The sequence below is a fragment of the Nicotiana tabacum genome, chromosome 20, assembly GCF_000715075.1.
Source record: "Nicotiana tabacum cultivar K326 chromosome 20, ASM71507v2, whole genome shotgun sequence".
Taxonomy (NCBI): domain Eukaryota; kingdom Viridiplantae; phylum Streptophyta; class Magnoliopsida; order Solanales; family Solanaceae; genus Nicotiana; species Nicotiana tabacum.
The window spans coordinates 72449005-72593183 of record NC_134099.1 but is presented as its reverse complement, the minus strand read 5'-3'; the positions used below and the strand labels follow the sequence as shown (position 1 = coordinate 72593183).

The following is a 144179-nucleotide window of genomic DNA, read 5'->3' as shown; positions in this document are numbered from 1 at the left end:
AGTTCCACATCAATATTATCAAGACCATTAGCAACTTCAATATCATTAACTTCAGTCAGCAAGTTCCCAAGAGGATTCACATACTCCCTGTCACCGTCCTTGATCACGATTATCCCTTCTTGAATCATTCTTTCTATTTCCCTTTTCAAAGCACGACAATATTCAATGCTATGACCTTGGACATTAGAGTGGTACATACACTGTATAGTAGGATCAAAACCTTTTGCATATGGGTCCGAAGTATAGCCGTGGAGCGGCTCAATCAGGCCAGAATGTTTTAACCTTTCAAACAGGCTTGTGTAGGATTCTCCGATTGGCATGAAACTATTTCTTTTCATTTGTTCCCCTCCATGCCCCAGTTTCCTAGGGTTGTTGGATGCTCGAAAATGTTGTGAAGGCAAAAGTGCATTATGCGGTGCTGGCGCTCGCCATGAGGAATGGCCCAGTAGTTGGACAGATGACCGGACGTTGTTCGGAGGATAACACTGAGGTGAATTATGTGGAGCTCGGGGATATTCATGGGATCGATATTGAGCCTGAAAGTATTTAGCAGGAATTCCTACTGGATCTTGTCATTGGCGGGGCTCAACAACATCTGTTCTATCAATCGGGGGACTGACCCGAACAACTTATTCGTTCCATCTGAGCCAAAACTCCCTAAAACTTCCCTCGGGTTTCTTTTCCATTTGAGATAGAGAGGAGTAGTCTGGGATAATGTCTACATTGTACTAATAGTGCCGGACAAAATCTTGAGCCATGTCACCCCATGCATGCTACTTACTGATATCTTGACGAGTATACCACTCCAAGGCTTCCCCACTCAAACTCTAACTGAAATACGCCATTAATAATTTGTCCTTCCCCCGACGCCTCTCATCTTACTGTAGTAGCCTCTCAAATGGGCCACGGGATCTCCATGTCCGTCATACAAATCAAACTTTGGCATCTTAAACCCAGCAGGCAGTTGGATGTCAGGAAACAAGCACAAGTCTTTGTAAGACATGTTTATCCTCCCTATCCCTTGCATGTGTCTTAAAGATAGCTTTGAGATTTTTACCTTCCTGGATATCTCATCTTGCTCCACTGTCTTTGCAGGCTTTTCAGTTTCACCAGGAGGCTCAAAATGAGGAGCGTGAGAGTATGGAACCGAGAACTTGAAAGTTGATTCTGGAGCACAATATTGGGCATCAGGGATTTTAAACACAGTCTCGCTAGAGGATCGAAGAAAGGTAGCTGGTGGATGAGCTACAAAATCTTGAGTGGTCAAAGGAGCGGGATATGAGGTGGTTCTGGGGGGTGGAGTGTGAAAAGGTTGTGGGGAGATATTGTCGCACCTCCTTTTTCCGCCTCCGCGAGGGGTGTAGGGAGTTTTTTCCAATTAAAGGACGATCGAAACGGGATTTATTTACTAAAATTTCAGAGTCGCCACTTGGGAGATTTAGGGTGTCCCAAGTCATCAATTTTAATCCCGAATCGAGGAAAAGAATGACTCTATATTACAGTTTGTGTACCAGAAATCCGGATAAGGAATTCTATTAACCCGGGAGAAGGTGTTAGGCATTCCCGAGTTCCGTGGTTCTAGAACGGTCGCTCAACTGTCATATTCGGCTTGATTATCTGATTTTATACATATAGAACCTATGTGCGAATTTTAACTTTTAACCGCTTTTGTCATTATTATTATTTTTATCAAGAATTGCAACATCGTGAAAACATATCTTGAACCACGTTACATCAATGCACCCGTGGTTGTTGACATATCTCGACTCGGTTGAGATTTGGATTTGGGTCACATAAATGTGCACCCGAGTTTAAGGAAAATAAATTATTAAAGGTGCGTCTAAAGCAACTAGCGTATTGTTATTCTGGGTAGGGCCGTGGAGTTTTGCTAAACGGTCCATCCCGAAGTCTAAGCAATTTTTTAAAGCAAATATGTACTGAGGGCCCCGCAATTTTGTATTTTTCTTCGGCAAGGCTCATCCCGCTCTTATTTTTTAAAGAATTGCAACGTCGTGGACATGCATCTCGGACCACGTCACAATCAATGTGCCCGTAGTTTTTAACATATTTTAACGTCGTTGAGATTTGATTTGGATCACATAAATGCGCACCCGAATTTAGGAAAGTAATTTTATTAAATATGCGTCTAAAGCAACTGCGCGTTTGCACTTTGCGAGGGCCATGAAATTTGCTAAATGGCACGCCTCGGTTTATTTCAAAAGATCACATTTAACTTAAAGCACGAATGTTCATAATCAAAACAAACTTAACCATATTCATATCCATAGGCTAACTATAAGGAAAACAAGAAAAAACTAAAAAATATAAACTATGAAGACAACATTAACGTAAAGGAATCCACAAAGATATCATAACTTTATTCACTTTTAAAAAAAGACAACAAGCAAAATAATCACATGGGCCACAGGGTTATCATGGCTTTATTATAAAAAGAGAACAACAAGTAAAATAATCACATGGGCATATAACTGACGCAACAACCTTGACCGAACAGTAAAACTTTTCTTATTTTCGTTTCTTCTGTGATTAAATAGAATAGAGATCCATTTGAAATAAACTTAATAAAAGGATATGAAAATCAGTCGAAATCAATTTCAACATATAACCAAACACAGTTACTACATTATGATACCTATTTCCATATTTGTTGGATTGTTTTTCTCTTTCGCTGGATTCACACTTTTAATGGATTAGTGTCTAAATCAAAACAAATAATCAAGGAAAACATTAATCTTCACACAAGTTACTGAAGAAGCAAAATACATAGACAGAAACGTGTAAGCAGAACAAATCCAAAATAAAGAAAGTGGGTCTTACATTGAATCTTCACACACAAAAACGACAGTAATCACTGGACCGAAATGGAAACCTCGACGGAAATAGGAAGCTCAGACCAAGACTGTCAACGACCCGAGATGTTGGCTGCTGCTGGTTTTTTTTTTCGACGCAGCAGATTGATTCGAGAAGATGAAGCAGAAGGGGTCGTTTGGATGTGAGAGAGTGGGAGTTTTTTCTTTTCAGTTTTTACGAAGAAGAAGATGAAGTCCAAAACCTTTTTCTTTCCTTTTTTTTTCGTTTTCCTTATGAAGAAGAAGATGACCCCCTTCTTCTAATTTTTTCTTTTTTTTTAATCTCTTTTCCCTTCTTTTCTTTTTCCAGACCCCCTTTTTCCTTTCCAACCTTTTCCTTTTTAAATCCACCCGTCCCTTTCCAATTTTCCTTTTCGTTTTTCAATCCAACCTTTTCCTTTTTTCAAACTCCCATCCTCCGTTCCTTTTCCCCACTTTTCTCTTTTTTTTTTTTAAAAAAAATCCCCCTTTTCAAAATCTTTTTGCTTTTAAAATTTCCCCTCCCCTTTGCCCTTGTCCCCCGTGCATTTCGTCCCTTGTTTAAAGAAAATCGACCCACGTGTGTAGGGGTCCAAGACATATGTCCCCCATGCGTGGTGGGGTTTCGTCCGTGTTCCCCACGTTTGGTGGGCTCGGATTATTATGGGCTAAGTCCGAAAATTAGGCCTAAAAACGGGTAGTTTGAACCCAAATATTATTCTTTTGCCCGGACCCGAGAATAAAAACACGATGTTATTCATTTAGTCCTATGTAAGCAAAATAACTACCAAATAAGACTATTTAAAACAAGACTATTTCTCCCTTTTTTTTTAGTATTTTTTCAAGATTAAAATAGCTACAAAGCATAAATAAAACTATTTTTGTCATTTTCATTTTTATATAAAGATAAAATATAAAGTACTATTTTTGTATTTTTCAAGATTAAAATAGCTACAAAACATTATATATTTTTTTTTGTAATTTTCGAAATTATACAACGATAAAAACATAAAGTACTATTTTTATATATTTTTTTTAAAGTTTAAAATGGCTACATAACATTAATAAAACTATATATATATACTTTTTTTTTATAATTTTCGAAATTATACAAAGTACAAAAATAAGGTACTATTTTTTCAAGTTTATGAGAAATACATAAGCTAAAATTTATATATATATTTTTTGTAATTTTTCTTTTGCGATGAAAATAAAGTAAAATAGTCAAAATAGCTAAAATAGCTATATTAGACCTAAATTAAATATTTACGCTAAAAATGTGAAAATTCTCGGGGAGGGTCAAAAATCACGTGCTTACAGCTGCCCTTCTTTGCCCGAAGGCACGAAGGGTTTTCGTGCAAAGATAAAGCGAGCGATTTTTGCCCATCCGAGTACTCCGTGTGAAGCATTTTTTTTATTTTTTTTGAAAAAATATTTGACCGAACCTTTGCTTCAAAGGTTTCCTACATATCCTGGGCTAAACAAGAATCAGGTCAATGTAGTTTGGGAAGTTTTGGTAGCTGGGACTACCGTTGGACTTCAATGTTACTGTTGTTGCATGGTATTACCACTGCTTACCGATCTCCTTGTTACACCGTGCTTAAAAGAAAACAAGAAGCTAGGCTAGACTGCAATTTGTTTTTGTTTCCTTGCTTTCTTGTCTGCTTGCATTTTTTCCGGTGCTTTTCTTCTTTTTGACACATGCACTTGAGTTTGTGCTGGGACCTCTTGTTGCAACCTTCTGCTTCCCGGTGCTGGGGATTTTTATTGTTTCCTGTTGGGGATTCCTATTGTAACCCTCTGTTTTATTGTCCTCTGACTTGATCTTAAAATGTATGCCTCTGTTGTATGGGCGGGCTCCCAACTTTAATACTTGAAAATTAATGCTGAATCTATTCCTCTGCTATATGGGCGGGCTCCCAACTTCAACACTTGAAATGAAAAAACTGAATGTATGCCTCTGTTCTATGGGCGGGCTCCCAACTTCAACGCTTGAAATGAAAAGACTGAAATGTATGCCTCTGTTCTATGGGCGAGCTCCCAACTTCAACACTTGAAATGAAAAGACTGAAATGTATGCCTCTGTTCTCCAGCGGACTCTGATTGCTAACTTTGAAATGGAATGTCTCTATTCTCCAGCCGAACTCCTGACTTTTAAAATTTAAACTGAATGCCTCTGTTCTTCAGGCGGACTCCTGACATCAAACTTGAAAAGTATGTCTCTGTTCTCCAGGCGGACTCCTGATTGCTAAATTTAAAATTGAATGTCTCTATTCTCTAGGCGGACTCCTGACTTTTGAAATTTAAATTGTATGTATCCGTTCTTCAGGCGGACTCCTGACGTCAAACTTGAAAAGTATGTCTCTGTTCTCCAGGCGGACTCCTGACAACTTTAAAATAAAAATGCCATTCCTTTCTTTAGGTTGGCGAAATTTTAACAACTTTTTTTTTAAAAAAATAAAAATAAAAATAAAACGCCTTTCCTATGGGTAAAAATAAACTTAGAAGGAAATACATCTCTTATGGGTAAAAACAAACTTAAGAGGAAATGCATCTCCTATGGGTAAAACAAACTTAGGAGGAAATGCATCTCCTATGGGTAAAAATAAACTTAGGAGGAAATACATCTCTTATGGGTAAAAACAAACCTTAGGAGGAAAGGCATCTCCTATGGGTAAAAATAGACTTTAGGAGGAAATGCATCTCCTATGGATAAAACTAAACTTGGGAGGAAATGTCTTTCCTATGGGTAAAACTAAACTTTAGGAGGAAATGTCTCTCCTATGGGTGAAACTAAACTTAGAAGGAAATGCCTCTCCTATGGGTAAAAATAAACTTTAGGAGGAAATGCATCTCCTATGGGAGAAAATAAACTTAGGAGGAAATACATCTCTTATGGGTAAAAACAAACTTAGGAGGAAAGGCATCTCCTATGGGTAAAAATAGACTTTAGGAGGAAATGCATCTCCTATGGGTAAAACTAAACTTTAGGAGGAAATGCCTCTCCTATGGGTGAAACTAAACTTAGGAGTAAATGCCTCTCCTATGGGTAAAAATAAACTTTAGGAGGAAATGCATCTCCTATGGAAGAAAATAAACTTAGGAGGAAATGCCTCTCCTATGGGTAAAAAACAAACTTAGGAGGAAATGCATCTCCTATGGGTAAAACAAACTTAGGAGGAAATGCATCTCCTATGGGTAAAAATAAACTTATGAGGAAATACATCTCTTATGGGTAAAAACAAACCTTAGGAGGAAAGGCATCTCCTATGGGTAAAAATAGACTTTAGGAGGAAATGCATCTCCTATGGGTAAAACTAAACTTAGGAGGAAATGCCTTTCCTATGGGTAAAACTAAACTTTAGGAGGAAATGCCTCTCCTATGGGTGAAACTAAACTTAGGAGGAAATGCCTCTCCTATGGGTAAAAATAAACTTTAGGAGGAAATGCATCTCCTATGGGAGAAAATAAACTTAGGAGGAAATGCGTCTCCTATGGTTAAAAAAAACAAACTTAGGAGGAAATGCGTCTCCTATCGGTAAAAACAAACTTAGGAGGAAATGCCTCTCCTATAGGTAAAAAACAAACTTAGGAGGAAATGCCTCTCCTATGGGTAAAAAAAACAAACTTAGGAGGAAATGCCTCTCCTATGGGTGAAACAACAACTTAGGAGGAAATGCCTCTCCTATGGGTAAAAACAAACTTAGGAGGAAATGAATCTCCTATGGGTGAAACTAAACTTAGGAGGAAATGCCTCTCCTATTGGTTCAACAACAACTTAGGAGGAAATGCCTTTCCTATGGGTAAAAACAAACTTAGGAGGAAATGCATCTCCTATGGGTGAAACTAAAACAAACTTAGGAGGAAATGCATCTCCTATGGGTAAAACTAAACTTAGGATGAAATGCGTCTCCTATGGGTAAAAGTAAACTTAGGAGGAAATGCATCTCCTATGGGAGAAACTAAACAAACTTAGGAGGAAATGCATCTCCTATGGGTAAAACTTTAATGATTTCAAACTAGGAAGTGCGTCTCCTATTAATGAAATCTTCACTTAGGAAGTGCATCTCCTATGCGTGAACCATTTCCTTCTTTCTGAATTAATTACTTACCTGTGTTGTCTTCTCTCGAAACTGCTGGGGATTATTTTGATGGGGATGACTTTTCCCCTTTCTTCTTGACCCACTCTGGGTTGCTCGAAACTCTGTCGAGGATGCTTCTACATCTCGATGATCCGTTGGGGATAACACTGCTGAGGATAACTCTGCTGAGTAAATATGTTATCTTACTCCTTCCAAAATTACTTCCTTTTAAGTAGGATGTTTCATTCCTCTGCAAACTGCTTCCTTTTTTTTTCTTTTTCTTTTTTATTCTTTTTTTTTTTTGCATAGCTTCTTCCATCGAAGACTACCTCCCTTAAGACTCGTTTTGCCTTTCCCCGAAAGGAACGATACCGATTTTCACCAAACTTGTGTTGGAATCCTCGAAACTGCTAGGGATAACACTGTTGGGAAATTGTTTACTTACCTGTTGGGGGATAAAATGTTATCAGCTGTGGATAACACTGTCGAGGATAACACTGCTGGGGGATTCTGATTCTTTCAGAACTAGTGCTTCACTCTTCGAAAGGCTGTTGGGAATGATACTGGCCTTTTGCTTTTCTGAGCACAAGTGTCATCCCTTTGTTCTGTCTGCTGGGGAACAACTTCCTCCATTGAAACTTATTATATTGGGGCAACACCGGTTCAAAGACCACTTCCCTTGAGACTGGTGTTATCTTTATTCTTCTTCGAATGGGTACCTGATTTCCAGAAAATTTTCCAAATGAAAGGAAACTTTTTTGCCCCAGTTTGACAGTCTCCCTTATGGCATGCATTTCTGTCATCAATGCCATTTCCTTTACCTGTTTCAAATTAAACAAAATTTGTTAGTTTAAAACACGGTGGTTGGTTGTGATACTCCTACTGGGGATGACTTTCCCTTTCTCCTTCCTTGCTCTGCATTCCACAACTTGTTGGGGATGATATTATTTGCTGGGAATGATCCCTTTCTGCTGGGGATATCCCTCTTCTTTTGTGGCACAGCTCGGAAACTGGCATTTCCCTGACCTTTTAGTCTCGCATGAATTTCCCAAATCATGCTCATTGCTCTCCCTGATTTGTCCACGGGCCTTGGCCTTGAGGTTTAATAACCTTTGATTTCGGCAAGGATATCCCTCTTGACACTCGTCGATCCTTTTGTCAATTCCCTTTTGCTGGGGATATCTTTCTTGACACTGGCCTCGCGCTTGTTCCTTGCTGACTATACCACTTGGATGTACTAGTCAGATCTCGTCTTGCATAATTGGAAAGCTGATGGCCTATTTTGAAGTCATTCCCCACTTGTTCTGACCAGACAGACTCTACTGGGGAATTTTTCTATGAAAGGAAAAGATAAAAGGGAACAGAATAAAAGACAAAGGAAAAAGATGACTCTTTAACAAAATATACTATAAATAAAACCTATCAAATGCAGACACCGACTCTAATGGTCATGACATGCACATGTGGCCTATCCTCCGCCGTCAATCGTCTTTCAAGACCTTCAATTGGCAATTCCCCATCTGATTCTCAATCTTATTCGACTTGTAGTGCCCAAAAGGTTTTCACCATCAAGTCTCTCTCATTTTGGTTTTTCTCTCAGCTTTCATCGCCTTATGGTGTCCGTGAAGATTTTCACCGATAAGACTCTCTCATTTGTATCACTTTCCAGCTGGGGATTTGGAGTGTTGCCGGTATGACTCTCCCTGCTGGAGATTAGAGTTCTTTCTGCTGTGGAACAGAATGTTATGTTCGCCGGTAAGACTCTCATTTGTCTGACTTGACATCTTTTGCAGACTTTGGACCGTAATGTGGGTTTTTGGACAGGCTAGAAAGAAAGGGTATTAAAGGCCCAAAAACAAAATAAATTTGGGGTTTAAAATTACAACCTTCGGAACCAATTTTGTTTACAACAAGCGTAACCCTTGCCCCAGTTTTTTTTGCTTGGGGATTATTTATTTATTTTTTTTAATTTTTATTACACCATGCACACTGTGACCATTGTGGCCATTATGCACCCTATGACCGAGCCGTGAAGCGCCTACGTATCCTCTTTGAGGAATCAGGTTAAACGTAGTTCCCAACTCCTCTTTTTTCTTCTGACTTTCTTTTGTTTTGTTTTGTTTTTTTTGTTTTCTTTTGTTTTTGTTTTCTTTTTTTTTCTTTTCTCTTTTTTCGTTTTGTTGTTTTCTTTTCTTCCTTTTTTTTGTTTACCTGCCATGCTTGAGTTTTCTAGTCGTTTCTACTGATTCCGAACGAGGGGTACGAAAGAGAAATAAATAAGGCTCAAAAGGGGTAACGAAGGATAAAGTGTTTAGGTAGCAGAACAAAATGCCTTCGTCATTTCAGTCTTCAAATATGCCAAGTGCAAACAACACAATTGAACATAGATTTATAGTCTCTTCCGATGGTGCTGGACTTTGACAATTATGTTAAACATTTTATTTTTCCTTTGTCATTTCTAAAGCACCGTTGGGCGACACTCTCATTATCATGAACGACCCTCATGCCAATTTGGCGAATCTTGCTTTTAACGGTTTTCTTTGTGTTTAACTTGCCCCAGTTCCACATGACTCGGGCTCCGAACAATCTCAAACCGTACTTATTTCCTTTAACCGTTCTGATCATCTTTCCGGGGTTTTATGATTAACTTTTAAGATTACGCCCGAACTGTGTGCGCATGTCATGTCACGAGAATCGGCGATGAACAAAAAATGATAAAAGGACTAAACAAAAGAAAACTGGAAATAAAAAGGACTGGATTTTGCATTAGATTACCGGTGAAATGGTTTGAATGACAAGACAAACAAAACAAACCAGAATAAAATTTTAAACAAACTGGACAAAACTTAAACAGACCGCTATGACGAAATGAAAAGATAAGAAGGTTTGACACAAGACAATATCCGGATTACAACCCTAAGAATAATCCAGACAACAGAAATGACAACAAAATACGCCACCACAAGCTTCTCTCTTGCTAACCAAGGAACGGAGCGTCCTCCTACTTTATCAAAATTGGCATCTTAGCCACTGAGCTTCGCATCAGTATTGTCCAGACCATTGCCAGCTTCAATATCATCAACTTTAGTCAACAAGTCCCAATAGGATTCGAGTGCTTCTGTTATCAGGCCTGATCCCCGCAAAGTGTGTATCATTATGTGCATGTAAAGGATTCCGCGCGATATTCTGGGTGTCATTGTCCGGCTTACCACAAACCAACCACCTTAACTTTCTTTGCGATTCAAAACAAAACAGGTTAGAATGGACTCAGTCGGTCATTATTATTAACAACATCTTTTTTTTCCTTTTTTTTCTTTTTTTTTCTTTCGCTTTTTTTTTTTAATTTTTTTTTAGTTTTTCTTTTTTTTTTGTTGTGGTCGAATCTTATGGAGATTGCCTACGTATTATGACTCCGCATGAATCAGAACTTGCGTAGTTCGGGCCAATAAAAGATAAACAATAAACATTTTTTATCAATTTTCATATTAAAACAAACTGGGTTTCAATGGTTTGAAGATGACCTACAAACTCGAAAATCAAACAACCCACATATTTTAATCAAAAGATTTACAAACTCCAAAACAAAAAGGCCAGCTTCCTTTCCCCGTTTGACAAATGCAACCAAACGGCTATTTTTGCAAATGTGGCCCCTTCCAAATCTCACATGAATTTTGAGGCCGGGGAGGATTATTTTGACACTTTACAAACTTGACCGTTCTTTTACGAAAATAGCCTTTCGACAACTGAAAGATACTCTAAGTCTATTTCGGCAAGAACGGTTTAAGATGCGGCCGAAGCTGGCTCGACTTATTTTGACCAAAAATTCAAATGGTATTCACCTAACCGCTGACTCTTTGTTTTTTTTTTCAAATTACAATGAAAACGTGGTGTTGCAAACACGGCCCTTCAGCGCCTCGGGGACGAAGATTTTTAAGGCTGTGTGGGTCAATTGGACCAAAATCCTAAACATGACCCAAAAGATGGCTGTTTATGCAAAGTCAGCCTTCCGGCGTCCTTTTCGGGAACATTCGGCTATGTCTTGACAAAACAGCGTCACCCGACTTCTTTATGACAAAATTAAATTATTTTTTTTGGCTATTTTTTTAGCAAAAGGGGAGGCTGGACACCGCCCGACTTATTTATGACAAAATTAAAATTTTGACACGTTTTTTATTTATTTATTGGTTTTTGGCTATTTTAGCAAAAAGGGGGGTTGGACCCGATGAGGGTTGCCTACGTATCTCACATCCGGTGAGAATCAAACCCGCGTAGTTCGGGCCAAATAACCGAACTATTTTAAAACAGAATTTTTTTATTTTTTTTTCAGCAACAAATAAAAAAAACACTTTCCAAGCACGACTCTTTCATTTTCATTTTGGCATTTTCAGAAACACATAAAAAAAATATTTTAAAAATAAGACCCTTTTTTCATTGTCATTTTTCAGGGGAAGACAAACTATTTTCCTTTTTTATTTTTTTTATTTTTTGAAAAATAAGACAGAACAACGATTTTTTTTTCTTTCTATTTTTCTTTGCTTTTAATAAAACAAACTAATAAAACATTTTTTTTCATTTTCTCAAAATTTCGGCAGAGTTTTGACAATTATTTGGGCATTGTTTTTTTCAAAAATAAACAATCAATTCCCTAACCGCTATTTTTTTTTTCAATTTTAAAATATTATTCCTGATATTCAAAAGTCAGTAAGCACACAAGTCCGAATCAAATAAATGCGCAAGTAGGAGCAAGTAAGATGCATCAGGATGGTCATTTTCATTTTTGGTTGCTAGTCCTAGACGGACCCAACCCCTGTGTTGAGTCCCCTAAGTCAAATGCAACGTGATGCAAATAAGCGTTCCTACTAGGGATCTGGCATGAAGTCATGTTATTCTATGTTCCAAACATGGGTCGGTGTTCTAGACTGTGTACCCAAGCGGACAACTCGAGTCGAGGAGGGGGCAACTTACCGGGAACCAAAAGGCCATCCGGCTTCGTAACTTATCCGGCCTCTTTCTTATTTCAGGGTATGACACTAACAGAATAGGGAGTCTCAACCAGTAAGCACATCCCCGGAGGTGAAGAGAGAAGGGTTCGACACAGTTTATATATACAGTCAAATAATATCAAAGCGGTAAAAGCAGCATTTAGCACATTAGGCTCAAACATGTAAAAATCAGATAAAGCCAAATATAACAATTTATCTAAGCTCGAATTTCTAACCCTGAACCAGTGGTTCTGGGTTGTAAATTTATCCCCAGCAGAGTCGCCAGAGCTTTCGCACCTCCTTTTTCCGCCCCCGCGAGGGGCGTATGGAGTTTTTTCCAATTAAAGGACGATCGAAACGGGATTTATTTACTAAAATTTCAGAGTCGCCACTTGGGAGATTTAGGGTGTCACAAGTCACCAATTTTAATCCTGAATCGAGGAAAAGAATGATTCTATATTACAATCTGCGTACCAGAAATCCGGATAAGGAATTCTGTTAACCCGGGAGAAGGTGTTAGGCATTCCCGAGTTCTGTGATTCTAGCACGGTCGCTCAACTGTCATATTCGGCTTGATTATCTGATTTTATACATATAGAACCTATGTGCGAATTTTAACTTTTAACCGCTTTTGTCATTATTATTATTTTTATCAAGAATTGCAACATCGTGAAAACATATCTTGAACCACGTTACATCAATGCACCCGTGGTTGTTGACATATCTCGACTCGGTTGAGATTTGGATTTGGGTCACATAAATGTGCACCCGAGTTTAAGGAAAATAAATTATTAAAGGTGCGTCTAAAGCAACTAGCGTATTGTTATTCTGGGTAGGGCCGTGGAGTTTTGCTAAACGGTCCATCCCGAAGTCTAAGCAATTTTTTAAAGCAAATATGTACTGAGGGCCCCACAATTTTGTATTTTTCTTCGGCGAGGCACATCCCGCTCTTATTTTTTAAAGAATTGCAACATCGTGGACATGCATCTCGGACCACGTCACAATCAATGTGCCCGTAGTTTTTAACATATTTTAACGTCGTTGAGATTTGATTTGGATCACATAAATGCGCACCCGAATTTAGGAAAGTAATTTTATTAAATATGCGTCTAAAGCAACTGCGCGTTTGCACTTTGCGAGGGCCATGAAATTTGCTAAATGGCACGCCTCGGTTTATTTCAAAAGATCACATTTAACTTAAAGCACGAATGTTCATAATCAAAACAAACTTAACCATATTCATATCCATAGGCTAACTATAAGGAAAACAAGAAAAAACTAAAAAATATAAACTATGAAGACAACATTAACGTAAAGGAATCCACAAATATATCACAACTTTATTCACTTTTAAAAAAAGACAACAAGCAAAATAATCACATGGGCCACAGGGTTATCATGGCTTTATTATAAAAAGAGAACAACAAGTAAAATAATCACATGGGCATATAACTGGCGCAACAACCATGATCGAACAGTAAAACTTTTCTTATTTTCGTTTCTTCTGATTAAATAGAATAGAGATCCATTTGAAATAAACTTAATAAAAGGATATGAAAATCAGTCGAAATCAATTTCAACATATAACCAAACACAGTTACTACATTATGATACCTATTTCCATATTTGTTGGATTGTTTTTCTCTTTCGCTGGATTCACACTTTTAATGGATTAGTGTCTAAATCAAAACAAATAATCAAGGAAAACATTAATCTTCACACAAGTTACTGAAGAAGCAAAATACATAGACAGAAACATGTAAGCAGAACAAATCCAAAATAAAGAAAGTGGGTCTTACATTGAATCTTCACACACAAAAGCGACAGTAATCACTGGACCGAAATGGAAACCTCGACGGAAATAGGAAGCTCGGACCAAGACTGTCAACGACCCGAGATGTTGGCTGCTGCTGTTTTTTTTCTCGACGCAGCAGATTGATTCGAGAAGATGAAGCAGAAGGGGTTGTTTGGATGTAAGAGAGTGGGAGTTTTTTCTTTTCAGTTTTTTTAGGAAGAAGAAGATGAAGTCCAAAACCTTTTTCTTTCCCTTTTTTTTCGTTTTCCTTATGAAGAAGAAGATGACCCCCTTCTTCTAATTTTTCTTTTTTTTTTTCAATCTCTTTTCCCTTCTTTTCTTTTTCCAGACCCCCTTTTTACTTTCCAACTTTTTCCTTTTTAAATCCACCCGTCCCTTTCCAATTTTCCTTTTCGTTTTTCAATCCAACCTTTTCCTTTTTTCAAACTCCCCTCCTCCGTTCCTTTTCCTCACTTTTATCTTTTTTTTTTAAAAATCCCCCTTTTCAAAATCTTTTTGCTTTTAAAATTTCCCCTCCCCTTTGCCCTTGTCCCCCGTGCATTTTGTTCCTTGTTTAAAGAAAATGGACCCACGTGTGTAGGGGTCCAAGACATATGTCCCCCATGCGTGGTGGGGTTTCGTCCGTGTTCCCCACGTCTGGTGGGCTCGGATTATTATGGGCCAAGTTCGAAAATTAGGCCTAAAAACGGGTAGTTTGAACCCAAATATTATTCATTTGCCCGGACCCGAGAATAAAAACACGATGTTATTCATTTAGTCCTATGTAAGCAAAATAACTACCAAATAAGACTATTTAAAACAAGACTATTTCTCCCCTTTTTTTAGTATTTTTTCAAGATTAAAATAGCTACAAAGCATAAATAAAACTATTTTTGTCATTTTCATTTTTATATAAAGATAAAATATAAAGTACTATTTTTTTGTATTTTTTCAAGTTTATGAGAAATACATAAGCTAAAATTTATATATATATTTTTTGTAATTTTTCTTTTGCGACGAAATAAAGTAAAATAGTTAAAATAGCTATATTAGACCCAATTTAAATATTCACACTAAAAAAACTATATATATATATATATATATATATATATATATATATATATATATATATATATATATATATATATATATATATATATATACTTTTTTTTTATAATTTTCGAAATTATACAAAGTACAAAAATAAGGTACTATTTTTTCAAATTTATGAGAAATACATAAGATAAAATTTATATATATATTTTTTGTAATTTTTCTTTTGCGATGAAAATAAAGTAAAATAGTCAAAATAGCTAAAATAGCTATATTAGACCTAAATTAAATATTTACGCTAAAAATGTGAAAATTCTCGGGGAGGGTCAAAAATCACGTGCTTACAGATATCTTGTACTTGTGACAGTGGCAGAATGATGACAAGGCTTTCAGTGTAGTTAGTGGGAACTGATGGTGGAGGACGCCCACTAATCCAGGCTTGGTATATTTCGGTTATCCGTCCTTTCAACCTTAAGACATCTTCTTTCAACTCAGATTCTGATTCAATCATTCCCTTAGACGGATCAATAACCCCTGTGTCCAAGTCTTTGCTAGCCATGACTACCTTACTCTTTGACCTTGTATTGTATGGATGAGTTACTTAAGAACCACAAACCAACCACCCTTCTGCTCAATGAAGATAACAAAAAGGAACAAAATGGGGTCATCCTGTTAGTGTTAGGGCATTTAACAGAAGATAATCTCACATTATGTGCAATGCACCTAGTCACAATTATCAGTTCTAGAATGACTTCGAGGGTCACAAGATCACTTGGCACCATCCCAATTTGTTCATTTCAATCTTCTCCTTTCTTTTCTTTTCTGACACTTCTTAGCTTGCTCATTTTCCTTCCTCTTTTTTTTCTTCTAATTATCACTCTTTTCTTTCCTCTCATTTCTCACATCCCATAATTTCACCTCTCTTTATTTCTTTTTTTTTCTTTTAATTTTGATTTTTAAAATAATTCGATCGAACCCTATGTAGATTGCCTACGTATCATGTTCCACATGAATCAGACCAAGCGTAGTTCTAGAAAAGTAATGGATAAATTAATCTAAAAGAAATAAAAATCTTTTTGGATTATTCACTACAACAACTTTTTTTCATTTTCAAATACAAAACAGGAAATATGATAACGAGAGACTCAACTCATCTATACTACGACAAACTCTGATACAAACTAAAAGAATCATTAATACTGGACATGACTATAAAGTACAAGACAACATAAAGAAACAGACTCAAAACATAAAAAATCTCCTTAAGTAACTCCTGGATGCAACGGTCCTGACCAGATGGTCTTGGGGTATCTGTCATACTTAAACTCCGGTAAGTAGATCCACACCTGTATAAGAAAACTAAAACCAAATACAGTTAAGGATTTAGAACACTATGTGAGACAATAACACTCCCTATTGGACACATGCAAGACATGATTGTGCGAAATAGCCTACGTGGCCCAAAGGCGGCTAGAAGTGCAAACTCAGCAAAGGTGACCTCTAAGACATGGAAAAATTACTTTGCAGAAAAGGCCGATTTTGTAGAGATGGCCTATGTGGCCAGAAATTGGCTAAGCATTGTAAATTCAATAGAATGGACCATAAATAGAGAGGACACCTTGTTATGGACTTAGGACTCTAAGACACGGGTTAATTAAACCACTTTTACAAAAATAGCCCTATTTTGCAAGACGGCCTATGTGGCCAAAAGTGGCTAGACATGCAAATTCAAGAAAGACGGACCTTAAAATAAGGAGAAAACTAATTGTGGATTGAAGACTCTCCAAACATAATTAAATAAATCACTTTGCGAAAATAGCCCTATTTTGCAAAACAACCGATGTGGCCAAAAGTGTCTAAAGATGCAAGATTTGGCTACAACCCTCGAAGCCAAGAACCTAAGGCTTACTAAAAAGACCGGACCCTATGTGGGCTGCCTACGTATTCTGCCTTGAAAGATGAGAATCAGGTATGCATAATTCGGGAAGATTGGATACGGGCGAGAAATAAAAAAAAACTGATTTAGAGAAAACATATTTTTTCTTTTTTGTTTAAAAAATGACGGGAAAATGCAAAATCTTTTTGGATTTTCATTTTCATTTTTTTTATTTTTTTTTCTTCGGAAAATGATGGAAAAGTGCAAAATCTTTTTTTTTTTGACTTTTTTGTCTTTTTCTTAAAAAATATGTGAAAGAAAAACATAACTGGGCCCTACTTGCTTTATTTTCACATTTCACCCTCTTTCTCTCTCATTTACACTTAAATATCATTGGTCTGCCAAATGACCCTTTTTACTATTGAAAAATGGAACATGTAGCACATAAGATGCATCACGATGGCCTTTTATTTTTTTGGATATACCTGTCCTAGACGGACCCAACCCTTGTGTTGAAAGTCTACCCGGCCTTGTTGCTGGCCTAGCCTCATTCTATTTGGTATAACTTCTAATAGAAAAATGGTCCACGCGAACGTATGCACCATTTTTTAGAAGACTCAGAAGGGAGGCGTAAGGAAACAGTTTAATACAGTTCAAGTAATATCAAAGCGGTAAATAAACGGCAATTGACACATTAGTTCCACAAAACTACAGTAATATCAACAATAAATAAAGCCAAGTAAAAATCATATTAACAAGCTCGAATTCTTGTACCCTGAACTAGAGATTCTGGGTTCGTTCCCCAGCAGAGTCGCCAGAGCTGTCACACCTCCTTTTTTTCTACCCCGAAAGGGGTATAAGGGAGTTTTTCCAATTTAAGTGATAATCGAAACGGGATTATTTATATTAAATTCAGAGTCGCCACTTGGGATAATTTATGGTGTCCCAAGTCACCGGTTTAGAATCCCGAATCGAAGAGATTTGACTCAGTTATACAGTCTGCGAAACACAGAAATTCGGGTAAGGAATTCTGTTAGCCCGGGAGAAGGTGTTAGGCATTCCCAAATTCCATGATTTTAGCATGGTTGCTTTGATCATACTTTTCTTAATCAAATTGTCTAATTACTTATTTTTGAACCTATGTGTATTTACCTCTTTTAATTAAAAAATTATCTTAAAATAGGTCACGTGCACGTGTACCCATTTGTTTGACGCGTCAAAATCATGTTACGCGAACGTGTCCACAATTAATAACGTTTTGTTATTAAGAAAGTTTGGCCGAAGTTGCGCGAACACAAACCTCAATTTATTTTTAAAATCATAATTATGTCACACGAACATGTACACAATCACGATGATAGATTAAGTCGCGCCTAACGCAAGCTACAAGTATTCATTTTAGAAATCGTAATCATGTCATGTGGATGTGTACATAATCACGATAATAAATTCAAAACGCACCTAAAGGTTCGCCTACCCGGGTATTACTGGCCTAAAATACTCCTAGTGGTTACTAATAAAGCAAAATGAAAAATCATCCAAAAGCTCAAATCGTTACAAATTCATGCTTCACTCAGTTCTTAATTTTCAACTTTTTGAACTTGTTAATTTCTAGGTGAACACAATCAAATTCCGCAAATACTAATGTGTTATTTCTTTAACATATCTTCACAATTATCACTAACACGTAATATTACATATACAATTTTAGCAATTTAAATAAACTTATCCTTTAGAATATCAACAAAATGCAGCAAGACCTTTCAAACATTACACCCATGGGTCTAATTTTGATAAACTAATCAATTTCTAAATACAAGGTCGCAAAATGGCTATTTGTGTAAATCAGTCAACTTCCTTCGGGCACAAACCAAAACCAAACGGCCCTACTATTTATATTCAACTTTAATTACATGAACTTAGTAACAACTCAACATTGATTACACAAATTAAACAAGGAAAACTCAAGGAAAGGATCAGTAGCACACAAACCAAGTTGAACAAAGAAGATATGCCAAAACCAATGGAAAATAAAGAATTCACAACAAAAAATTGCATCACAGATGGGTACCACATAAACTAACTCTTTAAACATTTCCAATCTAACAAAATCTCAACTATCATTATATTTTGATCAACACTACAAATAGGGTAAGAGAGAAATAGAAATGGACCTAAAGACTGAGTTATTCAATTAATTAAAATGTCCAGCAGTTATACGGATGGAAGCAAACCACAACTTCCATCGGAACTCAAATCGGACATGATTCTCGAACAAACGGACCCTGATAGAACCTCGAATCAGCACAAGCAATTTTGAATCCACACACAAACTCAAATGACCTCCATTTTGGAACAAAAATCAAAGGACAACACCTCTGATTTTTGAGACGAAAGTCGGAAAAATGAAAGAAGAAAATAGAATATTTTTTAGGGTTTGTATAAGGGACGGAATCGCGGCTGTGGTTGGGTTTCTAGCCAGATTCGTCGCTGCCACTCGCCGGTGATCAATTCCGGTGAGGCTACAGCTCGAGTGAGGAAGCTGAAGAGAGGCACGACTAAGAGCTGTTGATGGTTTTGTGTGAAGAGGAAATCGATGATGGGGTGGGGCGGATGGTCTTCTCTAGTAAGAGAGTGAGAGATCGAGAGGTGGGGAGCTTGGGGAAGATGGCTGTTGGTCACTGGTGTTATGAGGAGGGGCGGCGGCGATGTTTTGTGAAGTGTGCCACTGGAGAGGATTCTGATGAGTGGTCATTTTTTGCTCAAGAAGAGGAATGGCGGGGGGTCCTTTGGTTAGGTTAGTGCGACTGATTTTTGTGTTAGAGAAGAAGACTGGGGGGGGGGGGTTGTCTGTGTGTTCAACGGCTGATCCAGAGTCCCTAGGTTAGGTGTCTTAGGGTTGCTTTTAAGTCTAAGTCTAGGGTTTTAGGGATATTGAGCTTGGGTTATTATGGGCTAGATCCGAATTGGGCCAAATTCTGGCCAAATTTACCTTTAAAAATGAACCTTTAACTCTACTAACTAAAAAATAGTAATTCCTAAAATAATAACTATAAAATTGTGAAATCATTAAAATAAATTACTAGAATAAAACTAAATACTAAAGTGAAACTAATTTTTGTATTTTCAAATGTTATAATACTATGAATATAAATATACTAATTAACTTTAAACTAAATGAAAAAAATATTTTTTTGTAATTTTTGTTTTTGTGATAGAATAAAGTAAATGAGTCAAAACTATTTAAAATAGCGCTATTATACCTAAACTAAATATTTAAATGCTAAAATATGGAAAATCTTGGGGAGAGTTAAAAACATGTCTATAGGGTCGGTACGACCTCTTAATATAGGCTAGCGACAGTGGCTCTAACGCATTGGGTCAGTACCACCTCTTAATATAGGCTTTATTTTTCCCTCGCTAAAGACTTTTTTGAAATTTTTGTGTTTGCCCGACTCTTCGACGGTTCGATAAGAACCTTGATTGTGAGCCGTTATGTGATAAATGAGCACCTCGAGAGGTTTCGCTAGATGGATAAATCATTTCGAAACCTATTTTTTGGAGCTAAAATGATCGAAGCTCTTTTGCTTATGCCGACGGTAGCCTAATTAACCGGTTCTTTTCGAAGTAACTGAAGGCCTGCGATTTTATAGCGACGATCGGGCATCCCCGAGTTGCGTGAATTTGACCAGAGCCTTGTGACCGTAGTCATTGCGTTTGGCCATAGCCTTTTAGTCCCCGGCTGAAGTAGTTTCGGTGTTTACATCGAGGGTATGCTTTTTTAGAGGTCTTACAAGTTCGAATGTATAGCCTTAACTTTAAGATTGGGATTTATGCCTTTTGTAAGGTCTTTAACATGCCTTACTTGAGGTCTTACAAATTTGGTTACTTGGTACAAGTGTAACTCATGCCTTGTTTGAGGTCTTACAATTTTGGTGTTGCCTTATAGAGGTCTTACACTGTTGATAATGCCTTGTGGAGGTCTTACATTTTCTATTATTTCCATACGAAGGGCTTTCGGGCTCGAGGTTTCCCGCTTAGGGTCCTACGACCTTGAGTTTCCGATTGCTCGATGGGATGATAGTCGACGACAGTCCCCGAGACGTAAAAAGTTTTTTTGTCTCTGGAGCCGTTCTTTGTAAATTTGGTGTTGCCTCATTGAGGGCTTACGAGTTCAAAGTTTCTAACCCGGAGGTCATGTGGCTTCGAGTTTTTGATGCCAGTCCCCAAGTGTTCGAGAGATTTTTTGGCTCTGAAGCCATTTCTCATAAAAGTAGCATACTTATTTGAAGCATGAAGAATTTTTGGTGGTAAAAGATACTCTTTTGATTACTTGGTACAAGTATACATGTTTTCGTCATCAAGGTCTCAATTATTCTATGCGAACACGGTTCATTCTACCGTTTGGCCCAATACATCATTTTCCCATCGAGACCCTTTTTGGCTCATCTTGACTTCTTTGAGAAGGTGCTCTTCCGGGGGGATGCCCTCCAGTGTTCGAGGTTGATTGAAGAGAAGCCTTGAATACATGTTAAGTTCTCCTTAAGTCGTATATAGATGTTGCCTCGTTAAAAACTTTGCCGGTAAAACCCTTCTTAGGAAAAACCCGATCGAAGGAAAAGAGTGCAACGTATGCTTTGAAACCTAAGATCTTCGAGCTGGGCAGCGCTTTGACTATTTTGATTGGACACCTGCACATACGTTAGTGTAATATGTAAATAAAAAGGGAGATGGTTATACCTTAGTGGTGATGGAGCTTTGAGCCTCGATATGCTTCAAACGTTTGCTCCGGGGATGCGGCATGGTCCTTTGCTTGTTTTATTTGGGTTTAGCCGAGAATGTGTCTCGCGATTGCTACTTCACTGTTTGCTTATCCTTTGGCTCCTTCAATGTTGAAGGCATCGATGCCGGTGCCGCGTCGTGCACCGCGAACATCTCTCTGGCTGCGTGCTATTCTCTATACACAGTTTTTATTCCGTCCTCTGTCAAAAACTTCATAATTTGGTGAAGGGTTGATGGTACTGCTCTCATGCAGTGTATCCATGGCCTTCCAAGTAAGGTGTTGTACCTCATGTCTCCTTCGATGACATGGAATTTGACATTTTGAGTTGTGCTGGCCACGTTGACCGGGATGGTGATATCCCCTTTCGTTGTTTCGCTCACCATGTTGAATCCATTGAGGACTCGAGAGGCGGGCATGACCTGGTCGAGCAGTCCGAGCTGCTCCACCACCCTCGACCTGATAATGTTGGCCGAGCTACCTGGATCCACAGACATACGCTTAATTTGAAATGTATTCATAAGAAAAGAAATTACCAAGGCATCGTTATGAGGTTGAGACAGGGTCTCGATGTCCTCGTCGTTGAATGTGAGAGCTTCTTCGGGTATGTAACCCCAAGTTTGCTTCTCCCTGGGGATGGATATTTTTGTTCTTTTGGCAATGGGTTCCTGTGGGATGTCGATCCCTCCAACGATCATGTGGATGACATGTTTCGGCTCATCTGATTCATTTTTCCTATTCGCCTCTCTTTCTTGGAACTGATATTTGTGTCGGTCGCTAAGGAACTCTCGGAGGTGCCCTTTTTTGAGTAGCCGGGCTACTTCTTCTCAGAGTTGTCTGCAATCTTCGGTCCTATGATCGTGTGTGCCGTGAAATTCACACACTAAGTTATGGTTCTTCTGTGACGGGTCTAATAGTACAGGTCTTGGACACCTGGTCTCTCTGATTTTACCGATGGCAGATACGATGTCCGAAACATCAACGTTGAAGTTGTATTCAGACAAACCGGGTGCCTCCGTTGGTCTTGTGTGTCTGTCGAATATAGCTCTGATTGAGAGTCCCCGAGGATTCTGACCTCGATCTGTCCTTCGATCATTTCGGGGTATGTTACGCCTTGGGGCGTTTCTCCTATCTTCGGTGTATTGTTGGTACCTTTCTTTGTTTGGCCTTGGTTCGTTTGCCGGAACCCTGCTAGGATATATTGAGCCAGAGGGGGCTCCTAGTTGGTCGTCCTCGACCTTGATCTTTGATTGGTATCGGTTGTGGACATCTGACCAAGTCACGACAGGATATTCAACCAAATTCTGCTTCAGCTGCTTCAAAGCCACCGAACTTGGTTCGTTCAAACCTTGGGTGAAGGCCTGGACTGCCCAATCATCGGAGACTGGTGGTAATTCCATTCACTCCATTTGAAAGTGAGATACAAACTCCCGAAGCATCTCATTTTCTCTTTGTTTGATTTTGAATACGTCGGATTTCCTTGTAGCCACCTTGATGGCACTGACATGTGCCTTTATGAAAGAATCTGCCAGCATGGCAAATGACTCTATCAAATTCGGAGCTAGGTTGTGATACCACATCATGGCCCCTTTTGAAAGTGTTTCTCTGAACTTTTTTAGCAGGACGAATTCGATCTCGTCATCCCTCAGGTTGTTTCCCTTCACCGTACAAGTGTAAGTAGTAACGTGCGCGTTAGGGTTCGAGGTTCTATTGTACTTCGGAAGTTCGGGCATTCTGAATTTCTTCAGGATGGGTTTTGGAGTGGCATTTTGTGGGAATGGCTTTTGCACGAATTTATTTGAATCTACACCCTTCAGGATCGGGGGTGCGCCCCGAATTTGATCGACCCTTGAATTGTAGGTCTCCAGCTTTTTGTTATTAGCCTCTGTTATCTTTTTTCCCAACTCGATCCTCTTTGTGAGGTCCTCGAGCATCTTCATAATAGCGGGGTTAGCTGCTGACCCGTTGTTGCTCGATCTTTCCGGTACCTGTTCGGCTCGAGGAGCCGTTTTTGGTGCTGCAGTGCTTGGAGTTTTTGTGTGCAATTGCTAGCTGTTGTGCCTACAACATTTCAAAAATGACGTGAAGTCTAACCTCTCGTTCCTCCCAAAATGGGGTTTTCTGAGCCTCTTGTTGGTCTTCTTGGCGTATACTCATGTTTGTGTGGGAGCTTATGTCAACGTGTTGGGCATTGCGCAAGACCACGTCCATGGGAATTAGTTCTGGTGCATCCTCAGGGTTTCGTGGTGGTACACCAATACCTGGAACAACTATACCATTCTCTCCATAGTCCTCAAGACCGTTTTTTTCATGTGCGTTTACTGAGTTAGACCTTGAGTTATGTAGTAAACCAGCAAGAAAACAATCACTATTATTTTTAGCCCCACGGTGGGTGCCAAACTATTTACCTCGAAAATGGTAATTACAATTGGATTTGATTTTGTGGTTCTAAAAATACGTGATTGTTGCTCCCAAACGCACACGCAAGTATACATGGTCGACAAGTAATATAATGATAAGTTGAGTGTCGAACCCACAGAGACTTGTGTAAACTACTCACTAAATCACTAAAATTGTTATTCAATCCAGCTAAAATCAAAGTCCAATAATACGATTATATTATACTACAATTCTAAATAATAACTAAGTTATCAAGCAACGAGTTGATTGTTGTGTATTCAGTAGAGACAAATATTCCAGGGTTGTGATCGATTCACCATTCGTATTGTGTTCTAATTAACTCTCCCTTTTGTATAATTCACTCATGGTTGCTAATTAACCGATAAATGCTCTCATAGCCTTCTCCCGAAGTACTACTCACCTATTCTCAATAGATTAACGCCTATATTCCTATGAAATCAATCTATTAAGAATGCATTAAGATCACGATATTTAATTAAGCACGATGACTAGGTATATTCCTATCCTAACCACAAATCCGCTCCCCCTAAGGGTTAAGATCATGCTCTCTTCAATTCTTCTCTAATCTAAACACGACTTTCCCAAGCATAGCATATATAGTAAATAGAACCTAACTGCTGGCCAGACAATTAAGCAATTAAACACAGAATTGAAGAAACAACCATATATGAGTGAATTATAATCAAGGTCAAGCTAATATAAAACAACAATATTCATGGCTAAATCACAACCCCAGAACAATGAGTGTTTAGCCACTCATGATGTAATCAAACAATTGCATAAGTGTTGAATCAATTGGAAATACTAGAAAAAGATGAAGAAAACTGAGATGTTCTTACTCCTCAATGTTTCTTGCGTGTATTTTTGCTCCAAAGTGCGTCTCTCCCCTCAAAAATAGGTTTAGTCTTGCTTTTATATCAGTTGGGTAGGTCTAGTGCTGAAATAAACTTGTTTCGGGCAAAATAGGACACATTTCACGTCACCAGCACCCAACCCGGTGCCAGGCGCCCTCCACGGCGCTCCATTATTTGTGCATACTGTTTTTGGCGCCACAGGTGGTGCCAGGCACTGCCTGTGGCGCCCAACTGGCCCTTTTTCCCGGTTTCATTCGTTTTAGCTTCAAATCTTTCACGTTTTGCCCCAAATTGCTCCCGAATCATTCCTACAAGTAAAAACACTTCAAATCAATATAATTCATAGCATTTAACATCCCAAATTCACGAAACAAGAGTAAGATATGAGGCGATATACATAAAAATATATATACTTTAAGCTAAATATCAACACCCCACACTTAGTATCTTGCTCGTCCTCGAGCAATAGGACTATCTAATAAACCCCCAACTACGTACAAGTATCAATTATAGAGGAGTACTTTAACCTTTAACTACACACTATACCCTTGACTATGATCAATACCGGCACACAAGCATGACCACACAAAATTTCACATTCTTCCCGTTTAAGCATGCCCAAGTATAACATTTCAATTCAATCAATTCCAACAACCTATTTGTCACCACCCAACCCCAAAAGCCGACTTGCAACCACTAAGCACCCTCAACTCATGCACTTACCCAACAAGAAAGTTTACAACATTACTAATCATTCATGAGATCATGTGCCCTCACCAACAAACCGAAAGTGAATATAAATTGGTCCACACATTCAAATATGCTTTTGAACATAATTTAAGGACATCACACAATTGAACAAAATTCGCTCACTCTCACAAAGAATTCATATGCATCCCGTGGTCGTTCCATAAGCTTGCCCGTAGTGTATATTTCCACTAATTTAAGCTAGCCAAATCTAGGATCAATTAGGACCTTTAGGTTGTAATGTAGGCTAGGGGACGGGTAGGATATATTTAGAAATAGTGATTCACCCTCCTAAGCACTTTAATACACTACATTTACACTTCAAGCACATATTCTTCTCAACCAAATTACTTGCCATATACAACATAGCCCTCTTTTCACTTAAGCACTTCTCTATTTTTTCACTAGCACAACTCAATAAGAATTGGAGGTGTTTTATTTTCTACATACATTCACACTATCATTTTTCTTCTCTTTTCTTTCTATTTGTTTTCACACACTCCATACATTACAGTTCATCGGCTAGTGACTTTTTGATTTCAACTTTAGTGAACCAACGGGCCCTTCCATGGTTCAACTCAAAAGCTACTCCCCAATCTCTAACCTTACTTCTTTTAGCGATTAAGTGCCTTAGGAGGTAAAGTTTCAATCAATATCAAATTAAGAGCAAAATAGGGGTATGTCTTGTATGTGGGTCCCAAAAGAAAGGTCTATAGGCTCAAAGGGGCTAGCAACGGAAAATTTTATTTTTATGTGACAAGCACATCTATGATCAAGCAAGAAAAATGCCTACGTCATCTCCTAGATTAGAACAACTTACAATTTCGCTTCAATTAACACACGGGGCAAGTTCTAGACTACACAGGATAGCACAGAAAATCACAAATCCTCACACACACGTTGCACATGACTCAACCAAGAAAGTTATGTTCAACTCTCAAGTCAAGCAAGCACAATTAAATGAGTAATTTAAGCAACATTGCACTATGCGACATACAAGTCAGACAACTGAGAAAAGGCGTCACAAAATAGGCTATTTACTTTACTTAGGCTTCACAATTCAAATCACATACACGGGAAAACAGAATGTATGTCATAGCCTAATGTGCCAACATCAACCATGCCAGTGAGTATCTCAGAACAACTCAGTTCTTTCCTAAACTACTCCTAAAAAGAAATTAAAAGTGCCCGATTTGAGCTACATCCTTGGAAAAGAACTGGTGCCCAAAGAAAAACCAAGGAATACTACCTAGCTATTCTAAGAAAATAAAATGACATATAAAAAAAATCTTTTTGGTGTTTTTAAATTGTACTTTAATCCCTTAAAAAAATTGTCCAAAAGATCCATCCTTGGGAATAGTCTGAGCTTTTTCAACTTTTTTTTATTTTTTTATTTTTTTTTGAACCTAGACTATGTCTACTACGAGTTATAAAAGAAAGACAATTATACTCCAGAAAGTAGTTTCCCCACCCCACACTTATATTATGCATAGTCCTCGATGCATGATCATAGAGAAATATTAAAACAAGGGTGAGAAATACTCCCTGAGACCCTCTCAGACCTAGCTCGGACATGATCCTCAATATTAAGGGCTGGGATGACCCTACACTTAAGATCAAACATGCTCCTCAATTTCAACTTTGGGTACTCAGACTTCCCCTACTCTGCAAAAATAAAAAAAACAACAACACAAAACACATTAAAAAGAAATAATCAATTGATAAAAGATACACAGGTTGGGTTGCCTCCCAACAAACGCCTTATTTATAGTCGTGGCACGACTCTGCTACTCTGCTCAGGTTGGGCGCTTTCTCTTCTTCTTTCTCCCATGAATTCTAGCCTTTTTGCGCTCTCTCAGAAGGTCTCCCCTTTCATCTCTGGCTCTTTTCTCAATCATCTTTACACGCTCAGCTAGAAACACGACCTCCTTTAACTCAGTTGTCCCATCTTGATCACTATAATTCACATAAGGACTCTGCTTTATCCCCTTTGATTCTACCACAGTAATCATGCACAAGTCCTCATAGTGCTTAGGAAGCTTAAGTGCCTTGTACACATTAAAAGTGACCTCCTCATCGTCAACTTTAATTTTTAACTTCCCTGCTCTCACATCAATAATTGCTCCACCAGTAGCTAAGAATGGTCGCCCCGAAATAATGGGCACTTCCTCATCTACCTCGTAATCAATAACAATAAAATCAGCAGGAAGAATAAACTTTCCCACTCGAACTAACACATCCTCAATAATTCCTTCGAGCATGACTAGTGACCTATCTGCTAGTTGTAAAGTGATTGTTGTAGGTCTAAGCGCCCCCAATATGAGTTGCTTGAACAAAAGGGATGACATCAAATTTATACTGGCCCCTAAATCACACAAGGCTCTACCAACTTCTTGTTTTCCAAGAGACAAAGAAATTGTGAAACTCCCAGGATCCTTCAACTTAGGAGGAAGTTTACTCTAAACTCTGGCACTACACTATTCAGTAAGTGCAATTGTTTCAAACTCTGCATGTCTTCATTTGTTTTCCACAATATCTCTGAGATACCTTGCATACTTAGGCACTTCATGCAAAATTTCCACCAAAGGCAGATTCACGCTTACTTGGCTCAAAATATCTAGGAATTTCTTGTACTTGGCATCATCTTTTTGCTTCTGCAGTCTTTGTGGAAACGGAGGTGGTGGCCTAGTCTCAATTACTGGCTTGGGTCCTTTATCATCTTTCTCATTCCCCTCAACTGGCTTGGGAGCTAATTCTCCTTCCGGATGATCTGTATTATTCTTTTTCTTTGGAACTTCTTCTAGTGCTCTTCCATTTCTCAAGGTAACCACATTGACTTGAGCTTTTGGATTGGGCTCAGTATCACTTGGAAGAGCTCCAGCTGGTCTAGTGGCAAGCTGTCCCATTTGACGCTCCAAATTTCTCACTGTTGTGGCGAGGGCTTGCTGTTCAACCATCACTTTTTTCAACATGTCTTCAAGGTGACTTGAAGGACTCGCTTGTTGTTCAACCTGAGGTGGTCTATATTGTTGTTGAGGTGCTTGAGGCCTGTATTGATTCTGAGTGCCCTGGTTTCCACCCCAAGAGAAGTTTGGGTGGTTCCTCCAGTTGGGATTGTAAGTGTCCCCATATTGATTTGTTTGGCCTCGATTTGTATTACCCACAAAATATACAAACTATGGATTTGCTGGGCATAGATTTCTCATGTGACCCTCTCCACATACTTCACAAAATATTTGAACTTGTTGCACTGGTTGGGCTTGTTGCTTGTTGATACTCAAGTTCATCTGGTTGACTTGATTGGTCAGTGTAGAAATCTGCGTTGATAATGCTGAGACGACATCTAACTCAAGAACCCCTACAGACTTTTGCACTGTGTGTCTGCCTATCTCTCCTTGCCAATCCGGATTGCTCTTGGAGAATTTGTTCAATAATGCATATATCTCGTCAAAGCTTTTCTCCAACACTTGACCCCCTGCTGCAGCATCTACCACGATCTTTGTTTCAGCATGTAGCCCTTCTATGAAAGTGTGAGCTAACACTTCATTCATCTGGTTGTGATGAGGATAGTCTCTGAGTAGCCCCTTGAACCTTTCCCAAGCTGAGTATAAAGATTCTCCCGCTTTCTGTTTGAAGGCCACTATCTCACTTCTGATCTTTGCAGTTTTGCCTGAAGGAAAGAACCTTGCCAGAAATTTCTTGCCAAATCATTCCATGATGTGATGGAGTTAGCTGGTTCTGCCTTTAGCCATCGCTTAGCCTCGCCCAACAGAGAGAATGGAAAAAGTGTGAGCCTCACGTAATCTGGAGTGACCCCGTTAGTGATATAAGTATCACTAATCTCCAAGAAGTTCAGAATATGCTATTGTGGATCCTCGTGTGGAAGACCCATAAATTGCCCGTTTGCATGAAGTAACTGGATCATGCTCTATTTCAGCTCAAAGTGCCCAGTGATCCTGGGCTTCACTATACTGGAGGTGACATTAGCAATGCCGGGCATCGCCACCTCCTGAATAGCCATGGGTTGCTCCTCTGCCATGTCCACAGGAAATTGAACAAGTGCCTGAATATTATTCGTATCCCTTGCTTCCCTCAACCTCCTGTGAAATGTTCTCTTAGGTTCAGGATCAAAGCCTTGAAGTCGGTCCTGGCTTCTGACCCTACGCATTCAATCAAAGTTCCTGAGATCTGAGCAACAATTAAGTAACGTTAGACTAGACTAAATAAATAATTAAAGCAAAAACTAGCAAGTACTTAATATTCAAGTCCCCGGCAACGACGCCAAAAACTTGTTGCTCCCAAACACACATGCAAGTATACGTGGTCGACAAGTAATATAATGATAAGTTGAGTGTCGAACCCCCAGAGACTTGTGTAAACTACTCACTAAATCACTAAAATTGTTATTCAATCTAGCTAAAATCAAAGTCCAATAATACGATTATATTATACTGCAATTCTAAATAATAACTGAGTTATCAAGCAACGAGTTGATTGTTGTGTATTCAGTAAAGACAAATATTCCAGGGTTGTGATCGATTCACCATTCGTATTGTGTTCTAATTAACTCTCCCTTTTGTATAATTCACTCATGGTTGCTAATTAATCGATAAATGCTCTCATAGCCTTCTCCCGAAGTACTACTCACCTATTCTCAATTGATTAACGCCTATATTCCTATGAAATCAATCTATTAAGAACGCATTAAGATCATGATATTTAATTAAGCACGGTGACTAGGTATATTCCTATCCTAACCACAAATCCGCTCCCCCTAAGGATTAAGATCATGCTCTCTTCAATTCTTCTCTAATCTAAACACGGCTTTCCCAAGCATAGCATAGATAGTAAATAGAACCTAACTGCTAGCCAAACAATTAAGCAATTAAACACAGAATTAAAGAAACAACCATATATGAGTGAATTATAATCAAGGTCAAGCTAATATAAAACAACAATATTCATGGCTAAATCACAACCCCAGAACAATGGGTGTTTAGCCACTCATGATGTAATCAAACAATTGCATAAATGTTGAATCAATTGGAAATACTAGAAAAAGATGAAGAAAACTGAGAATTCTTTGCTCCTCAATGTTTCTTGCGTGTATTTTTGCTCCAAAGTGCGTCTCTCCCCTCAAAAATAGGTTTAGTCTTGCTTTTATATCAGTTGCGTAGGTCTGAGCCGAAATAAACTTGTCCCGGGCAAAATAGGACACATTTCACGTCACCAACACCCAGCCCGGCGCCCTCCACGATGCTCCATTATTTGTGCATACTGTTTTTGGCGCCACAGGTGGCGCCAGGCACTGCCTGTGGCGCCCAACTGGCCCTTTTTCCCGGTTTCGTTCATTTTAGCTTCAAATCTTTCACGTTTTGCCTCAAATTGCTCCTGAATCATTCCTACAAGTAAAAACACTTGAAGTCAATATAATTCATAGCATTTAACATCCCAAATTCACGAAACAAGAGTAAGATATGAGGCGATATACATAAAAATATATATACTTTAAGCTAAACATCAGTGATTTTTTTATGCTAGTTGTTAGGCAGCAAATGCTAAGTGTGGGACTAGAAATTAAGATAAAACCTAGAAGGCAGTAGGTTAAGCAAACCGAGTGGCTGAGAATCGGGGCTTCGAACTGGCCTATACGGGGCCTTGAGGTCGAGCTAAGCGTTAGACAGTTGTAAGCACATGATTTTTGCCCTATATGAATTATTCCAACAAATTCAAAACAAAATAATTTCTTTCAGTGTTCGCAATTTTGTGGACTTTTGTGGCATTTGCTGTTAATTGTTCGCGTTTTGTTTGTGCGTTTTAACTAGTGAAAAATTCAAAAATATGTTGCATTTACATTTAGGGTTAATTGTACATTTTAGGATTAATTAGAAAATTAATTGTTGCATAAAATGAAAAAAATCATAAAAATTAGTTTAATTTGCACTTTTAATTTTAGCTTCGATTTTGAGTAGCTTTCTTTTGTTAATTTGTTTTTAATTAATTGTGTTAATTATCATTTTAAGTTTAATTAGTATTTTTTTAGTTTTAGGAATTAATTTTGATTTTAATGAAATTTCGAAAAAAAGGGAAAAAGGAAAAAGAGTCTTGAATTAATTTTGTTTTGAATAGAAATGAAAAGGGTTGGGCCAGTTTTCAAACTAAAACTCCCAGGCCCAAATCTCCCAATGAGAAACCCGTCCAAACTACCTGAAATCTGGCCCAAACCCAGACAGTATCCGGCCCAAGCTGGTAGTCTCCAAGACCTGTAAAACGACGTAGTATGAAAGCGATACTACGTCGTTTTGAGTTCAGCTCCATTAAATTGATCTCAGCCGATCATTTCTCAGCATCCAATGGTTGTGAAACCCCTTCTCTTTTAATTAAGGTTGTCCGAAACCCTTTCTTCATCTCTCAGACCTCTCGTCTCCCACCACCGCCCACCACCCACCGGAATTCGCCACCGGTGGCGGTGTATCGCCAAACCCCACCAAATCTTGACCATATCACCCCCTTAGTCCCCTCATCCCAAATCTCTAGCCCGTTACCTTCGAATCATAGCCTAGCTTGTCAAATCTCAGATCAAAGACCAAAGTTCCATGAGCCTTAATCTTGCTCCCCTTGTCAGAGTTCAAACATTTCTGGGCCGATAGTGGCTCGAAGTTTATGCTAGCCAACTTTTCTCCTCGAGAACGAGTGACTAACATGGACTTCAATTCGTTTCGAAGCTCATCGGCCTCATGCAAGACCAAAAACCAGCAAGTCTATTAAACAATGCCTGTCTTCGATAGCTTCAGTATGTGTTTCTCCTTCTTTATATCATTTTTTTCTAATTTCAGTTGAATTCTCGTTAACATAGTTCATTGAGAATATAATTGGGGTTAAATACTCTTTAGTCGCCTGTTCACTGTTTATTTTGTATGATTCATTTGTTTGGTTTTAACCGATTTTTGTTTATAAGGTTCAAATTATTGCTAAATTGATTAAATATTTTTTTTCTTTGTGGTTTAAATCATTTGAGTTCCTTGAGACTCGTTTATTTTCCCTCCCTGCATTTTTCTTTCGTTTGACCTGAACATCCCGGGTCATTTGAGCTTCAATGCTCTTTGATTGATGGTCTGAAGTTGTAAGTTTGGGCTGTAGTATACAGACCCATGGGTTTGGGCTGGGTCTTGGGATAACTTGACCCAATTTTGGTTGCCTGAGGGTAAATACAGGGGTCAAGGGTCAATTTAGGGATTTGAGGTTTGAGGGAATCATTTTCTGTTAGCATAGAAGGTTCTAGAGGATAAGCTGAGAGCTGAGGGTTTCAGATATTTTTTTAAAAGGTTAAAAAGGGTAAAAAAAACTAAGAAAGAAGGGGTAGAGAGAGAATTGGTTAGCTGTACTAGGGCTGCCTTAGGAATGCCTATATATGATCTCTTTCCCTTCATTTCCAAGCAGCTTTTGAACACTCCAAAAATACTGAAAAGCAAAAACGGCTGAGAGAAGTTATTCTGAAAATACATTGAAATTTATGCATCTTTTGGGGTGGGAATTAGATCTGAATCTGCTCCCTAATCTTGAGTTTCAATTGGAATTTAAAAAGCTTCAAAGAACTCTGGTTTTATCTGGGTAAAAATGGTTTAAAGAGCTAAAATTGCTGGATTTTGGGAAACTGTTTGATTTGGTTTTACTGTTGACCTCTGCTGCTATACCTGCTACCTTGGTGTTTCTTTAAGCTGATTCTCAAAGATCTTTGTTTATCTTTGTTGTAACCAGGTACTCATTCGACCTCAATGACATGTTGAAATGGAAATGAGAATGTTGATGATACCATGTTTTACGGCAGTCTATTTTTGATTATTTGGTTCTGTATTCATGTAGTCTTGTTAAGTGGTTATGTGTTCATTGAGTTGTCATTACTAAAGCATTTGTAACGTGGATGAGTAATTTGGTCTAGTATGGTTTGAGTTATGGGCTAATAAGAGTGTTTCTAGATATATTTAACCATGCTTTTGGTGCTGTTGGTTTTAATGTGAGATTGTGTTCAGAAGTTAGACATGTGAGCCTTGTTAATTAACTTGTGGTTATTTACCTCTTCCAGATTTTGGTTTAGGCGTTTGAACAAATTCATTGCATGTTATTGTATTTTGATTGCTAATTCGAATGGCTGTAATACTCTACTGAAGCCACTATTTAGTTTCAATGTTGATTACTAGTAGTTCTGACTTTAAGATGCATAAGATTGGCTATTCTTTGAGCATGAAGTGTGCTATGTTGCAATACAGGAAAATCTCTTATTTGATTTAGGTGAAATCAACCTGTGTTTGCTTTCTTTTCAAGGTTTAGAGTTAGGCAGTTCCAAGTCCATTGTTAATAAATGAAGTCTTTTTGAAACCTTAAATTGTTTTCTTCTTGCTGGAAATTCGAATTGGTGACTTTCAATGATGAAACGACCTGCATATGAGCTGTTGATAATCAGGAACTGTAACTTCATTTCAGCATGTATGTTAGCATCAAGAATGTGCTTTGCATTGGCTCATGGTCGTTGGTGTTTGTTCAAACTCTAAATCTCCATAACAATGTAGTTTACTTCAAGTATTAGTTTTAAATCTTGAAATTGGGCTGCCATCGTTGGCCCAGTTGATCAATTTCCCCTTCTGTGATTAGATTATCAATCTATGCTTCATGATTGAGCCCAGTTGTCTCTCGTGCTGGCAGGCAGTAATGGGCTGCCAGTCGTTGGGCTTACGGCCAGCCTAGGCCTTTCAACAATCAAACATTGGTTTTGTCTATTACTAGCTCATTAGTTATTAAAGTCTAGCTTAAACATTGGCTTAAAATAAGTAGAAATTCCCTTATGTCTTTTAATCAATTAATTACGCTCATTAATTGGTTGAGGTGCGCCATATTAGCCAAACATACATTTTATGGCCCTCGAAAGAGTAGTTAAAACATCCTTTGAAATTAGAATCGAGGCGCACTATTTAGCGAATTTTCCATGGCCCTCATAAAGTTAAGAATGCATAGTTGCTTTAGACGCGTTATTTTAATAAATAACTTCCTCAACTCGGGTGTGCATTTTATGTGACCCAAATCCAAATCTTAATAACGTTGAATAAAATGTGTTTCAGACTGCGGGTGCATTTCATGTGGCGCGGTCCAAAGACATTTTTAGACGATGTTAAATCTTCTTTAAAACAAATAGCGGTTTTTTTTTTAAAAAATTATTAAAATGCACATAGGTTCAAAACGTTTTAAAATCAGATAATTATGCCAATTATAGCAGTTGAGCGACCGTGCTAGAACCACGGAATTTGGGAATGCCTAACATCTTCTCCCGGGTTAACAGAATTCCTTACCCGGATTTCTGTGTTCGTAGACCGATAATAGAGTCAAACTTCCTCGATTCGGGATTTTAAACCGGTGACTTGGGACACCATAAATTATCCCAAGTGGCGACTCTGATTTCTAATAAATAAACGATCCCGTTTCGATTGTCCTTTAATTGGAAAAACTCCCTTGTATTTATACCCTTTGCGGGGTGTAGCAAAAAGGAGGTGTGACATCTCTTGAGACTCTGCTGGGTATTGAACCCAGAATCTCTAGTTCAGGGTTCAAGAATTCGAGCTTAGAATAATTGTTATAGTTGGCTGTATCCATTATTTGATTTTGTTACATGATTTGGGCCTAATGTGCTAATTGATTGCTTTTAGCACTTTGATATTCCGTGAACTGTATATAAACTGTTGTGAAATCCGTCTTCTCTCTGAGTTTTCTAAATCATGAAGAAGTGTGCACTTCGTGTGACTTCTTTTCTATTGGAGTCATGTTCTAAATTTAGAACGAGGTTCGGACAAGTTGCAAAGCCGGTGAAGCTTCTGTATTCCCGGTACGCTGCCCCTCTCGGCTCGAGCTGTCCGCTTGGGTAAGCCAGGTCTAGAACAGTAAACCCAGGTTTTGAACTTAGTATAACAAGACCTCATGCCGGATCCCTAGTAGGAACGTTTGTTTGCATCATGTGCATTTTGGCTTTGGAGACTCAACACAGGGGTTGGGTCTGTCTAGGACAGGTGCACCCAAAACAAAAAGACCATCCTGATGCATCCTACTTGCTACTTGTGCATTTATGTGCTTCGGACTTGCATGCTGACCGGTTTATGAATATTGGGAAAAGTTGAGGAAAATAGCAGTATGAGGGTTAAAGAGAGTTAATCGCCTCTTCTAAAAAGAGAGGAGAAACAAAGGTTGGCATTTTAAAAAATAGTTTTATTTGCCAATGAAATGAAAAAAATAGTCGTTTTCAAATAAAAAGTAGTTTGTTTTATTTGCCCGAACTATGCCAGTTTGATTCTCACAGGGTGTGAGATTCGTAGGCAACCCCCATTGGGTCCAACTTCCTTTTTGCGAAAGTAGCCAAAAGAACAAAAATTTTACTTTAATTTGAAAATAATTAGGGTGATGCCATTCTTGTCAGAAATAGTCGAATGTCCCTAAAAGGGCGCCGGAAGGCTGTTTTTGCAAGAACAACCACTTTTGTCACTTTTAAAGGTTTTGGTTGGTTACCTGACACAGCCTTAAAATCTTCGTTTTTGAAGTACTGAAAGGCCGTGTTGGCAAGGCCGAATGTTTTGTGGAAATTTTGAAAAATGGTCATTTCTCTTAAGTCAAAACGAGTCATGGTTGTCTTTTAATTAAAATCACCTTAATAAATGTGCATGATGAGCACAAATCAAAATGAACCTTTCTCAGTCCGTGAAGAGATCCTTTTGGAGCTACATATGTGGTGGCATGATTTGGAGGCGACAGCAGGAAAGTTGTGACAAAAGCACTGGGCGGTCTTATTGGGCTATTGAAGGTCAAGCCCAGAAAAGACGTGATTGAGGCCTTGATACAGTTTAGGGACCCAGCATATAATGTGTTCCACTTTGCGGATTTTGAGTTAACTCCTACGTTAGAAGAGATAACAGGCTATGTCGGTTTCGAAGGGAATCTCAGAAGTCAATACCCGGTAGTACCAAAAATAGTGACCCCCCACAAATTTTTGGACTTGTTAAGCATCAGTCGGGACACCCAAGACGGAAATCTGGCCAAAGGATTTTGTACCTTCTTCTTTCTGTATTGACGTTACGGGAATCCCCGTGGCTTCGAAATGCCAGATACCGGTCTTACTCACGCTGGAAATCAAGACAAGTGGGAAAGAAGAGGATTAGCTTTCATAGTGGCGTTTTTGGGTATCTTGGTTTTCCCGAGAAAAGACGGGAACATTGAGATGGGGCTAGTAGGGATAGACGACTTTATGATGAAAAAGGCAAATGGGACTATAGTGTTGTTGATATTAGCAGAAATTTACCGAGCTCTCACTCTCTATCGAGAAGGAGCGAAATTCTTTGAAGGGTGCAATATGCTATTACAAATATGGATGGAGGAACACCTTTGCCACCGTCCCGGATACTTGAATTGCGGTATGACTGGCCTCGAGTGCATTGAAAAACATGAAAAGCGAGTAGAGGGTTATAAGTTTCAGGATGGTACGGAAGCATGGCATGCTCATTTAAGATCTTTGACCGCAAATAAGATCGAATGGACATTCAGGTGGCTCGCGGTCAACGAAGTAATCTATATGTCGGCTGAGGTGTATTTTTTGCTATTAATGGGTCTTCAGAGTATCCAGCCTTATGCTCTGCACAAACTCTTACATCAGTTGGGCCAATACCAGACCATCCCACACAATGAAGATTTGAGTCAGCAAGTCATTGAGTTAGATCCAAAAGCTGCCTTCCCAGAAGAGAAAGTGCGCCGGATTTGGCATCAGTGCAGATTCTTAGGGCCTAATACTCAAGTACGAGACCTATACAGAGGCAAGGTGGAGCCTAGTTATACTGCTTGGTATGGTAAAAGATCCCGAGTTCAATACAAACCTGACAGGCCCGCAAAGAGGCCCCATGTCCAACAATTCACTGATGGAGCACAAGTGCAATGGGATTGGCTGACCAAAGAAAACGAGTACAGGGCTACCATAAGCAAATTGGAAAAGCAAGTCAGAGAACTTCAATTCGAGAATAGCTTACAAGTCGCGGCAGATGAAGGAGAAAAGAAAAAGCTAGCCAAAGAAAATGAGGCCCTTCAAGCTTAAATTCAGAAAATGAAAGTAGCGGCAGAAAATCCAGCTCGAAGCGACAAAGATGAAAAACTCATAGCTAACCTGAGGCAGAAAGTAAATGACTATAGTTTTGATTTGAACAAAGCAGAAAGAAAGGTACGTCTGGTTAAGCAATTGAGAGAAAGGTACGACAATGAGGTCGCAAGGTTAAAGAAAAGGGTCATCGTCATGGAAAACAAAATGATCAAACAGGCAAAAGACTTCAAAGTTGAAAGGGAACATTGTTATACAGCATTGGCGCAATTAGAAATAGATTTGCAATAACTTCAGGAGCAAAATCAGGCGGCTGAGCAAACTTTGGAAGCCAGGGCCCAGCAGATTGGGCGTTTGTTACAAGAAAAAGGCGCCATAAGAGAGAGAATTAGAAGCATTGCTGACTACATCGTTATGAAGTGCCAGATTTTTGAGGATATGACCTGCACTACCTTCTTTGCAGTAGTAATGACATTTGTTAAACAGATAATGAATGACTTGGATAGACTTCAAAGGGAGCTTGCATATAGGCCTGCGACGATACCGAACGATGTCCCGCGGGCACCAGGAGCATTGATGTATTCATGATTTTTTCGATTGAGTCTGCATTTCCCTTTTTGTTAAGCGTCTGTCAGTCATGTTGAGTTTTATATTTTCTTTCTGCTAGAGTTTGTCAAATTGTAGTAGAGTCTTTATTTTCTTCTGTTGGAATATGATGTCTATTTTCGGAGTCTGTATTTCATCTTTGCATCGAAATCTGTTAGTCTTTTGGAGTTTGTTAGTTTTGAGTTTTGTAATGGAAGTATTTGTTTTTATGAAAACTGAAAATCCCAAAAATGTTTTATTTCACACTTATCTCCAAGAACTACGCTTGGTCTGATTCATGCAGGGTCATGATACATAGGCAATCTCCATAGGATTCGACCGTAACCAAATAAATAAATAAAAAAAAGAAAGAAGAGAAAGAGGATAAGAGGAAAAACAAGAGAGTAAAGAAAAGAAAAGAGCAGAAAAACAAGAAAGAAAAGAGAGAAAATAAGAAATCAAGAGAGAGTAAAAACAAAGAGAGAATGGAAAGAAAAGGAAAAGAAAGAAAAGGGGGAGGTTTGTTGTTAAAAGAAAGAAAAGGCCGGGATGACGCATGCAACCGATCAAATATATAATAGAGACAGTTAACTATTTAGGTGCATTCACACCCAATGTGCGGTTACCAATCTGTTAAAGCCTAATCGCTAACAAGGTTGTTGTTTGATGTATTAAGTCGAGGCAGGCGGTTAGTTGACTGGCATTCTGGCAACTCACTCATACAACACCCGATCGAAAGACAGGCTGGATATGGCCAACCAGGAACCGGAAACAAGTATTGTCGACCCATCGAAAGAAGTGGAAGAATTGGACGTTAATGCAATGAGGGAAGAAATGTATAAGCTAAAGCAACAGATGGCTGAAATGTACCAAGCCTAGGCGAAAGGGCATCCACCACCGGTTTATCCCGCCAACCCTGCTTATATACCACCATCAGCCCAACCTCCGGAGCCTCCCATTGTGAACCCATCTCCAGCCTTTCCCATCTACCAACAATGCCATGGCGCCACTTCCCATACTTCTCAAGCTCCACCACCCAAACAAGTCCCATACCCTCCTCCACCAATTACACCTGTTTTTGTGGCACCTCCTCCTGCCCCATTACACCGATCTTCCAGTGAACCCCTGTTCCAAACTCATGATAACCAGTACTATCCCCCTGAACCCACCTTCAAAGTTCTAGAGCCATGTCCTTACTCCCCTCATCTTGATCTCCCGGCAGAGACCGAGATGCCACCCAAAAATCCCGAGCATGAAGAGATGATCAGAAAGGTCAAAAGCTTAGAACAGTCATTCCGAGATATGAGAGGGTTGGGAGATCAAGTAAGTGTGGCCTATAAGGATTTATGCCTGTTCCCAGATGTTCAGTTGCCAGCGGGGTTCAAAATGCCCAAGTTTGATATGTACAATGGGCATGGTGACTCGGTAGCACACTTAAGAGGATTATGTAGCAAGATGAGAGGAGCAGGTGGAAGAGATGAATTGATGGTGGAATATTTCAGCCAAAGTTTGAGTGGATCGACTTTAGAATGGTATACCAGACAAGATCACAATAGGTGGTACACATGGGACGATTTGGCCCAAGCCTTCGCCTGCCATTTTCAGTACAACCTCGAAATTATCCCAGATCGTCTGTCATTGACAAAGCTTGAGAAGAAGCCTGGTGAGAGCTTCAGAGAATATGGATTCCATTGGAGAGAGCAAGCAGCGAGGGTTTACCCTCCGATGAAAGAAAGCGAGATGGTTGATTATTTCCTGCAGGCTTTGGAACCCACGTATTTCAGTCACTTGGTGTCAGCAGTAGGTAAGTCCTTTAATGAAGTCGTGAAAATGGGAGGCATGGTTGAAGAGGGACTCAAGTCCAACAAGATCATGAGTTATTCAACAATCAAGGTGACCACTCAGGGCATTCAAAACGGTACTGGGGGTGTGCTCGGGAAGAAGAAGAAGGAGGACGTTGCGATAATTGAGTCGGGAGCTTGGGTTGGATCTAGGAACCTTCCCCGTTACTACAACCACCCGCGACCCTATCCCTAAACTTACCCCCACACTCCATATAACCCACTACAACACTATTACCCACCGCCAGATCCCTATTTTTCTATCCATCACGCACAAAACTATACACAGCAGCCTGCTCACTCACAATGGCGTGCGCCAGCTCCACAAAACCCATACCAAGCTCCACAAAATAACTATCCACCCCCAAAGGCCTACAAAAATCCTACTGGAATGAGTTTTCAACCCAACCAAGCCTTTACGAATGAGAGGTTGCAGAAGCAAAAGACTTTCACTCTATTGGGAGAATCATATGCTAGTCTATTCCACAGTCTAAGACAGTTGGGTATGTTGAATCCGATCGAGGCTAAATTGCCGAATCCCCCTCCCAGAAACCTTGACCACTCGGTGAGTTGTGAGTATTGTTCAGGGGCCTCGGGACATGACACAGAGAAATGCTAGAAACTAAAACAGCCATTCAAGAACTCATTGCCACCAATGAGATTGAGTTCCAAGCTCCGGAGGCGCCCAATATCAATCAGAATCCCTTGCCAGCTCATCATGAAACAAATATGATTGAGATAGTGCATAGGGGAGGGGAGCCTAAGAAGCCTTCGCAAACCGTCATGATGATTCGGGCTAGTGAAGCCAGGCCATTTGAAAAGTCAACCAGTGAGAAGACTGTGATCAAGTTGAACAGGGCAAATAATGAACCCTTTGTGGAGGTCAAGAAGGGGTCCTCAAGTGACGTTGCAGGAAGACATGAAAAAGCAAAAGTGGTTTTGCCCGAAGTGACGAATAAACCTGTGGTAATTGTGAAGGGAGCCCCCACAGATCCTGTCATTATCAATTTGGTAACTTAATCACCAATAGTTAACAGCAAGGCAGTACCAAGGAATTATGAACGAGTGACAGTGACTTACAAGGGGAAAGAGGTTAGAGAAGGAGTGTGTGAGACTCATGGTTTGACTCGATTGGGGAGATGCTTCTCCCTCGAAGAGTTGAGAAAAGCTAAAACCTCAAAAGATAATCCAATGTTGGTGAAGAAAGTGGTGACTGAGGAAGAAGCAGAGGAATTTCTGAGAAAGATGAAAGTGCAAGACTATTCCATTGTGGAGCAGTTAAGGAAGACACCAGCTCAGATCTCGCTCTTGTCATTATTGATCCATTCAGACGAACACCGTCGGGCTTTGATGAAGATCTTGAACGAAGCCCATGTCCCTGACAAAATCTCAGTAAACCACTTGGAAAAGATAGCTAATAAGATATTTGAGGTAAATAGAGTCACTTTTTCTGATGATGAGTTACCCGTGGAGGGTACCGAGCATAATAGAGCCCTCTATCTGACGGTGAAATGCGAAGATTCCATGGTTACTCGGGTACTGGTTGACAATGGGTCTAGCGCGAACATTTGTCCTCTCTCCACATTGAACAATCTGCAGGTGGAGGATGAAAGAATTCACAAGAACAGTATTTGCATTCGGGGATTTGACGGTGGGGGGAAAGATTCAGTCGGGGACATAGTGCTTGAGCTCACAATAGGGCCAGTTGAATTTACCATGGAATTCCAGGTGCTTGATGTGGTTGTTTCGTACAATCTGCTGTTGGGACGACCCTGGATCCAAGCTGCCAAAGCAGTCCCGTCTACTCTGCATCAAATGGTCAAGTTTGAATGGGATCAACAGGAAATTGTTGTACACGGCGAAGATAATTTGTGTGTGCCCAATGACACTATTGTTTCGTTCATAGAGGTTGACGATGGCAAGGGACCATGGGTTTATCAGGTTTTCGACACAGTATCGATAGAGAAAATTCCAGAAGGAAAGTGCGCTCCAACTCCAAAGATGGCTGCTGCATCAATCATGGTAGCTGTTGAAATGTTGAAAAATGGTTTCATACCGGGCAAGGGTTTGGGTGCATCTCTACAAGGTATTGTGCAACCAGTTTCTCTTCCAAAGAATCTGGATACTTTTGGTCTGGGGTTCAAGCCTACCGTTGCAGACATGAGAAGAGCTAGAAAAATGAAACAAAAAGCATGGGCATTGCCAAAGCCAATCCCGCGTCTGTCCAGATCATTCGTCAGGCCAGGTATCAGAAAACAACTGTTGTTAAAAGTTCCTGGATCACTGATTGGTGCTGATAGAGACTTGGAGAAGGGGTTTGAAAGGTTATTCTCCAAGGTTAACATGGTTCAGGCTGGGGAAGGGTCCAGCAGGGCAGATGTGCAATTCATGGGACCACATGCAAAAGTCAACAACTAGGAAGTTACTCCTCTTCCTACTCGGAGGGAGTCTTGATAGTGGGTTTTGATTTTCTTTTTGTTGTCTGGATTATTCCAGGGTCTGTAATTCAGATATTATGTTCCGTCCAGTTGGATGTGTTAAAACCCTGTTATCTTTAAATTCAATGAAATGCAATTGTTCCTTTTCCTTCATTTCTTCTAATTTTATTTTGTTTTCTTCTTTTGTACAGTTACTTTTATGCTGATATCAATGACATGACATGACATGCATGAGGAATCTTCGGCCCAGTTTTAAAAGCCAATCTAACTCTGAAATAATAATACAAGAAATTGAGTGTGATGACGAGTTGGAAATTGATGATGATGAGGCCTATGAAGAAATTAGTAAGGAACTAAGTCATTTTGAGGAAAAGCCCAAACCTAATTTGAGCGATACAGAAGCAGTTAATCTAGGGGACCAAGATAATGTTCTTGAAACTAAAATAAGTGTACATCTGGAACCTCAACTCAGGGAAGAGATAATTAAAGCACTATTCGAATACAAAGATGTTTTTGCATGGTCCTATGATGACATGCCAGGTCTGAGCACTGGTTAGTGGTTCACAAGTTGCCCATTGACCCGGCATTCCCTTATGTCAAACAGAAGCTGAGAAAGTTCAAAACAGATATGAGTGTAAAGATCAAGGAAGAGGTCACCAAGCAGTTCGATGCCAAAGTCATTCGGGTCACCCGGTATCCCACCTGGTTAGCCAATGTTGTGCCTGTACCAAAGAAGGATGGCAAGACCAGGGTGTGTGTTGACTATCGGGATCTCAACAAGGCGAGTCCAAAAGACAATTTTCCATTGCCGAACATCCATATCTTGATCGATAATTGTGCCAAACATGAGATTGGTTCTTTTGTGGATTGTTATGCGGGTTATCATCAGATCTTAATGGACGAGGAAGATGCAGAAAAGACGGCATTCATCACGCCGTGGGGAACGTATTGCTATCGGGTCACGCCATTTGGCTTGAAGAATGCTGGAGCAACCTACATGAGGGCAATGACAACAATATTCCATGATATGATACACCAGGAAATCGAGGTGTACGTGGATGATGTGATCGTGAAGTCTAGAAAGTAGTCTAACCATGTCAGGGATCTGAAGAAGTTCTTCCGAAGGCTTCGCAGGTACAATCTCAAGCTTAATCTTGCAAAGTGTGCTTTTGGGGTGCCATCTGGAAAGTTGTTGGGGTTCGTAGTCAGCTGTCGGGGCATTGAAGTGGATCCATCGAAAGTCAAGGCCATCCAGGAATTGCCACCTCCGAGGAACAAGACCGAGGTGATGAGTTTGTTGGGGAGATTGAATTATATCAGCAGGTTCATCACTCAGGTCACGACAACTTGAGAGCCTATCTTCAAACTGTTAAAGAAAGATGCTGCGGTCAAATGGACAGATGAATGTCAGGAGGCATTTGACAAGATAAAGGGGTATTTGTCAAATCCACCCGTGTTGGTCCCGCCAGAACCAGTGCGACCTTTGATTCTATTTTGATGGTTCTAGACAATTCATTCGGCTGTGTATTGGGTCAACATGACATCACTGGCAGCAAGGAGCAGGCCATATATTATCTTAGCAAGAGGTTCACATCTTACGAGGTTAAGTACACTCAGCTTGTGAGGACGTGTTGCGCCTTAACTTTGGTAGCCCAGAAGTTGAAACATTATTTGTCCTTTTATACTACTTACCTCATATCTCACTTGGATCTATTGAAGAATATCTTTCAGAAGCCTATGCCCATAGGGAGGCTTGCCAAGTGGCAGATCCTGCTCACAGAGTTTGACATTGTCTACGTGACTCGAACTGCAATGAAGGCACAGGCCTTGGCGGACCATTTGGCCGAGAACCCGGTTGATGAAGATTATGAACCTTTGAAAACTTATTTCCCTGATAAAGAGGTGATGTACATTGATGAGTTGGAGCAAGTTGAGAAGCCGGGATGGAAACTTTTCTTTGACGGGGCCGCAAACATGAAGGGCGTAGGGATAGGAGCAGTACTTATTTCTAAAACAGGGCAACACTACTCTGTTACGGCTCAGCTTCGTTTTTACTGCACCAACAACATGGCTGAGTACGAGGCATGGATTCTGGGTTTGAGGTTAGATGTGGATATGGGTGTCCAGGAAGTCTTGGTCTTGGGTGACTCGGACCTCCTGGTGCACCAAATTCAGGGAGAATGGGAAACACGGGATTTGAAACTCATACCATACAAACAATGTTTGCATGATCTTTGTCAACTGTTTCAGTCAATAGAATTCAGGCATATCCCAAGGATCCATAATGAAGTCGCCGATGCTTTGGCTACTCTAGCATCAATGTTACATCATCCATATAAGGCTTATGTGGACCCTTTGTAGATTCAGGTCCGTGATCAGTATGCTTACTGTAATATGGTAGAAGAAGAACTTGATGGGGAGCCATGGTTCCACGATATCAAAGAATACCTCCGGATGAGGGTGTATCCGGTACAGGCCACAGGTGATCAGAAAAGAACAATTCGACGATTGGCAAGCGGATTTTTCTTCAGTGGAGGGGTGTTATACAAAAGAACTCCAGATCTTTGATTGCTAAGATGCATAGATGCTAGACAGGCCACAGTTATCATGACTGAGGTACACTTCGGGTTTTGTGGACCGCATATGAGTGGGTATGTTCTGACAAAGAAGTTTCTCCAAGCAGGTTATTACTGGCTCATTATGGAGCGAGATTGCATCAGTTTTGTGCTCAAGTGTCATCAGTGCCAGGTGCACGGAGATTTGATTCATTCCCCTCCATCTGAATTGCATACCATGTCGGCACCATGGCCCTTTGTTGCTTGGGGCATGGATGTCATTGGGCTAATCGAGCTAGTAGCATCAAACGAACATAGGTTTATCCTGGTAGCCATTGATTATTTTACCAAGTGGGTTGAAGCGAAAACTTTCAAATCTGTGACCAAGAAAGCAGTGGTCGATTTTGTGCATTCAAATATCATCTGTCGGTTTGGGATTCCGAAGGTAATCATCACAGACAATGGCGCTAATCTCAACAGTCATCTGATGACAGAGACATGTCAGCAGTTTAAGATTATACATCGCAATTCCACCCCATACCGCCCTAAGGCGAATGGAGCAGTCGAGGCAGCCAACAAGAATATAAAGAAGATACTTCGAAAAATGGTGGAAGGTTCTAGACAGTGGCATGAGAAGTTACCTTTCGCATTGTTGGGTTATCGCACTACTGTTCGCACTTCAGTAGGGGCCACTCCTTATTTGTTGGTGTATGGCACGAAGGCAGTAATACTCGTAGAAATTGAAATCCTATCCCTTCGGGTTGTCGCTGAGGCAGAAATTGATGACATTGAATGGGTCAAAACCCGCTTGGAGCAATTAAGTCTGATTGATGAAAATAGATTGGCAGCAGTATGTCACATCCAATTGTACCAACAGAGAATGGTGAGAGCATATAACAAGAAGGTACGTCCATGGAAGTTCGAAGTGGATCAGTTAGTGTTGAGACGTATCTTGCCTTATCAGGCTGAAGCAAAAGGAAAGTTCGCCCCAAATTGGCAGGGGCCATTTGTCGTAACTAGAGTGTTGTCCAATGACGCGTTATATTTGACAGATGTAGAAGGGAAATGTGTGGAAATGACTATCAATTCCGATGCAGTCAAGAGATACTATGTATGATTTCTTTGTTTGATTGTACTTGTTTGTATTTGGCATATTTTGAAGATTGAAATGACGAAGGCGTTTTGTTCTGCTACCTAAACACTTTATCCATCGTCACCCCTTTTGAGCCTTATTTATTTTCTCTCTTACCCTTTTTCGGAATCAGTAGTGAATATCAGAAACACAAGCGTGAAAGATAAGAAAAGGAAGAAAAGAGAAAGAGAAATAAAGGAGAGAGAAAGAAAAGAAAAAAAAAGAAGGAAAAGAAAGAGGAAAAGAGAAAAGAAGAAGAAAAACAATAAAAAGAAAAAGAAGAGAAAATCAAAAGAGAAAAAAAAGAAGAGAAGAAGAAAGAGAAAAGAAAAATCACAACAACAAAGTAATTTCTATGATATGAATTACGTTCGACCTGATTCCTTTTAAGGATACGTAGGCAGCCTCACAATTCGGTCTCATCAAACAAAAATCCAAAAGCCCCCAAGCAAGAAACTGGGGTAGAAGTCGTGGTTGTTGTGAGAAACCTGATTCCGAAAGTTGTAACTTTAACCCATTTGAATTGTTTTGAGCCTTTTATACCCTTTCTTTCTAACCCTGTCCAAAAGCCCACACTACGACCCAAAGAAAGACCTTCTGATCAGTCTTTGAGAAATGCCAAGTCGAGCATGTAAAGGTAATTCATGTCAGGGGCAACACTCTGGTTCAAGCATGAAAAATAAAATGAGAGAGTCTTATTGGTGAAAACTTCACAGGCACCGTAAGGCGACGGGAGTTGAGAGAAATTAAAATGAGAAAGTCTTATTGGTGAAAAACCTCACAGGCACCTTGAGGCGAAAGCGAGTGTAAAAGTCAACAAGTGAGAAAGGTCTGTTAGGTGGAAAACTATTTCAAGGCACCGCAGGATGAATAAGGTCAAGGTTTGGGTAAAGTAATCAGGTCATGGAAATTCTGAGACGACAAAGTACGACAACTGAAGGTTGATTGGTTGGACAGATTTTGTCGATTAATCCGAAATGCATGTCATGATCATTGGTACCAGCTGTTCCACTCAGATAAGTTTTTTTTTCTTTTTCCCTTTGTAGCAGTCATCTGGTTTTGGATTTTTCTTATCTTTAACCCGCAAAGTCATTGCATTTCATTTTCTTTTGGGCTTATTTGCATAAGATATTTAATTTCGTTCTTGTCCCAAGTAAGTGGAAAAGAATTTTAAAGCTCACTACCAATTTCCAAAATTGCAAATCACAAAGTGGGCAGAGCATACTAAAGACAGCATGATGAAAGGTGGGATACAGGGGATCACCCGAAGTTTCACCGGTGGAATGACTTGGTAATGTCATGGGAGATGCAAAGGTTCAGATAAAGGGGTCAGAGGTGTGAAACAATAACATGGGTATAGAACACTCGGTTCGTCAAAGGTCGTGGGATTTGAAAGTCAGTCAGAAAGTCAAAGCGGTTCAGGGCCAGTTCGAGAAAGTCATTTAGAACAATACAATGCAGTCGAAAGATTTTCAGCAAGAATGCCATTAGCTAACCACCACTTTAAACTGACAAAATTTTCTTTGATTGAAACAGGGGCAGAAAACTCGTTTGCTTCGGAGAAACTCTCCGTAGGGTAAAGAGCAAACATCAAAACAGGTTTGACCGTAAACTTTCAGGACCCTCCTGGAAAATGGGACCTAGTTTAAAGTTCAGAAATAGCATAATCTAGAATAAATGTATCCCAAGGGAATATAAGTTGGCTTAGAAGTTTGCATATTCGAGATAGGATTCAATTAGGAGTTTCCAGGACCCTCTTAAATAATGGGACTTAGCTGTAAAATTTTGATTAGATGGCAACATTTAGCGTAAAATTTTACTGTAGGGTAGTATAATTCAGCCATAAAAGCTGTCACTCTTAAGATAAAACTCGACTTTTAATTTTCAGGACCCTCCTGGATAATGGGGAGCAGTTTGAAGACCCTCTTAGATCACAAGATTTAGCAGAAGTCACACTTTAGAACTAATCTTGTCACACCCCAACCTAGGGAGGTGTGGCCAGCACTCGGTGCCTCACATTCCCAAGTGTACCACTCTGGGAAAAAAGTCACATGAACGTATAGAAATTTCAGTCGACAAGGCCTCAATCAACCATAATCTGTATGGAGATACAATCAACATACCTGTAGGCCGACTAGACCATAATTTGTAAACATAGAATGTCATCTAGGCATCTCAATCTGGTGGAATTATACAACCCAAAACATATATACATATATACAAAGCCGACAATGCCATAACACAAGTTTACAGATCAAAAACAAGGCCGACAAGGCCATACACAACATCTAGACAATCCAACTAAGTATACAAGCCTCTAAGATCAACACGAATGTCATATGGTCTAGATAGGCGTCGGCCTACCCTTCATCTGTATATACCTAAGACACAACTCGAAACATCAGACTCGGTAGCTCCAAAAGAAGCATAGCTTACCATTCAATAGTTGAATTCAACAAGATCCCATTGGAGAGGTCTATATGGGCCTCTACCTGAACCTGCAGCATGAAACACAGTGCCCTCGACAAAAGAGGCTTCAGTACGAATGAAATGTATTGATATGTAAGGCATGAAAAGCAATATGAAATAATAAGTTGTAAACAGGGCATAAGAAGTAACCTAATAACCTGAATGCCACACATGGCGAACGATGTAACTCTATAACTCTAGTAAAATATCAATATATATACACACACACACACATCCATTGCCTACTGATAATATCTCTGTAGTGTTTACATGTATCCATCGCCCAACCGATAATCGTTCGGTGGTGTTTATATATATCTACATCCATCGCCCCAACCAATATTCATTTGGTGGTGTATATAACTTATATACTTTAGTATTAATAAAATTCTTTGTCCATTTAACTTGTAAGGCTCTTTTTTTGATTCTTAATACGACATTTGATTGACTCGTTGAATAACACTTTGAAAACTCTCTGTTTGGGGAACAAGATACACAACAAACTCAGAGTAGCATCTAATATGTCAGTTGGTGATGAGAGATAACTTATGAAACAAATATACTCCCAACAGGGGACAACCAAGTACAAGAATAGAATACTCATTTAGATACTTCTTTTAGGAAGACAATATTTGTTCGGAATTATGTTATGAAAGAAGGAACTACCATTACATACCTTTGTCGCTTCACCCAATGACAACGACGAACTCATTCCACTTAGCGCCTTAATCTACATAATAAAAATAATGCTAAGATCAAACTAACGAAGCAAGTATAACAATACATTGAGCGACTAGCTCGCTTTACAACTAACTAAATGAAGTTTCTCATACGCCCTTCCTCATTCTAAAGCTTACAATAACAATAACAACAACAATAACATCATCAACAACAATAACAACAACACACCTACATGTTTTTCACCATATTTCCGACACTTCAACACAACAAGAACATCCTCAAATACACTATAACAACCCAAATAGTCCGACAATTTATAACAACAATAATAACTTAGACTCACGACTTTCTATCATTGTCCGCGAGTCCTTTATCAAAAAAATAATACTACAATTGCTCATCCGAACTCGTAGACGAAGCTTAAGATGAACATCTTACCTCAAAAATAGAGAATTAGATCCTTAGCTTGCTCACACCACAAGAAACTTCACTTCTACATCAAGAAGAACTCAAGGTGAAATCTTCCAAGTTGAAGACAAAATAAACTAGAAGCGTTTGTTTAATTCCTACCTTAGGTCTTTGAAGAAGGGGAAGAAGATGAGCTAGAGTGAATTGTTCCTAGGCTTGTGCAAGTAAAACATCCCCAAAAATGAGGTTTTACAAGTTGACTAACTTATACAATGGAACTGGCCGTATGGTTTGTTAGAGAGGGGCTCTTGAATGTCAAAGTCACGTCTTATCTCTATTTGTATAAGTTGGTGGACAACACTTAGCTAGAAATGAGTTCCTTAACTTTTGATAATTGATACCATTGATAAGTATCAATTTGTAGGGATAAAATAGCTTGACGGTGGATGAGGCAAGTCTCGTCTTTATTTGATAGTAGAAACTTTTACAAAACTATATATATATATACATGAACACCTTGAATCTATCTCTAATAATTATTGAATTTATTTAATGTTAACAATATGAGTTGTGTATAAATACATGTATCTATATGTTATATAATACATCATAACAAATTAATCAACTCCTACAATTTACTTTCACTTGGTATATCCTTGTATATACTAACAAGGGTCCAAACTCACTGGGTAAATCATACTATAACTTTTCGAATGTCTGTAATTATCAGAGTTCATATGGATCAACTACGACACATTCTAACGTAAAAGATATAGAATGTTCCAAAAAACAATTCCTTGGGCTCGGATTTACCTACATACATTGAGTGGTTCAAGACATAACCTAAAATTATGGGGTGTAGCAAATCTGGGTGTCTACGCTCACAAGGCCCAAAGTAACATGGGCAATCACCTGACTCTGGAGGGGTGGATCCAAGTCCAATCATCAATCATATCACATTCATTGATTAATAATCAATATCCGCTCTTAGTGTCCTTAGTGCTAAAATCCTCAACTTCCCTCAATATCCAACTCTACAACTCACGCTTATGCGCATGAAATGATATAATTAAGATGCACCACAACAATAATAAAAATATGGATGAATATTTACATGGATAAGAAATGGTTATTGATAATCATGTAGTTCAACTTCTTATAGCAGTTCAATATGCTTATTTAAAATTTCATAAATCAAATCATGACATCAAACATGAGTAAGGCAAGCTATTTAGCAACTAATTATAAATCATGTAAGGCAAGAGTATGACTACGACCAATTAAGAAGCTCAAAACATTGAAAGAAGCCCTTCATTTCCAAATCAACAAGCCATAACCCTGTCATGGTCTCTAATCATGATTAAGATTCATCTTGTAATCATAGAATCGATGAAACATGGATAACTAATTCACATAGTCCAAATAAGGCATACTACAAGCCTAATTCTACCTGAACATGGTTATAACCTAGACAACACATATATGCTCGTCACCTCGCATATATGTAGCTCCCAAATCAAGAAACATGTAGGAAATATATCACCTATGGGAAGAATTACATCTTACAAAGATGGACAAGAGATTTACTTCCACCTCGGAACACCTTCAACCTTCCAAAACTGCTTTCTTTTTCTAATCCACCTCCAGACGACTCATATCTAGTCAAATGTTACTCAATAAGGTCAAATAAAGCTATAGAAATCAATCCCAAACGATAAAGCTTTAATATTTAATCAATTCCCAAAAAGTCAACAAAAGTCAATCCGAGCCCACATGGTCAAAACTCAAGTCCAAAACCAAATCCATATGACCTATTACCCCACGAGTCCAAATATGTGATTAGATTCCAAAGTTGAGTCCAAACCGATGTTTAAAACCCCAAAATACACTTTCTTAAATTGTAAAAAAAAACTCTAAATTTCTCTTGGTCAAATCCATGTTTTGATGTAAAATCTAGTAATAATTCATGTATAAAACATATATTTAGGTTAGAATCACTTACCTCAAGCTTGTAGGTGAAACCACAACCTCAAACCTGTCAAAATGAGCTCCAAAAGTTGGGAAATAAAATAAAAATCACAAACTCAACCTTAAATAGCTTCCAAAAGTAGTTGTGAAAAATGCGGGCCGCATAATCACCACAAATCAGAATAGTTCAAAAATCTGCCCTTATGTCCTTCTGGTAATAGCGCCATAGCTCCTTGCATAAAAGTTGGAATGACAAATGATTTACACCACCAGAAAAAAGACTCAAAGAGCTACAATCTTATCCAAACCTTACCCTAAAAATATTTAGATTGGGAGAAATGTTCTTTTGAATTCAGGTCATCTACAAAAAAGCCATGTTTAAGCAAACTTAATTCTTCCTGAACTTGCTCGATATGCACCAATGCTCACCCGAGCCCCTAGAGACTCCATCCAGTCATTACTATAAGTCCAAATACCCTATATGGACTTTTCAAAGGCTCAAACCACCCACAGGAATATCATAACAAAGAATTGAGGCCTAAACCGAATAGAATTTTTTAAGTTCTTAAACTTTCATTCTTTCAAAAGTGTGTTCTAATCCCACTTAGACACCTCGAATTACTTTGAGATATTTTACACAAGTTTAATTCAACTATATAAACCTATACAAAATCTCGAAATACCAATCAGAGTCCAATAACATCAAAGTCAACTTTTGGTCAAGCTTATAAGCTTTTAAGTTCTTCAAATTGCCTTTTGTTTGACAAATGGTGTTGAATTCTTCTAGGAACCTCCAATACCAAATCCGAACATATGGAAAATACCAAATTCATTATATGAACTTGTTGGAATCTTTAAATCACGATTCTATAATAACCCGACCGGTCGTTTTGAGCTTTAATATTTTCATTCGATGATTTGAGACTTCAAGCAACTTCATATGATGCATCATGACTTGTGTGAACAATTAGTTTTTTTTTCGGGATGTTCATGATTGATTTGATTGAGTAATTCTCATTTGAAAGCTTTAAGTTGGAAGAGTTGACCAAAGTTTAACTTTTGAGTAAACGACCTCGGATTGGTGATTTGATGATTACAATGGGTTCTTATGGTGATTTTCGACTTGGTCGTATGTTCAGTTTTGAATTTGGATATTCGTAGGAGGATTTGGCCTTATTTATCGAAAGTTGACAATTTGAGAAATTGGAGAGTCATAAGTTTGATCGAGAGTTGACTTTGGTGTTGTCGAGCTTTTATTGCGATTTTGAGACCTTATGTAGGTTCATTTATTTTATTGGAACTTGTGTGCAAAGTTTGATTGTGATCCGGAATGTCCAAGTGTGATTCGGACGCGTTCGACGAAGTTTGAAGGTTTGAAAGTTAAGAAAATGATTTGATCTTTGTTTCTTGGCTTTGATTTTAATTGTGGTGTTTTGGGCCTTTGGATAACTTTGGTTAAGTTATTCTGACTTGCTAGATGATGTTTGCATTGCTTGTTTTTTGATTCCCCTGATGTTCTTCGCGATCACAAAGGTAGAACCACATTGGCGTAGAGCTGGCGGCTCTATCAATCATGATCACATGGCTAATCAAAAGTTCACAAAGGCAAAAGGACTCCGCGTTCGCATAGTGGTCTAGCATGGCTGGATATTTGGTGCTCACGTTCACGATGTGGGTGACACATTTGTGCTGCTTTCAGCTGGGTAAGCTTCGTGATCTCATGAATGTTTCCATGATTGCGCTGAAGGGTTTTTGCAGAGGGAAGCTTTCTTCTTCGTGAACGCAAAGTAGGTGACCCGTCTGCGATGGGTATACCTGGGCAAAATTTTTAAGTGTTATATTTCAGGACTTTACCCACTGTTCCATATTTTGAGCCCTAGACTTCGGGAAGAGGATATTTTGAATATCAATTTCACTACTACCTTGGAGGTAAGTAATTTTCACTTGGATTTAGTTTTATATATTTATTATCCATGAACTTCTACACCTAAAGCTTGAAAATTTGAGATGTAATTTGAGGTTTTTGCCTAAACTGTAATAGAGCATATTATGGGAATTTGAGCATCGATTTGGACTCGGCTTTGGGAACTAATTGCATATTTGGACTCACTAGGTTATGGGTCATCGAATTTTGGTATTGGTTCCAAATTTCGGGCACGCGGGCCTGGGTAGACCTTTGTTGACTTTTGGTGAATCCTTCAAAGATCGAGGCTTTATTTATTGAGATTACTTCTTTTTGAATTGGTTGAATTGATTTATGGTTAGCTAGATTCGAGCTAGTTAGAGGTGATTTCTCAAGGAAATACGATATTGGAGCATTGGACTATCCCGGATGAGGTAAATGTCTTGCTTATCTTTGATTGAGGGAATTTTTCCTACTAGTTGATGTTGTTTGCTACATGTGGGGGCGATGTATATACGAGATGACGAACGTATATACATATGTCATGGATATTCATGCTCGGGGTAGATTCTAGATTACTCTATGTCTTTTTTGGTCATATGTTCTGCTTGATTCTATGTGTGATTCCATTAGTTGACTACGTGAGCACGATAAACCATGTTATAGCTAATGTAAGGCCAATGGTACCTAATTTTGATCATGACAAACTATTCTGGAGATTGTTTCAATACTTGCTTTAGCCATAGTCACACGTTTCCTATGAACACACATCCGTACTTGTTATTCTTATGTTAAGCCTTTAAATTGAAGTATGACTACTTGAGTTCCCTTACCCATGTTAAAGACTATGAAACAACTTTTGATGATTATTCGGGACATGATGATTATTTGGATGATGTATTACATGTTTGGTCTACCGTCATACGTACATATAGGCATACATTCTACCTAGGGATAATCCTTGGTATACACACATCCATGTATGGTTATTTCTCAGTCCACGTGCATCATACATGCTTATTTTCCCATTCATATGCTTATATCACTGCATATGGTATTCTGATATGGACTGAGGTGATGGCACGAGGTTTTTTTTGTGTACCTATTATTGTGGCACAAGGTCATTGCTGTGCAGTTGTGATGATATTGTCATTTTTAAGGCACAAGGTATTTGCCATGTGCCTAGTCTTATGCACAAGGTTTCATATAATGTAGGGTGTGGACACAGATCCATCCCCCTAGGGTCGCCCTCTCATGTTTCTCTCCTGATAGCAATCATGCAGATTGTATCACCATGATTGTTGTGATTGATTATTATGTGCGGAGTATAGGAGTGGTATTTCAATGTTGATGTTGTGTGAAGTATAAGGGTCTCATTTCACTATTGATATTGTGTGGAGTATAATGGTGACATTTCACTATCGACGTTGTGTGGAGTATAAGGGTGGCATTTAACTATTGATTATATTTATATGGCAGTATACGGGTGGCTTTCTTGATCATGCACATACATTCTTTATGTTTTTTCATCTATTTTACATGTTTTTACATTGCATCTAACATGATATTGTTGTCAAAATGGATTTATCTATGTTGAGTTTACATCTCACGTTTGTTGAATTGATGGTAGCGTATTAGATAGATGTAAAAAGAAAGTTATCATCACACATTAATGTATTGGATTATGGTAAAGGTCTCATAAACATGTTACTTAGAAATTTATATGGAATCAGATCATGTGGTGTATAAGGTCTGTAGTCATGTATGGGTATTTGAGCACACACATTACTTGGTGCATGTATATTTGTGAGGGGGCCTCGTGAAAGTTGTATTTTCTTGATCTGTTTAATTAGGAGAGTTTGTTTATTACTCCTACTCCAATTGTGCACCTTTATCTGATGATATTCTTTTTTCTGTGACTGTTGTTTTTGGATAATCTTCTGTAATGTACATGTTATTGAGCTGCATAGGTTATTCAAAGTGATTATCTTTTTGACTTAAAAATCTCGTCACTACTTCATGGAGATTAGTCAATATTTTTGTTGAGTACATGGGGTCAGTGGTACTCATACTACACTTCTGCACCTTGCGTGCAGATTTTGGAGCTGAGCTGCTGTGGAGGACTAAGGCTAGCATTGAAGATGTGCTAGTGTTCCAGATTCAACTACCTCTTGTTCATGGTAGTTTAGGACTTCATTTCTGTTTATGTAAACTTCAAACAGATATTGTATTTATTCTTTATATCAGTCTTGTAAATCAAAATATTAGTGGTTCATGACTTGCTCTATCAATTCTTGGGATATTTGTATTAAATGCATTTACAGTTTTACTTATTGTTACTAATAATTTCTCATTATAGTTGTAGCTTATACTATTTATCTTACCTAGCGGAGTGGGGTTAGGTGCTATGGCTACTTGGTGGGATTTTTTATTGTGTCAATTTGGTATCAGATCCCTAAGTTCATAGGTTCTATGAGTCATGAGAAAAATCCTACTAAAGTCTTGTGGATCAGTATGATGACGTCCATACTTATCTTCGAGAGGTTATAAGGCATCTAGGAAACTTCCCTTCTTTCTTTCTGTAAGGTGCGACCTTTATCAGTTTGAAACCTAAATCTCTAGTTTCTTTCTCTTCGATTAGTATGCGATGTTGAGTACTCAGACTCAGATGTGCACCGATGGCTTGTGACGTTATAAATGGACTATGAAGGGATATAGATACTTGGTCATCTTCTCAATATGTTGTACAATTTTGAAATATAGATGTGTTGGTAGATCTTTCAGTTGTCCATTTGAGTAATGGAGCAAAGTTTTAAATCTTGTTGACGAGTATAGACTCGGGAAGATTAAGTGATTGTATTGTGTTGTGACCATGGTAGGGTTAAATAATCAGTTTGAGGCTGAGCAGGTGGGTTATCTTTCGTGAGAAGGCCCGATGTTGTGTGATCGTTATGATGTTTCTATAAAGAGTTTCTATTTATCGTAAAAATGGTAATAACAATTAAATTTATTGATGGGACTCTAAAAATACGTGATCTATTTTTATGTTAGTTTTTTAAGCAGTCGATGCTAAATGTATGAGATCTAAAGATGGAAAGGAGTTTAAGGAGAAAACTATAATCAAACCGGTAGAATAGCTATTCGGGGCCTCAGACTTGCCAATTCTGGGCCTCGAGGTCGATCTCGGGGCTCGATTACGAGCTATCAAAGACGGCTTCTCTGTGACTAACAGTTATGATAGAATTAATGGAGGCTCTTTATGGCCTATGATAAACAATAAATGATGAACAAATATGAAGACAATAAATGAAAGCAATAGTATTGAGAGAATGTGTTAGAGATTGCAATAGAGAGTTCTTGTATATTTTTGTGTAAAGTAACTGAAGTGTCCAACCCTTACAAAGTAATAGGGATCCCCTTTATATAGGAGGGGAATCCATTCATAGTACAACAAGCATTAATTACAAGGGTACGAAGACGTGACAACTAGATAATCCCCTGATTCGGGTTTTAGAGTAGCTCTCCAGGCTTCATCAGTCCTAGCCACGTGCCTTGGGAACTCCCCGTTTCCATTGTGGCCATGGTTGACGTTATCACAATATTGAGTGTCGATGAACCTCGAGGAAGGAGTCTCGATCGTACCCTCGTAGCCTCGAGACTTTGAGACGGTCTTTCGAGGTGCTTTGATAATGAGAAATTGGACCCTCCAATTTCACCGTATACAGATTCCTTTCTACCAAATGGAATATATGTGCTAGACTATACTTTAGATTACTTGACTAAGATCGCACGACTGTCACGTGGATGAGCATGCATTTGACCGATGAATTGAAGTGTTTTGACCGGTACTATATGAGCTTATAAGGAATTCAGCTGAATAACCCTACGAGACCATGGCAGTTAAGGAGGAGGATATTATAGGTTATCAGATGTTGTGTTTTATGGCTTTTAGCTAAGTGAGGGGGGTCTACCCTCGATGGTTAGGTATTATGGGAATGTGTTGTTTTAGTCCCTAGTCTAAGATGTGCTTATGGGTTAATGATTTGAGAAGGATGTCATCGAGTATGGTTTCGAGCAAGGGATCTGGTGGTTACATTATGTAATATGCTTCATTAATATAGGGTGTGAGATGAATAAGATTGGTATCCATTGTGGAGGTGGTGTGCATAGAGAAGGACTTAATTGGTTGCTTAAGGATTATTTACCTTGAAAATGGTAATTACAATTAGATTTGATTTTGTGGTTCTAAAAATATGTGATATAGTTTTATGCTAGTTTTTAGGTAATAGATGCTAAGTGTGAGACTAGAAAATAAGATAAAAGCTTGAAGTCAGTGTGTTAAGTAAACCGAGTGGCTGGGAATCGGGGCCTCGAGCTAGCCTATACGGGACCTCGAGGTCGAGCTAAGCGTTAGGCTGCGACCGACCAATGAAGGTATAACAATTATAAGAGCTTTGATAAGAGATCTTTATGATCAATAATGAGTAATAAATGAAGAACAATTAATGGAACACAATAAAGGTAAGCAATAAATGTAAGTAATAGAATCAGGGGAGAATGTGTTTAAGTTAGAGAGCAGAGAATGTTTTTGTATTGAATGTTGTATATTGTGATTTTTACAAAATGACAAGGGTCCCATTTATATATGAGGGGGAATTCCAAAATAGTACAGACGCATTTATTACAAGGATTTGAGGCTGGTACAACCATTTAATGCCATGGTACGGGCTTGAACTAGTCTAATAGTCTTGGTCAGTTTTAATCAAGTGCCTTGGAAACTTCCCGTTCGTCCATCATAGCTATTGATTTGCATAACCTCGAGGTCGATCGTTGAGAACCCTCGGGTTCAAGCCTCGAACTATGCCTCTAGCCTTATGAAGACGGGCCGTGGGAAGTCGTGGTGATCCCAAAATTGGACTCCCCAATTTTAGCCGTATACAGATAGTCCCCGCATTTCTTAGAATAGAATGATATGAAATGATTTTGACATCGACTTCCTCGAGCCTCTCATGATGATGTCATGCTTATGACACAAGCTTTTGTGATAACTGAAATGTCCCATCAGTTCATCTTTCCAGAAGTGTTCAGTGCACCGTCGGTTTATTTTCTTAAAGCAATAATATCGCCGTCGATCTGTCTCCTAAAATGCATTGATTGCGCTTGTGATTTTACCAATTGGTCTGAATACCGGACCTGGGCGTAGATATTCCCTAGGTTCTTGATTGGTTAATATGATATTCCCAGAAACTCTTTGTCGTTCCTCGGACTAAGTCCTGATTGACTTAATACAAACTAAAGCCGTCAGAACTGGCGACGTCGAATTGAGTGAGAGTGGGGCCTCGAATTTTAGAACAAAACTTAGCTTTTTTAGGTCTTGTTGATAGTCCTCGAGATACAGAGTTGCTCGGTCACCTAAAAATAAAGACAGACCTCGGGCCTTTTCAGATAGTCCCCAAGTGAGAGTTTACCTGAACTCGGGTGGTCTCGAAAACTTGCTTTGAAAAATGAAGGTAGCCCTAAGGCATCAGAGATAGACCTTGAATAAGGACACGATCGAACTCAGATGGATCATCAGCTAAAGTAGCCGAGAGAACGTTTAAATTGATCTGAAGGCGAAAATAACCCTGAGGCTTTATTAATAACCCTTGAGTGGGAACTGACTCAGACCTAGAAAGATCCCTAAGCACCATCTCGAGGCTAGGTTTATGCGGGTAGCTTTTTACAGCCCATTGTTATAGTAATAGAGATCCTCGAGATCGGGTACCATCTTGATGCTAGGTTGATACGTGGGTCTTTGATACCTCGAAGGCTCGAATGTTGTATGATAGCGCCAATCGTCTGACACGGCCATGAAATGATCGAGGTGATTCTGCCGGTACACTTACCCAAAAGTGATAATGGCCTAGTCAGAATTAATTGGCTTTTTGAGTTGGCGGGCAGTCCCCGCTTGCTCTATATACGAGTTTGTTTCCTTTTTTTGAGGATTTTGCTACTTTGAGTAGTTATCCCCTTTCATAGAGTTCTTCTTTCTTGCTTCATCTCTTTCGCCTCTTGAATTCGAAGCTTTCGCCTAAGTTATCATTTCATTTCTCTTATTCCATCACATTTATGGCTGCCATGCCCAAACCTGTTCACCCAGAAGAGGAGAGTTCTACCTCTGTCTCACACTTGGTTGGTGGTACGCCGTAGGTGTCCGGTGACCTAACCGTGAGAGGTTTTATCTCGAAGAGGGACTTTACGTTAGAGAGGCCTCCCAATGTTCAGGGCCATTTGGAGTATGCATCGAGGTTCATTTCATCAACAGGAGAGGGGCACCTCGAGGCAGTGAGGAGAGACTGTAGTGGGGAGAAGAGGTGGTGTTGCAGGTACCTTCCCTGGAAGAGAGCATCATGGCTCATGAAGAGGGGTTCCTGAACGTATACACGTACCCCTTTACATTTGGCCCTCTCGATAGGGTCGTGCTCGACTTCTGTCGAAGATATTGGGCTACCCTGGCACAGGTCCACCCGTCGTTCTAGAGGGTAGTGTTGATGATGAGGTTCTTTGCAGAGGAAGTCGGGCTTGAGTTCACCCTTAGCCATCTCATTAGGCTATATCAGCCCTTTCATCACTGAGGCCTAATAGCTTTACGATGTCGATCCACCAGGACCTTTGTTGTCGATGATGAAGGAGATGGGGATCAAGGGTGGATGAATCGATTCATCCAAGTAAGGACTATCGATATTATCCCCGTGGAGGTCCTGCCATTTCCTGAGAAATAGAATGTCACACGTAAGTGGTACACTTATGTTTTTATCATTTTTGCTCACGGTAGAGATGGATTTTGTAAAGACGCTTTCCTTTTCTTTTTTGCAGCAGTCTCGTGGATGTCATACAAGGTCCCTGACCTGGTGGATTGGGCTTAGAAACTGGCAGCTCGCTCGACCTATGATGAGCATAAGTGGCGAGAATTGTCCAAGGGTAGATGGGAGGCAAAATACCACGGTACGTGCCTTGTGGTTTGCTTTCTTTGAAAGGTACTTTCTTTTATGTTTACTAACTCCTTCATTGCAGGTATTGGGGAATTTTCTAAGATGAGACCGTTCCCCCTTGGAAAGGATAAAGGATCGTCGACTTCGGGACCGAGGAATAATAATAAACAGAAGGAACCCTCACAGGGCGAAGGAGCTCATAACGAGACAAGTACTGCCGGAGGCCCAAAGAAGATGCTGAGCTCGCAACACCCGAGGCTTCCGGCCTTAGAAAAATGGTTCCTCCTTTTCCGCCGTCTTCTTTTCCCATCGAAGGTACTTCGAGGGATAAGGATTTTCTGCTGCCGTCTTCTTTTCCCGTCGAAGGTACTTCGAGGGATGTTCGAGGCCAAGGGCCGCCTAACTCAAGCGAGGTCTCGAATGATCATATTCCTATTGGGAGTGGTTCTACTGGGGCCGATGAGACCAGGCCGGTAGGTGTGCACTCGACTTTTGAGGAGGCTCAATGGCTCTGTTCTGTGGTAAGTTTTGATTGTATTGGTTTTTCAATTTTGCACTTTCATTTCCTTATTGAGTTCCTTTTTCGTAGGCCTTTGACAAGCTTAAGTCCGAGATGTTTCGCCGATGCCAGTTGCGAAAAGCCTTGAATGAGGAGAAATCCCTCGGGCTTCTTTTTGACAAAAGGGTAGACGAGTTGGTGTACCTGCGGTACGAGGCAAATCGAAGCCTAAACTATGAAAGCCACCTTGAGAAACAGGTAACCTTTGCTCCAAGGGAATGCATGCTTCTTCTTCTATCCTTAGGGAATAATATTTTCATACTTCTGTTACAAAGCAAGACAGAAGATCTGGAACTCCTTTGGGGTGAGCTTGGCCAGGCCAAGTATGAAAGTTACAAGCTAAGGGCTTGGATAGATGCCCATATTGTGGCTAAGAAGAATGCTTTGGTCAAGGTTTTTGCCCTCGAGGTATAGCTCTAGAACGCCCGTGAAAATAGCTCAGTTCAGAATAGCAAGATTGCAAGGCTCGAGTCTGACCTTTAGCAGATGAAGGCCAAGGTCGTGGACGCCCGAACTGAAGCTAAAGGGATTTGGGCTAAGGCCGACAAGAAAGTGGTCGTCTACTTAAAAGACGTTCCTGATGTTCGAGCTAAGTTGAGAGGGGCTTCCAGACGGGAGAGCAGAAGCAATGAGTTTGCCCGGTGCAAATCTCGGAGGGAAACCCTCGAGGAAATCCATACTAGGGGATTTGGTATCTCGGAAGAGATTGAGCAGGCCAAGGAGGATGAATACGACGCCAGGTTCCTTATGTCTGATGTCGAAGACAATGGGGGAGAGGCCGATGGGGCCGCAGTCCCCGAGGGGAAAGTAGACTAGGTTTTTTCTTTTTGATTCTTTGTACGGGGCTCTCAGAGAGCATTTGCAAATGTAGCCTTGCATTGTTTCATATGTGCATATATAAAGAGACCTTTCGGTTTTCTCCTTTCATGAATTTCTATTTGCTTGAGTATGTCTTTCTTTATTTTTATACGTTTGCTGATGGTTGGCTAGGTGAACTGGACTTCGAGGTAAAACCCTTAGGTTTGCAAATCGGCCCGCAGACTTGTTGGGCTGGCTCGTAGGCTCTTATGCATTGGGTCGGTATGACCTCTAATATAGGCTGGCGCTTAGGATATTACGTATTGGGTCAGTATGACCTCTAAATATAGGCTAGCATCTGGGCTCTTACGCATTTGCCTTTTGGCGATTTTAGTTAATTGTTTCAGGTTTAGTCTTCGAGTCGGATTTCGGCTCGAGCTCATTGACCCTTAAGTTTTTGAATTTTAAGCTGGCTCTTAGGCTCTTATGTGTCGGTTCGGTATGACCTCTAATTTTAAGCTGGCGACAGTGGCTCTTATGCATTTGGTCGGTAGGACCTTTAATTTTAAGATGGCGATAGTGGCTCTTACGCATTGGGTTGGTATGACCTCTAATGTGGGCTTTATTTTCCCTTGTTAAAGAGATTTTGAAGTTTTTGTGTTCTCCCGACTCTTCAACAGCTCGATAAGAACCTCGATTGTGAGCCATTATATAGTGATAAATGAGCACCTCGGGAGGTTTCACTCGATGGCTGAATTGTTTCGAAGCCTTTTGTTTGGAGCTGATATGATCGAAACTCTTTTGCTTATGTCAAGGGTAGCCTGATTAACCGGTTCTTTTCGAAGTATTTTCGATGTAATTGAAGGCCTGTGATTTTATAGCAATGGTCGGGTGTCCCTGAGTCACGTGAGTTTGGCCGGAGCCTTGTGACCATAGTCAGTGTGTTTGGTCGTAGCCTTTCAGTCCTCGATGAAGTAGTTTCGGCGTTTACATCAAAGGTATGCCTTTTTAGGGTTATTACAAGTTCGAATGTATAGCCTTAACTTTAAGATCAAGTTTTATGCCTTTGTAAGGTCTTATAATTCTTAAAATGCCTTACTTGAGGTCTTATAGATAAGTTACTTGGTACACGTATGGTTCATGCCTTACTTGAGGTCTTACAGATAGGTTACTTGGTACAAGTATGGTTCATGCCTTGCTTGAGGCCTTATAGTTTTGGTGTTGCCTTATAGAGGTTTTATACTATTGATAATGCCTCGTGTAGGTCTTACATTTTCTAGTATTGCCACACGGAGGGCTTTCGGGCTCGAGGTTGCCCACTTGGGGTCTTACGACCTTGAGTTTCTAATAGCTCGATGGGATAATAGTCGACGACAGTCCCCGAGATGTAGAAAGTTTTTGGCTCTGGAGTCGTTCTTTGTAAACTTGGTGTTGCCTCATTGAGGGTTTACGAGTTCGAAGTTTCCGACCCGGAGGTCATATGGATTCGAGTTTTTGATATCAGTCCTCGAGTGTTCGGGAGATTTTTTTGCTTTGGAGCTGTTTCTCGTAAAACGTAGCATACTTTTTTGAAGCGCAAAGCGTTTTGATGAAGGGAAAATATTCTTTGATTACTTGGCACAAGTAAACATGTTTTCGCCGTCAGGGGCTCAATTATTCTATGCGGGTATGGTTCATTCAACCGTTTGGCCCGATACATCATTTTCCTATCGAGACCCTTTTTGGCTCATCTTGACTTCTTCGAGAAAGTGATCTTCCGGGGGGATGCCCCCCAGTGTTCGAGGTTGATAGAAGAGAAGCCTTGAATACTTGTTAAGTTCTCCTTAGGTAGCATATAGATGTTGCCTCATTAAAAGCCTTGCCGGTAAAACCCTTCTTGGGATAAAATCCGATTGAAGGAAAAGAGTGCAACGCATGCTTTAAAAACCAGGGTCTTTAAGTCGGGGGATGTTTCGGCATCTTCCATCGGATACCTTAGCAGTAGTAACGTTTGAGCATTGATATGTTCCAATTGCTTGGAAGTTGTTTGCCTTCCATGGTATCGAGCTTGTAGGACCCTTTGTCGATCACTCCGAGGACATGGTACGGTCCTTCCCAGTTTTGGCCTAGCTTTCCTTCATTATGATTTTGAGTGTTTAGGGTGACTTCCCTTAGGACTAAGTCCCCGACTCCAAAATGTTGGAGATTTGTTCTCCTATTATAGTACCTTTTCATTCTTTGTTTTGGGCGGCCATTTGGACCAGCAAAGCCTCTCGTTTTTCATCCAATAGTTCAAGGGCCCGTAGTCATGGCCTCATTGTTTGAGCTCTCGGTAGTGTGTCGGAATCTGGCGCTTGGCTCTCTGACCTGGACCGGTATCAAAGCCTCGGCACCATATACCAGGGAGAAGGGCATTTCCCCTGTGCTCGATTTTGGAGTTGTTCGATATGCCATAGCACTTCGGGTAATATTTCTCTCCATTTTCCCTTAGCACTTTCCAACTTCTTTTTTAAGTTTTGAATGATGGTCTTGTTTGTAGATTCGGCCTAACCGTTTGCACATGGGTGGTAGGGTGTCGATAGGATTCTTTTGATTTTGTGATCTTCGAGGAACTGTGTTACTTTGCTTCCGATGAAGTGCTTCTCGTTATCACATGTTATCTCGGAAGGAATCATGAATCGGCACATGATGTGGTCCCAGATGAAGTTAATGACTTCTTTTTCTCTTATCTTTTCGAAGGCCTGCGCTTCCACCCATTTTGAGAAGTAGTCAGTCATAAATAAAATAAATCTAGCTTTACCTGGTACCGTTGGTGGAGGTCCGATGATGTCCATCCCCCACTTCATGAACTGCCACGGAGGCAAGACCGAATGTAGCTGTTCACCGGGTTGGTTAATCATTGGGGCAAATCTCTAGCATTTGTCATACTTACAGATGAACTCTTTGGTGTCCTTTTCCATGTTGTCTCAATAGTAACCTGCTCTGATCACCTTTCGGACTAAGGAGTCGGCACCGGAGTGATTTCCGCAGGTGCCCTAATGGATTTCTCGGAGCACATAATCTGTATCCCCCGGCCCCAGACATACTGCTAGGGGCCCATCAAAGGTTCTTCTGTACAGAGTTCTGTTCGAGCGAGAATCGAGTTGCTTTGGTTCGCAGGGCCCTCGACTTTTTTGGGTACGTGGGTAGCTTCCTACTTTCCAAATAATTGATATATTTATTTATCCAATCCCATGTTAGGCTAGTGGAGTTGATCTCGGCATAACCTTCCTCGATCACTGATTTGGATAGCTGAACAACAGCCTTGGGGAGTAGGTCATCTTCCTCGATAGATGAGCCTAGGTTTGCGAGGGCATCCGCCTCGATATTCTGCTCTCCAGGTACATGGACCAAAGTCCATTCTTTGAAGCGGTGTAATATGACTTGAATTTTGTCTAAGTATCTTTGTATTCTCTTTTCTCGAACCTCGAAGCTCTCGTTTAGCTGATTTACTACCAGGGGAATCACATTTTTCTTCGATGGCTTCAGCTCCTAGACCTTTGGCCAATTCCAGACCTACAATCATAGTGTCATATTCGGCTTCGTTGTTAGTCAACCTTGTAGTTTTTATAGATTGCCTGATTATGCCGCCCGTAGGTGGCTTCAGAACTATACAGAGCTTGGACCCTCTTACATTCGAGGCACCGTTAGTAAACAGGGTCCATACCTCGGAGGATGTGCCTATTTTTAGTAGAAGTTCTTTCTCTACCTCGGGCACGAGGGAGGGCAAAAAGTCATCCATGAAATCTGCCAGAATTTGGGACTTGATATCCGTTCGGGGTTGATACTCGATATCATATCCCCCGAGTTTGATGGCCCATTTGGCCAGTCGGCTCGATAATTCGGGCTTATGCAATATGCTTTGAAGAGGATATGTTGTTAAAACACAAATATGATGGCATTGAAAGTAAGGTTTCAATTTTGGTAATGAGCTTATTAATGCAAGAGCTACTTTTTTGTGCGGATACCTAGTTTCGACATCTCCCAGGGTTCGACTTACATAATAAATTGGGAATTACTTACATTGTTCTTCTCGAACTAGCACACCACTTATCGTTATCTCGGATACTGCCAGGTATAATAAAACGTTTCATCTTCCTTTGGTGTGTGGAGTAATGGTGGGCTAGCCAGATATTGCTTTAATTCCTCTAAGGCACGTTGGCATTCCGGAATCCATTCGAAGTTGTTTTTCTTTTTAAGTAAGGAGAAGAAATGATGACTCTCGTCTGATGACCTCGATATGAATCGGCCCAAGGCTATTATCTGCCCAGTCAGCCGTTGCACGACCTTCATATTGTTTACCATCGTGATTTCTTCGATGGCCTTAATTTTGTTGGGGTTGATCTCGATTCCCCTATTTGATACCATGAAGCCTAAGAATTTGCCCGAACCCACTCCGAAGGAACATTTCTCGGGATTGAGTTTCATGTTGTAGCTTCTGAAGATGTCGAATATCTCCTGCAAAAGTGTCAAATGGTCCTCTGCGCGCAGGGACTTAACTAGCATGTCATCAATATAAACTTCCATGGATTTGCCTATTTGATGTTCGAATTATTTATTAACTAGGCGCTGGTACGTGGCTCTTGCATTTTTCAGCCCGAAAGGCATTACATTGTAATAGTATGTACCGTACTTCGTGATGAACGAAGACTTTTCCCTATCCCTAGGGTTCATTTGAATTTGATTATACCCAGAGTAGGCATCGATAAAGGTAAGAGTCTCATGACCGGCTGTGGCATCGATCAAGTGGTTGATGTTAGGCAATAGTAATGAATCCTTAGGGCACGCTTTATTTAAGTCTTTGTAATCTACACACATTCTTAATTTATTTCCCTTTTTGGGAACTACTACCACATTGGCCAGCCATTCGGGATATTTTACCTCCCTAACAGACCCTATTTTGAGGGGTTTTGTTACCTCATCCTTGATGAATTCGTGTTTTATTTCGGACTGGGGTCTCCTTTTTTGTTTCACCAATTTGAATCTGGGGTCGACACTTAGTCGATGGATGGTTATGTATGGTAGGATCACTATCATATCCAAATGGGACCAAGAAAGGCAATAGATGTTATTAATAAGAAATTGAATGAGTTTTTTCCTAAGTTCGGGGGTTAGTCCCTTCCCAGGTATACCTTCCGATCTGGGAGATGTTCGATCAATACAACTTGCTCTAGTTCTTCAATAGTCGACTTTATTGCACTGATTCTTCGGGGGCGAAGAAGGTTCGGGAAGTAAGGAAATATTCTTCATCATCCTCAAGGGTTTGATTGCCTTTCGGCTCTTCTAAGGTAGAGTGTATAGAATTTGATGCCTTCCAGTGGACCGCGAACATTTCTTTTGCTGCATGTTGTTCTCCATATACCGTCTTTATACCGTTCTTTGTTGGAAACTTCATCATTTGATGTAGAGTTAACGGTACTGCCCTCATGCTATGGATCCACGGCCTTCCAAGCAAAGCATTGTACCTCATGTCACCTTCGATGACATGGAATTTGGTGTCCTGAACTGCACCGGACACGTTGACTGGGAGGGTGATCTCCCCCTTCATTGATTCACCGGCCATGTTGAAGCCATTGAGGACACGGGAGGTAGGTACGATCTGATCGAGCAGTCCAAGTTATTCTACCACCTTCGACCTGATTACGTTAGCCGAGCTACCTGGATCCACGAGTACACGTTTAATTTGAATGTTATTCAAGAGGCATGAAATTACTAGCGCATTGTTATGTGGCGAGTCAAGGTCTCAAAATCTTCCTCGCTGAATGTAAGGATGTCTTCGGACATGCGGCCTCGAATTAATCATTCTGTTGCAGTGGACACTTTTACCCGTTTGATCATGGGTCCTTGGGGAATATTGGTTCCCCCAATGATCATATGAATGATGTGCTGAGGTTTTCCCATTTCGTTTCTCCTGCATACCTCTCTTTCTTCCCGAGTGGGGTTTTTCTGAGTTTTCTGTTAATTTTCTTGGTGTGTACTCCCATTGGTGTGGGAGCTTATGTCGACGTGTTAGGCGTTGCGTGAGACCATATTGACAGGAATTGGTTCAAGTGCATCCTCATGGTTTTGTGGTGGTACACCAATACTTGGAACAACTACACCATTCTCTCCATGGTCCTCAAGACCGTTGTTTTCATGTTCGTTTACTGAGTTAGACATTTTGACCTAAAATCAAAGATTCTTGGACAAGAAAAAGTGTGAAACATAACTTGCTTTATGCAGTAAACCAGCAAGAAAACAATCACTATTATTTTTAGCCCTACGGTGGGCGCCAAACTGTTTACCTCGAAAATGGTAATTACAATTAGATTTGATTTTGTGGTTCTACAAATATGTGATTTATTTTATGGTAGTAATTAGGCAATAGATGCTAAGTGTGAGACTAAAAAAATAAGATAAGAGCTTGAAGGCAGTGTGTTAAGCAAACCGAGTGGCTGGGAATCGGGGCCTCGAGCTAGCCTATACGGGACCTCGAGGTCGAGCTAAGCATTAGGCTGCGACTGGCCGATGAAGGTCTAACAATTCTAAGAGCTTTGATAAGAGCTCTTTATGATCAATAACGAGTAATAAATGAAGAAAAATTAATGGAATACAATAAACGCAAGCAATAAATGTAAGTAATAAAATCAAGGGAGAATGTGTTTAAGTTAGAGAGCAGAGAATGTTTTTGTATTGAATGTTGTATATTGTGTTTTTTACAAAATTACAAGGGTCCCCTTTATATATGAGGGGGAATCGCAACATAGTACAGACACATTTATTACAAGGATTTGAGGTTGGTATAGCCATTTAATGCCACAGTACGGGCTTGAACTAGTCTAATAATCTTAGTTAGCTTTAATCACGTACCTTGGGAACTTCCCTCTCGTCCATCATAGCCATTGATTTGCATTACCTCGAGGTTTATCATTGAGAACCCTCGGGGGTCATAGACAGATCCAGTTGCAATGTCCTACTGGATTGAGTTAAGTTGAGGGTTTCTGGTTGATAGAGTATTTATCCTAATCATGATTTATAGTTGATAATGTGTTTCTCGTATTTTCATATTTTAACAAGGTAGATGCGGAGAGCCGTGTGAGGCATTAGTATTGAATGGACAAGGTTGCGGTTCAGTTTTGAAAAGAATGTTACGAGTTCTAGATAACATGTAAAATTTCAGATGTTTAAAGGATGCTAGCACTAGCTTGTATCGCCTGAAAAGGGTTGTTTTGTGGAAGTCACATTGTGTATTGATTCGTGGATGCTTGATTAGTATTACAATAATAGCATGGTTGAAGACTAATAGCATTTAGGTAGTTGTTACATGGTGCGCAAGATTTATGGGAGCATTTTCTCATGAGGTGATTGTATATAAGTGACATATCATTCATTTGAGTGGGAGAGTTGGAGGTCAGATATGAAGATTTCCTATATTCTTGAGGTTTAGATATTGGATGTTTTCGAAGGCAGACTATTCCTTGGTTATGGACTGTGAATGCACGTTAAGAGTTAGGCATCTGATTATATATGTTATGGGTAGGTCACTGTACATCTTTGGAAGGATATTTACCTTTTTTGGGATAATAATAGTAATAATTGATTTGTAAGTTAGAAAATTAAAATGCAAGCTCATCTTCATTGCAACCACATGGTACTTGAGAGGAATGCGAAGATGGCTGATCAAAACAGTGAGACTCACCTACATAGCTTATGCATATTGCTTAGATACTTGGACTGTCCTAGAAGTTGTTGGTGTTGATTGGAGATTCACATTTGCCTTGTCTTTTGGAACGTAAAACTTGGCGCCTGGTGAGAGCGTTAGAGGTGCTATATTGAGGTTTTGTACTTGGCTTGTGGATACACACACCACCTTATGTTGGGAGTTGCCCAGTTCTATTTATGTAATAGCTAGCATTTATAGCTTTCTTAGTTTTAGATTTAGCTATTTTCATCTTTGCGATTGGACAAATTGTAAACATTGGATTCCAGTTTCTGGACTATTATTTATATATTAGCCACTAGGCAGGAAACCTAGTGGTATATTTTCTTTAAAAAAAATTGATTTGGGGGTCCGTTAGTAGGACTAATCAGAATGTGTATTCTACATCGAATTGGTTTGTTTACTCAGCACAACTATTGTTGGAGGTGTGTTTTACTAGAGCTCATCTTATTCATGTTTTGATGTGTTCTATGTGTTACTCTTGTATGATACGATGGGTGGTGAGACTACTTGACTATTCACACGTATGAGGTGGTTCTGCTTAGGCCTTGTGGCCAAATTTGAGCGAGATGTCTCTTGAGGTGTTAAGTTGCTTGTTGCACCTTAGTCGTGCTTATCTTGGTTGTGTTATATTTTTCTATCTATTTCTCCATAGTTATGGTCATATACTTTGCATGTTTGTGTTTATACACATGTGTTTGTTGATTGTGAGCATTGTGACTCGATGGGTATTCCATGTGGACCGGTATGTTAGGATTAGGTTATGCACCATAGCGAAGTTATGTTAGGATATGATCCTTTGTGCTTATTTCGTGTGTCTTGCTTATACCTTATGGGATGAAATCATAGCAGTGTGCTTTTATGGTTGTTTTTATCAAACTTGTTGGAAGGTCCTCTTATTTAGTTCTCCTTCCATCTTTAGTTATATCTGAAATGTTACTTGTTGGGTGCACGAATTGCATTGTATGTGGCTTTAGGTGGCATTTGGTGTAGCATGTCAATCGAGAAGTTTGTACTGGGTGAGATGAGGTTATTGAGCTTGGAATTAGTGCAATCGGATTTGGATAAGGCATGTTTGGATAAGAGTGCCATTGGTCAGCTTAGAATTTGGCAATTGTTCTTGTCAAGCGAGAGAGCTCTACAACTTGATGGTTTTGTGGGTGGTTATGAATTCCTACATGTTTCTTTTATTATTAGTAGTGTTGAAAAAGTTTGGCAAAAAGTTTTACTTAATATGAGGATTGTTACTGGTATCGGGTTTGGTAATGCACATCTAATGTGATCAAAAGATATTGCTATAAGTATATGAGTTATACAGTACAATGTGTAATTATGTCATGGGGGTACATTTATGGCTTGGTACAACTTGTAGAAACTGGTACAACGTATATATGCGAGAATCAAATCTTATAAGGAATTTCGGATATTTGAATTTGGTTCGAATAATTGTAATCTAAGGTTAAAGGAAGAATCTTCGGTTAGGACTATGTTGACTGGCTTATATGGATTGTGGCAATGCGGGATCACTCATGGGTATGTGAATGGTGAGCTTATACAGTGATTCGATGACTTTGGAATTGGCTTTTGGCATGATCGAGAGTGAAAGTATAAGTGGGGAAGAATGTAACGACCCGACCGATCATTTTGAGCTTTAGCATTTTCCATTCAGTGGTTTGAGAATTTGAATAGCTTCATATGATGCATTATGACTTGTGTGCATGGTTGATTTTGTTTTTCGGGAATTTCAGGATTGATTTGATTGAGTAATTCTCATTTGGAAGCTTTGAGTTGGAAGAGTTAACCAAGGTTTGAATTTTGAGTAAACAACATTGGATTGGCAATTTGATAACTTCAATAGGTTTGTAAGGTGATTTTGGACTTGAGTGTATGTTAACATTTGAATTTAGATATTCTTAGAAACATTTGGCCCTATTTGTCGAAAGTTGACAGTTTGAGGAAGTGGAGAGTTCATAAGTTTGACCGGGAGTTGAATTCGGTGTTGTCGGGGTCCTATTGCGGTTTTGAGACCTTGTGTAAGTTTATTTAGTTTATAGGAACTTGTGTGCAAAGTTGGTTGTGATCCAGAATGTTTAAGTGCGATTGAGACGCGTTCGATGAAGTTTGAAGTTTTGAAAGTTAAGAGAATGATTTGATCTTTGTTTCTAGGTTTTGATATTAATTGTGGTGTTTTGGGCATTTGTATACATTTTGATAAGGTATTTAGACTTGGCGGTAAGATTGGACAGGATCCCAAGGGGCTTTGGTGAGTTTCGGGGTGGTTTCACACCATTTCGGATGATATTTGAATTGATGATTTTCTGATGCCCTTGATGTTCTTTGCGATCGCGAAGGTAAAATCGTATTCACGTAGTGTATGTTCGGGAGCTGGGGGCTCTTTCAATCACGTTCACATGGACATTCAAGCATTCTCGAAGTGTTGGCAGAAGGTCTCCGCGTTCACGGAGTAGCACGCCCGTTCGCATGGTGGTCTAGCATGGCCGGGTATTTGGTGCTTGTGTTCGCAGTGTGGGTGATGCATTCGTGCTGCTTTTCAGCTGGGTGAGCTTTGCGATCTCATGAATGTTTCCTTGATTGCACTAAAGGTTTTTCGCAGAGGGTAGTTTTCTTCTTCGTGAATGCGAATGAGGTGACGCGTTCGTGATGCATATACCTGGCAGAATTTTTAAGTGTTATATTTCAGGACTTTACCCATTGTTCCATATTTTGAGCACTAGACTTTAAGAAGAGGAGATTTTGAAGAGCAATTTCACTATTACCTTGGAGATAAGTGATTTTCAGCTGAATTTAGTTTTATATATTTATTACTCATGGAGTTCTACACCTAAAACTTGGAATTTTGAGATGAAATTTGGGGTTTTTGACTACATTTAGAAGAATGTATTTTGGGGATTTGAGCACCGATTTAGACTTGATTTTTGAAACTAATTATATACTTGAACTTGGTAGGTTATGGGTCATTGGATTTTGGTATTGGTTCTGGATTTCGGGCATGCAGGTCCGAATAGGCTTTTGTTGCCTTTTGGTGAATACTTCAAAGATCGAGGATTTATTGATTGGGATTACTTCTTATGGCATTTGTTTAGTTCCTTGATTGACAATTGGCTAGATTTTATCCGATTAGAGGTGATTTCTCAAGGAAATGAAATTTTGGAGCATTGGACTAGCCTAGATGAGGTAAGTGTCTTGCCTAGCTTTGCTTGAGGGAAACTTTCCTACTAATTGATGTTGTTTGCTACATGCGGAGATCATGTATATATGAGATGAATAGTGTATATACATGTACCATAGGTATTCATACTCGAGGTAGATTCTAGATTACTCTATGCCTTGTTTGTTTGTGTGTTCTACTTGATTCTATGTGTTATTCAATTTATTGACTACATGAGAACCATAAACCATGCTAGAGCTAATGTGAGGCTAATGGTACCTTATTTTGAGCATGATGAACTATTCTCGAGATTCTTGCTGTACTTGCTTTAGATGTAGTTACACGTTTTCTATGAAAACACATTTGTTCTTGTGTTATGCTTTAAATTGAAGTATGACTAATTGAGTTTTCTTAGCCTCGTTAAAGACTATGAAATGACTTTTATGCTTATTTAGGACATGATGACAATTTGGATGATGTATTACATGTTGGGTCCACGGTTAGACGTAACATTCTACCTAGGAATCATCTCTTATATACATGCGCACATCCATGTATGACTATTTCTTTGTCCATGTGCATCATACATGCCTATTTTCCCATTCATATACATACATCATTGGATATTGTTTTCGGATATGGACTGAGGTGATGGCATAAGGTTTTTGCCATGCGCCTATTGTCATGGCACGAAGTCTTTGTCATGCAGTTGTCATGATATTGTTATTGTTAGGGCACATGGTCTTTGTCATATGCCTATTGTTATGCACGAGGCTTTATACTTTGCGGTGTGTGGATATAGATCCGTCCCCTTAAGGTCACCATCTCATGTTTCTCTCTTGATGGCGTACACACGGATTGTGGTACAACGATTGTTATGATATATTATGATGTGCGAAATATAAGGGTAAAATTTCACTATTAATGTTGTGTAGAGTATAAGGGTGGCATTTCACTATTGATCTTGTGTGGAGTATAAGGGTGGCATTTCACTGTTGATGTTATGTGGAGTATAAGGGTGGCATTTAGCTATTGATGATGTTCATATGGCAGTATAAGGGTGTCATTCATGTCATGCACATGCATTCTTTATATTTTGTCATACATTTTACAAATTTTTAGGTTGCATCTAACAAGCTATCCTATGCTTTTGTTTATTATTTGATGATTTGGTTGTCAAGATGGAATTACCTATGTTGGGTTGACATGTCATGTTTGTTAAGTTCTTGGTAGCATTTCTTGATGTTAAAAGAAAGTCATCATCATGAATTGATGTATTGGATTTTGGTAATGGTCTCATGAACATGTTATTTGGTAATTAACACGAAATTAGATCATATGGTGTACAGGATCTATAGTCATGTATATGTATTTGATTACACACATTACTTGGTGCATGTCTCTTTGTGAGCGGGGTTGGTGCGAGTTGTATTTACTTGATCTATTTAATTGGGAGAGTTTGTTTATTACTCCTACCCCAGTTATGAACCTTTACTACTAATATCCTTTATTCCATGGCTATCTTTTCTAGATACTCCTCTATATTGTATATATTATTGAGCTGCACATGTTATTCAAAGTGAGTATCTTTTTGACATAAAAACCTCGTCACTACTTTACAGAAGTTAGTTAAGATACTTACTAAGTACATGTGCTCGGTTGTACTCATACTACACTTTTGCACCTTGCATGCAGATTTTTGAGCTGAGCTGTTGTGGAGGACTAAGGCTATTGAAGATGTACCAGTCTTCCAGATTCAACTACCTTTTGTTCATGGTAGTTTAGGACTCCATTTCTATTTATATAAACTTCAAACAAATGTTGTATTTATTTTTCATATCAGTCTTGTAAATCTAAATCTTACTGGCTCATGACTTGTACTACTAGTCCTGGGGATAGTTATATTGAATTCTTTTGTAGTTTTATTTATTTTTACTAATGATTTCTCATTATAGTTGTAACTTATTCTGTTTGACTTGCCTAGCGGGTTGGGGTTGGGCTCCATCACGACTTGATGGGATTTTGGACTGTGATAGATTCCATGCCCGTCTACCCAAAAGTCAAACCTTTATCTAATATTCCAACTTAAAGCTTCTATTTAGGGACTAAGTGTTCAAAATTACTTCCAAACCTCACACCTCATCTATGATATCATCACAAGCTGGCGGTGCCCAACTAAAAACATATTCTAAACATCACATACAAATGAATTGTAGAAAGCAAAAGGTTTAGACTTCAAGATGAAATAAAGTTGCACGATAAGGAATGAAGGAGAAGTTTCTTAGATGTCCCATATCCTCTCAAAGATAAGTATGGACTTCATCCTACCGATTCGCAAGACTCTACTAGACATTTTCTCATGACTCATAGAACCTGTGAACCTAGAGCTCTGATCCACTTTGTCACGCCCCAAATCCCACCAAGGTCGTGATGGCACCTAACACGCCAACTAGGGGAGGCAACACATAGGGTACACAAAAACATAATAATATCTTATAATTTTAACGATAAATAGCCATAAACATCTGAAACAATATAGAAATACTGCTACAACCTCCAAGAACTGGTAGTACAACATCATGAGCAACTATAACCGAATAACATATAATTGTTTATTTCATAATACCAACACTATCTGGAAATGTCGAATAATACAATATCCATTAAAAATAAATATAAAGTTGAATAAAGATAGTTGGCAGCCCCACGAACAAGTGACAGCTCACCTCCTCAGATACTATAATAGAAATAAAAGAAGATGCTAAGCCTCCACGATATTCGGTAAAGGAGCAACAACAATATTTGAAAAATAATATGGAAGTACATGGAATAAGATATATATATATATATATATATATATATATATATATATATATATATATATATATATATATAAGATATATAACCCAGTAGGTTCAACTGCTCAAGCTATACCCCTAAGACAAGATTTAGAAAATACGAGCACAAATAATAAACACGAACAACAAGAGTGCAAAATATACTATAGCACTAAAAATATAACACCAAGTCAGAAATAACATACACCTTCTAGTACTCAAACCCATATAGCCCTAGGGTCGATTGTGATGGCGCTGGACTAACCTATATTCTATCACTATGGGCAATGAACGGTGTTGGACCAGCCTGCACTCTATTCGGTGGTGGCTGAGAACGGTGCTAGACCAACCTGCACTTTATTCTCAAAAGAATGATGGTGCTGGACCAACCTTCACGTTATCACTCTCTCCCAAATACCATATCTATATACCAAATGCCAAACTCTATGTCTTACTATAGGTATGTCCCTAAATATGCATAGGAACAAGTTCTATATGCATCACAAAGGGAATAGTGTCTGCCTCTGTACCTGATGTACAATTATCCCAACACATAGGCCAGGTAGAGCCACATAGCATGCAGGTAATGAAAACCAAACATATCAAGGTTAAGCATCCCCTACCTAGTATTCGATCCTCAAACGCCTCCCAAATCCAATACTAATCAAACAAGAGTCTATATGCACTCAATCTATTATAAATGATGATCAACGATCCAAAACTTTAAAAAAATTACTTTTTTCAATTTTAGGATCTCACTTAAAGATTGACTTTGATTGCTCGGGTCAACTTCCGGTCATCCCGGCCAAAATCTTCCTAAACACATTCCAATGGATAGTCCTCAACTAGAGAAATCTGTATGTATGCTCAAAGTCAAATATTGATGAGAAATGATGCTTATAAGGAGGTTTGACTCATTTTCCATTACCGGGTAAAATTACCATCTAGTCCACATGCTCGGAATTCAAATAATTTTGTCAAGAAGTCCACAAATCAATGATTCTAAGTTTATAGTCAAAATCTGATTTTGATTAGAAATAAATAGTCAATTGAATATTTCTCCAAATTTAGCCCCAAGGAAAGAAACCTACCAAAATCCTATGATTTTGGTATTAAATTCATGATCCAAATATGTTATAATAATCAAAGAATGTGTGCAAATATTACCCAAATATTTCTCCTTGATACCTAACGTTTGTGACCTTTTTCCCACAAGCTATGCTCTCAAAATCTCCAACAAAAAATGAGGAGTTACGATAAGATTTTCTTTTATAATATAGCTGGGATAAATCTAGATTTTAGTAATTGTGGCATAAAAATATTGAACTCATTTGTTTTTTACTTTTCCTAAGCATATCAAACGGCTCGAAATTAGACAAAACCGGCTTTTAAGAGTCAAAGATAATGATACAAACCTAAGTATATGATCAAATTACCATGTCGACAATATTTGCACAAAATAAAGGGCCAGGTTCTTAATTTTCTTAAGAAAGTACTATTTATATAGAACGCACATGAACCACCTCAAAATTTAACCAAATTTTGCAAATAAGTCTCAAATAGCTACCCCGAGCTACTAGAAATCTCGGAACATGATTCAGACTTGTAAAACTAAAAACAATCGGGTCTTCACACCAAATTTGAGGTATTCTTGACCTCTTTGAAGATTTCGAAAGGAATCTAGGGATTCCAAGATTAGCATTTCGTTCGATCCGATTCGATTGATCGTTTTAAGCATTAGTATTCCGTTCAGTAGTTTGAGGTCTCGAATAGATTCATATGATGTATTACGACTTGCGTGCATGGTTAATTTTGATTTTTGAGAAGTTTGGGATTATTTTAGAAGGGTAATTCTCAACTTAGAAGTTTTAAGTTGGAACAGTTGACTACGTTTTGGCTTGTGAGTAAACAATATCATATTCATATTTTGATGGTTCCAATAGGTACGTATGGTAATTTTGGACTTACACATATGTACGGATTTGTATTTATAGGTTCCTAGGATGATTTGGCTCTTTTTATCGTAAGTTGGCAATTTGAAGGTTTAGAAAGTTCATAAGTTTGACCGGGAGTTATCATTGATGTTTTCTAACTTGGAATGATGTTTCAGGAACTGTAATAGATTTGTTTGTTATTTGGAACTTGTGTAGAAAGTTTGGTTGTAATCTGAAATGTCTAAGTGTGATTCGGATAAGTTCAGCGAAGTTTGAATGTTTGAAAGTTAAGAGAGCGATTTCGCCTTCGATTTGTAGTTTGGATGTTATTTTTTGTATTTTAAGCCTTTGGATACTGTATTTGGACTTGTTGGTATGAATGGTCTGGGTCCCGTGTGGTTTGAGTGTGTTTCGGGTTGGTTTCAAACCATTTACATTTGGTGTTGAACTGCTGGTTTTCTAGTAAAAATCGGTGTTTCGCGATCGCAGAGTTGTCTTGCAATCGCGAAGAAGGAAGAGCTGGTAGGCACTTTTTGTTCTACGCATTCGTGAAGAAGGAACGCGATCACGTTGTTGTTTGAAAGTGAACATCGCGTTCGCATGGATGTAGTGCATTCGCTTAAGGTATGGGTTGAGTAGTGGTAATGTTGGCTCTTGCGTTCGTGTTGATGGTCTGCATTCACAAGGTTGAAGTTGATTGTCTTCCGCGATCACAAGTGGTCTAGCACGATCCTGTAGATGGCTCTAAGGGCGGTAGTGATTCAGTGCTTCACGATCACGAGGCTGTTGGCCGTGATCGCGAAGGGTACTCTTGGAGCAGATCTATAAGCTTTTATGTTCAAGGGTTTTTCTCATTTTATCACATTTTGAGATTGGGAGCTCGGATTGAGGCATTTTTAGGCTATTTTCACCTACTTGGATCGAATAAGTGTTCTTGACTTGGATTTGCTTATTATTCATGATTCCATCTTTGATTTTGGCATTTGTGTGGTAAATATAAAAGAGAAAATTATGGGTTTTGGTAAAACTCTTATAAAGTGAATAAATGGGTGTTGAATATCAATTCAGAGTCATTTTTGGATGAAACTTATATAGTTGGACTTGTTTTCAAATGGATAGTCGAGATTTTTGATGTGTTTTGTAGGGTTCTGGGGGAGGTGGCTCGGGTTGACTTATTGGTTGACTTTTGATATTTGATAAAGATCGAAACTTTATTAGTTGGAATCATTTTCTATAGTCGTATTTGATGTTATTGAGTTTTTTTTGCTAGATTCGAGCCTTCAAAGGTTGATTCGCGTGAGAAGGCATTTTTAAAGTACTATTTTGGCTTGTTTGAGGTAAGTGTCTTGCCTAGATATGGTTGAGGAAATATTTTCTACATAATTGATATTGTTTGCTACATGCGGGGGAGATGTATATATAAGGTGATGAGTGTATATACATGTAGCATGTGTATTTATACTTGGGGTAGATTTAGATTATTCCATGCCTTGTTTGGTTGTGTGTCTTGATTCTATGTATTATTCAATTAATTGACTATGTGAGCATAATAAAACCATGCTAGAGCTAATGATGAGACTATTGTGTCTTAGTTAGAACATGATGAACTAATTTTGAGGTTTATGCTAAGCTTTCCTTGGAGGTAGATGCACGTATATTATGAACACACATTGGTAATTGTTTTTGTATCGTGCCTTGATTGGGACGTGTGCACTCTGTGATATATATATGATCATTTGTATGACTACTTGAATTTGGTTGCTATATCTGATTTTGTTGTAGTCATGTTTTAAATATTGAATCCCATTCGTACTTTTGTTGATTATATCCTTATGCACTTTATTGATGAGTTATGAGGGTATGCTTCTTGACGATGATTTATTATTTTGCATTGTTGTGATTGTGGCACATGTGGATAGGTTGGGCTGAGCGATAGGGTAGGATATTACAATTTTGTTAGGGCAGGCAATACAGTTGGATATTGTGATTTTTTAAGGGCAGAGCAATACGGTTGGATATTGTGATTTTGTCAAGGAGGAGCGATATGGTTGCATATTGTGATTCTGTCATAACAGAGAGATACTGTTGGATATGATTTTCTTAGGGCAGAGCAATACGGTTGGATATTATTATTGTGTTAGGGCAACGCAATACGGTTGGATATTGTGATTATGTTAGGGCATAGTTGTCACGACCCAAACTGAAGGGCCATGACTAGCACCCGACCACACTTGCCGAGCACCAATGTACATTTCATCTAACCTTCATTATTATCTTTTAAGGCTGACGAGATCAATATAAATGGTAGACCTAGATCATGGACAACCAGCAATAAAATATGACGGCATGAAAATACATAGCAGGGGATGACCAGACAATCAAGAAACTACGTATAAGGTATGAGCTACCACGCTACTATGAAAGACTATACAACAAAAACTAGCCGACAAGGCATACCAAACTATACATGAGCCGACACCTGTCTATGAGCCTCTAAAAGAACATAAGTGTTGCAACATAGCCGGAACAGGGCCCCGACATACCCATAATGTCTATAACAAAAATTGCATACCAAGACCAAGGCAAGTCCGGAGAAGGGATCTCGCCAATCACCGCTGAACTAGACAGTCTACTGTGGTGGGGGAGCTGCACCTGCCTGTCTATCAGGACCTGCAGCACGACATGTAGCGTCCACAAATAAAAGGACGTCAGTACGAATAAAGTACTGAGTATGTAAGGCAAGGAACCATAAATGCGATCAGTAATGTAAGCAAGGATAGAGAATATACAACCTGTAACATCTTAGTACCTCTGAGGGCTACTTACATGAAATGCATGATACATATGTATAAATACATAAACCTTTAAAGCATTCGCCTCTGTGGGCATCATCATCATCATATCGTACCCGGCCATAATAGGTTCGTTAGAATCGTACCCGGCCACGTGGAGCTCGGTAAAACCCAACTGATCAGTGGTTGCACAATAGGTGCCGTACCCGGCCAACTATAGCGTGGCTCGGTAGAGTAAAATAGATACATATATATAATGCATGCTCGACTTATGGAATCACATTCTAAACCTTTCGGAGTGACGTAAGGTCGGTATCCTCTGTACACGTTATTAGGACTAACTCTTCACTATGAACCTTATAAGAATCAGGAAGTACCAACAACATTGATAACATAAGACTAAGAGAAGCAACATTAACATCAATCGTTCCATAAGAGGGAAAACAATGTAAGTACTGCTAGCTTCTAAGAGTAGAGTATCTTGGAAGATCGTTCATTACATTATGTGCAATCGGAGTCGTGCAAAAGAAGGAAAGGGATAGCCTCACATACCTTGTATATACTTCCCCAATCTCAAGCTATGCAATTGTCAAAACTCCTTAGTCTACAATAAGAGAAACGATACTATTGTTATCATTTAAGCGTCATAACTATTATGTATCGACCACAACCTATTTTACGATGAAACGGACAGCACCTCCCCTATATATATGACCTCACACCATTCAAAATAGTCACAAAACAGCCCAAACAACATCAATAATAAACATATTGAGCCTCCCAAAATAGTCCACACATAGCCTAATCACTCCATACATACGATGACCACCGTAGTCGTGTCAAACAACCTGGAAATGTTACGAATAACTATCAGCCCATAACCCTATATATATATGGTGTTTCTCCACACCCTTCCTCCTCCAAAACTCCATAAGATAGTAGTAAAATACGCAGCCCAACAACAACGCAAAACAGTCCACAAAACAATAACATTACTACCAAGCCTTTCGATATATATCTCACAAGTTCTAGCTTCAATGGCTTAGCCGCAACTTGGATAATCTTAAATACATATAGAGTAAGAGGTTCCTTACCTTTATACAGAAAGAACAACTCCAATTTGACCTTAAATTTCCATGAAATATCCCTCCAATGCTGCCACACAACAAAAAAACGAAACTAGCGATCAATTAGTGTTTTTCGGCACTAGAATCACTTTAGAAGGCTTGAAATCACCTAGGATTGATATTAAGAACATGAGGGAGTATTTACAGAACATAAACCCTTTAAAACAACCTCCCACACGGGCTGGAATGACACAAAAATGAGCAACAACAAGAAGAACAAGAGACTTACTAGCGCCACGGAATTCCCGACACTTGATTTGTGTTGTTTGCCCTTTTTTTGGGTCTTGAATCTTGAGATAACCTTGAGAGGATGTTCCTAGGGTTCTAAGGTCTGAAAATAGTGAAAAGAAATGACTTAAAACGGGTTGTAGTCATCCTATATAGGTCCAAATATCTTAAACCGACTTAGTGGGCCCCATAGAGAGGTGCTTGGCGCAGTCTCGCGAAAACGCGAATATCTCTCTACTCCGAGATCGTATTGATTAACGGTTTAATGCGTTGGAAACTAGACTCATAGATCTTTAATTTGGTGGGTAGATCACCCCGTAATTACTTGTAAATTATGAGAAAAGATTAGAAACATTTGACCTAATGTTTAAGTAAAATTATGAACCTAAGTTGCGACAACTTTTGTCGACTTTTGTTTCATCACTCGTTTGACTTCAAGACTTATGATACGGATATTATATGATTAAAATAACTTAATAAATGACCTCTTGAGTGTATTAAGCACCGCTAGATTACCTGAAAATACGAGTTACAACATCCTTGATTCGTTTAACTTCTAATACTGGTTAATCACCCTTATACACTCTTGTATCACTTAAGACCAATAGGATTGACTTATTATCATCTCAAAGATAATTCCTTCTTGGATTTATGTTAACTAATATATGGCATGAACTAACACATGTGGATATGGGTTGTAACACCCTCCCCCCCTTAGGAACATTCGTCCTCGAATGTAAGGGTTTATGGGGAGTTTAAATCATCGTGGATTCCAATGGAAATTTCCGATCAATTTTCCCCTATAAAATGGTCACTAGCAAAACTTGCAAGTAATTAATCCCAACATATGGCTTCACAAGGCTACACAAAGCATTATGCGTATTTACATTATCTACATATCACCATTTTATATTAAGGAGGAGTATTCTCAAATTATTGCTTACCTCATAGAGCCGTTTCACCTTCCAATGTATTCTGTCTTCCACCAGCATCCTTGTTATCTTTATTCTGGAATAAGTAAGGGTATTTAGACTTCATCTCCTCTTCTGCTTCCCATGTCATTTCTTCCATATTTTTGTTCCTCCACAATACTTTGACGGAAGCTACATCTTTTGTTCTCAGCTTGCGGACTTGCCGATCTAATATCGCCACTGGCACTTCTTCATATGATAGGTCCTCTGTAACTTGTACATCTTTGATAGGGATGACTCGAGAAGGGTCTCCAATACATTTTCTCAACATAGATACATGGAATACCGGGTGAACAAATTCCAATTCGGATGGTAATTCTAACTCATAAGCAACCTGTCCAATCCGTCGAAGAATTTTATACGGCCCGATATCTTGGACTCAGCTTACCTTTCTTCCCAAAACGCATAATACCCTTCATTGGTGAGATCCTCAGGAAAACCCAATCACCAACCTCAAACTCTAGATCACGACGTCGGACATCAGAATAAGATTTTTGCCTGCTTTGTGCCGTCCTCAATCGCTCCTGTATCACTTTCACCTTCTCAATAGCTTGGTGAATCAAATCTGGCCCATATAATTCTGTTTCACCGACTTCGAACCATCCAACTGGTGATCTATATCTCCTCCCGTATAGTGCCTCGTATGGGGCCATTTTAATACTGGAATGGTAGCTATTGTTATAGGCGAATTCTATGAGTGGAAGATGATCATCCCAATTCCCCTTAAAATCTAGAACACATGCTCGTAGCATATCTTCCAGTGTCTGAATGGTACGTTCAGCCTGTCCGTCAGTCTGCGGATGAAATGCAGTGCTGAGATTTACTTGTGTGCCTAAACCCTTCTGGAAAGACCTCCAAAAGTTAGCCATAAATTGAGCTCCTCGGTCTGATATAATAGATATGGGCACACCATGAAGCCTAACAATCTCCTTGATATACAACTTCGCATAATCTTCAGCCGTGTAAGTTGTCTTCACTGGCAGAAAATGGGTACATTTTGTAAGTCGATCAATTATCACCCAGATGGAGTCAAACTTATGATAAGAGCGAGGTAATCCAATAATGAAGTCCATATTAATCACCTCCCACTTCCAGGTCGGAATCTCTATATTTTGAAGCAATCCACCGGGTTTCTGATGTTCTATCTTTACTTGTTGACAATTGGGACACTGGGCCACAAATTCTGCAATAGACTTCTTCATATTATCCCACCAATACTGCTCCTTGACATCATGATACATCTTTGTCGAGCCGGGATGGATGGAATATCGGGATTGATGAATCTCATTCATAATCTTCTCTCGCAACCCTGCCACATTAGGCACACACAATCGGCTCTGGTATCTCAGTGCCCCATCTTTTCCGATCCCAAAAGCCATACTTTTACACTGTTGAATGCTTTCTCTTAATCGTACTAAGATAGGATCTTCATATTGTCGTGCTTTTACCTCGGTTACCAAAGATGATTCTGATGTATTCTGTACAGTAACACCTCCGTCATCAGAGTCTAACAATCTGATTCTCATATTGGCTAGCTGATGAATCTCTTTAATCAACCCCCATCTACCTGCCTCAATATGTACTAAGCTTCCCATTGATTTACGGCTGAGAGCGTCTGCCACAACATTGGCTTTACCGGGATGATACAATATCTCGACGTCGTAGTCTTTCAATAATTCAAGCCACCTACGCTGCCTCAAATTCAACTCTTTCTGCTTGAAGATGTATTGTAAACTCTTGTGATCTGTGTAGATGTCAACATGGATGCCGTATAAGTAGTGCCGCCATATCTTCAAAGCATATATTACTGTAGCCAATTCCAAATCATGGGTTGGATAATTCTTTTCATGCTTCTTCAATTGTCTTGATGCATAAGCAATCACATTCCCACGCTGCATCAATACGCACCCCAAACCTATACCTGAGGCATCACAATATACCACATAATCTTCTGTTCCTTCAGGAAGAGTGAGCACTGGTGCAGATGTCAATCGATTCTTCAGCTCCTGAAAACTACGTTCACAAGTGTCAGACTACTGGAATTTGGTAGCTTTTTGTGTTAACTTAGTCAATGGTGATGATATAGAGGAAAATCCTTCTACAAACCGCCTATAATATCCTGCTAGTCCTAGGAAGCTGCGGACTTCTGATGGTGTTGTAGGTCTCGGCCAATTCTTTACTGCATCGATCTTCTGAGTGTCGACACTAATACCCTCATCAGATATCACATGGCCAAGGAATGCTACTGAGTTCAGCCAGAATTCACATTTGGAGAGCTTAGCATATAACTTACGATCCTGAAGCGTCTGTAATACTATCCGCAAGTGGCCCGCATGTTCCACCTCCGAACGAGAATACACTAGAATGTCATCAATGAATACAACCACGAACACATCAAGATAGGGCCTGAATATAGTATTCATGAGATCCATAAAAGCTGCTGGGGCATTTGTTAGCCCGAACGACATCACCAAGAACTCAAAGTGCCCATATCTTGTCCGGAAGGCCGTCTTTGGAATATCTTTCTCCCTAACCCTTACCTGATGATACCCTGAACGTAAATCAATCTTGGAGAAATACTTGGCACCCTGGAGTTGGTCAAACAGGTCATCAATTCTTGGAAGTGGATACTTGTTCTTTATAGTAGACTTATTCAACTGTCGATAGTCGATACACATCCGTAACGACCCGTCTTTCTTCCGCACGAATAGGACTGGTGCACCCCAAGGTGAAGTGCTAGGCCTAATAAATCCCTTATCTAGCAAGTCCTTCAACTGCACCTTCAACTCTTGCAACTCTGCCGGGGCCATTCTGTATGGAGGAATAGAGATCGGTTGAGTGTCAGGTAACACATCAATGCTAAACTCAATCTCCCTTTCAGGAGGAAGGCCTGGGAGTTCATCTGGGAAAACATCTGGGAATTCGTTGACCACAGGGATTGATTGTAAAGTAGGCGGTTTCGCCTCCACATCCCTAACACGAACGAGATGATAAATGTAACCTTTTGAGATCATTTTCCTTGCCTTAAGATAGGAAATAAACCTACCTTTCGGTGTAGCAATGTTCCCTTTCCATTCAATGACGGGTTCACCTGGAAATTGGAACCTAACCATCTTCGTACGACAGTCAACATTTGCATAGCATGAGGCCAACCAGTCCATTCCCATTATCACATCAAAATCAACCATTTCTAACTCAAATAAATTTGCCGAGGTTTGACGACTACAAATCATCACAGTGCAACCTCTATATACCCTTCTAGCAATCACAGAATCTCCTATCGGAGTAGATACCGCGAGGGGTTTACTTATCAATTCAGGTTCAATGCCAAACTTATTAGCCACAAAGGGTGTAACATATGATAATGTAGATCCCGGATCAATCAGAGCATATACATCATAAGAAAACACAGATATAATACCTGTAACAACATCTGGAGACGACTCGAGATCCTGTCGACCTACTAGAGCATAGGTTCGATTTTGAGCACCACTCGAACTCGGCACTGCACCCCTACCCCTACCACGACCTGTCGACTGCTGAAAACCCCGTGCTAGAGGTCGAACTGATGAGGAAGAACCAGACACAGATCCAGTCGGCTGAGCCATACCATCACCTCCTCTATTAGGACAATCCCGCATCATATGGCCAGGCTGCCCGCACGAATAGCATGCATCAGAACCTCGACAACATAGTCCAAAGTGGGCCTTGCCGCACTGATCACAATGTGGTGTTGGGGGTCTCATCTGACTAGTATCCCTGGGATGTTTCGAGCCAGATGCCCGCGAACTCTGACCTGGACCAGAATAGGATCGATCATATCAAGGCCTCTGAAACTGTGGAGGAGCACTAGCTACAGGTGGCGCCGAACTCCTCAAAAACTGTGGCCTGATGCGGCCTCTGAAGTCATCAGAATACCCTGCAAATCTCGCCCTCTTATGCTGGCCTCTATCCTGCTCCCTAACTGCCCTCTGCTGGCGCTTACGATCCTCTAGGGTCTGGGCATAAGCTTGAATACGGGAAATATCCATGCCCTCCACCAAGGAGGCTGTCGTACACTCATTTATTAGATGTGGTCCCAACCCATTCACGAACATATGCACCCTATCACTCATCTCGGCCACCATATGGGGAGCATACCTTGCCAAAGAATCAAACTGCATATTGTACTCTCGTACACTCATATTACCTTGTCTAAGGTTCAAGAACTTATCAGCTCTAGCTCGTCGTATCTCAACTGGCAAGTAGTGACGAAGAAAGGCCTCAGAAAATTCCTTCCACACAGCTGGAGGAGGGTTCGGACCCCTGGATCTCTCCCAACTATCATACCAGAGAACCGCTAAATCCCGTAGCCGATAAGAAGCCAACTCTACTGCCTCTGTATCACTAACATGCATAATCCGAAGTGTACGATGAACCTGGTCAATAAAAGTCTGTGGGTCCTCCTTGGGGTCTGATCCGATAAACACTGGAGGGTCTAAATTAATAAAATCACGAACTCTTGTACTAACTGGTTTCTCAGCAGCACCTGTATTCTGCCTCTGAGCCTGAGCAGCTACCAAGCTAGTCAATAACTGCAAAGCACTCCGCATATCCTGGTCTGGAGTGTCAGACGGAGGAACTGGAGGCGCTGGGTGCCTTCTAATATCCTCTGGAGGAGATGGAGTAGATGAGGTATGAGAGGGCATCTCACTTTGAGCCTCACTTTGTCCTGCTCTGACTTGGGGAACCTGACTGGTACCCTCTCCCGCTGCTGTATCAAGCCGTCTACTAATCGTTTGCTTCCTAGTCGAAGGCATCACTGGAAAAAAAAGGTGAATATTAGAGACAAACACGTACGACTCAACTCTACGCACGATCTAGATTCAGGAAGAAGGTAACAACCCTAGATGTCATGTAGCCTCCTGATTATAAATGTGGCGCGCTACACATCCATAATCAAGACTCTACTAGACACGGCTCATAGACAACCCCTAGGACAGACTTGCTCTGATACCAAATTTGTCACGACCCAAACTGAAGGGCCATGACTAGCACCCGACCACACTTGCCGAGCACCAACGTACATTTCATCTAACCTTCATTATTATCTTTTAAGGCTGACGAGATCAATATAAATGGTAGACCTAGATCATGGACAACCAGCAATAAAATATGACGGCATGAAAATACATAGCAGGGGATGACCAGACAATCAAGAAACTACGTATAAGGTATGAGCTACCACGCTACTATGAAAGACTATACAACAAAAACTAGCCGACAAGGCATACCAAACTATACATGAGCCGACACCTGTCTATGAGCCTCTAAAAGAACATAAGTGTTGCAACATAGCCGGAACAGGGCCCCGACATACCCATAATGTCTATAACAAAAATTGCATACCAAGACCAAGGCAAGTCCGGAGAAGGGATCTCGCCAATCACCGCTGAACTAGACAGTCTACTGTGGTGGGGGAGCTGCACCTGCCTGTCTATCAGGACCTGCAGCACGACATGCAGCGTCCACAAATAAAAGGACGTCAGTACGAATAAAGTACTGAGTATGTAAGGCAAGGAACCATAAATGCGATCAGTAATGTAAGCAAGGATAGAGAATATACAACCTGTAACATCTTAGTACCTCTGAGGGCTACTTACATGAAATGCATGATACATATGTATAAATACATAAACCTTTAAAGCATTCGCCTCTGTGGGCATCATCATCATCATATCATACCCGGCCATAATAGGCTCGGTAGAATCGTACCCGGCCACGTGGAGCTCGGTAAAACCCAACTGATCAGTGGTTGCACAATAGGTGCCGTACCCGGCCAACTATAGCGTGGCTCGGTAGAGTAAAATAGATACATATATATAATGCATGCTCGACTCATGGAATCACATTCTAAACCTTTCGGAGTGACGTAAGGTCGGTATCCTCTGTACACGTTATTAGGACTAACTCTTCACTATGAACCTTATAAGAATCAGGAAGTACCAACAACATTGATAACATAAGACTAAGAGAAGCAACATTAACATCAATCGTTCCATAAGAGGGAAAACAATGTAAGTACTGCTAGCTTCTAAGAGTAGAGTATCTTGGAAGATCGTTCATTACATTATGTGCAATCGGAGTCGTGCAAAAGAAGGAAAGGGATAGCCTCACATACCTTGTATATACTTCCCCAATCTCAAGCTATGCAATTGTCAAAACTCCTTAGTCTACAATAAGAGAAACGATACTATCGTTATCATTTAAGCGTCATAACTATTATGTATCGACCACAACCTATTTTACGATGAAACGGACAGCACCTCCCCTATATATATGACCTCACACCATTCAAAATAGTCACAAAACAGCCCAAACAACATCAATAATAAACATATTGAGCCTCCCAAAATAGTCCACACATAGCCTAATCACTCCATACATACGATGACCACCGTAGTCGTGTCAAACAACCTGGAAATGTTACGAATAACTATCAGCCCATAACCCTATATATATATGGTGTTTCTCCGCACCCTTCCTCCTCCAAAACTCCATAAGATAGTAGTAAAATACGCAGCCCAACAACAACGCAAAACAGTCCACAAAACAATAACATTACTACCAAGCCTTTCGATATATATCTCACAAGTTCTAGCTTCAATGGCTTAGCCGCAACTTGGATAATCTTAAATACATATAGAGTAAGAGGTTCCTTACCTTTATACAGAAAGAACAACTCCAATTTGACCTTAAATTTCCATGAAATATCCCTCCAATGCTGCCACACAACAAAAAAACGAAACTAGCGATCAATTAGTGTTTTTCGGCACTAGAATCACTTTAGAAGGCTTGAAATCACCTAGGATTGATATTAAGAACATGAGGGAGTATTTACAGAACATAAACCCTTTAAAACAACCTCCCACACAGGCTGGAATGACACAAAAATGAGCAACAACAAGAAGAACAAGAGACTTACTAGCGCCACGGAATTCCCGACACTTGATTTGTGTTGTTTGCCCTTTTTTGGGTCTTGAATCTTGAGAGAACCTTGAGAGGATGTTCCTAGGGTTCTAAGGTCTGAAAATAGTGAAAAGAAATGACTTAAAACGGGTTGTAGTCATCCTATATAGGTCCAAATATCTTAAACCGACTTAGTGGGCCCCATAGAGAGGTGCTTGGTGCAGTCTCGCGAAAATGCGAATATCTCTCTACTCCGAGATCGTATAGATTAACGGTTTAATGCGTTGGAAACTAGACTCATAGATCTTTAATTTTGTGGGTAGATCACCCCGTAATTCCTTGTAAATTATGAGAAAAGATTAGAAACATTTGACCTAATGTTTAAGTAAAATTATGAACCTAAGTTGCGACAACTTTTGTTGACTTTTGTTTCATCACTCGTTTGTCTTCAAGACTTATGATACGGATATTATATGATTAAAATAACTTAATAAATGACCTCTTGAGTGTATTAAGCACCGCTAGATTACCTGAAAATACGAGTTACAACATCCTTGATTCGTTTAACTTCTAATACTGGTTAATCACCCTTATACACTCTTGTATCACTTAAGACCAATATGATTGACTTATTATCATCTCAAAGATAATTCCTTCTTGGATTTATGTTAACTAATATATGGCATGAACTAACACATGTGGATATGGGTTGTAACATAGGATTCCCTATTTTCATAAATAAACCTTCAAAAACGGATTACCAATTCCTAATAGACAATTTGAAAAACAAATTAGCAGGTTGTTCATGTGTTCCTCAGCTGTATGTCATCGTATCTTGTCGGTTGGTTCAGGACCGGAGTGATTTCGATGTGAAATGAGACACTTAGTCTCCTATTTGAAAGCTTAAGTTGGAAAAGTCAACTGGATGTTGACTTATGAGTAACCGATCTCAGATTTGAATTTAGATGATTTGGTTAGCTCCGTTAGGTGATTTTGGCCTTGGGAGCACGTCCGAAATATGATTTGGAGGTCCATGGTAGAATTTGGCTTGAATTGGCGAAATTAAAAATTTGGCATTTTTCGGTCGGTAGTGAAAATTTTGATATTGGGGTCGGAATGGAATTTTGTAAGTTGGAATAGGTTCGTAGTGTCATTTTTTACATGTGTGCAAACTTTCAGGTCATTCGGAGGTATATTGGTAGGTTTTGGCATCGTTTGCGGAATTCGGAAGTGTAGAAGTTCTTAGGCTTGAATCCGAGGGTAATTTGGTATTTTGATGTTGTTTTGAGTGTTCCAAAGCTTCGACTAAGTTCGTATGTTGTTATGTGACTTGTTGGTATTTTTGGTTGAGGTCCCGAGGGCCTCAGGATGAATTCAGATGGTTAACAGAAGATTTGGAAATGGGATTTTGCAGCTAAAGTTGTTGTTTCTAATGTTTCCGCACCTGCGGAGTGGGGACCGCAGGTGCGATGATCGCAAACATGGGAAGTAACCGCAGATACGGAATTTGTTGCAGGAGCAGAAGGTTGGGCCACACCTGCGAGCCCGCAGGTGCGAGGCCTGGGGCGCAGGTGCGAAAGTTGGTGAGTTAAGTGAAAATTATAGATGTGGCGCCTTGATCGCAGGCGCGGACCCACAGGTACGTGAAATAGGCCATAGGTGCGGGAATGCCTAGGCAGAAGGTATAAATTAAACTCTTCGCGAATTTTGGTCATTCTTCACCATTTTTCATCCGATTTTTGGAGCTTTTGGAGAGTTTTGAAGAGGGAATCAAGGAGGTTTTCATTGAGGAAAGTTACTTGAGCCTAATACTCGTGATTATGTTGATTTTCAGTTGTTTAAGCATGTAATTAGTAGAAATTAGGGATGAAAGTGAAGGGGTTAGGGTTTGGGAATTGGAGAGTTTGATTTGGGGATTTGAGGTCATTTGATGTCAGATTTTGATGAATTTTGTATGAATAGACTTGTGAGTGAAAGGGCCTTCTAGTTTTGTGATTTTTGTCAGATTCCAAGACGTGGGCCGGGGGGCCAGATTTGGGTGAATTTTAAGATTTTGGTCTAAATTGATAGTTTTTCGTGTGAAATTTGTTCCTTGGACTATATTGATTGCATTGTATTGCTTTTAGTTAGATTTGGGATGTTTGGAGGCCGATTCCAGAGGCAAAGGTGTCGCGGAGTAGGATTTGGCTTGGGTTGAGGTAAGTAACGCTTCCAAACTTGGTTTTGAGTGTTTGAAACCCCGAACTATGTGCTATATGATTGTATTGAGGTGACGCACATGCCAAGTGACGGGCGTGCAGGCATGCACCGTGAGAATTGTGGTCTGGTTCATTCCATGGCACCACTTAGCGACTCTTTCTTGCTGATATCCTTGTTTCTATCATGTGATTAAGTAAATGTGATGTAAATCATGCTAGCTATCCTATTAGGGCTTTACGCTGATACTATTGAGACCCGAGTGGTCATTTCTTGTTGTCATTTCATTAGATTCATTGATATTCTGTACTCAGTTTTATTCATGCATATCATATCATGACTCAGTCTCAGTTGTTATTATTTGGCACATCATATTATTGTTTCGTGCTAGTTTCATGGCATTGTGAGCCCGTCTGTGTGAGACTGGAGAGTGATGACTGAGTGAGGCCGAGAGCCTGATTATGAGTGACAGTTATGGGATCGAGCTGCACGCCGCAGCGGTTATGTTGATGGTTATGATAATGCTTGGGCTGTAGGAGCCCCTCTAGAGTCTGTAACACACCCTCAGTAAGCGCAAATGATATTTTGAGGGATGGATTTCTCTGGACATGGATTTGTCCGAAGTATTGATATCTAGACATGGATTTCTCCCCAGGGTTGGATTACCCTTCACCTCGGTACCGAGTGACTTATAATCAGCGATGAGTATGTTCCGGGATGGATTTCCCTGGGCCAGATGGCCATATGCGGTACTGAGTGGTTGAGTGTGTATATATATATATATACCTGGAGATGGATTTCTCCTCAGGGTTGGATTACCCTTGTTCCTCGGTACTGGTTGACTTGCAGTCAGTGTTGTATATGTTCCGGGATGGATTTTCCTAGCCCGGATGGCCATATGAAGTACCAAGTGGTTGAGCACTTGAGAGTGGAAGCACATGGTGCATTTCATACATTATATGAATTGGCATGTAGAGTTAGCTGAGCTTTATATCTCATACTGTTCAGATCTGTATTTATTTTACTGCTTGAGCTGAATTCTTGAACTAATAGCATGCCTACTTTTTCTGCACAATTTATTTCTATTTCCTATTGAGGTTACGTTCGTCACTACCTATCAGTCAATAGTTTAGACTTATTACTTACTGAGTAGGTGTACTCACGTTACCCCCTGCACCTTGTGTGCAGATCCAGGTATCTCAGGCCACAGTAGCGGCTATTGACTATTCCAGTCGCGGACTTTCATCGGAGATAGCGAGGTAGCAGCCTGACGATCACAGTCCTACCTTTCTCCTTCTTTATCTTTCTTTTAGTGTACTTTTGGCTACTCTCAGGCTATGTTAGTCCTGTTATATTTTAGAACAGTTGTAGTATTTGCTCATGACTTAGTGACACTCGAGATCGGGCTTTTATTTCCACAATTTTGGTTTTTGAATTAATCTCTTTTACGTAATTTCAGTATGAAAAGGTGTCACGACCTAAAACCCAGACCTGGTCGTGATGGCGCCTCTCGTGAAGACAAGGCCAATCGACACACTCCCGATTCTTTTAAGCAATTAGAATGATACAAATTAAGTCTTTAGCATGATAATGATCCCAAAATAAGGTGAAATAGTACAATTTGCGGAAATAAGACCAACACAGCCCGACATCGGGGTTTCACCAGTCATGAGCATCTATAATAATACTACAAGTCTGAAAGACCCTACTCAACTATTACATAACTAAAATAGAAGAAAATAAGATAGAGGGAGAAGCACTAGGCTGCGAACACCGAGCAGCTACCTAGTGAATCTCCGAAGTCTGCTAGAAGCTCTCAACCCTTGCAAGCAGGACCTATAGCGCCTGAATCTGCACACAGGGTGTAGGGAGTAAAGTGAGTACTCCAACTCAGTGAGTAACAATAATAAATGCAAACTAAGCAATAGGAAATCATGTAAAGGCACATCAACAGGCTATAAAAAGTAGTAAAAGCCAGTAAAACAATGAAACAGTGAAAATATATAAAGTCACTTTAGTTCAGTTCAAGCTTCTTTAGAAATACCTTTTTAACAGTTAAGAAAGTAAATGACAGACAACTAGAAAAGATAAAAACATAAAGAACTGCCCCTCGGGCACAATACCAACAGAATCAAGCCCTCAGGCAAATACATGGAACAATACCAGCCCCTCGAGCTATATCTCATATCACAATGGGTACCCGCGCTCACTAGGGGTGTGCAGACTCCTAGAGGGGCCCCTTTGTCACGACCCCAGTTCGCCTTCCGTGAACTGTCGTAACGGCACCTAGTCTATATGACTAGGTAAGCCTAACAAGTGCGGAAAATAGATTAAACTTGCGAAATAAACAATCAAAAGCTGAAAGCAACCGAAGGAAATAATATTTAAATGTCGCTCGGCTTAACACATAACTTCTCAAAATCGGATACACTATCCCAAAACCCGGAAACTCACGGATCCACAAGCTGAGTAAAACACTACATAGCTCTAACTCTGGAATGTCTAATAAGAACAGGAAAGTACAAAAGGGCTAACTGCTAAAAGCAGGAATAGAAAGTGACTTCTCGGTCTGTGGACGCGACAGATGTACCTCGAAGTCTCTAGAGCAGTCGCCTCCTCAAGGATGATAGGCCTGAGTAACGGTACCTGGATCTGCACATGAAAAACATGCGCAGAAGGGGCATGAGTACACCACAACAGTACTCAGTAAGTACCAAGCCTAACCTCGGTCGGGTAGTGACGAGGAAAGTCAGGGCCCTACTGAGATTAAATAAATATAAATATGATAGGATAAGATAAGCAGTACAATTGAGAATCTATAGTAAGAATCTACACAGGATAATAAGAGTACAATAACGGAAACAGAGATAAAGGCAACCACAAGTAAAGACCACTCATAGCAAGGATGATAACCGGGGATCTTTTGGTATCCCGAGGATCTCTTGGTATCTTCAATATATGCTAGGGATCTCTTTGTATCCCGAGAATCTCTTGGTATCCTCAATATCTCAGTCCAGATCATAAATACATAGGATCTCCTGGTATCCTCAATATATGCAAGGGATGTCTTGGTATCCCGAGGATCTCTTGGTATCCTCAATATATGTGCCAGGAATCTCTTGGTATCTCGCACCTCAGTTCAGATCATAAATACGTACAAGAGATCTCCCGGGATGTCGTCCCATAGTCCAAAGTAAAAACACACAGCAGCAACACAAGAATACCCAATTAAGCTAAATTTCGTACCAAGTAAACAGTTAATTCTAGCCTAACATGTTTCACGTAATGCAATTAAGGGAGTTTAAGCAAATAGACAATTAAATCAACTAAACATGCTTTTCTAAACTAGCAACAGGCTAAATTCACAAGTAGAATAAAACAGAAAAAAAAGAACGCAATTGAAATACTTAAGGAAAAATTGGATTTTCAAATATATCATAGGGAAAGGTCCCCCACACAAGGTTAGACAAGCCACTTACCATGAATCAGCTCAAAAATCAACCCATAACCAAGTCTTTGCCATTAGTACTCAACTCCAAATGGCTCCTCAAATCCTCATTTAAATGTCTCTTAAACTCAAGCCCTAAATACCCATTCTTCCCAAATTTTTCACCACTAATTAGGTCTTTAATCACATAAAAACGAGTTATGAAGTCAAGGATGTTACCTCCAAGCGATTCCCCTTTGTTTTCCTCAAAAATCTCTCTCAAACACTTCAAACTCAGATGAAAATGGTGAAAGAATAGCTCAAAATCGCAAAGGCAGCTATTTATATATTTTCCCCAGCGATTCCCGCATTTGCGGCCCTGGGACCGCATCTGTGGAAACTACGTCGCATATGTGACTTTCATTTAAATGCCAGCTTCCACATCTGCGGAACTCTAACCGCATGAGCGATTTCGCTTCTACGAACATTTCACCGCATCTGTTGTTCCTGAGGAATTTCCAAATTCCGCTTCTGCGGTCTCTACATCGCTTCTGCGGCTCCGCATCTGCGGTCCCCAAACCGCAGATGCGAAAATACCAGAAGCAGGAAAAATACAGCAGCTGCAACATTTCCTCAAACTTCTTGTTAACCATCTGAAATCATCCCGAGGCCCCCGGGACCTCAACTAAAAGCCCAAACATCGCCTAATACCTTATTCAAACTTGTACCAATCCTTAAAACATCTAAAACAACATCGAAACCTCGAATTAACCAAGGATTTAAGCCTAAGAACTCCAAATTTCCTCAAAATACACTTTCGATCAAAAAGTCTATCACAACGCGACTGAATGATGTGAAATTTTGCACACATCACATTCAACACTATAGAGCTACTGCAACCTCTAGAATTCCATTCCGACCCTCGGATCAAAATCTCACTATCGGACCGGAAACTTCAAAAATTCAACTTTTGCTATTTCAAGTCTAAATTAGCTACGGACCTCCAAAACACAATCCGAACACGCTAATAACCCCGAAATCACCCAACGGAGCTAACAGAACCATCGAATTTCCATTCTGGGGCCGTCTTCACACTGTTATGACTACGGTCAACTTTCCAACACTTAATCTCTCATTTAGGGACTAAGTGTCCCAAAACTCTTCGAAACTCGAAACCAAACATCCCGGCAATCAAAATAGCAGAAATAAACTCAGGGAAAATAGTTAATAGGGGATCGGGGCGTTAATTTTTAAGACGATCGGTCGGGTCATCACATCCTCCTATAGTTAAACATTCGTTCGTCCTTGAACAAGCATAGAGACATACCTGAAGTAGTGAAAAGATGAGGGTAATGGCTATGCATATCCTACTCGGTCTCCCAGGTCGCCTCCTCGACTGGTTGACCCCACCACTGAACCTTCACTGATACAATGTTCTTTGACATCAACTTTATGATCTGCTTGTCCAATATTGCCACTGGATCCTCAACATAAGATAGATCCTTGTCCAAATGGGCTGAACTGAAATCCAACACGTGCGACGGGTCACCGTGATACCTCCGGAGCATCGAAACATGAAATACCGGATGAACTCCGACCAAGCTGGGAGGTAAGGCAAGCTCATAAGCAACCTCCCCAACACGCCTCAACATCTCAAAAGGGCCAATAAATCTCGAACTCAACTTTCCTTTCTTCCTGAATCTCATGACGCCCTTCATAGGCGAAACCCGAAGCAGAACCCGCTCTCCAACCATATAGGAAACATTACGAACCTTCCAGTCCGTGTAACTCTTCTGTCTGGACTGGGCTGTACGGAGTCTATCCTGAATCACCTTAACCTTCTCTAAAGCATCCTGTACCAAGTTTGTGCCTAATAGTGTAGCCTCACCTGTCTCAAACCAACCCACCGGGGATCTACACTGCCTCCTATATAAAGCCTCATATGGTGCCATCTGGATGCTGGACTGATAGCTATTGTTATAAGCAAACTCCTCCAATGGCAAGAACTGATCCCAAGACCCTCCAAACTCAATCACACATGCACGAAGCATATCCTCAAGAATCTAAATAGTGCGCTCGGACTGTCCGTCCGTCTGAGGGTGGAATGTTGTACTCAACTCCACCCGAGTATCCAACTCATGCTGAACGTCCCTCCAGAACCGTGATGTGAAGTAAGTACCCCTATCTGAGATGATGGACACTGGAATACCATACAGACGAACAATCTCTCGGATATAAATCTCCACCAACCGCTCCGGAGAATAAGTAGTACACACCGGAATAAAATGAGTGAACTTGGTCAGTCGATCCACAATCACCCAAATAGCATCGAACTTTCTCAAAGTCCGTGGGAGCCCAACTACAAAGTCCATGGTGATCCGCTCCCACTTCCACTCTGGAATCTCTATCTGCTGAAGCAACCCACCCAGCCTCTAGTGTTCATACTTCACCTGCTGACAGTTGAGGCACCGAGCTACAAATCCAACTATATCTTTCTTCATCCACCTCCACCAATAGTGCTGCCTCAAATCCTAATACATCTTCGCGACACCCGGATGGATGCAATACCGCGAACTATAGGCCTCCTCTAGAATCAACTCCCAAAGCCCATCAACATTGGGTACACAAATCTGACCCTACATCCTTAATACCCTATATTCACCATTAGCCACATATCTGGCATCACCATGTTGAACCTTGTCCTTGAGGACAAGCAAATAAAGGTCATCATACTGTCGTTCCCTGATACGATCAAATAAGGAAGACTGAGAAACCACGCAAGCTAGAACCCGACTGGGCTCCGAAAGATCCAATCTCACAAACTGGCTAGCTAATGCCTGAACATCCATCGTCATAGGACTCTCCGATGCTGGTAAATAAGCCAAACTCCCCAAACTCTCCGCCCGGCAACTCAAAGCATCGACCACCACATTTACCTTGCCCGGATGATACAGAATAGTGATATCATAGTCCTTTATCAACTCTAACCACCTCCTCTGGCATAAATTTAGATATTTTTGCTTGAACATGTGATGCAAGATTTGATGGTCAGTATAAATCTCACATGGGACATCGTACAAGTAATGGCGCCAAATCTTCAGGGCGTGAACAATGGCAGCTAACTCAAGGTTGTGAACAAGGTAGTTCTTCTCATGTATCTTCAACTGTCTGGACGCGTAGGCAATCAGCCTACCGTCATGCCTCAACACCGCACCGAGGCCAACCCTTGAGGTATCACAATAGACCGTATAAGACCCTGAACCTGTAGGTAATATCAAAATTTGAGCTATGGTCAAAGATGTCTTGAGCTTCTGAAAGCTCGCCTCACACTCCTCCGTCCACTAGAACAGAGCACCCTTCTGGGTCATTCTGGTCATAGGGGCTGCAATCGATAAAAACCCCTCAATAAAACGACGGTAGTAACCCACCAAGCCAAGGAAACTATGAATCTCTGTAGTTGAGAATGGTCTGGGCCAACTCTGTACGGCCTCTATCTTCTTCGGATCCACCTGAATACCCTTACTCGATACCACGTGGCCTAGGAATGCCATTGAATCCAACCAAAACTCACATTTCGAGAACTTAGCATATAACTTCTTCTCTCTCAGAGTCTGAAGCACAGTCCTCAGGTGCTACTCATGATCTTCTAGACTCCAGGAATACACTAGAATGTCATCAATAAAGACAATGACGAACGAGTCAAAATATGGCCAGAACACACTGTGCATCAAATGCATAAAGGCTGTTGGGGCATTGGTCAGCCCCAAATGACATGACAAGGAACTCGTAATGACCATACTGAGTCCTGAAAGCAGTCTTCGGGATATCTGGCTCCCGAATCTTCAATTGATGGTAACCTGAGCTCAAATCAATCTTAGAAAACACTTGTGCACCTTGAAGTTGGTCAAACAAATCATCAATACGAGGCAAAGGATAGCGGTTCTTCATGGTAACCTTGTTCAACTGGCGATAATCGATACACATACGCATAGAATCATTTTTCTTCTTCACAAACAAGATAGGAGCACCCCAAGGCGATATACTGGGCCGAATAAAACCCTTATCAAGCAATTCCTGTAACTGATCCTTCAACTTATTCAACTCAGGAGGAGCCATATGATACGGAGGAATAGAAATGGGTTGAGTTCCCAATAATAGATCAATGCCAAAAATCAATATCTCTATCAGGCGGCATGCCCGAAAGATCAGCTAGGAACACATCGGGAAAATCTCGCACTACTAGAACTGAATCAACTGAAGGGGTATCAATACTGACGTCTCTCATATAAGCTAAATATGAATCACACCCCTTCTCAACCATACGTTGAGCTTTAAGAAAAGAAACAACTCTACTGGGAGTGTAATCTAAAGTACCCCTCCACTCAACACGCAGTACACCTGGCATAGCCAGCGTCACGATTTTGGTGTGACAATCAAGAATAGCATAATGGGGCGACAACCAGTCCATGCCCAAGATAATATCAAAATCAACCATGCTGAGTAACAATAGATCGGATCTGGTCTCAAAACCACTAAGAGCAATAAAAAACGACCGATAAATGCGGTCCACAACAAGAGATCTCCTACTGGAGTAGAAACATAAATAGGGGAACTCAAAGAATCCTGAGATACACCCAAATGCGGAGCAAAATAATAAGATGCATAAGAGTAAGTAGAGCCTGGATCGAATAAAACCTATGCATCTCTGTGGAAAACCAATATAATACCTGTGATGACAAAATCGAAGGAAACAACCTCGGTATGGGTAGGAAGGGCATAGTATTTGGCCTGGCCTACCCCTCTAGGGTGACCTCTACCTCCCCGACCTCCACCTCTAGCTGTTTGAGCAGGTGGGGTGATAACTGGAGCTGTAATCATAGCCTGAGAACTCTATGGGGCACGCTGTGGCTGAGAAGTCTATGTATGGTGCAATCCTCCCAAGTCTAGGGCAATCCCTCACCATGTGGCATGTGTTACCACACTTAAAACAAGCTCTGGGAGGACATGGTGGCTATGACTAGCTAGGGCCAGGTCTACTGGACTGACCTCCGAAAGCACCCCGTGCAGGAGGCACGCCAGAAACCAGAGGTGCATAATAAGGCTCCTGAGGCCTAAGAGGAGCTGGAGGACTACTAGCTACTGGAAGATATGCATGAACAGGGCGACTCATATATCCCCTACCATGACGACCTGCAGCTAGTGTACGGACACTAGAATAATGGCCCGACTCTCGAGACCTCTTGGCCTCCCTTTCCTCTCTATCCCTAGCATGCCTACCCTCAATCATCCTAGCAATGCTCACCACCTGTTGATAAGAAATATCCATCTCTAACTCACGAGACATGCTAGATCTGATGCAGAGAATAAGTCCCTCAATAAACCGGAGAACCCTCTCGCGAACAGTAGAAACCAAGGCTGGTGCATGCCTAGCCAAACTGGTGTAACGGACAGCATATTCTGAAACAGTCATAGCACCCTGGCGCAAATGCTCAAACTCTGTGCGCCATGCGTCTCTAAGGCTCTAAGGAACATACTCCCTCAGGAACAGATCTAAAAACTGAGCCCAAGTCAGTGAAGCAGCCTCATCTGTACTGTCTAACTCATAGGTGCGCCATCACTCATAGGCGGTTCCTCGAAGCTGGAAGGTAGTGAAAGAAACCCCGCTCTATCTTGAGATACCCATGGTACGGAGAATGTGGTAACACTCATCAAGAAATCTCAGAGCATCCTCCGATGCTAGACCACTGAATACAGGAGGCTTGTACTTCTTGAACCTCTCAAGCCTCAGTTGCTCGTCCTCGGAAGCTGCTGCCCTGTCCTCGGGTTGAACTGACACTGCAAGCGATACAAGAATAATCTCAGGGACTTGCTCAACATGCACTCATTGCTCAGGAGTGCGAGAAATGGGAGTCTGTGCTCCTTTCCCAGCCTGAGATGTAGCTACAGCAAGGGGAAGCAACCCTGCCTGAGCCAAAGTGGTGTACATGCTCATGAACTGTGCCAAAGTCTCCTGAAGAGCTAGAGTAGTAGTAACAATAGGCGTGTCAGGTGCCTGGACTCCGACTGGATCCACTGGGGGTACATCGGTGGCAGCTCGCGCAGGTACTCTAGCTGCACCACGTGCGCGTCCTCGGCTCCTACCCCGGCCCCGGCCTCTGACGGCTGTAGTAGGGGGCGTGGGTGCCTGATCATCTCGGGTAACACGTGTGCTCACCATCTGTGAGAGAATAAAAGATAGAAGTTTAGAATTGTGATGTCAAAATATCGCACGACAAGGAATCAAATGAAGTGGAAATTTTCCTAATAGTGACATAGCCTCTCGTAGATAAGTACACACCTTTCCGTACCGATCAGCGAGACTCTAATAAACCGGCTTGTGATCCATGACTCCTATGAAACTAGAGCTCTAATACCAACTTGTCACAACCCCAGTTCACCGTGAACTGTCATGACGGCACCTAGTCTCAACGACTAGGTAAGCCTAACAAGTGCGGAAAATAGACTAAACTTGCGAAATAAACAATCAAAAGTTGAAAACAACCAAAGGAAATAATAATTAAATGCCGCTCGGCATATACACATAACTTCTCAAAATCGGATACACTATCCAAAACCCGGAAACTCAATGATCCACAAGCTGAGAAAACACTACATAGCTCTAACTCCGAAATGTCTAATAAGAACAGGAAAGTACAGAAGGGCTAAATACTAAAAGCAGGAATAGAAAGGGACTTCTCGGTCTATGGACGGGGCAGATGTACCTCGAAGTCTCTAGAGCAGTTGCCTCCTCAAAGATGATAGGCCTGAGTAGCGGTACCTGGATCTGCACATGAAAAACATGCGCAGAAGAGGCATGAGTACACCACAGCGGTACTCAGTAAGTGCCAAGCCTAACCTCGGTTGGGTAGTGACGAGGAAGGTCAGGGCCCTACTAAGATTAAATAAATATAAATATGAAAGGATAAGATAAGCCGTACAATTGAGAATCTATAGTAAGAATCTACACAGGATAATAAGAGTACAATAACGGAAATAGAGACAAAGGCAACCACAAGGAAAGACCACTCATAGCAAGGATGATAACCGGGGATCTCTTGGTATCCTCAATATATGCTAGGGATCTCTTGGTATCCCGAGAATCTCTTGGTATCCTCAATATATGCTAGGTATCTCTTGGTATCCCGAAGATCTCTTGGTATCCTCAATATATGCTAAGGATCTCTCGGTATCCCGAGGATCTCCTGGTATCCTTAATATATGCTAGGGATCTCTTTGAATCCTCAATATATGTGCTAGGGATCTTTTGGTATCCCGCACCTCAGTTCAGATCATAAATACGTACAGGGGATCTCCAGGGATGTCGTCCCGTAGTCCCAAAGTAAAAACACACAGCAGCAACACAAGAATACCTAATTAAGCTAAATTTCGTACCAAGTAAATAGTTTATTCTAGCCTAACATGCTTCATGTAATGCAATTAATGCAGTTTAAGCAAATAGGCAATTAAGTCAACTAAACATGCTTTTCTAAACTAGCAACAGGCTAAATTCACAAGTAGAATAAAACATGAAAAAAAGAACGCAGTTGAAATACTTAAGGAAAAACCAGATTTTTAACAATTAGCTCAGGTACGCGCTCGTCACCTCACGTACAAGGAATTTCATTTATCAAATATATCATATCCTAAGGGAAAGGTCCCCCACACAAGGTTAGACAGGCCACTTACCTCGAATCGGCTCAAAAATCAACCCATAACCACGTCTTTGCCACGAGTACTCGACTCCAAATGACCCAAATCTATTCAATTAAATTGCATAAAGTAAATAACACTTCAAGTAACTGATTCTATAATTAAAGTATAAGCTAATACGCGAAATTATGTAAAATGAAAAAAATGCCCATCTCAAAATCAGGTGAAATCCACATTTTCAGAAACCTTGTACTCTCACGAGTCTATACATAATAAGAACACTGAAATCGGAGTCCAAATGACCTCTCAAATCCTCATTTAAAGGTCTCTTAAACTCAAGCCCTAAATACCCATTTTTCCCAAAATTTTCACCACTAATTAGGTCTTTAATCACATAAAAACGAGTTATGAAGTCAAGGATGTTACCTCCAAGCGATTCCCCTTTGTTTTCCTCAAAAATTTCTCTCAAACACTTCAAACCCAGATGAAAATGGTGAAAGAATAGCTCAAAATCGCAAAGGCAGCTATTTATATGTTCTGCCCAGCGATTCCCTCATTTGCGGCCCTGGGACCACATCTGCGGTCCCGCTACTACGAAAAATATGTCGCATCTGCGACTTTCATTTAAATGCTAGCTTCCAGATCTGCGGAACTCTAACTGCAGGAGCGGTTTCGCTTCTGCGAACATTTCACCGCATCTGTTGTTCCTGAGGAATTCCCAAATTCCGCTTCTGCGGTCTCTACACCGCTTTTGCGGCTCCGCATCTGCGGTCCCCAAACCGCAAATTCAAAAATACCAAAAGCAGCAAAAATACAACAGCTGTAACATTTCCTCAAACTTCTCGTTAACCATCCGAAATCACCCCGAGACCCTCGAGACCTCAACCAAAAGCACAAACATCGCCTAATACCTTATTCAAATTTGTACCAATCCTTAAAACACCTAAAACAACATCAAAACCTCTAATTAACCAAGGATTTAAGCCAAAGAACAACAAATTTTCTCAAAATACTCTTTCGATCAAAAAGTCTATCACAACACGTCTGAATGACTTGAAATTTTGTACACACGTCATATTCAACACTACGGAGCTACTCCAACCTCCGAAATTCCATTCCGACCCTCGGATCAAAATCTCACTATCGGACCGAAAACTTCAAAAATTCAAATTTAGGCATTTCAAGCCTGAATTAGCTACGGACCTCCAAAACACAATCCGAACACACTCCTAACCCCGAAATCACCCAACGGAGCTAATGGAACCACCAGATTTCCATTCTGAGGCCGTTTTCACATTGTTCCAACTACAGTCAACTTTCCAAGACTTAAGCTCTCATTTAGGGACTAAGTGTCCCAAAACTCTCTGAAACTCGAAACCGAACATCCCGGTAATCAAAATAACATAAATAAACTCGGGGAAAATAGTTAATAAAGGGATCGGGGCGTTAATTCTTAAGACGATCGGCCGGGTCTTCACACCCTTACGACCCAAGCGCAATATCAATCTATCTCGTGGCATCATCAATAGGCTCTCGGCCTCATATCAACAAGCCACCTCATGGCGTACAAATCTCAGGCCCTCGGCCTCATAATCATAGTCATTGTTTCCTCACAACATAGGCCCTCGGCCTTACTTAGTCAGAATCTCACAAGCCACTCGGGCAAGAGTAAAATATGATGCTCCACCCAAAATATCATTTAAAATATCATTTTAAGTGTTAAAGCAGTGTAAACATGGTTGAGTTACGAAAAATAGTAAAATATAGCATGACTGAGTTCAAGTATAAAGTTAAAACAGTGAAGAAATATCAATAAAAATCCCCTAAGGGTTCAAATAGTTGGCACGAGGCCCAAATATGGCATTTAGCCCCAAAACATGATGATAGCAAACAGTTTTCAGTCAAATACGTGGTAAAACAATCATTCGGGATGGACTAAGTCACAATCCCCAATAGTGCACGATCCCACGCTCGTCATCTAGCGTGTGCGTCACCTCAATATAGCACAACGATGTGCAATCTGGGGTTTCATACCCTCAGGACAACATTTACAATCATTACTCACCTCAATCCGGTCCAAACTCCCCCACGACACCTTTGCCCCTCGAATAGGCCTCCACTCGCATCGAATCTATCCAAAATCAGAATCACAATGTCAAAATATGTTAAGGGAACGAAGCCCATGCGAAAATAATCAAGTTATAGCATAAATCCCGAAATTAACCAAAACCCAACCCCCGGGACCATGCCTCGGAATTCGGTAAAATTCATATCAATTGATTCCTTGTCTCCCCACGAGTTCATACATATCAAAAGTCCCAAAATCCGACCACAAATGGCCCCTCAAATCCCCAAGTCAAGGTCTCTAATACCAAGCCCTAACCCCTCAATTTTTTTTCCTTAATTTCCACTAATACCATGATTAAACAATGAAAAAATGATCATAAACATGAGTAATGAAGCTTAGGGAACTTACCCAACTGATTCTCTTCGATTTTCCCCTTTAATTCACTACCCTAGCTCGCTTCCCGTCTTCAAAAATGGAGAACTTAGCAAATATTCACGAAGGAAACATTATATACTTTTTGACCCAGGTTTTTCACACCTGTGGTCCATTCCCCGCTTCTGCGGTCTCCCTTCTGCGGCCAAATCCACCGCATTTGCGGTTTTCACTAAATTGCCAATTTCCGCATCTATGTTTATAATCTCGCACCTGTGATACCGTAGGTGCGTCCCTTTCACCACTTCTAAAGTCCCTGATGATTTTCTCCTAGGCCACATCTGTGACTGCCTTCCGCTTCTGCGAGCATCGCACCTGCGGCCTCCCAACCGCATGTGCGGTTATGACAGAAACCAAATGCTTCAGCTGCAAAAACTCAATTCCAATTCTTCTGTAACCCATCCGGAATCACCCTGAGGCCCTCGGGACCTCAACCAAAAGCACAAACAAGTCACATACCACCATTCAAACTTGTACCAATCTTCAAAACACCTCAAACAACATCGAATCACCCAAAACACATCGGATTCAAGCCTAAGCTTCCAAAAATCTTCTGAATTACGCTTTCAATCAAAAAGCATACCAAACCACGTCCCAATGACACAACGGACCTACTCTAACTTTTGGAATTCCATTCCGACCCCAATGTCAAAATCTCATCTATCAACCGGAAAATGCCAAATTCTCAATTTTGTCAATTCAAGCCTAAACATTCCGCGGACCTCCAAAACACATTCCGACCACAATCCTAAGTCCCAAATCACCTAACGGAGCTAACCAAATCATAAAAATTCCAATCCGAGGTCATCTACTAACAAGTCAAATCTTGGTCAAACCTTTCAAATTTTTAAGGTTTAAACTAAGAACTGTTCTTTCAGATTCATTCTGATTACCCTGGAAACCAAAACCGACGGTTTACATAAGTCATAATAAATCACACGGGGTTGGTCATGCCCGAGAACTAGCGAGCAAAGTGTAAATGCTCAAACAATCGGTCAGGTCATTACATCCTCCCCCACTTAAACATACGTTCGTCCTCGAGCGTGCCCAGAGTTGTTCCAAAAGCCAACCAATCGCTGAACAACCTTACCATGCACATACCCGGGGGTAATCCCATGTCACACTATCTCATATAGGTCCGATAACACAATGTAACTGAAATTTTGCAACCCAACCTAGCCTATAACCTTAGAACCACATTTCCACTCCTGAAATTATCCACAAGATCAAAATCTCACATCTATAATCTGAATAAGCCCGAACCAGCTGCAACAAACCATACCTGCAGCCTCATATGCAATTACATGATATACCACATAGTTCAAACTCGCGTAGCGATAACTTCTAATCACAGCAGCTGCACACAACAATCGAATACCGATAGTAAACCTCTTATCAACTAAAGTATCATTCCTACACTTTCGTATACTGCCAATGATGACTGAAACACGTAGAAAGTCAATAACCATTTCTCATATCAACCATTCATAAAGCCACTTCTCCTTTGGCAAAGACCGTAGCAAATTTCTGAGCCGAACCTCGATATTATCCTTCCAACATGCTGAAATCGAATCCGTTTGTATTCATTAAAGATCCCAACAATCTCATCTAATCCAACATAACCACTCTGGTGACATGACACATCAATACAGACTAAGGCCGCAACTTGTGCAATCCACGCACCAATAAGCAACAATCCGAACATACTCAAATAATGAAAATGACTCAAATGAAAGAGTTGTACTACAAGCTCACCAGTACCACCACAACACAATGCTGGGAAACCACCACATGCCGTAGAACCAGAACACACGAATCTATCCCGAAGGGTCGTACCTCTACATAACTTTGTTGCAATGCGTGACCCTATCCAAACACTGGTCCACATGAAACACCTTAAGCCACTATGCTCAAAATCGACAACCATGTGCAATATGATGTCTAGAACTAAGGAAAATCTTCATAACCATGGTGGAGCAAATAACATAACACCACACAACCGAAAGGGACATAACCGATACGCCATTCACCGAGCAATACCCAAATACTCTTCCCGCTCGACTTCCACTATGAAACCCCAATAGAACCGCACCATCTGTGCCTATAACCAATAAATCATAACACCTCGCAACACAGAAAAGTAACTCATAGATCACCTCAAAACACTAATAGCTCAATAACAATCGAATCAACACATCCTTCACCAATAGAAATTCAAAGTCAACAAAGTCGCCTCGATGCAGAACACACATCCATATAGGTCTACCAATGAACCCCTTATCAAGAAGTTCCGAAAACTGCTCCTTCAACCCCTCTCACTCCGTCGGTGCCATACGATACGAATCCCAGCACTAAATCAATACCAAAATCAACAACCCTATCCAGCGACATGCTCGACAGCAGGAAACACATCCGGAAAAGTCCCTCATCACTAGAACTGGATCAATAGTAGGAGTCTTTGCGCTGACATCCATCACAAAAGCCAAATAGGAAAGACAACCCTTCCCAGCCATCCGCTGGGTCTTCAAAAATGACACCACCCTACTGGGAACATAATCTGTCGAACCTTGCCACTAAATTCGTGGCATTCCCGGCATAGCCAACATCGCCGCCTTAGCGCAATTGTCTAGAATAATACGACACAGAGACAACTAGTCTGTACCCAATATTACATCAAAATCTAGCATAGCAAGCCGCAAAATATCTGCTCAGGTCTCTAAACCTCGATAGTCACTATACAGTGTCGATACATGCGACCCACAACCACAACATAACCTACATATGAGGACTCCCAGTCTCCAACTCCATATAATACACAAATCTCTATATTTGATCCCAATTCCGCCGTCCGAATATACAACACACCTCTAATACCCAATCATTCCACGAGAGGTACTCTTATAATTCTTCTATGCTACCAAGCAAACTCGAATACCAGCAGTCGATCCAACAAGAGAGTACCGCAATACTAATGAGTACCATACACTCAAACACTTGCCCTTTTTCTGAAACGTATACTCTCATCAAGCCACCCCAATTAGTAATATTATTTCCCTAATTATCTAAAGATCATTCTCCCCAATCATCTGAAGCTCATTTCCCTAATCATTTGAATCTCATTTTCCTAATCATCTGAAGCTCATTTCCCTAATCATTTGAAGTTGCCCGCTGCCTAAGGATTTTATGATCTTCCTTTCAGAATTGAACCAAGACCTTACACATGCAAATCTCAATCCTACACAACATGCCGCATAAACCATACTGTCTTAGGATAACCATGAGAACTTTGCATCCCTTTCGAGCTGCAAGCAACTATGTACTCAACTAGCCAAGAACTTTCCATTGATCCTATCTAGAAGAAAATCATTATACACCCCATGCTCCTCACGCCAGTAGAAAATATACCTTTCTAACCATGGTAGAAATTATCAAGAACTCCCGGATTCCATTTGAATAAAACTAAACCATTAGGTATGAATCTTTCTAACTCAACCAAACTATGCCGGCCATTATCACCCAAGAGCATTGCCGTGAAACACTTGTATAAACCCTTTACCTCATAAGCATCCAAAGAACTAATCATATCCTTACCCTGCCGATCCGGCCTACTACCAAGCCATCCCACTTATCCAAGTGCCCTTCTGATTTACCTTCTGCTTGATACTCCTTCTTGCTATAACACCACAATTCCTTAACCCAGACTCCCCACACGAGACCCAAGCATAAAACCACACCGTCTAAGGCTCAAAAGACATTGAATACTCTCTTAAACGCCTCCAAAAGCACCACATTCAAAATACTTTACTCTGAAGAGACTTCCTGCGAATCTAAATCTGTTACCTTCACCTTCCTGATGCTGATAAATAGAATCCCATAGTTGATATAGAAATTCCACAAGTCTTGACACCCTCCAATGCAAACCTCAGCTTCTAGCCAAAAAATACAACTTGAAAATCTCCAATTATTATATGTAAAATCTTGAACACATTAGAACCATTCTCGAGAGTCATCCACTCTACTCAAATTAGACTAATCAAATGAACCGAACAACCTGTGTCTCATTAGCACTCCGACACCGCAGAATGTAACCTCACCTACGACCAAGCAACTTCCTACTCTATGCACCGCACATCCCTTACCAATAACCACTCAAGACATTCTATGATTCTCATACACCTATGAAACATAATATAGCCTTTGTCAAAATTTTCCTTTACTTAAGCCATCCTCGGTCTCAATCTCCGTAAGCCATAACTAATTTTCTAGAACGCCCAAACTGGAACCAACATAGCACATAACCGTGCAATCAATTAGTCAATAGCAGACTCTCCCTACTTGGCTCAAAGCCATAGATCAAATACACAATAACTCATAATGCATACACCCTATTAATGCCATAATACCGCGGTGAGATTAAACTAAATCCTTCATAAGCTCGTACAACACAGACCATCTCGTACTTTAAATCTTCTACAAGTCTCGCATTCACCCTAGCAACAATCAAGCCCACTCTCTTAAGTGACCCAAACTCAAATTGCAGCACATACATTTCACTTGTAAATGATATCTTCTAACATACAACATAAGGGTCACACAACTTCAGAATACTCCGCAGGGGATACCCACCTGTTTCGCCTCCACGGACATCTCTTCATACCCTTCCACCAGCATAAACATTTCGCAGTCACTTAATCTTCTTGAGTCTAAACTCATATCGCAACATGAAATTTATTTTATCCCCAACTAGAAAACATAAAAGGTTCTTCAACACGCCCATAACTTGGGCTAAACATCAAATCATGATGGAAATCAAGCACCGGATAGTTCTTACTACCCCCAAGTAGACCCTTCTTGTCTCGTTCAAATCATATGCATACACCTCGTAGTCATAACATACTCATCACATCGCCATCCAGCCATCACTTCTACTAATAGGGACACTACCGAACATATAAGTTCAAAAACACGTGCTCACACAATCAATGCCTCAGTGCTCAAGCTATAGGCAAAACCCGGCCTCAAGTCCTCCAGACTAGCCCAATATCAACACACAGAGATCACATATCACCCCTCGATCAGGGAATCACAAGCCATCGATGCACATCTGATACTGAGCGCTCATGCGCGCATACAAATACGTGGAAGGAATTCAAAGTGTTACATTTCAAGCTGAATAAAGGATGCACGATAAGAATTCAAGAATGTGAAATTTTTCCTAAAGGTTCTGCAGCCTCCCGAGGATAAGTACAGACATCTTCGTACCGATTTGCGAGACTCTACTAAACCTGCTCATGACTCGTGAGACCTATGTAACCTAGGCTCTAATACCAACTTGTCACGACCCAAAACCCAGACCCGATCATGATGGCATATCTCGTGAAGACAAGGCCAGCCGACACACTCCCAATTCTTTTTAAGCAATTAGAATGATACAAATTAAGTCTTTAGCATGATAATGATCCCAAAATAAGTCTGGCATCGGGGTGTCACCAGTCATGAGCATCTATAATAATACTACAAGTTTGAAAGACCCTACTCAACTATTACATAACTAAAACAGAAGAAAATAAGATAGAGGGAGAAGCACTAGGCTGCGAACACCGAGCAGCTACCTAGTGAATCTCCGAAGTCTGGTAGAAGCTCTCAACCCTTGCAAGCAGGACCTATAGCACCTGAATCTGCACACGGGGTGTAGGGAGTAAAGTGAGTACTCCAACTCAGTGAGTAATAATAATAAATGCAGACTGAGCAATAGGAAATCACGTAAAAGCACATCAATAGGCTATAAAGAAGCAGTAAAAGCCAGTAAAACAATGAAGCAGTGAAAATATATATAGTCACTTTAGTTCAGTTCAAGCTTCTTTAGAAACGCCTTTTTAACAGTTAAACAAGTAAATGATAGGCAACTAGAAAAGATAAACACATAAAGAACCGCCCCTCGGGCACAATACCAACAGAATCAGTCCCTCGGGCAAACACATGGAACAATATCAGCCACTCGGTCTATATCTCACATCACAACGGGTACCCGTGCTCACTGGGTGTGTGCAAACTCCTGGAGGGGGCTCTTACGGCCCAAGTGCAATATCAAGCCATCTCGTGGCATCATTAATAGGTTCTCGGCCTCATATCAACAATCCACCTCGTGACATACAAATCTCAGGCCCTCGGCCTCATAATCATAATCAGTGCTTCCTCACAACATAAGTCATCATCTTACTTAGTCAGAATCTCACAAGCCACTCGGGCAACAGTAAAACATGATGCTCATCCCAAAATATCATTTAAAATATCATTTTAAGTGTTAAAGTAGTGTAAATATGGCTGAGTTATGAAAAACAGTAGAATATAGCATGACTGAGTTCAAGTATAAAGTCAAAACAATGAGAAAATATCAATAAAAATCTCCTAAGGGTTCAAATAGTTGGCACGATACCCAAATATGTCATTTAGCCCCAAAACACGATGATAGCAAACAGTTTTCAGTCAAATACGTGGTAAAACAATCATTCGGGATGGACTAAGTCACAATCCCCAACAATGCATGACCCCACGCTCATCATCTAGCGTGTGCGTCACCTCAATATAGCACAACGATGTGAAATCCGGGGTTTCATACCCTCAGGACAACATTTACAATCATTACTCACCACAATCCGGTCTAAACTCTAGCTCGCGATGCCTTTGCCCATCGAATCATCCTCCACTGGCATCGAATCTATCCAAAATAAGAATCACAGCGTCAAAATATGCTAAGGGAACAAAACTCATGCGAAAATAATCAAGTTATAGCATAAATCCTGAAATTAACCAAAACCCGACCCTCGGTCCTACACCTCGGAATTTGATAAAATTCACATCAATAGATTCCTTGTCTCCCCACGAGTTCATACATATCAAAAGTCCCAAAATCCGACCACAAATGGCCCCTCAAATCCCCAAGTCAAGGTCTCCAATACCAAGCCCTAATCCCTCAATTTTTCTTCCTTAATTTCCACTAATGCCATGATTAAACAATAGAAAAATGATCATAAACATGAGTAATGAAGCTTAGGGAACTTATCCAACTGATTCTCTTCGATTTTCCCCTTTAATTCACTGCCCTAGCTCGCTTCCTGTCTTCAAAAATAGAGAACTTAGAAAAAATTTGCGAAGGAAACATTATATACTTTCTGACCCAGGTTTTTCGCACCTGCGGTCCATTCCCCGCTTCTGCGGCTAAATCTACCGCATCTGCGGTTTTTACTAAATTTCCAATTTTCACATCTGCGTTTAGAATCTCTCACTTGCACTACCGCAAGTGCGTCCCTTTCACCGCTTTTTCCTGATAATTTTCTCCTAGGCCGCATCTGCGGCTGCATTCCACTTCTGTGGGCATCGCACTTGCGGCCTCCTAACCGCAGGTGCAGTTATGACAGAAACCAAATGCTTCAGCTGCAAAAACTCAATTCCAATTCTTTCGTCACCTATCCGGAATCACCCCGAAGCCTCCGGAACCTCAACCAAAAGCACAAACAAGCCACATACCACCATTCAAACTTGTACCAATCTTCAAAACACCTCAAACAATATCGAATCACCCAAAACACATTGGATTCAAGCCTAAGCTTCAAAAAATCTTTCGAATTATGCTTTCGATAAAAAAGTGTACCAAACCGCGTCCGAATGACCTGAAATTTTGTACACACGTCACAAATGACACAGCGGACCTACTCCAACTTCCGGAATTCCATTCCAACTCATATGTCAAAATCTTACATATCAACCGGAAAACGCCAAATTCTCAATTTTGCCAATTCAAGCCTAAACCTTCCGCTGACCTCCAAAACACATTCTGACCATACTCCTAAGTCCCAAATTGCCTAATGGAGCTAACCAATTCATAAAAATTCCAATCCGAAGTCACCTACTAACAAGTCAAATCTTGGTCAAACCTTTCAAATTTTTAAGCTTCAAACTGAGAACTGTTCTTTCAAATTCATTCTGATTACCCTGAAAACCATAACCGATGGTTTACATAAGTCATAATATATCATACGGGGCTAGTCATACCTGAGAACTGGCGAGCAAAGTGTAAAAGCTCAAAACGACCGATCGGATCGTTACAAAAGGTTACTATCAAACTTTTATTGAAATATCGAATTATTTGGGAATGTGTCGGCTGGCCTAGTTCTATTATAGGTGCCATCATGACCGGGTTGGTTTTGGATCGTAACAAAATATGGGCACGAGATGCCATATATTTTTGTTTCTATTTGATAACTTGTTGTTAAAAATGAGTGTTACCTTGAATGTGCAAGTGAATTAATCATGATTTGTCATGCATTTTACATGTTTTTACGTGACATCTAACATGTTAGTCTATGCTTCTATTGTTATTTGAAGATTTAGTTGTCAAGATGGAATTACTTATATTGAGTTGATATCTCATATTTTGTTGAGTTGCTAGTAGCGTAACAGATTAATGTAAAAAGGAAATTGCCATCATGCATTGACGCATTAGATTCTCGTAAAGTTCTCTTAAATATGTTATTTGGCAAGTGATACGGAATCGGATCATGCAGGGCATAGGTTACAGAGTTGTATTGGAGCACACACATTATATTGTGCATATATCTTTGTGAGTGGGATTGGTATAAGATGTATTTGTTAAACATGTCTAACTGGAATAGTTGCTTTATTAGCCTGTCCAACTTGTGTGCCTTGGCTGTTGATATTTTTTATTCTGTAATTATCTTTTTGGAATATTGTCTCTGTATTATGCCTATTATTGAGTTTCACAAGTTAAGCAAGTGAGTATTTTTTAACTTAAAATCCTCGTGACGACTTATCTAAGGTTAGTCAATATACTTACGGAGTACATGGGGTCAGTTGTACTTATATTATACTTCTGCACCTTGAGTGCAGATTCTGGAACTAAGTAGCCGTGGGAGACAAAGTCTTGCATTGAAGACGTCCTAGTATTCCAGACTCAAGTTATCTCTTGTTCATGGTAGCTTAGGATTTCATTTCTGTTTATGTGACCTCATTTCTGTTTTACTTAACCGTCAAACATATGTTGTATTTATTTCTTTTACCAGCTTTATAAATTTAAATCATAGTGGCTCATGACTTACACTACCAGCCCTTGGGGTAGTTGTATTGAATTTTGTTGCAGTTTTATTAATGTATTGATGATTTCTCATTGTAATAGTAGCTTATACTATTTGACTTGCCTAGCGGAGATGTCATCACGAGTTGGTGGAGTTTTGGGTCGTGACACCAAAAGATATCTTGGCTGAAACTCCCTTGTTAGAACAAAACCCTAACTCAAAAATGAATTTCCCACTCTCTCATGCCGACCTTAGGGTTATTTATAGTCTTTCCGAGTGCGCTGCAGAACATGCTGGCAAGTGAGCGCACAGGCAAGGCAACAAACTTTCTCAGCTGCGCTCTCTAGTGCGCTGCAGCACAGTTGGGCACGTAGTTTAGATAGTATTTGGTAAAATGGTCATAACATTTTGTAGAGAGCTAGAATCGACAAATAGTTTGTAGTCTTGGGAGTTATTCTTGTTTAAAGTTGGGTCCTGTGCAAACTCATGTGAAACTTTAGCCCATTGCATAATTTCTAACTTAGCTTGGTTATAGGGCTTTACTTAGACCCTGAATTACTTTCAAATACGTTTTACACTTTTTATCATGTCCATGTAATTTTAATTTTGTGCTAGTCGCATGGCCTCTTTTACCATACAAAACATTACTTCTAATTGTTGTCGGCGTACTTTAAAGTCTTAAAAACTTACAAAATTTTAAGAGGCTATACAAAGAATACATTGGGAAAGGAAACCACAAGTTTGTTCTTTTATAAGGAAATAATGTTGTTTCATTTTTTTGAATGGTCAAAAATCCCTAAGAATTTATTTGCAATAGCAATTCTACTGTAACTTAAGGAAATATTTTGATGAGAATAATAAAAGTGTTAAATATATCAAATTTAGTACATTTCAACTTTCTAAAAAATCTAACCAAACAGCCATCACAGTTGTAACTCCTAAGAAGCTAATATAGAAATTATATATAATCACCGAAAGCAAGTATATAAATACATCACAGATGTAATATACAATGAATGTCCTTATATTAAGAATTATTAGTTTTTGTTTGAGAAACTTTCAAAAATCACTATGTTTTAGTGGTTATTAGCTAGTTGTAACTATCATTTACTATATTACTTCCTATAGCTATGTTTTCAGATTTTTTAAAGTGTATTCGATGTATTTAAGCTACCGTATTCATGAATACAGTAGCATTTGTAGGCGTGAAATAGGGAATTACAGCTAGACAGATTTTTGTATTCGAGTGTGACTGTATTCATGACGTGAAACATGGGATTACAGCTGGACAGATTATTGTATTCGACTGTATTCACGGTGTGAAATATGGGATTACACTGTTTTTAAACGGAAAGTGAATCAATTAACATAATAGACTCCTAATATAACTCAACAAACTCAATTATAACACACAAATTTTGTATTTCCAGTTAAAAAGAAGATTCTCAACCGAAAAACACCCCAAAAACATAGCAATCTTTAGAGAAATTATATAATACATCTGAATACATAAATTATATTAATTAAAAAAACATATGAATACATTCATGGAATATAGCGAGACAGTGAAAACAATGAAATGCATAGAATACAGCGGGATACATTGAAATATATGAAAAAAAGGACAATAAAATACATAGAATATATCGAGATACATTGAAATACACTTTTAAAAAAGGTAACAGAATCTTCAATTTTGCTCGGCCCCAAACGCCGTCGTCTTTGTTCAAGAACAACCCTTATGTCGTCTCGTCGAGAGAGCCGCGATTTTGACTCAAAATGCCATTGTTCATGTTTCGATCAAGAACCCAGTCCAAAGAGATCCTTAAACTCTTCCTTTATGATTGTATCCATGGCGTTTGTTTTCCATCTAGGGCTTCTCTTTTCCGGAAAAATTCTCTCTGCAAATTGTAGAAACAGCTGAAGATTATTTTACAGTCTCTCTGTTTATGTCAATAATTTCTACTTTGACAAATTCTTGTGAAACAGGGGTTTTTAGCAAATTGCGTTCGAGTTTATGTGATTAAGTGTTAAGGGAGAATAAGTCGCCACATGCAATCCGATGTGCAAGAAGAGAAGAGACATGACCGTGAAACGGAAAACTAACAAGAAAGAGATCATACAAAGCATATTTTATGGCTTAAGAGTAGGAAGTGACTATAAATAAATATTTGGTTATAAAAATCAAAAGGTAGCTATGGAATATAATTTTTTTAAAAGGTATTTATTTTAAAAAAAATAAAATATCAACCTTTGCTATAGGAAGTAAAAATTCCTTTTTGTTTTTATATTTTTGTACAATAGTATTGAAGGAACAATCAGGGGCGACCCGACTAATTTTGTGGCCTAAAGCCAAACTTTATGAGGGGCCTTAATTTTTTCGTTTTTTAGTATTTATTTGAAATCTATTTTTTAGCTTTTCTTAAATACAAAGTTATAAATAATTTTCTTACCAACAATAACTCCTAATAAGTATTTCTCAATTGACAATATAACTAATCCATGTACCTGCCTTGTATCAGGTGAAGAGAAGGGGGTGGTAGGGTGTATAATAACCTTTTTTTGAGGATGCCCGGGAACAACTCCTAGGTCAATTAAGGATAAAATGTTGGTGACTTTTTCCTTACTCTTTTCATTCACAATCTCTCTTTGCTCACCGCTCTCCCTGTAGGTTGAGCCTCCTTTTTATTCGCCCTCTACAACTAAGTCAATTGAGCTCTTTCGGCTCCTAGACCAGCTGTGATCTTTCCTCCTATTGGTTTGCACTCCTTCCTGCTTGCCATTTCTTTTTTAAAGCTGCTTATTCTTCAACCCCAGGATGTGATGACCTAGAAGTAGGCAAATCGTTGTAGGTTAAAATAGAACCTACCTCGGAAAACGACTTTAGAAAACGATTACTGCAAATCGACATCGGAGTGGCCCAAACCTAGGCCTACATCAGGACCCTTTCGACGTTGCACAAGCCTTTGTTTGGAATGAAGATGGGTGAACAAATGAGTCTATAACCCTCCTCCCAAAAGCTAGTAGTTTAGCGGCCAGACTCCAGTCGTCGGTTTACTGAAAGACTTGTTGCACTTGCCGAGGGACCCTTCTATTATAAGTTGAAAGAACATTTCTTGTGATATTGTTGTTCTTAGGTAAGATTTTATCAATTTTAATTTTGAAAACTTCTTTCCGCTAAAGCAACAGTGACATGAGTTATTAACATTATTCCATAAGCAATTTAGGCATTTGGAAAAGAATTAAATCTTTTTATTTGATTAAGTGTATCAATTAAACTGTTATCTTTTAATTGTACTATTTTCCTTAATATTTTTAATTCAGAAAATAAATCTAAACTATCAATATCGAATTGATTATTATGCTTTAAGAAACAACTAAAATTAAGGCAATATTTTTTCAAATTTCCAACATCTAGCGATCTTAGTTTTTACTACTAAATAGAAAACCAAGAATATTTTCATATGTTTCGAATTGTTCAAATCTATTTTGAAGTGAAAAAATAGCCTTGTCTATTATGTATAAAAGTAATCAACTCTAAAGGACTCTTCGAAAGATTTTGAGATTTCATTATCAATATTGCACATCAAATTGTTACTTCTTATATATCACACATTTCTTGCGAAATTCGGGTTCGATATTCATCTCAAGTGTAATTTCCTCGGTAGAAATCATAGCAGTTGCAAATCCTTCTTCTCTATATTTTGTTAAAGAAAGAAATCAAACTTTTTCACTTTAAAGAACTCTTTTTAAAACTTATACATAGTCTATTAGGTGTAATAAAAATTGGGGGCCCACAAATATGGGGCCTAAAGCGATATATATATATATATATATAGATATGTGTGTGTGTGTGTGTGTGTGTGTGTGTGTATATGTATATGTATATGTGTGTGTGTTTGCGTTTAAAACAACTACCATCAATAATTAAGGTTACAAAATGATAATCTCCCTGTCGTAATTATGTGACGTTTTTTACATTTCGAGATTCAAATTATATGAACATTAATTTGACCAACATTTTAAAATATATTTTTTATCATATTGATATGAGAAGACTTGCAACTTATAGCACTTTTCGTGTTGTTTTTGAATAATTAAATTTTAAGTTATTGATTTAATCTAATCTAATTTATTAGTTAAATTGCTCTCGATAAGCTATTACTGTTGTAAACTGTATTTATAAAATAATTCTAGAAATATAAATGAACATAAACAGAAATGAACATAAACAGGAATGAACAACGAAATAACAGAAAATCAATTCGAGCCCACTGAATTCAGTGTTTTCTTAAGGAATTTAATCCTCTCCTAGTACCCAAGGTTATGGATTATTTCCTCCCAGGATAGAACGAATTACACACTAGTGTAGTGGTACTTTAAACCCCAGTGTTTCGGCGAACACAAATTTCGGTAGCAAATTACACTTATTGTTGCTTTGTTTGATGCTAAAAGTATGCAGAAGGAGGAGAAACTCAGAAAATCGTATGGAAATTCTGAGCAAAATAGCCTTGTATTTATTGCCAAAGTTGGGCTGAAATCTGAAGAGGTGCAACTCTTCAGAATGGTTGTTTATGCAAACGGCCATAGCATAAATGTCATAACATAAATGGCTATTTACTCAACAATAAAGAGGGAAAATAAAGAGGAAAAATTGAAGATGGTAGTTAATTTTCTGTTACCAAAATAGAAAAACGGATTGGATTTAATATTAATATTCTATTATTAAGACAAATATTTAATAACATTTCTATTAATATTTTACTATTAACAAATAAATTTGGTCCAAAAAATTAATCAACCAATCATTTGACCAAATCCAAATCCAAATCTGAAGCCGAGCCGAGCGAGCGAGCGAGCGACGGTGCGAGGCTTGCCTTCTTCTCAACTCTTTAAGAGCTAGAAGAAGAGCAATTGCTTATATACCCATAAAAATCATCTTCCTCTTCCAATATGGGACAATGTCCCTTTGACAAGGGGGAAAACTTAAAATTTCACTCGAAAATTTTATTTTCCTCCATTTCCCATTCACCCTCTTTTAAGTATTTAATATATTAAATACATAAAAACCCAACAATCCCCCACATGAATGGGGAATGGCTATATCACGAAAGTATACATAAAAGTATATGTATATGTATATGTATATGTATATGTATATGTATATGTATATGTATATGTATATGTATATGTATATGTATATGTATATGTATATGTATATGTGTGTGTGTTTGCGTTTAAAACAACTACCATCAATAATTAAGGTTACAAAATGATAATCTCCCCGTCGCAATTATGTGACGTTTTTTACATTTTGAGATTCAAATTATATAAACATTAATTTGACCAACATTTTAAAATATATTTTTATCATATTGCAACTTATAGCACTTTTCGTATTGTTTTTGAAGCTATTGATTTAATCTAATCTAATTTATTAGTTAAATTGCTCTCAATAAGCTATTACTGTTGTAAACTGTATTTGTAAAATAATTTTGGAAATATAAATGAACATAAACAGAAATGAACATAAATAGGAATGAACAACGAAATAACAGAAAATCAATTCGAGCCCACTGAATTCACAGTGTTTCCTTAAGGAATTTAATCCCCTCCTTGTACCCAAGGTTCTGGATTATTTTCTCCCGGGATAGAACGAATTACACACTGGTGTAGTGGTACTTCAAACCCCAGTGTTTCAGCAAACACAAATTTCGGTAGCAAATCACACTTACTGTTGCTTTGTTTGATGCTAAAAGTATGCAGAAGAAGGAGGAGAAACTCAGAAAATCGTATGGAAAGTCTGGCAGAATAGCCTTGTATTTATTGCCAAAGTTGGGCTGAAATCTGAAGAGGTGCAACTCTTCAGAATAGTTGTTTATGCAAATGGCCACAGCATAAATGTCATAACATAAATGGCTATTTACTCAACAATAAAGAGGAAAAATTGAAGAGGGTAGTTAATTTTCTGTTACCAAAACAGAAAAACGGATTGGATTTAATATTAATATTCTATTATTAAGACAAATATTTAATAACATTTCTATTAATATTTTACTATTCATGTCACGACCTGGATTTTCCACCATCGGGTGTCGTGATGGCGCCTACTATCGGAGCTAGGCAAGCCAAATATTTAAAATACCTTTCCTGCTTTCTTTCAAACAATATAATAAATGAGACAAAATCTAAGCGGAAGACTTTAAATCTAAAGCAACTGAAAACCAAAAGTGTGGAAGTTTGAACCAAAATGCTATCCAGAGTCTGGTGTCACTAGCTCACGGACTACTACAGAATACTACAATCAATGTCTGAAAGGAAAATACATCATGCTTGTCTGATACAAGATAAACAAACGAAAAAAAATATGGAAAAGGGACTTCGGCCTGCGAACGCCAGCTAGGCTACCTCGAGAGTCCCTGGACTAAAGATAGTTCCTAGAAGTCCTACTGCTGCGGTCTGTAAGCTGCTCCCTGATCTGTGCACAAAAATGCACAGAGTGTAGCATCAGCACAACCGACCCCATATGCTGGACGGCGTGCCACACGATCCCATAATATCATATATAAGTGGACGGCGTGCCACACGATCCCATAATATCATATATAAGTGGACGGCGTGCCACACGATCCCATAATATCATATATAAGTGGACGGCGTGCCACACGATCCCATAATATCATATATAAGTGGACGGCGTGCCACACGATCCCATAATATCATATATAAGTGGACGGCGTGCCACACGATCCCATAATATCATATATAAGTGGACGGCGTGCCACACGATCCCATAATATCATATATAAGTGGACGGCGTGCCACACGATCCCATAATATCATATATAAGTGGACGGCGTGCCACACGATCCCATAATATCATATATAAGTGGACGGCGTGCCACACGATCCCATAATATCATATATAAGTGGACGGCGTGTAGTAGACCCCTTCAGGGGAGAATAACAACTCAATACCTTTAACCCAGCAAGGGTACAGCTAACAGCCCAAAATATCCCAACAAGGGAGAATATATATATCAGTCTACACATCCCGGCAAGGGAGTATTCACAACACATTCTCTTTTTAAATCATTCTTCCTCAACCGTTCACATTATATGAAACTTATCAAATAAACAAGGAGCTTGTGTCACATTATTCGAATTAAAAGCAATCAAGACTCACGGTCATGCTAGACTCCGGTGCATAGATAACCGTCACCATGCCTACACACCGTACTCCACATTAGCAAGTAGCAAATATCATCCTAATCCTATTCCCTCAAGCCAAAGTTAGAACAAACACTTACCTCGAATGCTCCAAACTCAACTCACGCTTCTAGTATAGCTTTACCTCTTGATTCCACCACCAATCCGCTCGAATCTAGTCATAAGTTACTTAATCACATTAATAATTACTAAATGAATCATCCCCAATGCATGAAAATAGATTTTTCAAGGTTTTTCCCAAAAAGGTCAAAAATACCCCCGGACCCACGTGGTCGAAACTCGAGGTTCGGACCAAAACCCGGTTACCCATTCCCCCATGAATCCCAATATATGATTTGTTTTTAAATCGGACCCCAAATTGAGGTCCAACTTCTCAATTTGTAGAAAACCTAGGTTCTACCCAAAAACACCCAATTTTCCCCATGAAAATCTTTGATTTGAAGTTGAAATTATGTTAAAAGATGTTAAGGAATAAAGAAATTAAGTTAGAAATCACTTACCAATCGTTTTGGAGAAAAAAAAAGTTGTTTGGAAAATCGCCTCTTAGGTTTTGGGTTTTTGAAAAGTGAAAAATGACTGAGATTTTCCGAACTTGTATACCTTTCTGAGGACCTGGCGCGGACCGCACAAAAATGTATTGCGGCCGGGCCGAGTGGGAGAAAAATTGGGGCTTCTCTGAACCCTTCCAGCGCGGACCGCACTGTTTTGGTGCGCGGCCGCGCTGGTTGACCTGAAACCCTAGCCCTCAGACTCAGCCACGCGGACCGCACAGAAATGCATCGCAGCCGCGCGGCTTCAGCGCGGATCGCGCGGAAATGACCGCGGCTGCGCTGGTGTCTGCAACACCTGAACCTGCATTTTCTTAAGTCCAAGACCTCCCCCGCCCCATTCAAAACTCACCCGAGCCCTCGGGGCTCCAAACCAAACATGTACACAACCTTAAAAACATCTTACGGACTTACTCGTGCAATCAAATCGCCAAAATAACATCATATACATAGGATCAAGCCTCAAACACATGATTTTCTTTCTTCAACTTTCATAACTCAAATTCTCCATTTTTAGTCCGAAACACGTCATATGACGTCCGTTTTTAGCCAAACTTTACAGATAGTGCTTAACACATATTTAAGACTTGTACCGGGCGTCGGAACCAAAATACGAGCCCAATACCTATATTTTCTAACCCCTTTCTCATTTCAAATTTCAGAAAAACAATTTCTTTCAAAAATTCATTTCTCGGGCTTGGGACCTCAGAATTTGATTCCGGGCACACGCCCAATCCCATATTTTTCTACAGACCCTCCGGGACCGTCGAATCACAGATCCGGGTCCGTTTATCCAAAATGTTGACCGAAGTCAACATTATGCATATTAATACCAAAATTCTTCAAATGTTTCACATAATTAACATATTCTAACATAAAAACTTTCCGGCTACGCGCCCGAACTGCGCACGCCAATCGAGGCAACTAAAAGCGAGGTTTTCAAGACCTCGAAAGTGCGGAACAAGGAAGAACTACGGTGATGACCCTTCGGGTCGTCACATTCTCCACCTCTAAAACAACCGTTCGTCCTCGAACGGACAAAAGAAAGAAGTACTTGAGTCGGGAAATACATGAGGATAACGGCTCCGCATATCGGACTCAGACTCCCAGGTCGATGCCTCAGGAGGCTGACCTCTCCACTAAACATGCACCAAAGGAAAATTCTTCTACCTCAACTGTCGAACCTACCGATCTAGAATAGCCACCGGCTCCTCCTCATATGACAGATCCTTGTCCAATTGGACAGTGCTGAAATCCAACACGTGCGATGGATCTCCGCGATACTTCCGGAGCATAGATACATGAAACACGGGATGCACAACTGACAAGCTAGGTGGCAAGGCAAGTCTATAAGCCACCTCTCCCACACGATCAAGAATCTCAAATGGACCGATGAACCTAGGGCTGAGCTTGCCCTTCTTCCCAAATCTCATCACGCCCTTCATAGGCGATACACGGAGCAATACCCGCTCACCGACCATGAAAGCAACATCTCTGACCTTGCGGTCTGCATAACTCTTCTGTCTGGACTGAGTTGTACGAAGTTTATCCTGAATAATCCTGACCTTGTCCAAGGCCTCCTGAACCAGATCCGTACCCAATAATCGAGCCTCTCCCGGCTCAAACCATCCAACTGGAGACCGACATCGCCTACCATACAACGCCTCATACGGAGCCATCTGAATGCTGGACTGGTAGCTGTTGTTGTAGGCGAACTCTGCTAAAGGCAAAAACTGGTCCCACGAGCCTCCAAAATCAATGACATAGGCTCGGAGCATGTCCTCAAGAATCTGAATAGTCCTCTCGGACTGACCGTCCGTCTGGGGATGAAATGTTGTACTCAACTCAACTTGGGTTCCCAACTCTCGCTGAACCGCTCTCCAGAAATGTGAGGTAAACTGCGTACCCCGATCCGAAATGATAAATAGCGGCACCCCATGAAGGCGAACAATCTCCCTGATATAAATCTCGGCTAACCTTTCGGACGAATATGTGGCTGCAACAGGAACAAAATGCGCTGACTTGGTCAGCCTATCAACAATGACCCAAACTGCATCAAACTTTTTCCGAGTCATCAGGAGTCCAGTAATGAAATCCATCGTAATCCTCTCCCACTTCCACTCGAAAAGTGCAATCCTCTGAAATAGACCACCGGGTCTTTGATGCTCGTACTTAACCTGCTGACAATTCAAACACCGAGCCACGTGCGCAATGATGTCTTTCTTCATCTTACGCCACCAATAGTGTTGCCTCAGATCCTGATACATCTTCGCGGCGCCCGGGTGAATAGAATACCGAGAACTGTGGGCCTCCGCTAAGATCAACTCTCGAATCCCATCAACATTGGGCACACAAACTCGCCCCTGCAATCTCAATACACCATCATCATCTAAGGTTACTTTCTTGGCACCTCCACGCTGCACCGTGTCTCTCAAGACACACAAATGGGGATCCTCAAACTGCCGCTCACGGATACGCTCTAATAGTGAGGAACGAGCAACCGTGCAAGCTAACACTCTGCTAGGCTCAGAAATATCCAAACTCACAAGACGATTGGCCAAGGCCTGAACATCCAAAGCAAGCGATCTCTGGCTGACTGGAATATAAGCAAGACTACCCATGCTGGCGGACTTCCTGCTCAATGCATCGGCCACCACATTGGCCTTCCCCGGGTGGTATAAGATAGTAACATCATAATCCTTTAGCAACTCTAACCACCTCCTCTGCCTCAAATTCAACTCTTTCTGCTTGAACAGATACTGAAGACTCTTGTGATCAGTGTAAACCTCACACGTCACGCCATATAAGTAATGCCTCCAGATCTTCAGGGCATGAACAATGGCTGCCAACTCGAGATCATGAACCGGATAATTCTTCTCGTGGATCTTCAACTGCCTCGAAGCATAAGCAATGACCTTGCCTTCCTGCATCAACACTGCACCAAGCCCAATACGAGATGCATCACAATAGACCGTATATGGCCCTGAACCTGTGGGCAGAACCAATACCGGTGCCGTAGTCAGAGCCGTCTTGAGCTTCTGGAATCTCGCCTCACACTCGTCCGACCACCTGAACTGGGCACCCTTCTGGGTCAATCTGGTCATAGGGGCTGCAATGGATGAAAACCCCTCCACGAGCTGACGGTAGTAACCTGCTAACCCCAGGAAACTCCAAATATCCGTAGCTGAAGCTGGTCGAGGCCAGTTCTTGACTGCCTCTATCTTCTTTGGGTCTACCTGAATACCTGCTGCTGATACGACATGACCCAGGAATGCGACCAAACTCAACCAAAACTCTCACTTTGAGAACTTAGCATACAACTGACTATCCTTTAGGGTTTGAAGGACCACTCTGAGGTGCTGCTCATGCTCCTCCTGACTGCGGGAGTATATAAGAATATCGTCAATGAAGACTATCGCGAACAAGTCCAAATAAGGTCTGAACACTCGGTTCATCAACTCCATGAATGCTGTTGGGGCATTGGTCAATCCAAATGACATGACCAAAAACTCATAGTGCCGATACCGAGTGCGAAATGCTATCTTAGGGACATCAGACGCCCTAATCCTCAGCTGGTGGTAGCCAGATCTCAAATCTATCTTTGAAAACACCCTCGCACCCTGAAGCTGGTCGAAAAAATCGTTGATCCTTGACAGTGGATACTTATTCTTAATTGTAACCTTGTTCAATTGCCGATAATCGATGCACATTCTTATCGAACCATCCTTTTTCTTAACAAACAACACCGGTGCACCCCAAGGCGAAACACTGGGTCTAATGAAACCTTTATCAAGCAAATCCTGCAGTTGTTCCTTTAACTCTTTCAACTCCGGCGGGGCCATACGATATGGCGGGATAGAAATAGGCTGGGTGCCCGGGGCCAAATCAATACAAAAGTCGATATCCCTGTCGGGCGGCATACCCGGCAAGTCTGAAGGTAAAACCTCAGGAAACTCCCGAACAACGGGTACAGAATCAATAGAAGGGGCCTCCGTGTTAGAATCGCGAACATACACCAAGTAGGCCAAACATCCCTTCTCGACCATACACCGAGCTTTCACATACGAGATAACACTGCGGGTACAATGACCAGAAGTCCCCCTCCACTCTAAACGGGGTAAATCCGGTAAGGCTAAGGTCACGATCTTGGCATGACAATCCAAGATCGCATGATACGGGGATAACCAATCCATCCCCAATATGACGTCGAAATCCACCATATCCAAGAGCAACAAGTCAACACAGGTCTCAAGACCCCTGAATACTACAACACATGAATGATGAACCCGGTCCACCACTATAGAATTCCCTACTGGCGTAGACACATATACAGGAATACTCAAGGCCTCACTAGGCATAACCAAATAGGGTGCAAAATAGGACGACACATATAAATACGTAGATCCGGGATCAAATAGCACAGAAGCATAACACCGACCAGAATGGTACCTGTAATCACAGCATTTGATGACTCAGCCTCTGGCCTGGCTGGAAAAGCATAACAATGGGGCTGGGACCCACCTCCCTGAATCATATCCCTGGGACGATCTGCTGCTGGCTGACCCCTACTTCTAGCGGTCTAAGCTCCACCTCTAAGACCTCTACCTCCACCTCTATGTCCTCTACCCCCGTCTCTAGCCGGCTGGGCAGGCGGTGGGGCAACTGGTGCCTGGATCATCGGGCGAGAACCCTACTGCTGCGAGCTGCTGGAAGCTCGAGGGCAATATCTGGCAATGTGACTCACATCGCCGCAAGTATAACAAGCCCTCGACTGCTGAGAAAAACGAAGTGGTGGTGCACTGATAGGTGCTGATGGTGAACTGAAGAGCTGCTGGTCAAAATACTGCGGCTGAGAACCACGACCACCTGGTGTACCATGAGAAGCCTGGAGAGCTGACTGAAAGGGCCTCGAAGGATGGCCTCTACCATAAGAATCCCTACCTCCAGACGAGGTACCACTGAATCTACTAGAATGACGGGGCCTCTTATCAGACCCATGACCACCTCCCTAAGCAAGTGCCATCTCTATCCGGCGGGCACCATCTGCCGCCTCCTGAAATGAAATCTCACTACCGGCACTCATGGCCATCTGAACATGGATCGGCTAGGCCAACCCATCAATAAACCTCTGCACCCTCTTTCTATCGGTGGGGAGTATCACAATGACATGACGAGCAATATCAATGAACCGGGTCTCATACTGGGTGACCGTCATAGGACCCCGCTAGAGACGCTCAAACTGCCTACGAAGAGCATCTCACTGAGTAACTGGAAGAAACCTCCCCAGAAATAACTCTGAAAACTGCTTCCAGGTCAATGATGGCGACCCTGCTGGCCTGGCTAAACAGAAATCCCTCCACCAAGTCTTGGCGGATCCTGCCAGGCGAAAAGTGGCGAAGTCGACCCCATTGGTCTCTGCAATGCCCATAGTCCGTAGAACCTCATGACAGCTGAATATGAAATCCTGAGCATCCTCTGAGGGGGTGCCACTATATGTGGTTGTGAAGAGCTTGGTGAAACGATCAAGCCTCCATAAGGCATCCGCGGACATAGCCGCACCATCGCTGGACTAAGCCGCAATACCTGGCTGGGCTGCCACAGCTGGCAGAACTGCCAGGGCTGGCTGAACTGCTGGAACCTGAGCCTGAGGAGCTACCGGCTCTAGAGTACGAGTATCGGGAGTCTGAATTCCTCCCCCAGCCTGAGATGTGGCTGGAGCTACGGGAAGCAAACCCGCTCTAAAAATGCCCTCCATAAAACCTACCAGTCGGACCAAAGCGTCCTAAAGCATTAGAGTGGCTATAAAACCCTCTGGGACCTGAGCTGGGCCCACTGGAACAGCTGGGGACGGATCCTCCTCCTCAAAATCGACCTGAGGCTCCGTCGCCGGAAATGCTGCTCGGGGCTGAGCTCTGCCCCAGCCTCGGCCTCTGGCACGGCCTCGGCCTCGCCCTCTGCCCCTAATTGGGGCTACTGCTGGGGGCTCAGGCTGTTGCGCGGTAGAAGAGGAAGCACGTGTCCTCACCATCTGCGAAAGAACAGAGTGGAAAGACAATCAGTACTTGAGAAACAGAATCGCACGACAAGAATGAACAAGGTGAAGTTTTCCTAACTCAGTAGCCTCTGCGGGATAAATACAGACGTCTCCGTACCGATCCCTCAGACTCTACTGAGCTTGTCCGTGAGTTGTGAGACCTAAGTAACCTAGTGCTCTGATACCAACTTGTCACGACCCGAATTTCCCACCATCGGGTGTCGTGATGGCGCCTACTATCGGAGCTAGGCAAGCCAAATATTTAAAACACCTTTCCTGCTTTCTTTCAAACAATATAATAAACGAGACAAAATCTAAGCAGAAGACTTTAAATCTAAAGCAACTAAAAACCAAAAGTGCGGAAGTTTGAACCAAAATGCTACCCAGAGTCTGGTGTCACTAGCTCACGGACTACTACAGAATACTACAATCAATGTATGAAAGGAAAATACATCATGTTTGTCTGATATAAGATAAACAAACGAAAAAAATATGGAAAAGGGACTTCGGCCTGCAAGCGCTAGCTAGGCTACCTCGAGAGTCCCTAGACTGAAGATAGCTCCCAGAAATCCTACTGTTGCGGTCCGTAAGCTGGTCCCTGATCTGTGCACAAAAATGCACAGAGTGTAGCATCAACACAACTGACCCCATGTGCTGGTAAGTGCCTGGCCTAACCCCGACGAATTAGTGACGAGGCTAGACAGTACCTACCATAATTAACCTGTACAGATATATATACAACAAGTGCAAGGAAACAATAACAAGATAATATCATATATAAGTGGACGGCGTGCCACACGATCCCATAATATCATATATAAGTGGACGGCGTGCCACACGATCCCATAATATCATATATAAGTGGACGGCGTGCCACACGATCCCATAATATCATATATAAGTGGACGGCGTGCCACACGATCCCATAATATCATATATAAGTGGACGGCGTGCCACACGATCCCATAATATCATATATAAGTGGACGGCGTGCCACACGATCCCATAATATCATATATAAGTGGACGGCGTGCCACACGATCCCATAATATCATATATAAGTGGACGGCGTGCCACACGATCCCATAATATCATATATAAGTGGACGGCATGCCACACGATCCCATAATATCATATATAAGTGGACGACGTGCCACACGATCCCATAATATCGATCGTAATATCTGACTTCATATATTAGACCCCTTCAGTGGTGAATAACAACTCAATACCTTTAACCCGGCAAGGGTACAGCTAACAGCCCAAAATATCCCGACAAGGGAGAATATATATATCAGTCTACACATCCCGGCAAGGGAGTATTCACAACACATTCTCCTTTTAAATCATTCTTCCTCAACCGTTCACATTATATGAAACTTATCAAATAAACAAGGAGCTTGTGTCACATTATTCGAATTAAAAGCAATCAAGACTCACGATCATGCTAGACTCCGGTGCATAGATAACCGTCACCATGCCTATACACCGTACTCCACATTAGCAAGTAGCAAATATCATCCTAATCCTATTCCCTCAAGCCAAAGTTAGAATAAACACTTACCTCGAATGCTCCAAACTCAACTCACGCTTCTATTATAGCTTTACCTCTTGATTCCACCACCAATCCGCTCGAATCTAGTCATAAGTTAATTAATCACATTAATAATTACTAAATGAATCATCCCCAATGCATGAAAATAGATTTTTCAAGGTTTTTCCCAAAAAAGGTCAAAAATACCCCCGGACCCACGTGGTCGAAACTCGAGGTTCGGACCAAAACCTGGTTACCTATTCCCCCATGAATCCCAATATATGATTTGTTTTTAAATCGGACCCCAAATTGAGGTCCAACTTCTCAATTTGTAGAAAACCTAGGTTCTACCCCAAAACACTCAATTTTCCCCATGAAAATCTTTGATTTGAAGTTGAAATTATGTTAAAAGATGTTAAGGAATAAAGAAATTAAGTTAGAAATAACTTACCAATCATTTTGGAGGAAAAAAAAAGTTATTTGGAAAATCGCCTCTTAGGTTTTGGGTTTTTGAAAAGTGAAAAATGACTGAGATTTTCCGAACTTGTATACCTTTCTGAGGACCTGGCGCGGACCGCACAAAAATATGTTGCGGCCGCGTCGAGTGGGAGAAAAATTGGGGATTCTCTGAACCCTTCCAGCGCGGACCGCACTATTTTGGTGTGCGGCCGCGCTGGTTGACCTGAAACCCTAGCCCTCAGACTCAGCCACACGGACCGCACAGAAAGGCATCGAGGCCGCACGGCTCCAGCGCGGACTCCAAACCAAACATGCAAACAACCTTAAAAACATCTTACGGACTTACTCGTGCGATCAAATCGCCAAAATAACATCATATACATAGGATCAAGCCTCAAACACATGATTTTCTTTCTTCAACTTTCATAACTCAAATTCTACATTTTTAGTCCGAAACACGTCATATGACATCCGTTTTTAGCCAAACTTTACAGATAGCGCTTAACACATATTTAAGACTTGTACCGGGCGTCAGAACCAAAATACGAGCCCGATACCTATATTTTCTAACCCCTTTTTCATTTCAAATTTTCATATCAAATTTCAGAAAAACAATTTCTTTCAAAAATTCATTTCTCAGGCTTGGGACCTCAGAATTTGATTCCGGGCACACGCCCAAATCCCATATTTTTCTACGGACCCTCCGAGACCGTCGAATCACAGATCCAGGTTCGTTTATCCAAAATGTTGACCGAAGTCAACATTATGCATATTAATACCAAAATTCATCAAATGTTTCACATAATTCACATATTCTAACATAAAAACTTTCCGGCTATGCGCCTGAACTGCGCACGCCAATCGAGACAACTAAAAGCGAGATTTTCAAGACCTCAAAAGCGCGGAACAAGGAAGAACTACGGTGATGACCCTTCGGGTCGTCACATTCTCCACCTCTAAAACAACCGTTCGTTCTCGAACGGACAAAAGAAAGAAGTACTTGAGTCGGGAAATACATGAGGATAACGGCTCCGCATATCGGACTCAGACTCCCAGGTCGATTCCTCAGGAGGCTGGCCTCTCCACTGAACATACACCAAAGGAAAATTCTTCGACCTAACTGTCGAACCTACCGGTCTAGAATAGCCACCGGCTCCTCCTCATATGACAGATCCTTGTCCAATTGGACAGTGCTGAAATCCAACACGTGCGATGGATCTCCGTGATACTTCCGGAGCATAGATACATGAAACACGGGATGCACAGTTGACAAGCTAGGTGGCAAGGCAAGTCTATAAGCCACCTCTCCCACACGATCAAGAATCTCAAATGGACCGATGAACCTAGGGCTGAGCTTGCCCTTCTTCCCAAATCTCATCACGCCCTTCATAGGCGATACACGGAGCAATACCCGCTCACCGACCATGAAAGCAACATCTCTGACCTTACGGTCTGCATAACTCTTCTGTCTGGACTGAGCTGTACGAAGTCTATCCTGAATAATCCTGACCTTGTCCAAGGCCTCCTGAACCAGATTCGTACCCAATAATCGAGCCTCTCCCGGCTCAAACCATCCAACTGGAGACCGACATCGCCTACCATACAACGCCTCATACAGAGCCATCTGAATGCTGGACTGGTAGCTGTTGTTGTAGGCGAACTCTGCTAAAGGCAAAAACTGGTCCCACGAGCCTCCAAAATCAATGACACAGGCTCGGAGCATGTCCTCAAGAATCTGAATAGTCCTCTCGGACTGACCGTCCGTCTGGGGATGAAATGTTGTACTCAACTCAACCTGGGTGCCCAACTCTCGCTGAACCACTCTCCAGAAATGCGAGGTAAACTGCGTACCCCGATCCGAAATGATAGATAGCGGCACCCCATGAAGGCGAACAATCTCCCTGATATAAATCTCGGCTAACCTTTCGGACGAATATGTGGTTGCAACAGGAACAAAATGCGCTGACTTGGTCAACCTATCAACAATGACCCAAACTACATCAAACTTTTTCCGAGTCATCGGGAGTCCAGTAACGAAATCCATCGTAATCCTCTCCCACTTCCACTCGGAAAGTGCAATCCTCTGAAATAAACCACCGGCTCCAGCATATTATGCTGGACCAGTATACTTTGCTGACTCCAGTATAATATACTGGAGACTGGAGCACCGGTGCTCCAAACTCCAGTATATTATACTGGACAATTATACTTGCTGGAACTCCAGTATATTATGCTGGAGTTCTAGTGTACTTATGCTGGAACTCCATCATATTATGCTGGAGTTCCAGCATACTTATCCTGGAACTCCAGTATAATATGCTGGAGTTCAAGCATACTTATGCTGGAACTCCAGTATAATATACTGGCGTATTTTCTGGGTTTTGAACAATATTTTCGCTCAGATTTATCTTTACATAAAAGTGGCTAAATTTTGATTACTTTTGAAACTGTGCTATTTTTGAACGACCAATTGTAAATCTGACTATTTTTGAATTTCTCCCCTTAGTTGGGTTACGATGTGTGATGGGTGTTTATTAGTTTTAATGAAAATTCTTCTTTTTATCCAAAAGAAAAAGGTGCAATGACATCATAGCCACCAAGGACTATGCTCATAAATATGATTCATTGATATATACATTATAATTAGTGGTTCAGATTTCGAGCCTTTGAAAATAAATCTTTTGGTAGAAAGTACAGCCCATAGTAAGCACAACCCAAATCTTGATTAGTTGGAGCACCAATAGAGCTATAGTGAAAATAGCACGGAATAGTCAGTTTTCGGATTGATAATTGAAAAATAGCCAGCGTTCGCAAAGTCATTGAAAAATAGCTATTATTTTGCCGCAACACAAAAAGTTTCAGCATACTATACAGGAGATTGGTGCACCTGTGTATGAACTTTTAGCATATTATATTGTAACTCCAGCACACGAAAAATTCTAGCATAATATACTAGATTGGAGCACTTATGCATGAACTTCCAACATATTTTGCCGGACCAGTATATTATACTGGAACTCCAGTATATTATGCCGGAACTCCAGTATATTATGCTGGAAGTTCACCTGTAAATAATTCGATCTCCAGTATATTATGCTGGAATATTTTTCGGATTTTGAACAGTATTTTCGTTCATATTTATCTTTACATGAAAAATGGCTAAATTTCAATTACTTTTGAAACTGTAACTTTTTTTAAATTACTACTTGTAAATCTGGCTATTTTTGAATTTTACCGATTAGACACCAATGCATCATAGACCATTCCAATATATATATATATATATATGTTTTTTTAGCATTTATTTAATCAATCGTGTTACATCTTCTTCTTCTTTTTTTTTTTTGCACTTTAAGAATGAGTTATTAAACAAATGACTTGTTAATAACTACTACCTCTGTCCCAATTTTATGTGGTGGTGTTTGACTTAATAGGGAGTTTAAGAAAGAAATAAAAACTTTTACAAAATTTATGGTCTAAAACAAGTCATACATATGTGTGGCTATAAATCACATCATTATGGGCAAATAGGAAGGTTAAAGTTAAATTATTTTTTAATGAAAAAGTATAACATTCTTTTTAGGACTACCTAGAAAGGAAATTATGACACATAAATTGGGATAGAGGGAGTAGTAAGTGCTATACAATTATTTGATTTTTTCAAATACTCTCTTGCAATTTCAACTTCAAATATATTTTTTAAACTTCATTAAATATTGTCCAAACGCCTAATCAATCAATTAAAATTATTAATTCTCAACAATTTCAGAAAAAAAAACCCTAAGTCAACTGTTTAGATAATTTAATTTTGGTTAAACTCATTCTACCTCATAAATTAGTACTTCATACTTCCCGACCCACTTAAATTTAAGTGAGTTTGGTGGGTTTCACATTTATGTGTCCAAACGTACAAGTCTGGGGAAAAGGGACAATAATGTCTACATCACACACATTCTCCAACTTCCGGCTGGTATTGCACAAGGACTGATGCTGTCTCGTATATGCCCTTTCTTGTACTGAAATGCTGCCTAAGCAACGTGAAACGTCCAGCTTGAGCTTCACCTAAAAGGCTTAACAGTGCATCAAAATGAGCCTTTAGCAACACTATCTCAGGATGGGATGACTTCTAAAAAAGTATAGAGTTTATAATACATGACTCGGTGTTAGGAAACATGGTCAAAATATTTATGAGTAGGAAATGCCCTTGGAATTTTTTTTTTTATCTATAAGCATTTGTTCTGGTCTTCAGTAAAGCACAGCACGGTGCACAAAGTATCCCGCGTTCACGTAGGATCCGGAAAAAGGGCTGCACCAACCTACTCTAACACAAACATTACTAGTTGATTCTATGGCTCGAACCCATAACCTGTAGGCCACACACAGACAACTTCACCGTTGCTCCAAGACTCCCATTCTGTTCTGGTCTTCAGTAAGGTTGCATATTTTATATGTGCATTACATTATCTTTTACAATACTTGAAAGAGGAGATTCTGAAAGCCATATAACTATATATGTAGGTAAACACCAGTGGCGGAGGCAGGATCTCCACGAAGGGGGTTAAAAAAAAAATTATGTATCTAGTGGGAATTGAACTCATGACCTTATGTAGATTTTGAAACCCCTTGACCACTAAACTACACTTTTGGATTGTGTTAAGAGTGTTCAAAACTTAATATATAAAGGTAAAAATAGATTTTGTTTTATATATACAGTGTATTTTTTCAGCGAAGGGGGTTCGGGTGAACCCCTTGCGCCCCCCTAAATCCGCCCCTGGTAAACACAGATGCATGCCTCTGTATTCATTTGTTTGGCCACATTGTGTGAAGCATTCAACAGCTTGTTTATTTTCTCTGTATCTTTAGTAGCAAGAAGTGTTGCGTTTTGTCTACCTCTTTATTGACTATAAAACAATAACTGATGTTGCCTTTCCTGGCATATGCTATTGTTTACACTTTTTCTTCTATAATAAAATAGTGATTCTGAAAGAAAGTTCATTTGGAAAATTTGACAAGCTAAGCATCAAGTAATCCTTTTTAACAAATTATTGATCTTCAGCAACGAATGAGGTCAATTTTCTCATAGATGAACTTTACTTATTATATATATACACACACTTTAACCGTTAATTCATCGTTCCATGCATCTAATATGACATAGCCTTTGGGTTTAATGCGTTTACCTGTGATTCATCATAGGGATATGGTCTAACTGAGAGTACGGGAGCAGGTACAGGGATGATAAGACCTGAGGAAACAGACCGATATGGATCTGCTGGTCGCCTTGCGGATAATTTGGAAGCTAAGATAGTCGATCCTGATAGTGGAGAGGCCTTACCTCCCGGGAAGCGTGGAGAGCTTTGGATACGCGGGCCAACAATCATGAAAGGTTAATGCATACATAGCTTATAATTAACCTGTTAGTTTATGCAAAACTTGGCAGTTGGGATCGATGAACGTGAAAGCAATTATTGGATGAGATGACAGTTCAATAATAGTCATGAGTTGGTTGTACATGACTATGTTATGCCATGGAAGTAGTAAAATAAAAAACGAAACATATACCCATTTTTATCTAATCTTAACTAGTGTTGTACCTACTTTCTTTGGTATGCTTGAGATTTAAACAGAAAGTTGGTTAATGGCAGGTTATGTTGGAGATAAACAAGAAACATCAGCCACTCTTAATTCAGAAGGTTGGCTAAAAACTGGTGATCTCTGCTATTTTGACTCGGATGGGTTCCTGTTTATTGTTGATAGGCTAAAAGAACTGATAAAGCACAAGGCATATCAGGTAATTTTGTTGATGGTGATCCTGATACAGCTATTGAGTTTTATGCAAACTTGTAGTTTCATCTCTTCTACTATGTCGTTGCGTATGAATGGATGCTCTTTCAGGTACCCCTGCTGAACTGGAACAGTTGCTTCAATCAATTCCTGAAATTGCTGATGCAGCAGTTATTCCGTTAGTGCTACTCTCTCTTTTATCTTTCTGTCCCTTGACATCCTTCTATCCATGTATCAGAAATGTTAAACTGAGAAACCCCTATAGAGCTAAGAAAATATGTCCTCCCAATGATGGAAGTTAAACGTAATTTCGAGTGTTCATGTTTTTTATCTAATATGCAAAGGCTGCACATATGGGAAGTACTAAACAAACGTTGCATGATGGACTTTGATTTTATAGAGGTTACTTATTTGTTGTATTGTCCTGCTACTATTCAGTGAATATTGTTAAATAGGTCGATAAACCCTCGGCTCAAAGAAAGATGAAAAAACCAGTAGTACCAGCAAGATAACAAGAAAACTGAAGCGAAAGAAATAACAAGTGGCAATAAAAATCTACAAAAAATAAGAAAGTACGTGACTAATACTAATACTACTTGTATGGACAAGAAAAACGCACGACTTTCTATTAATCTTCTACCTTAATAATCGACCTCCACACCCGCATATCAAGGGTCATAACTCATAACCTTGGTAAGCTGAAGCAGCGCCGTATCCTGCCTAATCACCTCTCTTCAATATTTCTTTGGCTTACCTCTCTCTTTTTAGACCCACCAAGGTCAATCTCTCACACCTACTTACTGGGGCATATATGCCTCTCCTCTTCACATGCTCGAACCATCTAAACCTCGCTTCCCGCATCTTATTCTCCATAGGGGGGCCGCGCCCACCTTGTCCATAATATCTTCATTCGTAATTTTATCTATCTTGGTATGCCTACACATCCTTTACCTTCATTTTGTGGACATAGGTGTTCTTGACTAACAATTTCATAATAACTGTTCGAAATTTGACATTGGTCAAGAAAGTATTATATTCTCTTATTCCTGTTCATAATCTCTGGGACGTTATGCTGTAGTATTTTTAAGATGCTTCATTAATTGGTTATCCTTGATGCATCATTTTTCTTGATCAGTCCACCTAACAAGCATATGAACTTGGTAATACAAATTCGACTTGTATCGAGTTTGGTATTGCGTCAATCCCGAAGTGTGACGTCAAGAATTTTCTATCAGTTCCTTGCTTTGTCATGCTTATTGAGTAATAATTTGACTGAATCCTCTGATTGATTGTTATATGTGTGGCAGTTGTTTTTTCCTAACAGCTCTTGAGTAAAAATAGGCGCCAGTTCTCCAGGCTTCTGTAGCTAGCAATGTCCGCAAGATAATTCTAATCTCTCTTCTGCAGCTCTTACGATCATGTGGATAACTTAGACTTAGTACCTTTGAATTCTATTCCCGTTCACTCTAAGAGGCAAGAGGCTTTTAGATCGCCAGATCTTTAGTCCTCGTCTGAATTGTGCAGGGGCACACTGTCACAATCTGCTCATTTAGAAGCTTGTGTTCATCTTATCATATCTTTATTTCTACATTCAGTTATAAGAAAAATGATAAAAGAGACAGGACGACCGTAATTAGAAGATCCATTCAGCTTAAAAATTTCAGGATGTGAATTTTAGTCTGGAGTAGGCACAAGTAATCATAAGAAATTATTTGGACCCAACATTCTTTTAGTAGTTTTATGCTGATAGTTAAATGCTAATAAGACTCTAATACAAAATCATCTGCATATTTTTCTAGTTGTGGATATTTTAAGCTTCCCAAGCAGTTCTTAATCCCTATGATGTTCTTATGCTTTGCTCATTCTTTTCGTTTATTCTGATGTAGATATCCTGATGAAGAAGCAGGGCAGATTCCAATGGCTTATGTTGTCAGAAAACCTGGGAGCACTATTAGTGAGTCACAAATTGTGGATTCAATTGCAAAACAGGTACACCTCCAAGTGTGTGTGTATATATATATATATATATCCAATTCGATATATATATATAAGACTAAAACTCTTTCCATTAAAGAAGCATCTATTAGCCTAGGATTGTCACAAGACGTAATTTAAACTTGGTCAATTCAGTTGAACCCATTGAACATAAGCTGCATACGCCTATGAAATTTGTTAAGACTTTTAATCACTGCAACCTTAGTGTATAGTGGATACACGCTAAAATTGTCCAATTGTTAAAATCCTAACACCACATAAGACAACGTAAAGATGTCTCCATATGACCTAGAGGTCACAGGTTCGAGCCGAGGAATCAACCACTGATGTTTGTGTCATGGTAGGCTGCCTACACTACACTCCTTCAGGTGCGGCCCTTTCCTAGACCTTATGTGAACTCGGGATGCTTCGTGCACCAGGCTGGCCTTTATATATATACACACACACAATCTTCGATCCTACTTTCTGTAAAGATGGAAAACTTTGATGAAATGATTGTGTTTCTTCTTAGGATGGACAATAAGAATTGCTGATTATCCGCTGAAGCATATTATAACCAAAGGATATCTTGCAGGTTGCACCATACAAAAAGATACGGCGTGTTGCATTCATTAACTCAATACCAAGATCTCCAGCAGGAAAGATCTTGAGAAGAGAACTCATTGATCAGGCCATTTCTGGTACTTCAGCTAGATTATGATAGAAACATGGAAATCTTATGGAGAAATATGTGTAATTAATCCAAACCCAAATGGTACACATGTTGTATGTTCCTTCAAGTCTTCTATAGATTTTCACTGCGAACTTGATGGTTTCATGATTTTTGGTTGATATAAACCTCCCAAGTTGAAAGAGATAAATTGAACAGTTAAAATGTTACTCATTATTAGCTTTAGCTGCCTTGTTTGTTGGAATGGCAACCTGGATGGGCGGGTGGGTGAAGTACATTGAGAATTCTACTGTGTCACCAGTTTCTGACACTTTTAGTAGAACCATCTCTACATTGCATAATCCTTTCTCCTCAACCCTTCCTTCAATCCTCTAAAGTATGGTCATCCTCAAGGAAGTGAGAAGGAAGTAGTATTGTCGAGATGTATATTTTTATTTACTTAATTATATTTTTAGCACACTCGCTCACGAGCAAGCCTGATTTTTTAGAACATCAAGCATGTAAAAATTCTTGTCACAAAGGAGAATAATCTAGGTTATCCTCTATTCAAGTTTTTTTTAATTTTGTATTTCCATACCAAAGAATTCTGTCGCAATATATGATATATTGTGTAAATTAAACTGTTCTACGTAATGAAATATCCCTCGTCTATCGGTGTCCCGTTCTGACCTCTTTGTCATTTCATTATAATTACTTAAGTGATATGTATTAATGTCCACAATGAAACTAGAGAAGAAGGGGTAGGTACTTAAACATTAATTTGTGAGGTTTTGCATGTAGGAAAATATGAGACGAATCTACTGATCATATGTTGCTACAAAACTTTGGAACTCTTAATGCTCATGAATATGTAAATAAATGTTACAACCCATATCCACATGTGTTAGTTCATGTCATATATTAGTTAACATAAATCCAAGAAGGAATTATCTTTGAGATGATAAGAAGTCAATCCTATTGGTCTTAAGTGATACAAGAGTGTATAAGGGTGATTAACCAGTATTAGAAGTTAAACGAATCAAGGATATTGTAACTCGTATTTTCAGGTAATCTAGCGGTGCTTAATACACTCAAGAGGTCATTTATTAAGGTATTTTAATCATATAATATCCGTATCATAAGTCTTGAAGTCAAACGAGTTATGAAACAAAAGTCGACAAAAGTTGTCGCAACTTAGGTTCATAATTTTACTTAAACATTAGGTCAAATATTTCTACTCTTTTCTCATAATTTACAAGGAATTACGGGGTAATCTATCAACAAAATTAAAGATCTATGAGTCTAGTTTCCAACGCATTAAACCGTTCATCGATACGATCTCAGAGTAGAGAGATATTCACGTTTTCGCGAGACTGCGCCAAGCACCTCTCTATGGGGCCCATTAAGGCGGTTTAAGATATTTGGACCTATATAGGATGCCTCCAACCCATTTTAAGTCATTTCTTCTCACTATTTTCAGACCTTAGAACCCTAGGAACATCCTCTCAAGGTTCTCTCAAGATTCAAGACCCAAAAAGGGCAAACAACACAAATCAAGTGTCGGGAATTCCGTGGCGCTAGTAAGTCTCTTGTTCTTCTTGTTGTTGCTCATTTTTGTGTCGTTCCAGCTCGTGTGGGAGGTTGTTTTAAAGGGTTTATGTTCTGTAAATACTCCCTCATATTCTTAATATCAATCCTAGGTGATTTCAAGCCTTCTAAAGTGATTCTAGTGCCGAAAAACACTAATTGATCGCTAGTTTCGCTTTTTTGTTGTTGTGGCAGCATTGGAGGGATATTTCATGGAAATTTAAGGTCAAATTGGAGTTGTTCTTTCTGTATAAAGGTAAGGAACCTCTTAATCTATATGTATTTAAGATTATCCAAGTTGCGGCTAAGCCATTGAAGCTAGAACTTGTGAGATATATATCGAAAGGCTTGGTAGTAATGTTATTGTTTTGTGGACTGTTTTGTGTTGTTGTTGGGCTGCGTATTTTACTACTATCTTGTGGAGTTTTGGAGGAGGAAGGGTGTGGAGAAACACCATATATATGTACGGTTATGTGCTGATAGTTATTCGTAAAATTTCCAGGTTGTTTGACACGACTACGGTGGTCGTGGTATGTATGGAGTGATTAGGCTATGTGTGGACTATTTTGGGAGGCTCAATATGTTTATTATTGAAGTTGTTTGGGCTGTTTGGTGACTGTTTTGAATGGTGTGAGGTCATATATATAGGGGAGGTGCTGTCCGTTTCATCGTAAAATAGGTTGTGGTCGATACATAATAGTTATGACGCTTAAATGATAACGATAGTATCGTTTCTCTTATTGTAGACTAAGGAGTTTTGACAATTGCATAGCTTGAGATTGGGGCAGTATATACAAGGTATGTGAGGCTATCCCTTTCCTTCTTTTGCACGACTCCGATTGTACATAACGTAATGAACGAGCTTCAAAGATACTCTACTCTTAGAAGCTAGCAGTACTTACATTGTTTTCCCTCTTATGGAACGATTGATGTTAATGTTGCTTCTCTTATTCTTATGTTATCAATGTTGTTGGTACTTCCTGATTCTTATAAGGTTCATAGTGAAGAGTTAGTCCTAATAACGTGTACAGAGGATACCGACCTTACGTCACTCCGAAAGGTTTAGAATGTGATTCCATGAGTCGAGCATGCATTATATATATGTATCTATTTTACTCTACCGAGCCACACTATAGTTGTCCGGGTACGACACCTATTGTGCAACCACTGATCAGTTGGGTTGTACCGAGCTCCACGTAGCCGGGTACGATTCTACCGAGCCTTATGATGGCCGGGTACGTTTTTTTACCGAGCCTATTATGGCCGGGTACGATATGATGATGATGATGCCCACAGAGGCGAATGTTTTAAGGGTTTATGTATTTATACATATGTATCATGCATTTCATGTAAGTAGCCCTCAGAGGTACTAAGATGTTACAGGTTGTATATTCTCTATCCTTGCTTACATTACTGATCGTATTTATGGTTCCCTGCCTTACATACTCAGTACTTTATTCGTACTGACGTCCTTTTATTTGTGGACGCTGCATGTCGTGCTGCAGGTCCTGATAGACAGGCTGGTGCAGCTCCCCCACCACAGTAGGCTGTCCAGTTCAGCGGTGATTGGCGAGATCCCTTCTCCGGACTTGCCTTGGTCTTGGTATGCATTTTTGTTATAGACATTATGGGTATGTCGGGGCCCTGTTCCGACTATGTTGCAGCACTTACGTTCCTTTAGAGGCTCATAGATAGGTGTCGACTCATGTATAGTTTGGTATGCCTTGTCTGCTAGTTTTTGTTGTATAGTCTTTCATAGTAGCGTGGTAGCTCATACCTTATATGTAGTTTCTTGATTGTCTAGTCATCCCCTGCTTTGTATGTTCATGCCGTCATATTTTATTGCTGGTTGTCCATGATCCAGGTCTACCATTTATATTGATCTCGTCAGCCTTAAAAGATAATAATGAAGGTTAGATGAAATGTACGTTGGTGCTCGACAAGTGTGGTCGGGTGCTAGTCATGGCCCTCCAGTTTGGGTCGTGATAAACTTGGTATCAGAGCAAGTCTGTCCTAGGGGTTGTCTATGAGCCGTGTCTAGTAGAGTCTTGATTATGGATGTGTAGCGTGCCATATTTATAATCAGGAGGCTACATGACATCTAGGGTTGTTACCTTCTTCCTGAATCTAGATCGTGCGTAGAGTTGAGTCGTAAGTGTTCGTCTCTAATATTCACCTTGTTTTTTTCAGTGATGCCTTCGACTAGGAAGCAAACGATTAGTTGACGGCTTGATACAGCAGCGGGAGAGGGTACCAGTCAGGTGCCCCAAGTCAGAGCAGGACAAAGTGAGGCTCAGAGTGAGATGCCCTCTCATACCTCATCTACTCCATCTCCTCCAGAGGATATTAGAAGGCACCCAGCGCCTCTAGTTCCTCCGTCTGGCACTCCAGACCAGGATATGCGGAGTGCTTTGCAGTTATTGACTAGCTTGGTAGCTGCTCAGGCTCAGAGGCAGAATACAGGTGCTGCTGAGAAACTAGTTAGTACAAGAGTTCGTGATTTTATTAATTTAGACCCTCCAGTGTTTACCGGATCAGACCCCAAGGAGGACCCACAGACTTTTATTGACCAGGTTCATCGTACACTTCGGGTTATGCATGTTAGTGATATAGAGGCAGTAGAGTTGGCTTCTTATCGGCTACCCGATTTAGCGGTTCTCTAGTATGATAGTTGGGAAAGATCCAGGGGTCCGAACCCTCCTCCAGCTGTGTGGAAGGAATTTTCTGAGGCCTTTCTTCGTCACTACTTGCCAGTTGAGATACAACGAGCTAGAGCTGATAAGTTCTTGAACCTTAGACAAGGTAATATGAGTGTGCGAGAGTACAGTATGCAGTTTGATTCTTTGGCAAGGTATGCTCCCCATATTGTGGCAAAGATGAGTGATAGGGTGCATATGTTCGTGAATGGGTTGGGACCACATCTCATAAATGAGTGTACGACAGCCTCCTTGATGGAGGGCATGGATATTTCCGTATTCAAGCTTATGCCCAGACCCTAGAGGATCATAAGCGCCAGCAGAGGGCAGTTAGGGAGCAGGATAGGGGCCAGCATAAGAGGGCGAGATTTGCAGGGTATTCTGATGATTTCAGAGGCCGCATCAGGCCACAATTTTCGAGGATTTCGGCGCCACCTGTAGCTAGTGCTTCTCCACAGTTTCAGAGGCCTCGATATGATCGATCCTATTCTGGTCCAGGTCAGAGTTCGCGGGCATCTGGCTCGCAACATCACAGGGATACTAGTCAGATGAGACCCCCAACACCACATTGTGATCAGTGCGGCAAGGCCCACTTTGGACTGTGTCGTCGAGGTTCTGATGCATGCTATTCGTGCGGACAGCCTGGCCATATGATGCGGGATTGTCTTAATAGAGGAGGTGATGGTATGGCTCAGCCGACTGGATCTGTGTCTGGTTCTTCCTCATCAGTTCGACCTCCAGCACGGGGTTTTCAGCAGTCGACAGGTCGTGGTAGGGGTAGAGGTGCAGTGCCGAGTTCGAGTGGTGCTCAAAATCGAACCTATGCTCTATTAGGTCGACAGGATCTCGAGTCATCTCCAGATGTTGTTACAGGTATTATATCTGTGTTTTCTTATGATGTAGATGCGCTGATTGATCCGGGATCTACATTATCATATGTTACACCCTTTGTGGCTAATAAGTTTGGCATTGAACCTGAATTGATAAGTAAACCCCTCGCGGTATCTACTCCGATAGGAGATTCTGTGATTTCTAGAAGGGTATATAGAGGTTGCACTGTGATGATTTGTAGTCGTCAAACCTGGGCAAATTTATTTGAGTTAGAAATGGTTGATTTTGATGTGATAATGGGAATGGACTGGTTGGCCTCATGCTATGCAAATGTTGACTGTCG

The 144179-nt window shown here is 40.2% G+C and overlaps 1 protein-coding gene and 1 non-coding gene across 2 annotated transcripts; both read left to right on the top strand.

Moving 5' to 3' along the window:
- Positions 1–28991: 28991 nt before the first annotated feature.
- LOC142174978 (small nucleolar RNA R71) lies at positions 28992–29098 on the top strand. Its single transcript, XR_012704175.1, has one exon. It is a non-coding gene; the product is annotated as a small nucleolar RNA R71 (small nucleolar RNA).
- Positions 29099–70573: 41475 nt separating this feature from the next.
- Positions 70574–138773, top strand: LOC107771564 (4-coumarate--CoA ligase-like 9). Its single transcript, XM_075240201.1, has 7 exons — positions 70574–70841; positions 72596–72774; positions 135491–135680; positions 135940–136087; positions 136191–136256; positions 137965–138067; positions 138648–138773. Exons 1-7 carry the CDS (start codon positions 70574–70576, stop codon positions 138771–138773), a joined length of 1080 nt encoding a protein of 359 aa, XP_075096302.1.
- Positions 138774–144179: the final 5406 nt, after the last annotated feature.

Coding starts and splice junctions, on each gene's coding strand:
- LOC107771564 (XM_075240201.1), top strand. CDS start 70,574: ATGTCAATCGAGAAGTTTGTACTGGGTGAGATGAGGTTATTGAGCTTG. Junction 70,842..72,595: donor TGTTACTGGTATCGGGTTTG/GTAATGCACATC, acceptor TCGGGCATGCAG/GTCCGAATAGGCTTTTGTTG. Junction 136,257..137,964: donor GCTGATGCAGCAGTTATTCC/GTTAGTGCTACT, acceptor ATTCTGATGTAG/ATATCCTGATGAAGAAGCAG.